At 40.2% G+C, this 144,179-nt stretch overlaps 4 protein-coding genes across 9 annotated transcripts; 2 read left to right on the forward strand and 2 right to left on the reverse strand.

Annotated features, from left to right (window-relative positions):
• The first annotated feature begins 19,367 nt into the window (after positions 1-19,367).
• Positions 19,368-24,149, forward strand: LOC309591532 (small membrane A-kinase anchor protein). The gene is made up of 2 exons (XM_082314004.1): positions 19,368-19,396; positions 23,719-24,149. Exon 2 carries the CDS (start codon positions 23,884-23,886, stop codon positions 24,145-24,147), a length of 264 nt encoding a protein of 87 aa, XP_082170130.1. The 5' UTR covers positions 19,368-19,396; positions 23,719-23,883; the 3' UTR covers positions 24,148-24,149.
• A 3,573-nt stretch (positions 24,150-27,722) lies between these two features.
• HIBCH (3-hydroxyisobutyryl-CoA hydrolase) lies at positions 27,723-76,821 on the reverse strand. Of its 3 annotated transcripts, none has more exons than XM_082313193.1 (14): positions 76,748-76,821; positions 75,723-75,765; positions 74,971-75,111; positions 73,426-73,510; positions 72,424-72,504; positions 70,254-70,306; positions 52,032-52,110; positions 46,025-46,170; positions 45,029-45,109; positions 42,960-43,018; positions 42,087-42,168; positions 35,488-35,607; positions 35,179-35,212; positions 27,723-30,002 (listed from the first exon to the last, which is right to left on the reverse strand). In XM_082313193.1, the coding sequence occupies exons 1-14, from the start codon at positions 76,777-76,779 to the stop codon at positions 29,887-29,889; spliced, it is 1,152 nt and encodes a 383-aa protein (XP_082169319.1). In that variant the 5' UTR covers positions 76,780-76,821; the 3' UTR covers positions 27,723-29,886. The 3 variants fall into 3 exon arrangements, with proteins under 3 accessions (XP_082169319.1, XP_082169318.1, XP_082169320.1); XM_082313192.1 differs by having other exon boundaries at positions 45,023-45,109; XM_082313194.1 differs by lacking the exon at positions 72,424-72,504 and having other exon boundaries at positions 45,023-45,109.
• Positions 76,822-105,807: 28,986 nt separating this feature from the next.
• MFSD6 (major facilitator superfamily domain containing 6) lies at positions 105,808-125,852 on the forward strand. Its single transcript, XM_082312025.1, has 6 exons — positions 105,808-107,358; positions 112,907-113,004; positions 118,593-118,754; positions 119,346-119,444; positions 121,528-121,808; positions 123,697-125,852. The coding sequence occupies exons 1-6, from the start codon at positions 105,815-105,817 to the stop codon at positions 123,877-123,879; spliced, it is 2,367 nt and encodes a 788-aa protein (XP_082168151.1). The 5' UTR covers positions 105,808-105,814; the 3' UTR covers positions 123,880-125,852.
• On the reverse strand, positions 119,329-142,211 carry NEMP2 (nuclear envelope integral membrane protein 2). 4 transcript variants are annotated; one of them, XM_082312028.1, is made up of 9 exons: positions 142,081-142,211; positions 139,481-139,596; positions 137,658-137,886; positions 137,412-137,484; positions 136,244-136,337; positions 135,417-135,531; positions 134,530-134,755; positions 132,132-132,308; positions 119,329-119,429 (listed from the first exon to the last, which is right to left on the reverse strand). In XM_082312028.1, exons 1-9 carry the CDS (start codon positions 142,208-142,210, stop codon positions 119,384-119,386), a joined length of 1,206 nt encoding a protein of 401 aa, XP_082168154.1. In that variant the 5' UTR covers position 142,211; the 3' UTR covers positions 119,329-119,383. The 4 variants fall into 4 exon arrangements, with proteins under 4 accessions (XP_082168154.1, XP_082168152.1, XP_082168153.1 ...); XM_082312026.1 differs by lacking the exon at positions 119,329-119,429 and adding an exon at positions 126,770-129,949; XM_082312027.1 differs by lacking the exon at positions 119,329-119,429 and adding an exon at positions 129,956-130,347.
• Between the last annotated feature and the right edge of the window lie 1,968 nt (positions 142,212-144,179).

A 144,179-nucleotide genomic window follows, 5' to 3' on the forward strand; every position in this document is an offset into this window, starting at 1 on the left:
TGCGATGTACGTCAACATGCCCATGTAAACATTTCGAACACCATGAAATCCATAGATGGATAAAAATTAATCAAAATCTTACCTCTAGTTTTCTGCTAGGGAGAACAAAGAAGCTGTATCGATATTCAGAGAGATGCAAACTTTTTTTGACAAAATTCTTTATTCACACCTACAATACTGACGGAGTCAAATGCAGAGAGTTTATAGCATGAAGTACCTTTCTTCTTTCAAAGGATGAAATAATGATACTACATTTGAAGCATAATGAAGATTCAAAAAAGTCATAGTGCTGGTGGAAGACCAAATCTTGTGTGCAATCCCATTCTTTAACAAGTACATAACCAGAGCCATAAGTAAATACTAATAAAACCTGGCAAAATATCACTAAAGACAAAATATTCCGAAGGCAGCGTTATCCAAATCCTTTGAAACTGATTTAAAAGATCACATGGACTTCCAAAGGCTGCGTGAATCAAGCCCTAAGAGAAGCCAATTCTTGACTTTAAATTCCAGCAGCCTTTGCCCTTTTGCATCAAGCAGGAGCTTCTTCCAAAAGAATTTCCTCAATGCGAATGACCTGTTATAGCACTTATTACTTGGGGTATAATGTTCGAAGCAGAAGTGAACCTTAAATTAGTTGAAGAACACACATGAAACTTGCAACTTCTAATAATAGTGAAGCAAGTCTTCCATATGTTGTTATAAATTTCAGTCTGAGATGATTAACGTGGCTCACAGGCTACTCTTGTAAGATGATAGAAGAGATATTTTTTGCTGCCTCTCCTGAGAGGGCTAGTGTTTCAAAATTATTTCCAAACAAGCATCTTCCAAGCAGGAGATGCTTCGCATTTTTTTCTTCACCTTAATAAAAAGGTGATGAACACTCTTAACTGTGTCGTTATATGAACTTCAAGCAAATATCATGACAGTATGATGTGATAACAGTGTGTATGTTTGATATCCATGAAGTAATACATTATACTCACTAATACAAGTCATTAATTTATCGTTGCTGTCAGTATGTTTGAAATAGAGTGCTTGAATAGTAAGTATGCAGGGAATCTTCGAAGTAAATTCAACAGATCCATCTTCATTCAAAGTTGTTTGTATTTATAATAGGTTTTGATCTAGCATATTTTAAATCAATTCTGTCAAAAGACTTTAGAAAAAAACAATCTTACAAAACCCTTTATTAATTAAAATAATGCCCATAGTAAATTGAGTAGCAAGTTGTTTGCAGCCGTAAACAAGTTGTAGTGGCCTGGGATGTTTCTTTCAGCGTAGAAAAACGTGACTGGTAAAGCTCCAAGAGTCAGCTTGGGCCATGAGGAAAGGTTATTCAGTTCCAAAATCTTAAAACTTGAGTCTTGGCTCTACTGAAATCAATGATAATTCTGTCACTCACTTATGCAAATATGAATTAATCTCTTAATTATATGAAATCTTGCTCTAAGGAATGACTATGACAAACTGAAGGGGCAATTTTCTGAGTCTGTTCTCCAGGTGACCTTGAACAAATGAATTTAGCATTTCCCACCCGGAACAGCAGCACGAGGACTAATTGTTAAATAGAGACCTTATTCTTTCTATCGATACAAGCAGCTATCTGCCTGCCCGGTTGCTGGGCATGCCTGCAGCCCATGAAGCAATGCTGTGTTAGACACCGGTAACCAACTCCAAGTGGGTTGACACATTCCTAGTGTCAACGCAACAGAGAGCCATCCAGCACAATATAATTACACGTGCCCAGCGTTACACTCCAGCTTGTTCAGAGCCAGTTCAGCTCTCTCTGCACAGCCCTTCGATGCGTGCAGACGCTAAGTGTACACATTTTCCAAATTTCCCCCCCTGTTCCTCCTCGCTGTCCCTCATTTCCCCCCTGTTAAAAAGTAAATATAATTTTCTATTTGGAGGATAGTTGTGAGAACAAAATTTATGATGTTCCAAGATACTTTGGTGATGAGACCTCTGTAAGTGTGTAGGTAGCAAGGTAAGGAGACGGCAAGTGGTACAGGTTGCAGAAAGTAAGTAGTTATTTAATTACTGATAGTATGTGATGCCGTTCATAGATGAGAGAGAGAAAAACACTACACATTCTTGTTTGGCTGAAACTATTCATCCTGATTCACCCTCTCTGATTCAGAAGAACTGAGGCTTGAAATGTGCGTCTGTCTGTGTGTGCTATTGACGCTCGCTGAAAAGAATTTGTCAGACCGTGCGTGTTTGTGAGCTCTTAGCCAAGCCACTGAACAACTCCTTTAGTTCACTAAATGCAGGCTTGTTTTGGAGCGAAGTGACACAAGTTTTGCTGTGGAAACTGCATCCAGTTGTTGCCTTCTCACCACAGAGTCAGTATTTGACTAATTTTTTCCAGCTAGTAAGATGTCGTGGCGCATACAAGTAGGATCCTGAACTTTGAACTCTGCGAGATGAACAATGTTTAATTCAGACACCAAAAAGCAGACTTGGGGGTGAGGGGAAGAAAGGAGAGCCAGAAGGAGAGTGAAAAGCTACTCCAGGTAGTAGGAGTGAATTTCCAATATTAAGCCGTAGGGTTGTTGGCAGACCACCTGGGACAGGATGGCCTTGCTGGATTTTTGGTGATCCATTTGTCTCTCTCAGATTATATTGCCTTTCCTGTATTAACTACTTGATCAAATCAGAAAATTTAACCATATAACGTTGTGCTGAAACTAAGAGCATGACAGCTCTTAGGTTTATGAGCTATTGGATCACCGTAGATTATTTGTGTACAACACTATTTATATATATTTTTATATGTACCAAACTATATATCTGTGTATGTTACCTTGTTGAAACTTGGGACTACATCCCAGACTGATATGATACAGGATGCCTGATGCTTCTTGAAGAATGTGCTCTATAAAAGCCAAAGGCTGAGCCAGGTAGGTTTAATTCTCATACACTACTTTATGACATTTTTCTCATGTACATTTCTGCTCAGAGATCAAAGGCAGCACCAGTTAATACCAACTGAGATGTGAGTTTTTGTAAGCCAAAGTTTACTGGAAAGTGGAGGGAGATTGGAACTACACCATCAAACTTCCAGTGGCAAAACCTGTAGCTTTGGGGGTTTTTTGGCAGGCCCCTATAAACTTGATTTTGCCTGTTTTTTTTTTTTTTTTCCAGTCTAAATGCTATTTGTAGGCCAATGCTTAGGCATCACCTCTCAGTGCATTTTGGCAGTCTACTTCTGGACATTAATTTTTGCTCTAGTGTCTGGCTTTCCCCTAGCTCACGCCCTAGCTTAGCACAGCAGCCCCTGCCAGTCCCAAACCTACAAGTGTACTCACCGCCTGTCCAAGGTGAAAACAAGATCTCAATTAACACTGACCATTAAAACCTAGGTCTTAATCCTGGCTTTGTGCTGCCCCAAAGCTTATTCCACAAACCCTTTACTAGTTCAAATCATATGCTAGTGGCATACCAGCTCAATTTTTAATTTTTTTAGCAGCAGCTGATCATAAGCTTCAATGAGTTGTTTAGAATCATACGTATTATCAGATCAAATATTTTCAGTCTTTTCAGTCATAAAAGTTTTTCTACATGCAATCAAAATTAGCTTTTCTTCAAAGCCCTGCTTTAATGAAGTAAATGTGTAGCAAGTTTATGCTGTCTAACTTGCTTTTCCAACTAAAATATTCTTTGCACTGCTATATTTAAGGTAGGAGTGAGTGTCATAAAATTCACTAGAAATTGGGAAAACTGAGACTTGAAAGCAGAACACTAGGCCATATCCTAAAAAAGGGCTCCTGAAACATGCACTCGCACTCTGTCGAATCTCTCAGTGTAGAGCAGCTGTTACACAGACCATCCAGAACTAATACTTATTTCAGATGAATTGTTCTGCGGTGCTCACGACGTCCTCAAGACAGTTTTTCCCCCAAGATAAATTACTTGTACCATGTTAAAGGTTAATTTTTCCTTCTGAAATCAAACTGCAAAGTTGGGGGCATGGGGGCCTATGTATACCATGAATGAAATCCATTTTCTTATTTTCTTCTTTACTATTATGCGGTTATAGATAATATTTCTATTTATGACCCAAAAAATGTATTGTGTCTTGCTGTTCGATCTATATACTGTCACAAATTTCACTGTGTACAAGAGATCTGATTTTAAGATTATGCAGCTGAAAACCTCTTGATACAGTGGAAAGGATATCAAATATTGGATAGTAGCTCAGATAAGATGAGATAATTAGATCATTCGGGTATTGGATAATATCTGTAGGTATCAAAATATTTATTATGTGAGGTAATCATGATGATAGTTCTTTGTCAGTAAATTAGACTTTTTTGAAAATTAATTTCAAATTTATCTTCTCATTTCAGTGACAGTTGAAGTAATTTCGTGACTTTATAGAGGAATTTATTTGACATTTGTGCTGCAAAAGGTGATATTGGTGTATGAGAGAAAGTACACGGGGTTTGATCTCAGCCAGCAAGGCAATTTAGGGAAATGAAAGACTCTTGAGCAGCAATAGCTCTGATTCAGTCACCCATAAATCTCCCCCAGGGATGCGTATCCTCAGCATCCGTACCATTCAGTCCTCCATCTTTGCCCTAATGTAGACTCTGAGGGAGTCTCTACCCCAGCTTCTTTTTAAGGCATCTTCTGGCTCATTTCCTATTTGAAAATGCATTTGCTCTGTGCTCAAAAGGAGCCAGTTTTTCCGCCCACTTCATTAGTGCACTGCCCAGTTCAGGCTGCACCGCAGGGCGAGTCTTTGGTGGTCCCCCCACGGGCTGCCTGTGCTGGGCAGGCAGCTGAACAACAAATGAAATAAAATATGTCCCTTATAGTGAGGGGGGGCGCATGCCTGCCCTCAAGGAAAAATGAGAGAAGTGGGACAGGCTCTTAAAATAGTAAAAGACATTACAGCTGCTCTCGTGGCAGCAAGAGTCCACCCTTTCACAAGTTTGTGCGTATGGCTTAATTTCTCAAGGTTGAGAAACTGATCTTCTAGGCAAAGGTGGTTTGGGGAGTTACTACAAGTACTAGGAAAAACTCTCCATTTCATACCCATTAAGTATCTTTAGCCTTGTCCATCAAAACACACAAAGAGCACGTTTCAGGGAACATATTCATTCTTAGGGGCAGGCTGATTTAGACTGAAGAAAGCTGGGATGAAATAATGTGGTGGGTTGGCCCCGGCCAACAGCCAAACAAATCCAAACTGCAGCACCCTACGGGCCATTATGGAGAATGCTCATCTCTGCCAGACCCAGGACAAATACAAAACCTGTTACTCTTGTTTCATATCTGTTAACCTTCTTTAGTTGTTGCTCGTAATGATGTTGATCCCAGGGTGAAAGTGTGAAGGTACAGATGTTGGTACAACATTCCTCTGAACACATTACTTCTCCACGTTAAGTACATTAGTGTCCACAGTTGCTACAAGATCGGGAGGAGCAGGGTCTTAGTGTGTTGCTGCTCTGCTGATCCAAGGCTTCATCTGTAGCGATGTGTGTCTTTATCTCTGCTTAGAAGCAATTTCCTATTTAATATTTTATTTTAGTATCTTTTGGGATTGGGAACCCTGAGAGTGATTTTTATTTCGGAGAAGGGAATGTTATGGGAAGATTGGCTCCTTAAATTCCTCTTATTTCTCTGTATTATTTCCCTTTATGTGAAAATTTTTGTATAGCTACTGCTTTGTTGCCGTCCTCAGGGCTCTTAGTTTTTGGTGTGCCAGTGACCATATTCAATGTGATTTTGCTTTTTTGCCAGATAATATTTGACTATCACAAAGCTATAATTTTCAGTGTAGAAGATTGTATTGTTTGCAGCCTCGTGTCGCAGGGAAGCCTGATGTGACGTACTGCAGTGCACATCCCAAAGTTTGAGTTTATTCTAGGAGAGATCTAAATGTAAAAGATTTACCCACTTTCTGTCTGTCCGGCTTCTCAGCTGACTGTAATTCTGGTGGCTGGCTTTTCAGTTGCAAATCTCTTTTGATCCTCTTTGCAATATTCTAATGCTTCATGTTTGGTTAATCTCCTCACTGTGCTGCTGCCTGGTGTTTTCAGGGCTGCGGCTGGCATGTCCTCCTGTGCTTCATGTTTTACTGCTGTAAGATATTGATAAAAAATAAAGAAAAGAGGACTTGCATATAAATTAGGAATATTTCTCTGGCTGGTATATTGCCTTATTAGCAAAAATGTAAGTAATATTTGGTATTTACTGTTTTCCTGGTTTATGTTTTCTAGTGCTGCGCACGGGGTGAGGATGGTCTCCGTTCACAAGGAGGTGAGTGCCTGACTGCACAGGCTGTATGCAAACCGCGCCGGAGCTGCTGCCGGGCAGTGGGATGGCCGAAGCCACGTGTCCATGCTGCCTCTCATGGACAGCTTCTGTTCAGACTCACTGCTAGCCTTCTGCTAAACACAATCTCCAGTTTCATATACAGGCAGAAGCAAAAGGTACAGCTGCCTCTTTCCCCAAAGCTCCTGGGGAGCGTTTATTGCTGCTGTTTGGTTTTCCTTTGTGATGAACGTGCATTGCTGCTTTGGTGACTTGGTGCTCAGCTGCTGTATACGCCACAGAAGGAACCATCATTTAGAAAGGTTTCGTTTAGAAAAAAAACTCCTAGTCATTGCTATGGCACCAAGATAAGCCATAGACTTGAGGCCAATGTTTGCAGTTCCCTGGAGAACATGGTTTACTCCTGTTAGCGCAGAGCCCAGGTCAGGACTCACCACCAGTGAGTCTCCATTAGCTGAAACGGTCAACCTCCTCCCGCTAGAAGAAATTCTACTACTCTGGAAAATCGTCTTCTCGAATGAGAATTAATACTCAGAATTGTTTTTAAAGATTTCTTGGCTGCTTCTGAATTCCTCAGGTGCCTTTGCTCTGCCTTTACTCGAAGGCACTGACTACACCGCCTTTGGGGAGCAGGGGTAATTTAGAAAGTCCCAGGGAGTCAGCACGGCTCCCCGTTGGAGGACACAAAACCTGAAAGGCCCCAAGAGCATTAGGAAAGCATTAGGTTTTTATAATAGAATAATCTTTGAGCTTTAGAGCAACCTGGGAGAATCCACTATGGTGAAACTACTTCGTATCAGTCACCAGATACTTACAAAAGTCTTGAATTTTTAGTTATTTGGGTTTTTAGCTTGAAAACAATTTTTCTTTGAATTACACTTCTAGAGTATATAGTGCGTATAAAATGAGGCTTTACATTACAAAACACGCTTGTATCTGCTGTGACTAATAATCCAATGACAGTTGATCCCATTCTTTCTCTTACAGAATTAATGTTCTGTATGGTTTCCTCCTTCAGTCCCAAAGTCTTTTTCCTCTATATCCTTCGGCCAGACTCTGGTCCTGCTTTGACCTCACTATATATAGGCTACGATGAAAGTGATTTTGTATTGTAACAGTGCTACAAAAGATGGAAGCTGCATCAGATAGCTACGTTTTTCAGTGTTTAATACTTACTCTGTCATATTAATGTTTCTTGATAAATCTGTTAAGCAAAGGTATAAGATGGGAGATGTACAAAACTGATGGAGTGGACAAGAGGAGATTTATTACAAACAGGCTCAGGTTTCTGACTAAAAAGCAGAAATAAGGAAAGCATTTTCAGGTCTTACCTTGCAGAAAACAGAGGACAAAATCTTCCATGGGCTTTCTCTGACTTAATAGTTTCTCGTAAACTTTGTTCTACAAAAAAACCCAACACAACTTTTTAATGGGGTCCTTTTAACAGTATTTCAATGAGATGCGGTATGATGTAATTTCCTGAAAATATTACAGGTTTTATCAAAGAACCAAGACCCATTACGTGAATTAACTTTGTTTTAAAGATTCCTACGATTGCCCTAGACAGACTTCCACTACAAACTTGCTATTAATTTCTGGATTAACAGCTACCACACATTGAAACAAAAGCATCTAACAACTTACACTTTCAATTGGCTAAAAATTTGGGCTGTATAGAAACGTGTAGTTTATTTTATAACCCCTCTTCTGGTTTCTTCTTTTTTACTACTGAAAAGTATAGTTGTTCTATGGGAGAAAAGAATTAAAACCCACACATTGCATCTCATTTTATTTGGGCAAAGTGCCTTTATAGCGTAACAAAAACATATTGTCGTAATTAACTTTTTAGCACATTTGTAAGTATCTAGACAAGTTCTAAGTAAATAATGCTGTTTCATCACGGAAAATTTTGCAAATATGTGGCTTAAATAGTTCTAAATGTCTTCGCACAGGTGTTGGTGACTGGATGAAATGAATTACTGCAACTCAGCCCCTATCCGCTGAAATACTGCAGCACAGGTTGAAGCGTAAGTACCTGAGTAAAACTGAGCACGTGCTTCAAGTGCTGCTGCTAAATGGAGTATTTCACCCATTTTTTTGAAACAAAACCCCAGCTCTTTGCCCAAATATCTCATTACGATCATGATGAAGACTGATGATAGTCAACTATTCTCACATAGTGCTGAGGATTCATTGATGTGTACGAAGTTCAGTGAATATACTGATGGTTCATGTTGTTTTTCTCCTTTGAGTTATAGCAGTATACGCACATTCAAGTAAAAAAAAAAAATCAAATCACATTAATAGCAATGGATTAAACATTATATTTTAAATATTCAGGATATCTTCATGTAAGAAAGTGGAATTAGGGTTTACATTTATATTCTAAACTTAAAGTTAAAAGCTATCAAAGCCTTTTTGAGAGCAGGAGGACGGGATGTTCCAAAAATAATCCTGATCTAGAAATCAATGTTGTGCCCTAAGGTTTGGCGCAAACGTGCAATCACCACTGTCATGTACTTCTGTAGCAACAGAGTTGAAAACTAGGGCAGCCCTGAGTGCTTTTTGTGGCCTATCCTTGGGCATGCTCTAATCATACTTGTCCTTACTTTTAATCAACATGGTTGCAAACATCAAGGAAATATTTTAAGACAATATAAGCTCTGAGAAAAGGCTTTGGTAAATCTCAGTTGTGCACAGAATAAGAGAGCGATCCATAACGCAAAAAGAATCAGGTAAAAAAGAGAGAAAAGTCCATAGCTGAGGAAAGGAACATCTTTCCCATCGACAAAGTTTTGGAAAATGAAGCATTTATTTAAAAGGCGGTTACTTAATCTATAAAGCTGGTTGTTGGAGTGAAATAGACCTTTGCATCGTGGTTTTGATTTTGAAACTCTACCAAAGTTCGTTATTGCAAGGTTGTTAGAGCACGTCGGGTAAAACTTTAAGCCTTTTGGATTGTTAGGAGATTTTAGTCAATGAGAAAACTTTGGGGTTTTTTTTTTAGCTCTTCAGACTCTATATTGATTTTTTCAAACTGCGTAACATTTTCCAACCCATACAGCTAGTGGATTACTGCACATATAAATAGATTTTGTAAAGTTACCAGGGGACTGTGGGCATGCTGGGGAGGAGCTACTGGGGCAGAGAATACTTGTCCAAGCTTCCCTTCTTTAACTCTTCAACTGAATTAGAAATACATGCCTCAGTAAAGCCCTCCCTAATACAGGTGTATGCACGTATGTTAAAAAAAAAAATATTAATTGAGAAGTGGAGCAAGTATGAAGTGGTTCAGCCAGCAACCGATGACTAGGGACTGAGTTGGCAGTTGGATTTGGACAGATCCAGTACTCCTCCCTGGAGTTTTGTAGCCCTTTTTGAATGCCACATCCCATGTCAATGAGATCTTAAATTAATTTAAGCACTTCTTGGGAAAAGGATTTCTTTTTTTTTTCCTCCGCTTTCTGAAAGAAAGGCAGAAAGAATCTGACCCAGCGTTTGTCAGTGCAGGCTATCTGGGCAGCACCGAGTCAAAACCAGAGCACGTGCTGCTTTTTGCCCACCTGGGCAACCACGCAGCACAGGCCAGAAGATGTGGAAGAAAGCTGGGGTTAGTGTAAATTGGGCACAGGTGAAATGGGAGGGAGCTGAGATACGGCCAAGCAGAAGAGCATATGAGTAGTACAGAAGTGAGGGTAGGATATTGTGGGTTTATGGGACATAGGGGAGGAATCGAAGGCTTGGAGGTGGAAGGGTTGCAGACGTGGAGAAGCCGTGATGGGTAGTGGGGTGGACAGGAACTGTGAAATTGTATCAGAGGGAGGGAGAAACCAGATTCCATTTATTCTGTTGCTCTTGGACAAAGCCATTCAAAATTTGTAGTGTCCCATTCCTCTGGTACAGAGGTTGGTAAGCAACAAATTTTACACCAAAAGTAGTAGGTTAGCAATGTCTTACCCAAGTTCCTCTGAAACTTCAGCATAGCTATCATCTCATCTGGCAGCTGGTTACCGTTCCAGCAATGCCAATGCTAGCACCATTTGGTAACTTCCACGGTTCAGTTTGCACCATTTTCCTCCTGTTGCAAATGTATTTATGCTGCGTGCACCTTATTATTGGAAAGTGCTTGTATCACTCTGGGGACATCCAAGCAGTCATCCCCTGCCAGGGTGAGCACGTGCACACACAGCAGGGCACGCCAAGTTTTCGGAGGGTTGGGACTGTATCACAGGAAGATCTAGCAAACTCTCAAAAGTAAATAACTAATAAATATCAGATCTTATGACAGCAAACACTCTGCTCCAAATAATTTCTTCTGGAGGGAGAGTGCCTTCCTGACCCCTACAGGAAAGTGCTTTCAGCCACTCAAATTGGGGAGAGGGGTGCAAGAGGCAGCGTGATCGGGGAAACTGAGTCCCAGGAAAGGCTTTGGTGCCTATGTCCTCCCAAACCGGTCAATGCGCAGCACGGGCTCCTGTGCCCTGACAGGGGGTAGGGTACCCCAGGGACCCACGCAGCCCTGCTCCCTGGGAGACTGCTGCACCTCTGAGGCCTCCGTGCTGGGGCTGGGGTGCCTCAGATTTGGGCATTGTGGTTTTCAATATCACAGGCCCCAGCTTTTCACACTGAAATGCTCTACGAGCTAAACGTTTCATCCACTGCCTGGTCTGTGCCTGGTGGTAGTCATTTCAAATGGATGCTCCGCATTTAAAAAGACTGAATGCTTTGCTTGAGCCAAACATAATAAGCTGTCTTGCATATTCCACAGCTAATAAAATATTAAATACAAGTTGGCACCCAGAAATAAATATCGGCTTAAAATTCTCATCACATGTATCTCCCTCTGCTTCACTCCCTATCCTCCCCTGCTTTACACTGAAGTGCTGCTGCTCAGACTAAATGGGTTGTTGTCGGGTCATGACACAGGGAGGCAAGCGGTGCACAAGTCCCGTACGGTTATTATCTGTTGGGATGTAACGAAGTGATCAAATCAGGCGCTAGTGGTGTACGTGCAGCCTGTGCCATGCCGAGGCAGACAGCCTGTGAAATGTCTGCCCCACGTCTCAAAGTTGCTCAGTGGGAACTGCGCTGACTTAAAAGCTGAAGTTAAAAGTGGAGCCTTGCGTTAGAAACTGGGCTAGAATAAAAAAGAGCGCAGTAGCCATAAACCGCTACAAAGATATTAATAATTTAGTTATAAAATTCTTATTTTAAAACTGTTCGTATGTAGTTTACAAATCACTGCCGTAATAATACCACTGTGTTAATGCAAGGTAACCGTGCCATTCCGGTACTCTGTCTTGTTTTAATTCTCAGGGTTATGATTTTATTTGATTTGCTCCTCCACCCAGCCAGAGGCGAACTAAAACAGTAATGAAAACATCTGACCAAAATCTACCCAGGTCAGCGGGTCCCAAGTCAAAGCTCCTTGAAATCAAAGGATATATGGTGCCATCAGACTTAATAGGCTTTGGGTCGAGCTCCTAAAACCTGCTCCTGCAAACACTTGCATACATGTGCTTAGCTCCCAAGGGGCTTACTCCTGGCTGGGGAACTCATCGCCTAAAAATCGCACGTGTGAGGAACTGGAGCTGATGTTGGCACCTGAGGTTGCCTGCCCTGGGAACCGCTGCTGCGGGGAGGCTGGCAGGGAGGGTCGAGCTTGCCCCCCTGTTTGCACCCCAGCCCCAGAAACTCTCCCTTTGGTCTCTAAGGGCAGCGTGGTTCCCGTTAGAGCTGGGTGAAATGATGCAGCAAACGCAGCGCCTACACTGAATGCTTTCTCCAGGCCCCAAGGGCGGTAATTAGTAAAATACATATTTTTTTTTTTATTCACTGATGGACTGTTTGCAAGTAATGAGCGTAATATCGCATGCTGTTGTCAAGTGGTCACAACAGCTCTAAGCAGTGATCTTTCACATAAGGACCTGCTGGATTTTGTTTGCGGAGGTGTACGGGGGTGGCTGCCCGCTCCCTGCCCCCCAGCTCTCTGGGCTAGGGAGGAGGGCTTCGCTTGTGCCGGGTGCCGGTCGCCGGTCACGGCGCGGGCCGCGGAGGCCGGAGAGATGCGCTGTGCCTGTTTTTCTGTACCTATCTAGCCCCTCGCTCTCCCGGCCCTGCGCGGCCCCTCCGGGACTTGATAACAGCAGCGCGATGGGCTAACTGTGACCTAGCAGCTATGTTTATAATAGTGTTTTTCCTGACTAATATTACCAGTGTAGCGTTTTCTTCAGCTTTGATAACGTTGCCGTAAATTCCTTGGCTGGCCGATGCCTAAGTGAAATATGTTAGGAACCTACTTGATGATAAAACCGCTGCCTAAATCCATGGGAAGACTTTCCGCCGCGGCAGCCTCTCGGAGGTGCTGCCCAAGGTGTGCGCTCGTGCGTCTTGCGGTACCTTTGGTGTCAAGGCTCCCCGGAGGCAGGGACGCTTCACCCGAGATGTCTGTTCATAGCCTCTCTTGAGAAATACCTTTAATTTTTAGCATCGCTTTTATTTTTAGAAAATTAAAAACGTTACTTTAGCTTGCTCAGGTCCTTCATTCAGGAAGTTTTCTTTTAGAGTGGGGGCATTTCTTAAAAAGCTTTGGTACAACTCCTCTTTTTCCGTAGTTGCACACGATTTGATGCTGCCTGACGGGATAAAACAGGAGAAACATCACCCAGGCCTCACCCCCGTCTTTCCCACAGTTTTCTTCACTGGCGTATTCAACAGCACTTAGCCCTTCACCCCTCTGTGGCATAGCAGGGTGTCATCAACGGGCAGAGTCGAACGCGCGATATCGATGACCATAAGCTTTACGTGGCAACTCCGTCCTTTAAAGATGCTTCCCCTCATTTAAAAGGAGGAGAAGCCAATGAGAGGCGATTTCCCTGCCTGGGTGGGTTTTTTTTCCTTCTCCCCCTTTTTTTTTTTTTTTTTTTTTAATTTCAAAGCGCAGGCCCCATCCCGGCGCCGCGGCAGGCCGGCCCCGCTGCCGCCGGCCCCGCTGCGGGCGGGGCGGCGGCAGGTGGGGGCCGCCGCGCTGCTGAAGGGCACGGCGGGGCGGTGGCGCCTGCCCGCCCGCCCCGCTCCGCCCCGCCCCGCCCGCCCGGGAGCACCGGCGGTGCCGCGGGGAGGGCGGAGAGCGCCCGGCGGAGCGGCGCGGCGCGGCGCGGCGTGAGTGGCGGCGGCGGCGGCGGGTGGGGGCCCCTCCCCGGCGGTACCTGTGCGAGCGCCGCCGGGCCGGGCCGGGCCGGGCCGGCTGCCCGCTCCCCCGCTGGGCGGGGGGCCCGGGAGGTCCCCGCCGTGGGGAGCGGGGCGCGGGGGCGGCGGGGGCTCGGCCGCGAAGCCCCGGCGGCGAGGGGGGGCGGCGGCGCCGTCGGTGCTGCGGGGCGGCGGCGGGGCGTTGCCTGCCGGGAGCGGCCGGCCCCGCTTGCGGGTCGTTCCCCGAAAGTGGTGTCAAAATGGGCTTCGCTGGCGCTGTCACGTCCTTGCCGTTTCCCAGCAGGGCTCTGCGTTGGTGGGACGAGGGCCTGATCGTGCAGGCACCTTCGGGGGAAGGAGCCGCCCTCCCCGGGAGTTTCTGCTGGACGGACGGCGCCGTGCTGGTGGGACCCCGTGTGCAAGATGCTGTTCGCGCTTAAACCCCCGCCGCCGCGCTGGTAGGTCGGGCGGGACTCTTGCCCGCATCTCATCTTGCTCAGGACCTACAAGTAGGAGTAGGGCAGGCTGGCACTGTGCTGCGGGAGGGACGGGCTGTGTCCCCTCGCAGCCGTCACAGTGCATGGGGACCCATGAGGTGACCGGTGGCCATGGGCAAGGACTGGCCTTCAGCATCGTAAGCTTATGCTGTGGAGGAAAGGAAGAGCTGGGCTTTGAGGTGGGGTTTTCCAGGACAGGCGGCGGTGATGCCCTTACTTCTCCCGTCATCTCGCAGTGAGGTTGCTAGCAACAAAGTCCTCAAAACTGAGCGAAACGGGGGTGCTGCTCCAGCCGGGCACCCGTGGGGCTGCCTCGTAGTACTACATAAAGCAACGTGAGCGATGCGGAGCGGGAAGGTAAACGGCGCGGCCGCTCCTCTGTAAGCGGCGTTCCTGCTGCAGGGAAGACATGGGACAATCGTGTTTGTTGGCGGAGGTGGCGTGAGGGTTTCTTGTCTACCCCTGCTCTGCCGCGAGTGCCTTTTCCAAGCTTCAGCACAAACCTGGGCAGGGCAGGTAACCTTGATCTAGCACGTTGTAAAATACAGATTTAGTAGTGTAAGATCAGCCGTGGCAAAAATTGTAAACCATTTAGAAACATCTCATGCTTTCTCATAGTTCAGGAACTAGGAGTCCAGATTAGGTTTCTAAATACAGTAACTTAAAAAAAAAAAAAAAAGAAAAATACAGGGATTTGTACTATAGTCTTAATAAAGTGGTATTTTTAACCTTCAAGTACAGACAAATTAGTTTTCTGCTGAACATTACGTTCTGCTGAGAAAATTCTTTCTTTAAAATCGCCGTGGTTTGTACGCGTCGCAGAAGGAGTTGGGTAGAGCCTTGCGACGCGGGTGTCTCCGGGGGCGAGGTGGTGCCCTGGGCAGGGCCCCCAGGCTGCGCCGGGCACGGCTGCCTCGCCTGCCTGCCGGCCGCCCCGCTCCTTGGGCGCCGAGGCGGCAGCTCCGTTGGAAGTAGAAGCTGGCATGTTAGGAGCGGTGAAATTCAAGAAAACAAATACTGGGGGAGAGCCGTGAGACAGAGTGATTTTTAAGGCTGACGCATTTCTGTATTGCAATTCTGGGCAGCTTTCGTACAGCTGGAGCATCTGGTCGCTAACTCCTCACTTCGGTCTCTTACTCCTTGGCTGATTTCTGCCAATCGTTAGTAACATAGTTGTGATTTTGAAACGTGGGGTTGTGTTTTCCTGTGCATTCCTATGTGAGATGTGGAAAAATGGGTCTTCTGTTGCATGCCTAATTCTGATTCCTGGTTTTACAATTGGCTTCTGTACAGGGAGATTAAAGAACAGAATGGGGTTGTGTGCTGCTTTTCTTGTACTCTTCCCTGGTTGATTTTGGGCAGATCCTGGCCGTCTCCTTCCTTCTGAATTTCGTTTGCGCTAATCTAGTGGGCCTTTGCCTTCCTGAGGGCATCACAAAGCAAACCAACGTACCTCACTCGCACCTTATGATCTGCAGCTCCATATGTTCACAGTTGAATCTTGTGACAGATACTACAATAAAACACGACCCTGTCAGACTGCGATACTGATCCACTGTTTTACCTGCTGCTGCTCATCAGTTCTCGCTGGCAGGATCCCCAGGCTGGGCAGCAGCCAGTGATAACGGCAGGAGGGGCTTTCTTGCTTGTTAAGATTTGTGCATCCCCGTTCGTCATCTGCAGCAGTCTGTCTTTGGCTGGCACTTGTGGAGGACAGTAATATACCTTTATAAACAAGGCTAGATCCTAAGTTTTTTAGCATGAGTATAAGTAGTTTGATGTTTAAACGTGTTCCTGAAGGTGGGCTGTTAATTGTGGAGTCACAGCCTACCTATTGACTTGTTGGGAGGGTGGTTTTGTGGTATATATAGGAAAATACCAGCTTCCACTCTAGTTTATTCAAAACAGCGTCATAGCATGGTTGTCATAAACCAACAGGCTGCTTCGTTTGGACCCAGTGCCGTGCTTTAGAGCAGTCTAACCTCAGTGTGGGACTTGGCCAGTGTCTCTGACACCCTTTGGTGGTATGCCTTGCATTTTCCCCTGCTGTGTGGAAAATGTTGGTGGGGGTCATCTTCAGGCTATAGATTTGCAGCTAATACGTATGGGGGGGGTGTGGGCTGGTAATTGGAAGAACCGTGGGCTTTGCTGAAAGATGTGTTGAACCCCTATCTTTCCATGTTACGCAGAGCAAGGAAACAGCCATATATCTACAATAAGAACTTTATATTTTTGTCTGTGTTCACCCACTATTTCTGAGCATTATTTTATATTTGGGTTCTTAGAGGGTTTCAGATCTCCTCGATGATTATTAGCTTTTCCTCTGGACCAAGGCATTCCTCTCTCCTTTCTGTAGTTAGGTTCCTTAAATCTTGGCTAAACATCCTGGAGTTTCTGAGAAGCTCTGCATCTTCTTCATGCCCTTTCTTCTGCAGCCTTGCTCTGAGGCCTCACTTGCTAAGGAAATCCATTGGTCCGCTCTTACTCATCTAGAAAACAGGCTTTCATCAACAGTGGGCATCCTGCTCTTGTTTGTGTGAGGGTAGGTTAAGTTCATGTTCTCCCTTGTCTGTGGTCTGGCAGAGGGTCTGTACTGATAAATGTCTGCTTACTTGTATTCTGAGACATTGGGGAAAAAAACACCAGGCATTGAAAAGCAGAAGTAATCTGTTGTACAGAATTCTGTCCAAATTTGGAGAAAATAGTAGTATGTACAGTTGCTTGGACAAGCAGCGAAGTTAAAATGGGAGCAGAACCTATTAGAAGTTTTCAGCATCCTCTTCCCCTCTTGCCTTCAGGCTGCCCTCAGAGCTGCATGCAATTTGGTAAATAAACCGCTGTACTGGAAGGAGGAGGGAGGATTTCAGGACAGGCTGACTGGGTACAGTTTTACTTTCATGAAATTAGACAGCTACCAAGCACACGGTGTTCTTTACTTTTAACGAGACTCTTTTTTTCCTGGATGAAAACTAACCTTGTGGCTGCTGAGGACCATACCTGCTAGCATTGCTGTTTTCTGAACTATTGGTATTTTCACCTAAAGGTTCCTTGCTGTACTTCACCTTGCTTGCTACGTCAACTGTCCTTTCATTGAAGAGTCTTTTAAAGTAAGCTAGAGGCCATGCCCGATTCTGAAAAGCGAGTGTGTTGTTTCCTCGTTTGCTTACAGACTGGCTTAGAAGCCTGAAAAAGTTTTATCAATTCTGGCCATGGAGCGGGGGAGGAAACAAGCCTTTGAAATTTCAGCACGTACCCTGAGACAGATAACCAGGAGACTTTCATTTACGCGCTAATCCTGCACAGCAGTTATTTGCAGTTCCTGCATCCAGCCCTTTCCAATCTGTAGCTCTTATCTCTTGTTGGCAGTAAGCAGCACGAGGGGGAGCGGACGGCCCTGCGAGGAATGAGGGGTCCATTTTTGATCTTCATTGCCCAAATCGTTTCGGTGTATTTAGGGATTTCAGTGATTGCCTGAGGTAGCTGGATCTTGGGAATCATGCTTGTCTTAAAATAATTCTAGCTTCTTAAAACTTTCTTTTCCTATGATTAGAAGGAGCCTTTATAATAAACATTACTCCAGTGCATCTGCTCTGTAGGATTTGCAGAAAACTGGATGTAAAGGAGAGGCAGAAATATAAAACTGGCGGATTGGACCGCTTTGAGAGTGCCTGCCTGGGGCTGCTCAGTGCAGGGAGCCTCTTGAGTCCTGCAGCGATGGAGGAGATGCTGTGCACTAAGTGAATTATTCATCCCTCTACCATTTATATGCCACTGCTCTGTTCAAAACTGCAGAATATCCAAAGGCATAATATCATGTATCCTTGTGAATAACATTCCACCTTGTTAGGGAGAGGAAAGGCAGATGTAGGATGTCCTGGGTTTCTCTTTCTCTCCAGAGAGCCACCCTGCAGGAAGGCCTGCATAGGCTGGAAGAGTGGGCTAACAAGAAACTTATGAAGTTCAACAAAGACAAATTTGCACCTGGGAAAACATAATCCAGGAGTGCAGTACAGGCTGGGATCTACCCGGCTGGGGAACAGCTTTGTGGAAAGGGACCTGGGGGTCCTGGTGGACAAGCAGCGCAATATGAGTGAACAGCGTGCTGCTGCGGCAAAGAAAGCCAACAGGGTGCTGGGTTGCATCAACAAGGCCATCACCAGCAGAGATAAAGAAGTCATTATCCCACTTTGCTCAGTGCTTGTCAGGCCACACCTGGAATACTGTGTACAGTTCTGGTCCCCGTTATACAAAAAAGATGTGGACAGGCTGGAGGGGGTCCAGAGAAGGGCCACCAAGATGATCAGGGGTCTGGGAAGCCTGCCGTATGGGGATAGGCTGAGAGAGCTGGGCTTGTTCAGCCTTGAGAAAAGAAGGCTTAGAGGTGATCTCATCACCATGTACCAGTGCTTAAAGGGGAGCTACAAAGAAGATGGAGACTCCCTTTTTACAAGGAGTCACGTGGGTACAAGGGGTAATGGGTACAAATTAATCCTGGGGAGATTCCAGTTGGACACAAGAGGAACATTTTTCCCAACGAGAACAATCAGCCATTGGATTAATCTCCCCAGGGAAGCGGTGGATTCTCCAACATTGGACACTTTTAAGATTTGTCTGGACAGGGTGCTGGGCCATCTTGCTTAGACTGTGCTTTTGCCAAGAAAGGTTGGACCAGGAGATCCTTGAGGTCCCTTCCAACCTGGTATTCTATGATTATTACATGGAGGACATAAATATTTAACGCGATGAAGTGCAGTTCAGAGGCCTGGATGCCTAAATGCTGTTTGGTTTACCGCTGCTGGTTCGTCAGCTGGGTCACCTGCCTTGAGTTTGAATATCTTTGTTACAAAGAGTAATGTTTATTGTTTCCATGATGATGACATTACTGTGATTACCTGACTATTCTCCGTATGCATGTGGATGGTGAAGGTCCAGGTTTCAGCAGAAGCTCTGAGAGGGAGAAGGGAAAACGGGAGAACTTCTAAGCTTAGGCAGAAGATGGGGCGCTCCAGATGCTGGTGTGTTACCCTTCCTATATCCTTGCTGAAACCGTCCTTGACTGGACTTGCTGTGGAAGTAGGTTGGCATCCTGCATATCGTACGCTTGCCCAAGCAGTGGCCCTGCTGCATGCCCGGGATGAGGTGCTGTACATAAATTGTTGCAGCCTGCCATTCAATCTGATTTCCTAAGTGCTGTATCATCCTTTTACCTTTGGCAAAGTCAAATACTGTGGGTGAACAGGCAAGCAGACTTCTGCAGGGTCAGCGCTACAGATTCGTCTAACTTTGTGATAACGTGTAACTTTGACATCTTCATGAGCGCTAAGTTTTATTTATTGATGCCCTTTACAGAGTCCCAGCCGTGAAGCTGTCTGTGCTGTACTGGGGACAAGCGGGACAACTTGTTAAAAGCAGACACGTTCTTGGTAAGTAGCATACTGAGCTTCTCTTGTGGATACCGAGGAAAAAACTGAAAGCCTCCCTGGCTGGAGGAGGGTTACAAGAAGTCATATTTGAACCTACAAGTTTGGAAAGTGAGGAGCCTGGCTCTGTGACAGCAGAAATTACTCTCTGTGTTCAAGTGGGCAAAGCTGAACTAAGCTATTTTAAAAAGTATGACTTACCTTTAATACGGTGACTGCTATAACAGAAAGTGATTCCTCGCAATATAGTATTGAACTTCAAGGAGATTTTTTTCAAAGGTCTTAGTGATGGAAACCATTAAATGGTAGCAGGAACTTATTTGCTCGTGATAGCTAGAGGTGTTGCTTAACAGCAAAACTCTTTCTCTTAGGCCTGTCTTCATCATATGAAGACGTATTCCAGAGAGGCAGGCAAAACTTATTTCTTGATAGCTCACATTTATCCTTTGTAATTACTTTTTATTGATGATTTTAATACCTTAAGAGGTCTTATTTATCTAACTAAAACTGCAGTTATGCTATTGGTGCTTTTTTCCTCTATTTTACGCTGTATAATAGTGAATTGCAGGTATCTTTTTACCATTGTTTTGTTTCCTTCAGTGGTTAGAAATGAACTTACCTTGGCAGGAAACACGTAGCAAGGCTGGCAAAGAGACTGCTTAGCCCTCTCGTGCAAGGTGAGTTCAGCTATGTGGTACAACTCCCTCAATATGGTCTCTCTCCTTGTGTTACCACAGGGCACGCATGTAGTAAATAACATAATAGGTGAAACAACACCTGAACTTGTTCTTGGGAGCATCCAGCTCCAGGGATATGGAAAGGAATTGATTGTTTTCAGAACTGTTCTTAAAATAATGCACAGCGTTTATAGTATTGAAGTTAAATGAGGTATTGAAAAACATATTGACTATGCGTCCACTGAAATTGAGCACAACTAGGAACTTGTATTTTTAAGATGAATTAAGATTTCACTTACTGTAAAATCGGTCTTTAAAAAGAGACAATATGTTAAGGTTTGTGACGGTGCTGCTTTAAGTCCTGGCTGCCAGTGTAAGAGAGCAGATGGCAGCTCCCTAACCTCTGCCGGCAGCTCAGCACAGCAGCTTGTCACGTGGGGGACCGCATCGGCAGAGGTTTTGGCCTGAGCCTTGACACATCTACGCAGTGGTTTCTGAAACACAACTGGCAACAGATTAGAGCTTGGACACTGAAACAAACAGATTCCTATCAGAGAATTTTGCCTTGTGCAGTTACTGAATGAAACATCATGCTGGGAGTAAAATTAACTTTTTTTTTTTTTTTTTTTCCCTTCCTTCTGAGGGTGTGAGCGTTGTGAGGAAAGCTAGAGATGTTAAAATCCCTGTCAGAACTTAACACTCTGGAGATGAGTTAGGTAGAGAGGATTTAAACGGCGCTTTACCATGTATATGCAAGCACTGGCTGTCAGAAAAACAGGAAAGCAGTCAGAAGATTGAGGGCAACTTTGCTTGCCATCGTTTCTGTGCCAACAATTATTAACTCAAGTAGGGCGGGCAAACTATAAAACTTAACTGCAGTGGCTTGCAAAGTACTGCGCTCTATAAATAATGAAATGAGTAACAGTCAAGAATTTAAACTAGGGTCGATAAGTTTGCTTTTAAGCTCAACTAGTAATCAATTTGGAACAATTTAGTTGTCTTGCATGCCTTGCTATCTAGAAGTTTTATAGCATGTCCCTTCCTTTGTGTAGGACAATCAGACAAACATTTGATTTAGCCCAAACGAAAAGGCAGAGGTAAGGTGGGAACAGAGGTAAATCCTGCAGAGGAAGATGCTGCCCTAGGGAATTTTTCCCTGCCTGCTTTAGGGCATGTTTGTCCTCCCTCTACTCACATTCCCTCCTTCTTTCTGCTAGACACTAGCTCATCTGCTGGTGTCCCCTAACGGAAGAGGAAAGGAAATCTCCAGTTGTAGGATGGAAACATCTTAAAACAATGATAAAATACTAACTAAAGCTCGCTACCATTTAACAGACCTTTAAAAAGCAAAAAGAAGGGTAACATATAAAAGAATATGACTCCAAACTTGGATAAAAAATCCAAATCTGAATAGTCATTAGACAGTGTCAGGGATGAAACTCCGATAAAACACATTGTTATATCAACTGTGGCGTAGAGCATCGTATGGTTGGGGAATCTGAGGTTTAAATCTACAATATTTACAGTTCTGGCTAAGCCTAAGGAGGACACAATATCTAATGTAAAACTTCTAATTGTCACCAGTAGTGTAGCGAGAAGGGATTAGACAGCATACCTGCGTACCTCCCAGTGAAGCTTGTGCGCTACCTTGACTGGATAAAGACTGCAGCTTTCAGGTATCTGCAATGGTAGGTTATAGATGCTATTAGTGATTCTTTCCTGTATGAGATACTTCGAGCTACGTATTTGCCCAGAAGAGCAAGTGGAAATTATTTTTATTAATGTTTTATTAATGGTAAATACTGAAATTAGATATGCACAATATATTACTTTGAGAAAGTTTTGAATTATTCAGATGTCTGAATTGCTTTCAGACATCGCCTTGGCCTCTGGTCTCTAAGCATGTTCTGTAAGCGTTTTAAGTTTCATCAATGCATGCAGTTGATAGACACAGGTATAAAGCTCATAGGTTTTTTATAAACCTCCATAGGGGTAAATGGGGTTTCTTGGGCAGTGAAGGGTATCCTTTCTTTTACTCATTTAATAAGAAGTTATTACAATAAAAAAACTCGCTGATAGCTTAGCTCTTCTCTGTGTTGGGTAAAACTGCAAATGCCAGCAGCAGGGTTTATGTTACAGGCTTGTTAACTGTACTGCCTGCTCTTAAAATACACTGGCACATGCTGCAGCATGTCATTATGCACAAAAGAAACTTACTGATTTCTATTAAAGTGATTTACAGACATCCCTCTAAAACAGGGAAATGTTCTGATACAAAGCTAAAGGTATGAGAACATTTGTACATACTTCGTGGTTTCAGAGGCCTTTTAGGTCTGACTTTCTGCCAGGAACACCAACCACCACTTCTGAGTGCTGGCACTTCAGCCCTACAAACTGTTTTCTAAACAGGTAGTGATGTTTTTATGAACTAGCAGAAAGAGGAGAGAAGCTTGTCACCATCAACCTGTTCCCGTGAGTCAGCTGCTGGACTCGGGAGGTCCCATGTCCCATCCTGCCTGCGAAGCACCATTTCCCTGCAAATGGGATTGATTTCCTCTGCAAATATTTGCCTGTGATCAAGTTACTGGATTGGAGCCCCTATTTCCCCCCAGTATATAAAGCAAATAAATAAGGCTTAACATCTTTGCCGTGAGTATGTTTTCGACGGCTATGTACAAAAAAAATCTTTTAACTTTGGCTGACCTTAGTACAACGTCATCGGGTGAAGCTGTAGGGAACAGTTGGTTTCTGTGCAGCACAGTCTTTATTTTGGCTGGCAGTCTATTAACTCTGATAAGTGGGTAAGCTCATGCCAAGCAAAGTCAGGCATGTCATGAGATTCTGCTTTGCCTGTATAGAGAAAGTGGCCTCAGAAACAGCTTTGTAGGCTAGTAAACAAAAAAACATACACCAGAATTTGGGGCTGACCAACTCTGATTCTTAAGGAGTTTGAGAAAAGGACCCTGTCAGGTGTTTCGTTCCTCGCTCGCCTTTCTCTACATCTCGAGTTGTCCTGTTTCAGTAAGAATGGTGCTCTAGCTCTGTCAGAACTGCCTTGAACACAGCAGCGCGCTGCTGCTTTCCCTTACCTCTCAAGGGAAAAAACGAAAAGCAGCTCTTGTTTCTCTTTAATACCTTCTAGTGACGGCATGCTCAAGCCGCCTTGAGCAACAGCAGAATGACACTGAGAATTAGTGTCACTCCTGCCCAAAGGGTGTACAACAGCCATGGCACAAGGCTCTTGTTAGGTGGTGCTTCCGTGGGGTGTTTGGGGTTTTTTTAAATTTTCTTTAGCAGCAACAGTCACTGGAGTTAAACAGTATTTGTTTACAGATTCAGGAAATCGCACTGCACTGTCAGTGGGGAAGAAACAGATTTTCTTTTTTTTTTTTTTCTTTTTCCTAAGACCTTTACGTTCCTAGATGGCTTACATCACGTACTGGGAATTGCATTCAAAGGCAGCCTGAATTCAGGTCAAGCTTTGCCTACTTGTAGTAGATGGATGTTACTGATAAAAACATTTTACGCACACTATGCAGATTTATTAAAGTTGCTTCTACAAGCGTCTGTAGTGAATTTAGCTTTCCTTTGAGCTCACTGAGAATGGCAAACTACTTCTTGCACTTACATGAAACATTCTTTTGACAGATCTCTTCAGAAGTGAAGAAGCACAAAAGGAGACGTTCTGTTCTTTGAAAATAACGGGAACCACTGGCAAGAAGGAGCAACACTGTGCATCAACAAGGAAACCATTTCCAGGTTATCAAAACATGCTCTTGAACTGAATTTTGCAGCTGCATTTTCAAATGTACCATGGGATGCATCAAATCCAAGGATGCCTTTCCAGGTTCAAATGCTATCCAGGATGAAAGGATCGGGGAAGGTAATGAAGGATGCACTGGGGAGAAATCATCACTGATAGCAGTGAAGGTGGATGAGAAAGGCCCATCAAGCACTATAGTGCTAGACTACGCGCACCGTCTCTCCCATGAGATTCTTGATCAGGCGGTGAAACAGTGGGCAGTGACTGAAAGCAAATACAGCGACATCCCTTACATCGAAAGCGATGTGCCCTGAGCCCTGACCGGCAAGGACTGGCTTCACAGTGAGTGTCCTGTCTGCTAAGCAGCTTGTATTTGGTACTAGCGCAAATAAAGTAAAATCAGCTGTGATTTGAGCGTAATGCCACTATATGAATGTGTTTGCGAGGAGAGGCTGAAAAATATTGCCTTTTAATCTATATTGCTAAGAAACTAATTGGATTACAGTAGAATCTCTTAATCAAGTGTCATTTGTTATCAGCCGTATGTTGAGTGTATTCTGTCTTTGTACGTGTTGAATGTGATCAGAAATCAGTGTAAAAAAGAGGATGAGAAGAATGTGGCTGCCCTGCAACTGTACAAGCACTGCCAGAGAGGCCCCAAGGATGCTTAAGAACAAAGCGTGGATTATTTTTATGTACTGCATAAAAAAATCAGTGGCCTGTTTGTAGGTGAAAAGAGAAGAACTCTCTATGCTCGGTAAATTTGTCCGTGTTTTGCTAAAGTGAAATCAAGGTCTACGTGTAGCAAAGATAACTGCTGTCATCAATTTTACTTTGATTCTTTGACCTGACTAAATCTGTAAACCACAAAATAATGAAGGTGATGAGAAGCATTTTATAAAACCAAGCAGCATTCAGGGAACCATATGGATTATGATACTATTCAACTTCCATTCTTAAGGGAACCAGTGAGAAACGTTACAATATTGATAAACAGTGCATTATCATTAACAGGTGCTCTGGCTTCTGTAAGTGCATGAAGGCTACTCTCTAAAATCCTGCAGTAAGATAGTTTAATTACATCTGATCACTGTGTTCAGACCAAAGTTGTTCCGTTTTTTGGGTTGGTTTTTGGTTGGGGTTTTTTTTGTGTGTGTTAGGGTGCTGGGTTTTGGGGGTTTTGTTTTTTTTACTGTAACCCAGAGAGGTGTGCAAAAACTGCTGATGCTAACTAGTGAAATGAACCTTCAAAGGTGTAACAGTGTTTTAGGACTGTTTGTTTCATGGGAACTATGGCTGCATTACACTAAAATTTTACAACACCCTTGGGACAGTACGCCTGCCTTCAGCCTCCGTAGGCTCATCGCTTACCCGTTGGTAAAACCATGGATGGCGATGCAGATACGAGCTACAGAAACATGAAGCCTGCGCAGTGCGCTGAATTAGTGAGTAAGCCTTAGGCCCAAAGCTAAAGGGCTACATTCTTTACCGATTTTATCTAGCTTGCATCCACACGCTGCACCCTGCTTCTCCAGGACTTGCAGCCTGACCTACTGTACTCGTAACTAGCATTTGAGATATCAAGAAAGGGATGAATTAATGATAGTCATCTTAAAGCTACAATTTTGCTGACATTTTATATGAAGCGAATGCCTTGTAGAAGCTTGGGTTTTTAACACCTGTTTGTTCCTTTTTCTGTTATGGCCAGTTTAAAAGATGTAGGGTTTTTTCCTAAATCAAAGTGTTTTCCATTTTATGTTTTTGTTTTATAGAAAAATGCTTTCCATACTGGCAAAAACTGTTACTATTTTTAAAAGGTACACATAGTTCTATTAACTGATAAAAAGCATGATATTCAAGCCATGGTAAGCAGGCAGAAAGAGGACCATGCAAATAGTTATTTTTAGCTTATTCTCAGACATAAGACAGCCTATGAATTGAGCTGTTTTGCAGACTTTGTGACACAAACTTAGTTATTTGAAATTTACCTGTATGGGGAAGTGGTGTATCAAGAGTAAACAGTGAAAATACTTCCTTGTAACACAGCAGGAGACTGCCATTAATTCACACTGACCAGACCCTGCTACTAGGAGTGTTCTCAGGCTTTTGCTGAAAAAGGGGAAAAAAAATCTGCTTATGTTTTAATGTTGTCTTCTTTGAAGTAATGTAGTCTTCTTTGAAGCCATATGTAAAGTAGGACTAAGGTATTATGGCCCATTTAAATTCTGCAGCTAACAGTGATGTTCCTTGAAGGTCTAAAGCATGTAAAACATTAAATCATACTCTACATTTGCTCCATCTAAAAAAAATCCATGCCATATACTACAGTGAATTAAAAAGCAAAACCAACACACTGATCAGATCAGTACATATTAACTGGCTATTGCCTAACCACAGTACTAAAAAATATTCCTATTCTCATTATAGCTAAAATAAAGCTTTATTACAAAAAAGGCCAGCCTTTCTGTAACATTAGTCTTGGCTCAAGGATGTTAACACTGCCAAAGACAGTAATTTAAGAAAAAAAAAAAAAAGCCCCAACTCCATGACATTATTTGCCAGATAGGTGAATAGCAGATAGAAAACCACACTAGCTTGAAAAGTGCATTTAGGTTTATCTGTCTTGACCCTTGTACAAATACCACGGTGGCTGCCATAGGGCGTTAGGTGCTGCAGTGCTTGCTGTTGCAATGTCTCAAATCCTTTCTTTCAACATAGCCTTAGCATCTGGCACTCTTCTGGAGTCAGAATAGCAGATGCACTTTTGAAAGCAGGTTCTCCATTGGCAGGCTGCCACTGCACAGTCCAACAGCAGGCAGAATTATAAAAGAATATAAAATATCCTAAAGTTAAGTCATAGCATCTCTACTGATAAACACTCCAAATTTCCCCAAAGGAGAAAGTTACCTAGGTATAAGTAGACATCCATCACAGCGAGCTTCCATTTGGAATACTTTCTGTGTGGGACGGCTGCACTGCTTGCTCAGAGAGCCACCCGTAAGGCGATAGCGACTGAATCGCCTGCTGCTTGTTACGTCCAAACAGTCACTTACCTGCAACCACAAAGCTCGTCTTCCCTCATTAATGCTTTTAGATTACAGCAGCTTCAATATGGCCTGAAGTGCAATTCCAGCTGGTTTATGATGCTTTCTATGACATTGGCACTTCAGGGAAAGCACGCAGCAAACAGAAAGCAAACAAGCTTACAAACAACCGGGAGACAGCTTCTCACCAGGAAAAAAAAATCTCTTACAAGATGCTGTCCTTAATAAATAATGCACTTATCCTTAATAAAAAATAATAAAAAAAATTCTGTTCAATACTACAATCTGGTGAGAGATGGAAGGAGGTCTCATTCCAGAGTTCTGCTGTATTTTTTATAGGCACAATAGTAATCCATACTAACAATAAAGACTTCTTTACCTAAATAAAATTACATCTGTTTACTTATCGTTAGATTACTCTACACTGTGCTATAGTCTTACAAAGCCACTTACAGTGGCTTTCCAGCTAAGTTGCCACTGATTCTTTGCCGTGATTTTGTGTAATAAAGGCACTCTAGTATGGGACTGGCATACTCTGCAAAACCATTTACTTCTGTTCAGGAGTTAAAAATACATTTGCTTTGTATTTTCTCCAGGAAACATAACTATAGTCTGAGTGGGTACTATGTGACTGACTTGGTATTCTAATAATGGTTCAAAACACATTAACTGCAGCACAACTTTGTAAAATTGACGTTTCTGTAGGAAACCACATCAGTATTCCCAAATAAAACACACTACAATATATTTTTACAATATTTTTGTGGAAAATACTTTCTTGTGGACCAAATAAAATTAAACTTACCATCTGCTTGTAAGACTTTTATTTGATAAAAATGCACAGATTGGACAGGGTTTGTTACCATGAGTTTGGGATAATTCCTGTTCACATAAATTTTGGAAGCAACTGAACATGCAAGTCAAAGTTTATTGATTCAGAAGAACAGTCTTGCTAAAACGTTTTAAGTTATTTTCAAGCAGAGAAGGCATTATCCCTACTCCCTGGGGATTACTGTGTTTTTCATTAAATACAGTTGCTGAAGATTGCTCCTTTTGTACAAAAATAATGTAATGAGCCAATTTTTGAAAAATAAAAATAGCCATTGTTTAAGGATCTAAAACATATAAAAAATTTTAAAAATAAGGGGGGAGGTTTACATTTCTTACAGAACCAGCAGGAGGTAGAAATTCGACTCATTTTCAGAAGTTACCCCGGAGTTATTAATGAAATCTCTCAATTACTTTTGAAAATAAACTCGGGGACTGTCTCATAACAACTATGTACATGGTAACATTAACTGGCTGCTGAAATCTTAATTTTATCTTAAAAGATTCTAGTGACAAAGCAGGGTGCCATTTTTTCTTGATTTTGCTCTCCATTTTTCTCACCTCTCATTCTTCAAAAGTCGCTCTAGCAGTTCACCTTGATTCCTGAATTTCCTGGACTTTGTTTCCAGGCAACAGCTTCTAGGAGGGAAGTAGCCTTAAGCCAGTGTAGACCATTACTGTTGGTAATAAAAACAGCCCAATGTTGAAAACTCTGTAACAGTTCTGCTGTAGCTCTGACTTTTTGATTCCCCAGTGCTGATTACTGACTATGCTATTTGAACAAAAGTTTTCTTCCTTTAGTCTCAGTGGTTCATCTTCAGAGAAGCCAAAATTTGTATTTGTGGCCTGCCTGTAACTGTAGAAACAAGTAGGAAGAGATACTGATATATGATTTGATTAACCATAAAAAGCATGCAGTCTTAGTGTTGAAGATTAGTAGCTATGTGTTGCATACGCAACAGAAAAATTAATTTTACCCCCCAAGAAGATTATACTTTTATCAAGGGGCTCTGGTTATGTCATATAATTTCAAGTACTATTAGTATCAGAACCCAGCAACCTTTGATGCACATACAATAAGGGTTTTTTGATTTATATTTACATTTTGATCCTAACAAATCCATTTCTTAGGATATGTTGTGTTAAAAACCTATATGATCCATCTAGCAGCAGATAGTTATGTTTTCGCCTATTTGCTACCTTCAGCACACATTGCTGTGTCCCCCTACTTTTCCACAAATTTTCCCCCCAGCAGACAGGATGTTCATGGGCACAAGCAAACAGGAACCCAGATGAGGTGGTATAGATAAACTCCAGCCACTTGTAGTATTAGGGCCAGGCTGACCTCTAGCACTCCAGTCACTAGACAGTCACTGACATCAACAGGAAACGCGCTGCTTGGCATTCAGAGGAAGGTCTGAGACAGTTATTTCTTCACCGCTGTAAGACCAGGAAAAACTAGCAATTTTTGAAATGATGAAAAACTAATCACGCAGTTCAATCAAACTCAATGGCATTTAAAAAAAAAGTGTTTTTACAAGCAGTGTGCTCTAGGCTCTGGCAATATTGTGACATTTGAAACAATGTCTACATCACATAGCAAGACTGAATACTGACCAAATGTTAAATCAATAGAACAATTTCTTGCTCTCAGACTCATAATGTGTCAGTCTGACCTTTTATTTAAAAGACTACTTAACATCATGGATTTAGTATGATGTCTTGCATTTTTCTTTGCAGCTCTGTTCTAAAGCTTTAATTATATTTTATTTTCATTGTATAGAGAAGAATCTGAGGCACAATCCCAATTTAACAGATCGGTGACGGAGCCAAGAGCACAAAGGTCTCCTGACTTCTTGCTTATTAGGTCATCCCTTAACTATGCTGTCTCCCCCAAAAGCTCCTCCTAAACTAAGAGCTGATGCAAAAAAATAAATGTTTATCACTGTGTAAAGCAGTAAAAATAACAATTTGCCTTGAAGTAATTTTTCCCCTTATTAACCAGAGATATGATTATTTTGTCATTATGGCAGCATAACAAAAGAGAACATTCTTGAATGCAAAAAATTAGACTTACGACTCTCAGGCTAGCTAAAAGAGTCTTGTCAAACTTATCACACTACTATAAATTTTTACATTGTAGAATTAAGCAGATGTATAAGATGTCAATAGGCTTGATCTTTACAACTTGAGATCGTTGCTTCCCAATGGCTTAAAACAATTGTCCACAAATTCATCACTGACTTCTTCTAGAGCAGCTGGCTTCCATCTGGGGGCTTGGTCTTTGTCAATCAGCACTGTCAGGTGGAGTATAAAAACACAAAAGTTAACCTGTAAACTTGCTCTAATTAAGATGACTTCAGATTGCATCAAGACAGACAACTACAGTGAATACATGGGGGGGAAAAATCAATATGCTCCGGAGAAGAGAGTTTTTGTAACATATATATTTCTACTCTAATAAAAATTCTTGAGTTATGACCTGCCTAGAGATGTGTCTGGGAGCTGCCTGATGATACAAGGAACAGGGGATCACTTCAGAAGTAGCCCAAGCTTTGAAGGAACAGACATGAAATTCGCGCTTTCTGTTAGACCTACTACTCTTGCCTGTCTTCTGCTTTTTCATGTAAAACTGGGAACAGTATATATAATGCTCCTTTTGGACAAGGACTTTCACATCTCTGTGCAAAATCTGACTCTTGTAGCATATAGGAGATGACTCAAAGTAGGTGTTAAATGTCTAAAGCTAATTTAAACACATCATGTAAACTAATAATGAAATAACTAATGAGGAAAGAGTAAAGCAGAGTATCTTTGTGGGAAAATCAAGAATATTTATTTGTAAATACTGACAGATACTGCAGACCTATGTAGATTCAACTGTGAAGATTTGTATAATCTTAGTATGTGTACTTTACGCTGTATCCTGGGAAATACATCACTGAAGATAAAATCATCAGTGAATGAATCGCATGTAAGAGTGTAACAAGAAAAGATCAATTCTCAAAAAGCATTTCTTGTATCACAGGAATGTTGAAGGCATGTCAGCAAGAACAGTGGCACTAGCAAACAATAATAAGACAAGAGAGAGTTTATTTGTGTGTAAAAATGACCAATATAAATGGAATTCCAGAGCATTCTTCTGAGCACCTTTCTGGCCCCAAAAAAACCTTTAAAGGTGCTATTCAAAATGTGAATTTTTCATAATTTAAAAAGAACAGCTATAGTAACTGGCTCTCTATGATGCACTGACTACCCAACATCCCTCAGCATGCATTCCTTTCAGAGGTGTGATATCAGCACCTGATTTGGAGATGCACCTGTGTCCTGGGAGACCTCCCGAGACCAACGCAGCCCACAGCATATAAGGGAGGATGGGCAGAAAGCACCTCTCAAGTTCCTCTGCTGAGAACAGAATTTGTTTGTTTGTTTTTTTCTGACAAAGACTTCAGAGTAGGATGGTTCTAAAGGTGTGCGGACAGAAGATGCTCACAGAGACTAGATATTTTGAAGAATAACAGCTGGTTTTTGGTAAGTTGTCATGTCTTTCTAAACAGACTTCATTCTTAGTGACTAAACTAGAACCATCCAGGATGAGAAATGTGCAAATGAGTTGGATTTCTAAACAGACTTCATTCTTTCTAAACAGACTTCATTCTTAGTGACTAAACTAGAACCATCCAGGATGAGAAATGCGCAAATGAGTTGGATTTTAAGTTCAGTGTAAAGAATGCCCACCTAAAGACTGTCTTATCAAAAGATGGGCATTATGGCAGTTTGTGGTAAAAAATGTGACTTGAAAACTTGTTAACTTTTCCCTCTATAACCAGTATTGGGAAAATGCCTAGAAAATAAAGAGCATTCAGATGACAACCGCACTAATTAATATTTCTGTGGCTAAACACGTACAGGCATCACAACTCTTTAGCTTGCATCTCCAAAGAGAAAGGAGAATCTGAGCCCTGCATCCATTTACCTGCAAATACAGGACTAAGGATGCCTTGGATACAAATAAACGCTAATTTTAAAAAAGATCCCATTATACAGGTAGAAGCTGTAATTCCACAGAGAGTAGAATCCATGTGGACAATTCTTTAAAAGAAATGTGCTGCAAAAGAGTGATTTTACTAGGTCACTCAACTTATTGAAAAGTTAATTTTAAACATTGTGATGTGAAGCCACTGATTGGTTTGGGTCAAAATACATAATTGTCCCAAATCAACTATATTTATTCCATCTAAGTAGTACTCATCTAATGATTTACTTCAACTAAAGTTGAAGTAAGTTCACAATCTGGCCAAAAAAAATCTTAAGTTACTCACAAAAGAAAACACTGACAAGAGATGCTTTAAATTAGAGAGGGGAAAAAAACCAAAAGACCGTGTGTATATCACTACAGCTTCAACTATGAAATACAGTAGTAATTGCTGATAATTCTCCACTCTATGGCACTGCTGTGTAATCAAGTTAGTCCTTCTGTTTGGATCTGTGGCCAGTTTGGTGGATAAACTGGATGCTTATAACGGTCTGTTCAATGAAATCTTTCATCTTACATGAGTTAAAATACTTGTTTTCTATTAGTATCGGGAAAATATTCACTTTCTGCATTAACTTCTGTATAATTTATGTTTCTCCAGCTTGAGATATCGATCACTACAAGAACAGAACAAAAATTCTGAAGACTTCTAAGGTAGGCTAAGGGAAGTTCATTAAGATAAAAGTAACTGAACATAGACATTGTGTTAAGGGTTTGTTCTTCTGTTTTACCTTTTTTTTTTTTTTTTTTTTTTAAATCAATCTGAACTCTCTCTGTTCAGTGGCCATGGCTTTACTGGACTTCAATTAGTGTTCTATTGCTTAGCTTCATTCAGCACAGTCAAAACTGATATTTCTAAGCACCTGAAATTCTGTTAGTTGCAATGAGATCTCTCTACCTACTCACTGACTGCAGGGGGTTTGTGTGCCTGGGGTAAGGCTCACATCTGCCAGCTGCTAGCACTGCAGGAGAGGGCAGAAGCCATACAGAAATAAGATCTTTGCAGGATCAGCAATATGTAGAAGGTCTTTACAATTCCACTTGAAGTGTACATTCCTGCACAAATAGTTAGGAGGCTAATTTAACAGATTTTTGTCCCCTCAGGCAGTTGAGATTGTAGTCTACCTGGATGTGTTTGAGCACTGACTCAAAAAATGGCCACTTTTCTTATGCAGTAAGAATTAAAAAACAAAACTCCTGGAAATTACCCAGAGCTATGCATTTCTTAGTTTATGTATTATTCTATAAATCAAGGTGAAAAATGGATACCTAAAGTGTTCAAAGACCACATTTACCATTACATGGGAAAATGCTGATGAAATATGATCTGTGTATTTTATGCTTTAAGGGTTTTGGCTTTTCTTTAGCAGCTCCAATCACAAGAATTGTAAATGGGGAAGACTGTTTGCCAGCAGATTTTCAGTCTAGTTGAAAGAAAACTGGCTGAAAGAAAACATGAAATTTTGATCTCGGGTCAAAGCAGGTTTAAAAAGCTTTTAAACAAACTACTTCCCTAGCATTCCTATTAAAATTATGGTTTGAAGCAGATAAAAGCTGTTATTAAAACCTGACCTATGGCAATTGCTGCTGAAAAACAATCTTCAAAAACTAGTGGCAGATCCTCTTGTGGTAGACAGGGTCAACAGCTGGCTCTTAAATGCTTGGAATGTAGTGCTTTAATAAAGAAAAAGCTAATACTTAAATTAACATCTTTATAATTTTCATTTTTATTCACTATGGTTGATCCTGTGAAGTACTTAATAATCTTACTTCCTATTAAAAAGGATGCTCAGCACATTGTTGGATGATGATTTTTATGAAATTAGACCCAACTACAAAAATGATCTTGAGTCAGATTCTGCACCACTCTTAAACAAGAGAAACAATTTTAAAAACACAAATCTGAGAACAAGATATATGCAGTAAGCAGAGAGCAAAAGTGCTTCAAGAACAAATTATTATTCTTAGCAATCCCCTCAGTGCAGCTGGATCTCTGGTGGGTTTTTTTTTTTTTTCTTCCCCTGATGTAGTTAAGCCTTTGCTACATCATCCTACGTAAGAGACAAGCTTCCCAACTGCTGTTCTTGCAGCTTCTTTCTTTACAAGCAGTTTGTGTAATTTACTGCCCATACTGACAAGTGATTTGCTTTTGTCCTCTACCGCATATCCCCAGATGGTTTCATGACCTTGTGCGTTACAAGTGAGAATTTGGTTTGGTGTTCATCTGACTCTCAGACTTTGAGTTTGTCACTTCCTGAATAAATACATTTCAGCAGCTTATATGGTGATTTAGAATATATCCTAGGAATATTCTTTTTAAGATATCTTTGTCCCCATTACCAACACAATGAAAACCATGTACTTCTCAACATGTGTGGTAAATCCTTCAAAGGAGTCTCTGCTAATAAGTGCTAAAGATTAATTAATTAAAATCAGAAACTTTTTCCATGCTGTACAAACAAACTTTGCATCTCTCACCCCAGGCTATCTTTAATACAGTATTACTAATGCTGAACACTAAAACTAATATCGACTACTCAAGTGGATTTTAAACTACTTTATAAAAAGTCAGAGATAAAAAATGCGGAGGAGGTGATAATACATACTCAAGTATATAACTGTGTGAATTAAAAGCCAGGTTCCCTCAACCCCAAAGTGTTATTCCTCCGAATGTCTTGTACTGTAAGCTCCTTGGAAAAGGAAATGCCTGTGCTTTGTTTCATCTTGCGCTGAATAGTACATAAATAATTACTACAGTTTCTAACAGATGTGACATCGGGTTTGACACACCGCATAGTGAATCAGCAGTAGAATCAAGGACGGAATCTAAGTCTGTCCCCTAGATAAACTTGCTGAGCCGCTGCTCTTCTTTTACTACTACCTATCTTGACAAATGCCTTAATGTTAAATAATTCAGCATTTTAAGTTTGCATATATAGTTTTTTAATAGTAAGACACCTCTATACAGAGATGCTTTGGACATGGGTGAAAGTAGTCTCTGTTCTAACAATTTTCTATGCAAATAGTTGCTCTTGACTTCAAGTCTTAAACAATCTTATAGCTGGCTGAACCAGCTATATGGCAACGCTAAATCTGGACGCACAAATGATACACGTAGCTACTCACTACTATCAGCATTAAATATATTTTGAACTTTCCCAATGAACTGGTGAAACCTTTTCATGATGCTGTGTTACCAGGTGGATAAATAACATTAGGAAACTGAGATTACACAAAGGAAACAACATGGCTGTTACACTTTGGAACAAATAATAAATTTTGGCCATACAGGAGTTCAATTAGCAAAAACTGTAGGAAGCTGGGAAGTGTTCTCTGGGCTGTTGCTGCATGTACTTTTCTTAACCTCCAGAGAAGCAACACAGCAGTGAGTCTGCATATTATTAAGTTTGAGAAATGTTTCTGGTGTCCATGCTTACCTGCCCGAACCCCTTCATAGAAGTCATGGCCTCTCTGAAAGATAAAAAAAACATTATTATAGTTTTCTTAACAAAAGCCCTCGATCATTCCCATCTCACCATCATTAACGTAGTCTCCTTCGAGTTGCATATAAAGACACGGAACTGGAAAAAAGAAGGTGACACCCTAACAAACGCACAGAGAAGACATTGAAAATGAAAACCTATAAACTGTGAGCCCTTGATGTAATCTATATAAAACTTAGGCTCTGATAGACTTGCTACCCCTCTGTGGCTAGAAAGAGACAAAGGGCTCAGCTGCTTGCTTACCATGCATGCTTGGCTCAGTCTGTATTCCATTGTGAATACATCTTGTAAGCTCATGGAAGCTCCTTCTCTGAGCTGTCTGAGAGTCATCTTTAAGGATGTAGGTGACATCTTATTAATAGCCTGGGGAAGACATTAACAATTATTTTTATTCTCTTCAATTTACACATTTGCACATCTCGCTTTCTTTGCATTTTAAACCTTGTGAAGTAAATGATGGCACTCTTCTCCCCGAGCTCATTTAAGTGATACCTGTTCCACCTGTTCCCTCCCACCATACTGTCATACTAAATGAACTTGCTTGCACTAACTTTTATCAGCAAGATCTCTGGGATGTATGCTATCACTTGTGGAAAGCCTAAAACTCCTAATGTCACATCATTTATGATCAAATTACTACTAGCCAGAGAATCTAATGCAGCTTGAAAGCCATTTCCAAACAGATTCTTTTGAAAAGTGAAGGCAAGTGTTACAAGCAATAATACTCCACTTTTGCATATCATATGTATATATAGTCTGAATTGCTGTTAGATGTTACTGATATTGTAGCTGATATTAGTATTGTACAGCATTTATTTGGTACAATAGTCAGAGCAGTAAGGTAAATATTGTGAGATTAACAACAAACTTTAAGTAGTGGCTTTATGATCATCTGCAAAGACTAGACAATATACTAAGAAGAAAATTGTGGAAGAAAAAAAAATTAAAAGAAATCAAACATAAATGCATACTTGTCCATGCTTGTCTGGGATCAACAGATACTGCAGTAATTTAGCCCTACATTGCTCTGCTGACAGGAAGCCTGGAGGTCTTGCCTTCCTTCTTTTGACAGAGCTACAGGCTATAAATATTATGCAGCAGACAGGATCTGTTTAAGGCACACAAACAAATGCTGTAAATCTGGCTCTCATGACTATCCTTCAATTAACAGCATGCCAGTAAACAGTAGGGGGAGGTGGGGAGAAAGACAAAAACCTAGTTAAGAAAACAGTACTGAGCGTTAAAGCTTTCAGGGTTGGGGGGGAAAGGAGCTAAATCTTTTTGTTGCTGATCTTTGTTTTCTTACTCTAAACAAGACTCTTCTTCCCATGTAAACCCAACCAAAAGCTCTATTATTCACAGTACAACAGACATTTCCTGTTAATTAGGACATTTTTACCACTACTGAAAAGCAGCAGATGGTAAGACTTGCCTCTTTACATTATTTTCATTGCAGACATTAGACTCCTTGCCCACAGACTAAAATGGCAGGTCATCAACATTAACATTTTTTCTGGCTCCCAATTACTCTTCATCCCTCTCCAGACACCAGCTGATACAGCAGTGACCCATTTTGCCTAGTTAAGCTGGAAAACATGCAATTGCTGTACAAGCAGGAGGCTATGCAATTGTACCTTAAAAACACTGGTTCTGTCATTCTGTTACTTGCAGGTTGACCACTTTGCTTGAGAGAGAAGCTGGTTTAGAAAGAACTAATGCTGGCTCAAACTGTCAACACTTCCTGAGTTCTGGTAGAGCTCTCTAACAATGAGCTGCCTTTCAGCAGATAAAGAAACCAGGTATACCTCCAATTACATCACTGTGTAGGTCTTGGATGGATGGCAACTCTTAACTGGACCCCTTATTTCCCATAACGTGCTCTTGCTGGCTTTACCTTTGAACTGGACCTTTTCTCCTTTGAGTTTCATATTCTGTCATCTAGATGAGAAAGTTTTTGCTCAGGCCAGGTTAAACGGTAAGCACAACGCAACCAGATGGCTCCCTAGGTGAAATGGTAATGGCAAGTCCTTTCTGTTCAAAGAAAGCACTGAAATGGGGAAGATCTGAAAACAGCACTTAACTAGTCTAGTGCATCCAGCAGCTGCCTCATCTTGGCATAGCAATGAGGTTGAAGGTGGAGGAGGCACTGCCATAAATCAAGCTGAAGGAAGAGGAACAAGGAAAGAAAATGGGTAGGTGTAATTGCAGAAAAATGAGTCACCAGCGTATCTATAAATAAATTCTGTCTACAAAGAGGAGGAGGGGATCGGTGCTAGGGAACAAGCCTGAAAAGGAGATAGGATAGGCTGAAGTGGGGAGTACTAAAATGCAAAGAAGTCTTCATAGAGCTATTTGACATCTATTCCAGTATCTTTGAGACAATCTTGATTTCAACATAATGATCCTTAAAGCTACAAGCTGAATTTGCAATAGACCTGAATTCCAATAAGATACTATCAGAAGGTGCCCGAATTAAGTGGCACTGACTCAGTGGAGTCCCTTACAAGAGTAACAGCTGGAATAGTGGCTGCATCTCATCTCCAAGGCCCACTAAAGTTTCTAACCTGAGCTGCTGAGGACCCTTGAGGGAGGCTTTCTTTAAGTTAAAACAAACAGAAAAAACTCCCAGAGGTCCAGTGTATCACTTCCCTTGCAATAGATGAAGACAGCCATCACTTACCCTCTGAGATACCAAAGCATTTGTTCATCTGCACTGAACAATGGTTCTGGACGAGCTTTGATAAAATATCAGTATCTAGCCAAAGCATCACAGGAAAGCTGCTTAAGGACAGATATATCAGTCTCTTACTGGTCTGTTTAACAGAGTTTCAGAATGCTGCTTTACTTGAATTCAACACTACCAAGACACCATCCAGCTTCATTCCTGTAATCTATCTCACCCACTCAATGCATACCCATTTAAAGTTTCAGGAGCTAGTGTCTGCACCCCAGCCTGACCAGTAGGTCTGGACAAGGTGTCTTGTAATTCTTAGTCTGTGCCGTGTCCTGCACACTACACTGGAATTCATTCAGTAACAATGAAGGCTATTAAATCGTGAAGTATCAGTGCTCAGAAGGTGCACTGTCCTGCCAAAAAAAAGCTATAAGAAAGCATCATGTGAAAACTAAGGAAGAGGGGCTTATAAGAAAGATGGGGGAAAACTTTTTAGTGGGGCCTGTTGTAATAGGACAAGGGGTAATGGTTTTAAACTAAAAGAGAGTAGATTTAGACTAGATCTAAGGAAGAAATTTTGTTACGATAAGGGTGGTGAACCACTGGAACAGGTTGCCCAGAGAGGTGGTAGATGCCCCATCCCTGGAAACATTCAAGGTCAGGCTGGACGGGGCTCTGAGCAACCTGATCTAGTTGAAGATGTCCCGCTCATTGCAGGGGGATTGAACTAGATGAACTTTAAAGGTCCCTTCCAACCCAAACACTTCCATGATTCTACGATCTGATGCTTTTCAGGTTTTGACCCACATGCTTACTTCATCCAATTAGAAGTGGTACTTCTGTCACTTAGATTACACGAGCCAAAAAGCTTTAAATCCTGAAAATAAAGTAATGCTATAAAGCAAAAGGTTTTAAAAAATACTTTACTGTATGTTCAAAAAGTATGTTAGTACTCTAGCTTTCTACCTATTTGTAACTGGGTTCAAAATGTGATTTTTAAATTTTGAGGTCATTCTCAAGTAGAATTTTAACAACTTTACATTCTTCTTATTCATGCAAACCACTTTAGTATCGGATACGTGAAAGCCTGCCAAGCAGGCATGTTTTGAAAGTAAAAAGCAGAAGTCCTGTTAATTGAGCAGAACAGGATACCTAGGATAGCATGGCTCACAGCATACTTGGATTATAGCAGAACTAGTAGTTCCATTTTATTAACACTAAAAGGTATCTGTACATCCAAGGTGTGGATGTACCAAGGTGTACTTCCAAATTAGGGTATTTGTATTAGACTTTAAGTTAGGGCTTATTCCGTAAGCTTACTAATACATATCGTGATAAATATACAGGGAAACAAAGAAAATAAGCATACACATTGCTGTTACTGAATCCTTTACAGTCTCTATATTTGTCATTTGAATGTGCTGTTGTTCCTGTACCTGGACACTAAAGTGAAACCTTGCTTTCACAAAGTGACAGGGAACTATCACTGATGGACATACTCTTGGTACTGCTGCTGAGGAAAATGACTTGCTTCAGACAAGTCCGCGAACTGCTATCAAGGATAATGTCTGGTAACCTCAGACTGTCATGGTTTTGCTATGTGTTCCCTGCTCTAATCAGTTTTTTGAACTCCGCTCTTCCGAGCGATGTGACAGCAGGCCAGCGCTCTGTCTGTAGGTGGTATAAAATGCTCAACTGCCAGGGTGCAAGCTACCATTCTTCCTCCAGCTGCAATTAAGTTTAATTAGAGTTCTGCTTCCCTAGTAAAACAAAACCTCCCGTTTAACTGGCAAGCATTTCCTGGAAAAAGTCAGATTTATACCTGAATTCCTTTTTAACTTTTTCCCCCCCCACATATGCATTTTCCTTCTTTGGTTTTTGTGGATCTTTCACGGAAGAAATTAAGTATCTGATCCTACAAGTTTATTTCATCCTACTGCTTAGCACAGAATATGTACTGTTAAAACTTGTTTGAAACTTATGCGCTTGTTCACACTAATAAGCCTTGCATCTGCTAGAAAATGTGGGGTGTTTTTTTTTTTTTCCCCCCACAAATTTCTGTATGGACAGAAGCAACTCATATTAACATAGTCTCATCTCCTGAACAGAACAGGCAACAAACAATTATTCAGAAACTTCTGTCAGCTCCAAGGACAGTCATTCATTTGTGAATCATATGAAAGAAAATGCTGCTATAAAGTCCTATTAAAGACATAAAATAAGAAAACTGAAGAAGCAATGAAAGAGCCTTTTTTTGTTGTTGTTCAGGAATTTAAAAAAAAAAATCATTACACAAAATCGTAACTTTGAAGTAGATGACATAGTTTTAAGTTCTAAATTAAAAATATGAAACAAATGTATCCCCCTAAACAACAGGGAACGTGGGGGTTTTGTGTGGTTTTTGTTTTGTTTTGTTTTTTTGTTTGTTTGTTTGTTTTAAATAGGGGAGATCTGAGTTATGAGGCTGCTGCTGAAGGAATAAAGTCAAGCAGGTTTGGGTAACTAGAGCAAATGTGGCAAAACAAACTGTTAAGATATTTCAGTAACAAAGTGTTTCCAGACTCCTTGCATTAGAAACTGTATTTTGAACAAAGCACCCTTTAAAAGCTACATGCTATTTTAAAAAGTTCCACTAGGTCTGATTATGTTTTAAAAAGTGCCATAAAATTGTATGAAAATTAACTTGGGAAAAGCTCTATGCAAATAATTCTTGATTGTTTTCAACCTCCACTGAAACTAATCAATATAATATCCCTGCCAAATTATATTAAACTTTATAAAATCTACAAATAAAATACTACCTTGTAACTCAATACTATAAAGAAATAAGAGCCACCAAAAGTGACTGCTATAAACATGCTATCAAACTGTCTCAACAGACCTTAATACAAGTACTTTCCCTGCCATCTATAACATAGGGAAAAAGTGAAGAACTGAATCATACAGCGTATATAGTTTGGGGGAAAACCATGCTGGTAGCCTATGGTAGAATTCAGGTCTACAAACACATAAAATTACTATTCTGGCACTAGCTCATTTCACGACTTTATTCAATGAAACTTGAATACAAGTGGGGAAAAAAAATTAGCTTTCCCTTTCACTCAATTTTGCTTTTGCAATACATATGCTAAACTTCTTGCAATGTACTAGGTGTACTGATTGGCACAAAGAGAATTTTAAAACTTCCCTTCTCAAAAACCATTTGAGAGTTCCAGTGACAAAATGTTAAATCTTTAATTACAAACTAAACCCAGAAGTGTATCTGTGTATCTGGGACAGGATGCCTACTGTTAATGGTACTATATTATAAAATTATATTCCTTCTGCTCAAATGGAAGTCTGAAGATGATGGATGTTTTACTTTATTACAAGAGCAGGATTTCTTCTGTGAGCTGTAACTAAAGTTAAACCAAAGCTTTTATTGGAGAAATGCTTGTGTTCTATCCAATTGTAAGTAATATTTGAATAGCTCCAAGACAAACTTTTACAAGGCACCTGAATACAGATACTTCAAAGGAAAAAGAGAAAATACACACAATACTTATAAATGAATATAAGTTGCTTCTTGCTTTTGAGGCTGAAGTGTGTACTAATTGGGTAGTATTACTGTACATTTTTTGAGTTGTGACTAGATCCAACACTCATAAATGCACTAAAAAGATCAAAAAATAATTTGTGATGATAAAATTGCTTGCTGTTTACCCAAATGAGATATCTGGAATGGAAGAAAGCAAACAACATTGTTCTGACACTGTTTTATTCCAACCCTTGGCAATAAAATGAGAAGCTATAAAAGGAATCTTTGTCACCAACAACCCCCTGATCGTGGGGAGGGGAAAAGGGAAAGGGAATTTGTTGTTTGTTTGTTTTTTTACTAGATTACAATTTTATGTAATATATTTTTATTTTACTAGATTACAATTTATTACAATTTTATACATATGATGGTATTCACTTTGTGTGGTTTTACAGAAGAATATTCTTGTCATTGTAGAACTACTGACAATCCCACAGGACTATATGTGAGAACCTGAGAATCTCAGTCCAATGTCCTACTGGTGTTACATAGTATTAGTTATGTTAATATGGTGACTAAAGTCTGCCCCATGATAAGAAAGTACAGAACCAGACTTAAAATCTCTAACAAAAATAACACAGAAGACATTACCTCTAGCTGCTTAATGGCAAAAGGAGAACCATCTTGCTTTAATTTTTGAACAATTTCTTCCATACTATTTGCTGAAAAAAGACTAAAAGGAAAAAAAGTTAATAAATGAATGAACTGCTTCAGCCTTCCTCTTCCCTATGAAGTGCTAGTAACATAGAAATTAGAAACAGAGTGTAACCAGCTGATTTGGCTTTTCTTAGCAATGTGTTCCCTGTTGTTCAGTTTTAAGTAACTCAGTTGACAGGCATCTCCTCTTCCTTTACAAATCTCTAGCATTTCAATAAACCTCACTTACAAGCTCTGATATTTATCCAGAAACTTTAATTATAACAATCAGCCTTATCTGTATTTTTATAACATCAAATCTTTAGCTATCAGCTGCATTCTACTGGTTTGGTGTGAACATCTTTTGTCTCTAAACTTAGTTATGGCCATCCTTCTTCGAGAGTTTTTGCTGCTTCTTATCACACTCACTTATTTCTCCTTCCCTTTGTGGTACACAGAAGTTCCAAACAATCATGGAAATGGCCTTGTACCAATGAGTATAAATGCACTACTTAACATTTCCTGTCCAACTGAACAATTACTCTCACAAATCCCCATCCAATTTCTATAGAAAACATTCACTTTAATGTGCCATAGGGTAGTTGCTTAATATAGTGGTGTATGAATCAGGCAAATATGCTGAAATATTTAATATACTGAGGAGTGAAATATTGAATGAGCTTCAGATAAAGCTCCCTAAAGACAAAAAAGTTTAAGTAACTTGAATGTCATTTTATCACATTATATGTGGAACACTGATACTGTTACTGGATTTAACTTCATGTTCTCTATCCAAAAGAATAAAAAAGAAGAAAGATTGCCGAATACCTGTTAATCTTCTCCATATGTTCATCAAGTACAAACTCCTTTTCCTCATCAACTTTGCTCTATTTAAAAAGCAAATACATATTTTACTTGGTTATTTTAGACTGAAAAGCTTATCAGTACTGAAAAATCTCAATGACTTGTGTTACAGAAATATAGTATCATTAATGAACATTTAATATTCATAAGACTGACATTTTTAATTAATTACAATTTTGCAGTGTGTATAAATGAACGTGTCACTTTATCTTGTGAATGTTCAAGGTGTCACCTCATAATGCAGTGCTTGCTTTGAGCTACTATGTATGCATATTTGACTGGGTGATTATCTTGGACACAAGTAATCATAATTATTCTATCAATACATTTCTATCAAATACACTAAGAAAGACAGTGTAGATAAGTCTACTCAAAAAACTGAGAATGTTTTTTAAAAAGAAAAAAGCTTGATCTTAAAAAATATACAAGCATGTATATATGTATTTAAAAAAAAAAAAGACAAAAAAAAAAAGAAAGCATTTCTCTTCCTTATCTTTTCTCTCTCATTTTACAAAATTTTATTTAGACAACTAAAGAGTGTGAAAGATCTGTTGGCCTTATGTGGACAGGCTGTCAAATGTTTCAGATCTTCTGGCATTAAGGGGTTTAGGACATAAGCAGATGTTTCAGTAAGAGCAGCTGAAGCTGAGAAAGGTTCCCTGTCATTTCAGCTCAGATAACCAAAAATACACAGCTTCCTTTTCCATTCAGTGGCATCTTGTAAAGCAGTATACTGCAACATATAATCACTCCTATTTCATAGCTTTCTATTTTGTCAAAATAATCAGTACTACTATATAAATTAGCTTATCCCATTTATTTTCTAATTAATCTTTATATATGAACTTAGTAATTCCAAAAAAGAAATAACAGGAGTAGAAACTGCTCATTTTAAAGCTGAACAACTGGGGAGTAATACTCAGATTGACTGAATACATTGAATCCTGATTTGACTCCAGAAGTTTCCTTTCTTTCGAAATAAAATTATAATGCACATCAAAACAGCTAAAATAGCCACTAAATAAACTGATTGTAAAGCCAAACCCTTTTATTTTCATGCCCATTGCTACATGGGGCTAATACAAATACTAATTATGTATTATCAATACAGTTACATTCACCTCCAAAATCACAACAGAGAACTATGTGTTTGCCCACTGGGAAAACAGCACCTTTCTCCCCCTGAAAATAGTGCTTTAAGACCTCAGATGCTTTCCCTACAATGTACCTGCACTCCGCTAATACTTATCCTATTGATAACTGCTGTGCTTATTCACAGTCTTTCAATTATCTCAAGGTTACAAACCTATAAAATATTTGAGAAATTAAAGGAACAACTTGAGCCTTTAAATTCAGGCTTCAAATCTGAACTGCAGATGGTCTGCATCAAAATAATGCTAAAATTTACATCAAATGCATCAAGCTAGCAAAATATTTCTTCAGTTTGACAAAGTTTCTGGGATGGAAATATAACATCCACTTCCAAATGAGCAGCGCAGCATTTAATTACCGGCACTATAACTTCTGCAGCCTCTGGACTAGGCCAGTAGTTCCACCCCTGTCGTTTGTGTGTGTCAGAATGCCTGAATTTCAGGCTAACTCCCCAGATTGCACTTGCCATCATGTACAACTCCCAGTCTGCTAGTGGCTATCTATTTTGCCTTCTGCAAAGCATGCTAGAAATCCAAGAATAACAGGGGGAAAATTAAGCAGCAATGTATTTTCTGCATCATCATGCTACTGGCTGGAAACTTACATACACACATAGAGAGCGAGCTGATCACAATAGGAATTTGAGGGGTATCCAAAATGAATAAAAAGTGAAGACAGACTTCTAAATTTTAATTTCGAGCACTGTGGGCATTAGTGCTAGAAATTGGTATTTTATAGAGTGCAAAGAGTTTGGAAACCCATTATTTTTTAACAATAAAACAAATGATCAGTAGCATGGATGAAAAAGAATTTGTATTTACATATTACATTTACATTTAACAATTCTGCATGATTTCAGTAACTGATTATATTACCTTCACCTGGTAAGAGTTCAGTAAGTCTGCAATATTTTCCATTGAAGGAGATTTCAGTGCTATCAGGTCTTTCTCTAAGGCAGGTAGCTATTAAAAATAAAATTTAATTAAAAGCAAGTAAACAAAAATGTACTTCTTGGAATATTACTGCTATGATAATAGTACTATATAGTATATATGTATATAAACACCCCTCACATCCCCCCAATTTTCAGACAGATCTTAAAGAAGTACCAAGTAAACAATACAAGGAGCCAGAGTTCACTTTTCAGTGTTGAACCATCTGGATTTAATTTTGTCTGCAGCGATCAGCAAAGAACTCTGCTTCCCAGGCAGACCCCCAATGCAGTACTACAGCTGCAGCAGGTAAAGCCAGCCTACAACAGTCTGAGAGGAAAGAGCAGGAGCCTGGCAACCATGCTATGCTCAAAATAGTACCTAACCAGCTCCACAATGACAGTCATGGGTCTTTACACAGAGAAGGAAAGCAAGTCATTGTTTCTCCTTATGTCCACGCAAGTTACTGGAACATTATGACTCTGACTTTATCAAATATACTAATTTTTACACTTTCTTACAGCCACTGCAAGAAACAAACAGGATATCTGTTAAGGAGACTGATAAAGAACACATTAATGGGGTGTTGCCTAGGTTAAAAACTTTGCAGTTGTATAAATAATCTCTAATTTCAGACACTGTTGTCTAAATTGTACAATTTTTCAAACAACTTCAATTATGCTCAGTAAACCATGCCCTTCAACAGCAGAATCACGAAGACGGCAACATTTGCTCCTTCTTCCAAGCAAAGCTGTCACTAGCTGGCAAGTGTCATAATGACAGCTTGAGAGTATCTTACAATCCCCATTCACAGTGCATGGCCAGCTAATATAATTGTGCCTCTGCATACACTCAAGTTGGTAAAGTCTATTGGTGTGCTACACAACTCAAACTTGTCATTATGGTTGTAGGCTGTGCCCTTGCTAGCACTAGTTAGCAGCTTACCTTTTCGGATTCTACAAAATGTGTAGCGATGCCAGCTTTTAGTACATCTCTTCCTCTCAGCCTAAATCCTGTTAGTCCAAGGTAATAGCCAAGCTTTCCTGATAGTCTTGGCAAGAAATATCCTCCACCTACGTCAGGAAAGAGGCCTGTAATAAACAAAACAAAACAAAACCATGAAGGGAGAAGAACTTGTCCTAATCATGCATTTAACTTAGTAGCTATTTCTTCTTTTCTCACTTTCATCTCCCTGACTTAGGCACTGCTCTCTTGCCCAAGTTTCTCCTTGACTTGGTTTGACATTTCTCTGTCACCAAAACCCTTCCTAAGATCAAGCTCTTGATCACCTTCCAAACTGTATCCTTTCCACTGGCACATAATTTACAAACATATATCAGACAATAGTGTTCATTCTATTTGCCAAGAACCTGAGACATTTTTAGATGCCTGAAGAATCAAGCATCCTCTCAGCAAAAAGCAGAAATGACACAAAGAACTGTGAAATAATTCGTGCAAGCTCAAACTGGATGCTGCTTTTTCTCTGATATCTTTTATTACAATAAAAATATCAAACAATGATGAGGTGCCTCTTGCACAGCTAAGTTTGAACAAATTTTGAGGCTGAGAATTCATTAATAGATCAACAATATTGCCAGGGTCTTCCTGAAGGTGGATACATGAAATGCTGACCTAATATCTGGCTCTTTGACAGGACTACGACTAACCTGCAACTTAAAAAAAATTATAAAACTTTCCCGTTTAGTGACTGTCTTACATTGATTTTTTTTTTTTTTTTTTTTTTTAAATCTACAGAGTAGGGTAATTTTTAAAAATTCAAAGCTGTGAAAAAAATTTCAAAGACTTTTAAAAGTTGTAATTGAGAAATATGTAACTACTTTTATCAAAGTTTAAATATTTAAAATCATCACTTTGTCAATATCTACCTTATTCTGTTATATACATTAATCACCTACAAAATAAATTCAAACACTTTTTGTAACTTTTAACACACTTTTAAACTTAAGAAAACTTAAGCTTAGCTATATCAATCTCAGAAATCAAAATGGAAAGAAGCAGTGTCCAGTTACTACTTCGAAATAATCACCAATGGTGCATTCATGAAACTGAAAGTCTTTTGAAGAAATTAAAGATGTGTGGGTGATTTTTTCACTTTGAGAGAATAAATAAATCATAGAATCATAGAATCGTCAAGGTTGGAAAAGACCCTTAAGATCATCGAGTCCAACCGTTAACCTAGCACTGCCAAGTCCATCTATACCATGTCTTCGAGCACCACATCTATCCGTTCTTTAAATACCTCCAGGGATGGAGACTCAACCACTTCCCTGGGCAGCCTGTTCCAATGCCTGACTACCCTTTCGGTGAAGAAGTTTTTCCTAATGTCTAACCTAAACCTCCCCTGGCGCAGCTTGAGGCTGTTTCCTCTTGTCCTATCACTCGTTACTAGGGAGAAGAGACCGACCCCCACCTCGCTACAGCCTCCTTTCAGGTAGCTGTAGAGAGCAATAAGGTCTCCCCTCAGCCTCCTCTTCTCCAGGCTAAACAACCCCAGCTCCCTCAGCTGCTCCTCATAAGACTTGTGCTCCAGACCCTTCACCAGCTTCGCTGCCCTCCTCTGGACACACTCCAGCACCTCAATGTCCTTCTTGTAGTGAGGGGCCCAAAACTGAACACAGGACTCGAGGTGCGGCCTCACCAGTGCCGAGTACAGGGGCACTATCACCTCCCTGGTCCTGCTGGCCACACTATTCCTGATACAGGCCAGGATGCCATTGGCCCTCTTGGCCACCTGAGCACACTGCTGGCTCATGTTCAGGTGGCTGTCAACCAACACCCCCAGGTCCTTTTCTGCCAGGCAGCTCGCCAGCCACTCCTCCCCCAGCCTGTAGCATTGCATGGGGCTGTTGTGACCCAAGTGCAGGACTTGGCACTGAGCCTTGTTGAATGTCGTGCATCATGAATTTCATGCATCATGAAAATAAACTTAAGAGAATACAAATGAGCAATAGGAAACTCCAAAGTAGTGTTACTAACTGGGAAGATTAAGAGGTACATAAGGAGTTTAAATGGGATTCTGACAGAAGGTGGTAATTTTCACTCACAAGTAATTGCTTTCAGTCACAAAAGAGTCAATGTATGTATTATAGAAAGACCCTAATACAAGTATTTTAAGATGTGGGAAATTAGTGGTCCCTGAATATTCCTCCCCCTTGGATGGAATCAAGGGGAGGTTTCTTTCAGACCGCTTCTCTTCAGTGTGTTCCTCTTCTCAATAATCTTTAAAGTTCATCACTGTCTTAAGTTCTCACCCATCTCTCAGCTTCTCCTCTGGTTCCCCCTTGGTCCTCCCTTAGTTCTGTTGCCTCTAACACAAAGTTGTTTTTAGGAGCCACTTCCTATCAGTTATAGTTGTAGTATTCTATTCCCATTCCCACTGATGTTCATGTTGCCATTAACTGATTTATTCCTCATCCCACAGGCTACTGAGACATACAGCTCTTCTCCTAAAATACTGAATGTCTTGTTGGCACCCTTTTAAAAGCCCTAAGCAGTATTAACCCCAATTCATCACTTACCTTCTTTTTCATCTGCACTCACATTCTGAATAGTCTACTCTGCATTTTACCTTCTCAGTTTGAGCCATCATATCGATAATGCTGATGCTAAGACTGTCATTTAGTTTTATGTTTCTATTCATCTGTCTCCCCTTGGATATTCTACTACTGCAAAAAAATCCCTCATTTCAAAATGAAATCTGTCTTATAAATGCCCTCCAAAGCAAAAAGGCAATTACATTGTTCTCCTCATCCACCAGGACTGCAACAGCAACAACTTTTTCCTCTTTGCTGTAATTAAAGTACCGATGCTGAAGTACTATTCTCCCCATGCTCCAGGAAGTTTCCAGAGGAAAAGCCATCTTCCTGTTGGGATCTATAGGGCCCTTCCACATGGCCATACACTGGGAAACTAGTTCTAAATAAAGTGTAAAGTTGATTAGCTTAAGTTGGTTTAGAAGCAAATAAAACTAAACTGAATGAAAGTTTCTTTAATTATTAAGGAATTTACAAACAGGATTAGTGAGCGTGTAACTAATCCACTTTAAACTTACTTGGTTGCATAAATGCAGTCCGCTATAGCTTTTACTGTATCCTTTTCAAGGTCCCTGTCTTCCTTTCTTCTTATAATTTTACTCCTCTTGTCCCTGTTCTACATATTCCTCTTAATTCTCTCAATAATGCTTCCCATATGTTTCTGCTTGCTACTGGGTTTCTCTTAATGTATTCCATATACTTGATTTTATTTTGCTTTTGATAGCATTTACCAATTATTTCTCAAATCCCTCCTTAAATCAGAGAAGAACTGAACGTCTGCTGGGCTGACCAGGCTAAAAGCCTATGCCTGTAATGCTGACTTGCAGTCTGTGCTCTGAGACAGATGCAACACGCTTCACTGTAATCCTAATTGTGAAAACCTGCAGTTGCCAAGCGTAAGACAAAGGTAGCGCTACTACATTCCTACCTTATCTTGCACAGGTGGTTGGATATTTATTAGTAAACAACTTATAGAAAGCTAAAAACTTAGAGGGATATACAAGAAAGCGTCCACTATTATTATAACATCACCTTAAAGCCCACTTCTTACAAATATTTCATCTTTTGTTCTTCCCACCAGTGTTTTTTCCACACCCTCCTACACCTAAGCTGCTTTCCAGTGCTTTATCTTATCTGTGTTAGTTTCAAACTCCTACAATCTGGAGCTGCCTTTTATTTCTATTTGCAAAGTGGCATATCTATCTATATCCTTTTATTTATCGTGGTGTATAAATGCAGAATAATTATGTGAAAATGTAGCAGCTGAATGAACGCTTTGTTTTCATTTCACAGAAAAGGTGTAACGCCTACTGAAATAAGTGAACATATGAAAAAATCAATTAATACAATATCGAGACAGCTAGACATTTTAAACGTACACCACAGAGATCAAAACAGCTAAGCCCTTAAATTCAAACAGATTTCAGTGGGTTTACTTCTAATTGATCCTAAAAGGGTTTAATTACTTTCTTTCCTAAGGAAGTTCTAAGCTTTTCCTTTACATGTCTTCACAGTCTATTTTGTTTAAATAAGTCCTTGTCAACACCAGAAATGTATGTAAAGTACATAGTTTTTGTAACATAAGACTACTCATATCTTTACCTTCGAAGAAGAAAGTGAAGAAGGTATCTTTATTATTAGAAAAATTTTACGTGCCTAAGAACCTCTCTGTTTAGTTTTCCAAAGAAAAAAAAAAAAGTTTCCTTCAAATGGTTTTCTTGTACAACAACTGATTATGAACTTCAGGAGCTTAGCAAATTCATGTTGTATTAACGCTTGAGCTATTTAGTTTACTAAGTTTTCCTTCAGCAGAGAAAAATATTTGGAGGGCTGCAACAGTTTTTGTTTTTCTCATCCCAAACTTATTCGTTCAGAAAAATTACATTACATTTATCAGATAGCAGGAATTGCTCTAGTATTTTTTTGGGGGAGTTAAAAAGATAATGAGCTTGCTTATATTTGGAGGGTTTACTGTGTCAGAATAAGCCTGGTGAAATGTTTTATACAGGCTGGATAGCAATAAACAATAGATTACGTGTGAGACACCATTTAAAAATATGAAAAATGCTAGACCTTTTAAGCATTACTAACAGGGGGCACTACAAAAATCCAGTCATTAGCTAAGCATGCGTTTTAACTTTAGTTGTAATGACGTTATTATACTTAAAATACTCTCAACAAAAGCAGAATATTGTAACTTTTATTCTCTTTTCAGAACGGAGGCCTAATTTTTTTTTTACATTATTTCTTAGTTTTAACATTATGTAACTGTTTGAAAATTCTTTTAAGAAAATAATGGTCACTACTCCTTACAACTAATACTTTGAGGTAAAACTAAGATTGAACCTAATAGCACCATGTCTGGTGCCATTTCAGCTGTTTAACCACCAGACAAGGTTCTCTACTCTGAATAAACATGTTCAACAGGGCCACACATTACAGACTAGCCTCATCCTCCTGCTTGAGGACATAAAGGTAAGAACAATTGCAATCATCCTTCAGCTGCCTTGCTTTGGAAAGATGTAGAAACTAGAAATTTTGCAGGAGAGAAATGCAGGATAGGTTATAGGTTTTGAACACTCTTCATAAACATTGTTTATAAGCAGGGAGAAGGGACTTGGACATTGATGAAAGCATTAATGGAGTATATGCCAGACAATAATAGGTTGAATGTGGATACCCTGTTGGTGCCAGGATTGTCTTGAAGGTGAATGATTTCACAGGAGGGTTCACTTTAATCTGACTGACTTTTCTTGAGCCATACCACCGTCTTCATATAGCTCTGAGACACAACATTTTCTTTATACATCTCAGAGTTGACAAAGAAGCTGTAGAATCAAACATTAGAAAACACAAGGTACATGTTGCTATTTAAAAAAAAAAAAAAAAGATGACGACACTGTGATCTCGCCTGCACACAATATGTACACACCTGTAATAGGTCTATATTAACAATCTACAAGAAAAGCTGGAATTTCAAAACCTCTCTCATTAACATTGCAGATCAGCTTGTAGTACAGCCAGTCTGAATCATACTCAGTTCCAAATGTAAAGCTGACATACTTGCACTGGGATCTTCAGACTTTATCCGCCTACATCTGTAGCAAAGACTTAATTCCTCAGATCTACTTCCATTTTTTAAAAATTGTATCCTGACAGTCCTTGTGTCAGTCTAAACAGTAAACCCCAGGTTAAGAACTTCAATGATCAACCTCCCAGAATACAGATAAGTTTCTATTAATTTAATAGAAAATACTTTCCATATATGGTCATCTCTGATACCTTTTTAAAATTCTTTCATTATTGCCACTGCTTTCAGTCAAAGATATTTCATCCTGGTTACACAAACAGTGTAACTTTAAGCATGCTAAAATGTGATAAGCTGTTAAAATACTTACCTATTGATGTTTCTGGCATTGCGAAAAGTGTCTTTTCTGTAGCAACTCGGAAATGCCCATGGACTGAGAGGCCAACTCCCTGTGCATGGAGCACAAGCAAAGGACAGTTATAAAATTACTGGTAAAAATAATCATAACCATAATCCTATGTAACACACCTCTTGCTTTGCTCTACAATTAAATAATATTAGATTTACCACGCACACCTCAACAAAATATTAAAAGACCTTTTATGGTTCAAACACTAACAAAGCATCGTATTACCTTTCTGATTTGGCTGAAATAGCATTCTATGCTTTAAAAGATTGATGAGTCACACAGAGATTGAGTCATACAGTTCAAAAACCCATGAGTGACAGCAACAACAGAAACGAGTGACCCCATTTTCTCCATTAGACTACTAAGGGAGCTGACATCCTTTTGCTAATGTTACCCCATGTATTATTTTTGCACGTACTTGAAACAACCAACAAAAAAACGCCAATACTTTTGGAATATAGGTGAATTGCACAAAGTTGTAAATATAATACTTTTAAAAGAAGTAATCATCAACTATTCTTATAATGTTATATTTACCTACTTTATCAACACAGAAGTATTTTCAGCAGGAAAAGCCTTCAGCATTGTTGATTAAAATTTGAAGTATGTGGTTAGAAACTCACGTATTTAACCTGGGGATTTTTGTTCTCCAAGTCAGAAATAGAAATCACATTTCTAAGTATCTAGCCCTCTTCTCTAGCAGTCCTTCCTTGATGAAACACTTCCCTCAAGAGCAGAAGACCTCCTGGTGTTGTCTATCACATATTTTCTGATTTAGGCAGTAAGTAGCAGCAACGTCCCCAAAAATATATATTTTCAGTTCACACAAAACTAATTTAATTTAGAGAAATGTTCAATAGGCAACTGACAAATTTAAAGAGAAATGGTTATCTGATAAAATTACTATTATTTAGTAATAATATTTGAAGTAATCCAAGAATATTTGGATTACTGGGCACAACCGCAACACATGGGTAAAGGAGTTGCACTTCTTAAAGCTTATCTACATGATACGTGTCAATAGAAATGTGTGTTAGATCCTACCTGAAGACAAAACCCTCTACCAAATATTTCACAAGAAGTTTCTTCATACAAATATTCTCTCTTCCTTTCCACTGTTTCAGCTTACTTCCTTTCCTCACTGTTAAATTTCCCTTTGCTTAGTCCTCCTATTCATCCAATTTTTCTATCAAAACTAAGATATCTTCAATACTGCCAAAAGAAGGCAGTATCTAATGAAGATGCAATAGATTTTTAAGTAACATTTCTAATTGTTCAGATACTAGAAAAATGGCACTTTACCCAGCTAAGGCTACTAGTCTTCACAAATGTCTTCACAATATTTCATACTTTCCATCAAAAACAGTGGGATTAATTGGGTGATACTTGCTTGGACCAGCATTATATATTTGACAGGCTTTTAAGGAGAGAGTAGAATATAGTAGAACATCTTTTTGTTTCACTTATCTAGAGAGATCTTTGGGTGGGTTTTACATTAAAATTTTAAAAAGTTATCTCAATTTAATAAAAATTACATCCATTTCCTCACACCATTCTCATGCATGCATTCTTCCCTGGCCTCTCTTACAGTTCTGCCCAGCAAGAAATTAATTGTCACTGCTTATTCCATTAGGGTGATACATGACTAAATCTAAAAATATCTTCAAGTTTTTTCTATAAAATGAATACCTGCCAGTCTCGGGTTTTAATATAGATGTATGAAGTTTTTAAGATTCTAGCCTATTTTCTGAGAAATGGACACTTCAGGTAACCGGTTATCATACTTGATTTTATATCCAGAGACTAAGCCAAATCTATACACATGAAATACTGCTGTTTCAAGGAGGCAAATGGGATTTGAGCAAATACCTGAATAGGTATTTATAATACCTGAATAGGTATTATAAATATAAAATATACTTATATTTACCTGAATAGGTATTTATAATACCTGAGTAGGTATTATAAATATAAAATATATTTATATTTACCTGAATAGGTATTTGCATAGGGTACAATCTCATGTCTCATCCGTTATCTGTCCTTCAGCCCTTTCACTTCAGGACTGGTCAGAGGCTGTAGATCTCATCTGAGCAGCAGCAAGGGCAATGGCCCTGCATTTAGTTCTCTTGCAAATGCAAAGCTACATGTAAAGCTATATTCACTCCTAAAACAACTCTAGAACTCTTAAATGAAATGGAAATGTGCCTTCATCACTTCCAACTTTTTTTTATATCATAACAGCATATTTTCACTGCATTGGGTAAAGCCTTTCCTACAGCAAGAGAAAGCACAATATTTCTGCTGTTATTTTTATGCATGTTCAGCAATAATTACGACCTTTTTATAAAGATAACAAAATTTTAAAAAATCATGCCCATTTTGCTCTTTCTAATACTTAATTTTTTCTAATCCCATATCTAAGAATACAAATACTATCTATCATAAAGCATTTTCCTGGCTTATTTTCTAGACAATTAGAAGTTTCCATAAGGACTCAAATTTTTAGCTTGAGTATTAAGTAACAAAGATGAGAGTGTGAACTCCATGGAGAGAGCTTCTCTTCCAAGCTTGTTCTTTTTTATAGTGACAAAAATAACTACAGAGTTTTAATAATAAAAAGTTGAAAGAGGTAATTTTCTTTTGAAAGAAGTAATTAAATCAGATTTCACTTTCTCAAGTGCTTAAGCCATAATTGGATTTGTTTTCTAGACAGCCCTCAAGTTTTATAGTATAGATGAGAGTTTAATTTCAGATGTATATTTAAAAGAGTAAAACTATAGTTTCTTCTTATCCATTATAAAGAAAATGGTGAAAATATGTCCTTAATTCTTTGAAGATCATTTCCAAATAATCCAACATTAAGATAAAAATAGGAGAGAAAAATGAATTAATGCTTTGAGGGTAATTTATTAAACTGGTGATCATATGCTTTCATATGTTTATTTGCAACTTCCCAAATGATTATTTTAACACATTCACTGTATGTGTTTAACCGTCTCCATCTAATACAGAGGACAGATGCTTATTAGTTTAATAGTATACTGTGTAAAGAACAAACTCTTCCCGTCAGAAGTCTAAATGCATTCCTCCTCCATTTCTGGATTTTGTAATTTTTTTTTTTTTTTTTTTTTTTAATTTAACTGAAATCTTACACAGCTGGAGTCCCACCTAGAAGGCCCTTCACACTACTAAAATATCTTCAGCTGGGCTGTGATCCCTTCACCACAAAGTCCCAGCATTTACACATAAAAGTCTTGATGCTATAATGTCTTTACTAAAATACACTATATCCTGCACTGTCAGACTCCTACCTTTCATGATCTTCAAATATATACTAAAGCTAATGTCTTCCTTCAGACTCTTCCAAGATAATAGATTCCTATGGTGAATCAGGCTTGGTTTTTAATCCAAATAGTTTACCTTACTACTGGCACAAAAAGATTTTTTTCCACTGACAGCTGAATGTTTGAATTTTGTAAAGGACAGTTAAAGAATGAGACTAGAAATTAAGGAGTTAAGAAATTAACAAGCACTCAGTTTAAACAATCTTTCTGTAGGGTTTATATATGAATTAATCAAAAACATATATAAGAGCAGAAATGGTGGTCTGACAATGTATTACTGAAGATAGATTGACTATGAAGGCGTTTGGATACAAATTACAAATTTATTACTACATGGATATTAAGATATTAATCTTACAAACAGTGTGTTACAACTGGACTATTAGACTCAGCGCACCTCAAGGAGGCACATAATATTATAGGCAGTTTGGTCTGAATTCATCAATAAGCTTCTGAAAAAGCCAGTAGAGTATCTGAATTTTACTTCCCGTACACATGATTTCCTACTCAATGCCATATTTCAAAAGTCATTATGCAACTGTGTATAGAAAATTTATCATTGATTTCCATTTTTTTTTCCTCGTGATGAATACTGAACCTTATTTAAAGTATTTTTCTAATGAAAAACAAGGTGCAAATTACTGATAGATGGAGAAATGGAATACAGCTACTATAAATCTTAATAGTTAAGTTGTAGCCAAGAGGCTATATTATCTTAAATTGAGAATGACCCATATTAGTAAATCAGAGAACTCATCACATCTAGGGAAGTTATTAAGAAATTGAGGGCCCCCCCAACAGAGAACCATACAGAGCAAAATAAATATGCCCTTCCTGAATGACATACATAAACGTCTGTTCACATACAGAAAAGCAGATCTGTGTCACAGCAAAACCATAAATCACACTTGTCTATTTACTAAATAACCTAACTCTGTAAAGGACTGTAAAGGAACCACTGCCTAGGAAAGCACAAGCGACAGAATAAAAGAAATACAAACAGAAAAGGCCTTCAGGAATGTTGCCTGTATCATTTTCACTAGGCTAATAAAGAATTTTTAGCTGTTCAAGCAACCAATTTTATGATAATACCAATGTTAATATTGTCTGCAGTGAAAGTCCTGTTGTAACAGTTCACATCCAGTGGTTACACTCATTTTTAGCTGCATGAGAATACAGTTCCTGGTAGGGCTAGAACCACAAAAGAAATGTGGCAATCAACAAACTGAGCTTAACACAACAAAGGGCAAATACATCTGAATACAGATGTGTAAAAATAGCCAAGGTGCAGCAAAAATGTTTTCAAAAGCATTAGTTGGCAAAGTAAGCAAGTGGAATTGATTCAGGAAGCAGCAGGAGCTTATAGCTATGTTAGATCAAAAATCACTGATGTAAGAGCATTACCCGCTGCATCCAGACACAGAAAATCTTAAACTGAATCAAAATTAATCTTCATTCATCATTAATGTTGTGGACCACTGCAAAGAGCACAATCCATCTTTATCTGTAGATACTAACAGACAAGACGACTTAGTGAACCAGAGCAATGCAGTGTAACAGGTCAATCTGGACTAAGAATATCACTTTCTTTGGCTGATGACATATAAAGCAACTTTAATGATATTTTTAAAATACTTGTATAAAAACAGCATTTTTGTGAACTTTTCAATCATTTAGTGTGGTATTTTAAAACATAAAATATTAATGTAATATAATTTAAATATAAAATATTAATTTCCACATACTGATTATGTATGAGAGATTCTCAGTCCAAATGTCTACAGACATACAGAAGGACAACGAGCTGACTAGAGATACATTATCTGTAATAATATCTGATGTTTTGCTCTTAAGTATTTTCCTCAGAGCCTAGTGCCAAAAATGCAAGAAAGCTTGTGCTATAATTGATGACCAATATTTGATGAATACTCTGATGCTTTGTGGCACAAACCAGTGACACAGACCATTCCAGTCATGTGTTTTCAAAAGTATACTTGTATCTTCACCATAGATTCAAACATAACTTTAAAAAAAAAACAATTTCTGAGTATCTGATATGATGAACTACCAGTGTTACTTGTGCTCCTGACCCCTAACTATTTAAACAAATTTGATCCAACTACATTAATAGTAATCATTTAGGTCAGGTTCTTCTTACAGTGGAACTTGGAAAAAAAAAAAAAACCAAACATAGGCCATTCTGTGCACCAATGCTGCTACAATGAGTGTTCTTTATCAATAGAATTTCGATTGATTTTTGAACACCCTGTTTTGATCTTTCCACTACCAGTCAAAACTTGTCAATGATTTCAAACCATTTTTATTAGGGTAGTTGTCTGCAATAGCCCCCTGCGTAATCTGCAGGGACTGATCTGGTCTTCTGATGGTGAGCACCCACACCAGTGTTGCGATCCCACCTGCTGGACCATACCGTAGCCGTGGTGGCAGTCAAACCCATGCCTCCGCAGCAGGGATTGAGCCTGCAGTTTCATGTCCTCCCTTTCCATGTATGTTGGCTTCTCCAAGGCAAAAAGCAGCAGGGTGAACAGTTTGGTCTCATGGTCCAGTCTGGCCTACAGACACTGCGGCTCAACAACCATGACGCAAACATAAAAACATCTACCAAAAATTGCTTCTGATTACTCAGAATTTTCTGAAATAACTTATTTCCAGATTTAAGAATGTTTTCCTTGTTTCTTTTTCACTACTGTATATTACTTTCTAAGACTCACATTTAGTGAGCCTACAAAACTTCCTGGGAACAAAAGTCAGCTACATCTGTTAAAAAATACTCTTTCATGTCAGAGGAAGCAGAACTTTTTATGGACACAAAGACTGCTGCTGCAACAGAAACAAAAGAGAAGATGTAAGAGGACTTAGATCTGAAAAGCCTATAGCAAAAGTAATTAATTACTAGCCAGTGAAACTTTTTCTAGTGTTAAATTTGAAAGCATTCTTTTTTCCCCAATGTTGTTTCCCAGTGTTTCCCTATACATAACTGGCCATTTATGTATCAGGAATAGTGTGGCCAGCAGGACCAGGGAGGCGATAGTGCCCCTGTACTCGGCACTGGTGAGGCCGCACCTGGAATCCTGTGTTCAGTTTTGGGCCCCTCACTACAAGAAGGACACTGAGGTGCTGGAGCGTATCCAGAGGAGGGCAACGAAGTTGGTGAAGGGTCTGGAGCACAAGTCTTATGAGGAGCGGCTGAGGGAGCTGGGGTTGTTTAGTCTGGAGAAGAGGAGGCTGAGGGGAGACCTTATTGCTCTCTACAACTGCCTGAAAGGAGGCTGTAGCGAGGTGGGGGTCGGTCTCTTCTACCAAGTAACAAGTGATAGGACAAGAGCAACTGGCCTCAAGCTGCGCCTGGGGAGGTTTAGATTGGATACCAGGAAAAATTTCTTCACTGAAAGGGTAGTCAAGGATTCGAACAGCCTGCCCAGGGAAGAGGCTGAGTCCCCGTCCCTGGAGGTATTTAAAAGACGTGGAGATGTGGAGCTTAGGGACATGGTTTAGTGGTGGACTTGGCAGTGCTAGGTTAACGGCTGGACTCAATGACCTTAAAGGTCTTTTCCAACCTAAATGATTTTATGATTCTATGTTCAGAAAAAGATAGTAAGTGCGGGTTTTTTTAATTATTTCTAAAATTCTGGAAGACAAGCTCTGTCCCTTTGTCCCTCTCTAAAAACGTAGCTACTGCAAGAAACCTCTATGTCCAACTCACCACATCTTAATGTCTGAAGGGAGGGTAGGCAAGTGGGAGGGAACCCTTTTCAGCAATTTGCACCAACGTATAACTAAGCTTTTACGTTTTTTTTCTCAAAACTGAAGAAACACTTCTTGTTCTTAAAGACCAGCACATGCAACAGAACTTTATTTAAACAGGGACGCAGTTATTTGTGATGCCAGGAGTGAATTGACGGGATTTTGTAATGATGTTCTGTTTCTCAGGGAAAAAAATGCATTAAAAGTATAAGACAGATAGATTAAAACTTATTCAAGGAGACATTCAAATTATTCTGGAAATGAGAAAAAATAGCAGAAATATGAAAGGATGGAGAAGCAGGCAAAGATAATTCTCTTTGGACCTTTTTTACTTGATCTATTACAAAGGGAAGGAGAGGGAAATAATGAGATAACTCTCAATATGAGACTAGGCATCTACATAAAGGCCTAGAATTAGAGAAAAATAGTGGAAATTTTAGCAAGAAAGAGCCTGGTGTTAAATGGAAATAACAAATCTGTGCAGAAGCCTGCAAAAATCTCTGCAACGACAGTCAACAGTGCAGGGGTAGGAAAGCTTTCCATGAAGCCGCAAATAAAACCTCCTTTAAACATACACAGGTTTTAGAAAAAAATAATCTAGAAAGTACAGCTTAAAACTTCAACTTTCGTCTCAGAGTAGACAAGTGATGTTTGCTTTATGATGTGATCTATGTGTCATTACATTGCACAGAAATGCAAACACTTACTCTGTCATTCTAAAATACTAAGTGCAGTGCGATTGTATAATACCAACATCTGTACAATGTATGTTCAGGAAGTCTGCCTTTCTTTTCTGGGTGTAAAATAGTGGCATCCATTCCTTTTCGTAGTGTACATTTACTTACCATACCAGTACTGACCCATAATTTAAAATACTTGTTTTCAAGACAGTGCTTTACGACAAGCCCTTTGGGGAATAACATCACATGCAAATCGCTGAACATTCAGTGGTTATTTTTTGTTGATGTCAAGAGCTGCTGACACTATAGTCCGATTAGCTACAAAATGAAGTGCACCATTTGTCCCTAGGATCACACGCGGGAGCTTAGCAGGCAGACCAACGTGCCAGATGGTAAATATACTGTAATATCAGCAAAGAGCGAATCCTTTCTTAGGATTGCCTCAGCATTGTTTTCAACATCCTATATTACAAAAGCTAAGTGGTACACAAGTCAATCTCACAAAGATTTGTTTCAAAGTACAACAAATAACTACTTGCAAAATCTGTATTCTATTTTGCAATAAAAGCTGCCTTCAGCTTTGAAGCACTAGCAACAAAATGGGCCACAAGCTTCTGTGCGGTACGCATACATGAGGGAGGGAGAGAGGGGGAGAGGAAGAGAGAGAACTGGAAAGCAGCTTATCTAGGTTTAGTATGACAATTACTTTTACTTCAGGGCAGATTTTAGAGCATAAATTAAAACAAAACCAAAGATGTTCAAGTTTCAGAGCACGATGACTGACAAGAGGCATGACACGTTTATAAAAAGGAAGAAAAAGAAGAATCAGGAGAAGTCTCAAGAAGCACTGACATTTCTAAGATCCAGTTTCCTAGCTGTAAAAAAGGGTTAAAGGGGTAATAATGCCCATTACAATACAGAAGAGCTGTGCTATGTAAAATAAGTTCTCATGAACTTTTATATGCTGCAGTTAGTCACCCAAAGTGCATTATATGTATATATGTATATTAATAACTACTAAGCAGAATTTCTATAGTTTCCAATAAAATTTGCACCACACGTTAAACAACAAATGAATAGCTGTTTGTTCTGTGAGCAATATCAACCTGTGTGCTTCATGAACACACATTCATCTAATTAAAAAAATGCATCACAAATGGGCAAAAAATGTGAGATATTACAGATATAGTTAATTCTAATGTCTCCTAGTTTTTGAATGTTAGCCTCAAATGCTGCTATCTATACCTCTGTATAAAACCTATATGCACACAACTTGCATAAATACACCCTAAAAGCAAACAGATAAAAAAAACAGATGGAAAGACATATTACAATGTGGAGGAAAATGGGGAGCTTCCGCCCCCATCATATTTCATATGCCTGGGGAATACCAGAAGACACCTAACGTAAATGTTTATGTAGCATCTGCAATTGTTGCAGCCTATAATATTTGTCTGGCTGCTGCTTCTGCAGATTCTCTATTAACAGTTCATAGTTTAAGTGAGATCATGATGAAGTAAAGCAATTGGTTGTCTTTACACTTCCTACCTTCCTCTTTCAGGCTTCAGTCACTTCAGCTAAACATATTGAAATGCCAATATTCAATGGTTTACAAGATTTTAACTTTGGGTTTTGATACAGTCTCACAACTCTTATTTAAACACGTTTTATGGAAAAGAACATGCAAACATCAGGTGTTATGTTCACAATGATTTTGTCTCACTAGTCTGCAAGAGAAGGTAGCAATGCAAGGCAAGTTGATGAGAAGGAAAGAGGCTGTCTGCGTAGATGTCCATACCCACAAATGGCACAGAGAGCAAGGGCGGACCCTTCTCTTCTACTTTTACATCACTGGGAACTGGTTTTGGTAGTGGGCAGGTTCAGACTGTGGACCACTGAATCTTTGAGACGTTCCCTCCCTTTCCTCCTCCCACCTACTGCAGCAGTCCAGGTAGTTGTAACTCAGAGGCTAACTCATGAAGCCTGGGAATGAAGAATTTTATTTGTCTGTTTTATCTGCAGCAGTAAGAAAGGTGTGTTTTTCCTTATGCTGTTTTGGTCCTGACTACAGAACATCAGGCAATCAAAAAACCAAATAATTGCATTTTACAAATATGTAATTTAAATTCAACATTGATGTTCACTTTTAAAATATAATTTGGAAGAAACAAGGGAAAAAAAATGTTATTTGTAGATGTATGCTAGAAATTTTACATATATGTTGGGAGTGAAAGGAACATTCCCAAAGAGTTACAGCCACACAATCTGAATAAAAATGGGACAGGATAAGGACAGCTATTGCTCAACTCCAGCTCCTTTGTGTACTGGAATTCTATTGACTAAAATGTGTAACATACAAGCTGCTTATGACATCACTACCAATTTACTTGATAAGAAATACTAATGTAATAAGAACTTTTGACCAAATCCTGCTAAAGTGTAAGTTTAGACGTTTGTAACTATACTGGTAGAATCCCCATGGTACCTGTAGCAAGCCTCTAAAAACATTTTTCAAGAAAACATCACATTAATTTTACTATTGCAAAGTGTCCGCTGTAAATTACATTTCTAGTCTCAGTAAACTCTCTTAAACTTATACTGTATATCTATGCCCTCATTTTCTTTGATGAATGTGGTCCAGATCTGTCAGAGCACTCATATGTAGGCAATATGTTACATAAGGTAATATGCAGACATGCTAATAAATAACCAATATATTAAGTAAACAAAATACTGACTGAACATCTTCCCCTCGACAACATTTCAATTTAAGTAGTTTAGAAAAATGCAAGATGCAGCTGATATTTTGAATATTGAATTGGAAAACTTAAATAGATGGTTTTTTCTATTAAAATAAGCATTAGGAAAGAAATGTTACAGCTTTGCAAGCAGTGCAAAGTGTAAAAATACTCCTGAAAATTGACTTCCCCTCTCCTTGTACGAAATTCCTTTATTTTAGGAACTGGCCTTCTTTTTACATAATTCTTCTTATTTCTATGATTGAGAATGATTACTATTAGAAATACCGATTCCTGAAAAAAGACAACTTCATATGATACCTTTGGACCAAACTCTTCCACAACTTTCAGCTATTTATTCCATGCAAGAACCTCAAACAGCTAAGAAATAAGCAAATATCTTCTTTTCCATACAGGGCAACCATGGGAAGTAGGTCAATTCCTATTGTGACGTGCCAACATGCATTTTTTGGCAGCAAACATCCCTAAACACAAAGAAGAGCAGAAGGGACTATTTTTTTAAAACTATTCTCAAAAACTGCTGATTGATTTCACTAGCACTTGCAGTTAATCTACCATTTTGCATGTCAGGCATTTACTTTCACCTTCTGAAGAACTTTACTACCAAGAAAAATTACACACCTGATATAAATCTCTATCAAGTCTTTCCCCGTAGATCTCAGAACATGATTATAAAGAGTTAACATTGGAAACATACAAAGCATTACTGAACAAACTTGTATAATTACAAAACCTTTTCAGAATGTTGTGAGGTAAAATTTCGCAAATAAGCTAAAATTGAAATAAAACACAGCAAACTCCCTTCAGAAAATTATTAATTAAAATTTTGACATCTTTATTGATTAAAGCAGAGTAAAAGCTTAAAACAGAGAAGTGTTCTGCTTTTTCCTGAAGAAGATTAAAATGTCATCCTTCCCCAAAAGTCAAATTCTTCTTAAACCCTAAGACAAACGGACTTCACATAATGCAACAGAGAATAACTACAGAGGAAAGATGCAAACTTCAACTAAGCAAGTTTCTGCCTTAAAGACCTACATATCAGGTCCTGAGATTTGATTTACAAGGAAGGTCAGATTCCTCTAACAACGTCAGCCTCTGGAATCTTTTGCTGAAAATGAAGTGGCACTAACACAAAAAAGAAGTAAAGCTAAATATTTGGTACTCAGTTCACTCTTCTACTGCAACATAAAAAGACACAGTAAGTCTGAATCTGTAGTCCAGAAGGGAAGCACAGTCAGATGCACAATAGAAGGAATATTTCCAAATCATAGATTAGGTTCAGGAATTTGGCTGCATCTGTTTCTCTGGAACCCCTACATAACCCCATGACTAAAATGACGTTGTCACTCAGTAAGCAGCATTCTGAAAAAACTTTTGTTTTGTTTTGAACTGCGATGTTTCTGATGCTTCCCCATACACAGCATACCTTCCTCTCATAAACAAACTACGGAAACATAGCCTATATGATATCACTATGAAATGGAGAGCACAATCATCTGAAACTGTATTAAGAGTTACCAGCAATTTGCAATCAAACTGAGAGGGCACCCTAGCTGAGGTCCTACAGAAACCAATCATTGATGAAGTTTTATTTGATACTTTCATTATCTGCTTGGATGATGAAATAACAAGGATTTCTATAATTTACAGATTACTTTTTGGGAAGGCAAACACTTTCAAGGGCAAGATCAGAATTCAAAACCATCTCTTTGGAGATTAGATAGAAACTAACAAAATGAAAAGAACTACACTCAAGAAAGCAAAATCAAATGCAGAAATTACGAGTATGTTTTCTATGGAACAAAGGCCTAGACATTTTTCAAGGGTTTATAGCAACCATGAACTTAATACAAATAATAATGCAATGCTGTTGCAAAAAGAACTACTGAAGGTATCAGGCTACAGCAGAGTCTCTACCAGCAGGCACCAAAGGGCTGAAGCGTACCCACTCTGCCTAGGTTCAATACACCTGGGAAGCCCCATCAGATTGACCTGGTGGAGCTATAAAAGGCAATGCCAGCTGATAGGGCACTCAGGTTTCCTGAAGGAGGAAATGGGTACTATTCTTTTTTTCTTTCTAGTCTTTGAGGAAAAGGGTAGCTTCACAAGATTGACTCTTCGACAAACAAGTTCTGTTCAAGAAAGAAGATTTAAAAATTGGTAAAAGGTAAGCGATAAATGTACTGTGATGGATGTTTATGTTATGCAAGGAGAAAGGAGGTAAGAGTAATAGCTTTAAGAATAACTAGAAGTGGTGGCCTCCTAGCACCTGATGCTTTGAGAGGCTGCTATTTACATGAGCTATTTGTGACAGGGTATCTGTGTAATATATGGGGGGATAATTATTCTGCTCTACTTGGTGCTGATGAGTCCTCCAGCTGAAATATTGTCTGGTCTCTGGTAATGAACTGTAAAGTACACAAATTGGAGAGATTCCAGAGGACTGCAAGAAGACCAAGAGACTTAATCTATAGTAAAGGCTGAATAACTATCTTTATCCCTGTTAAAGAGAGATGGCTCACAGCAAGGAATGCAAGTATCTCAAAATGGTCTTAGAGAGCTAAGACAGGAACGTATTGATTACACATACTAAAGACTTAAATTAGACACTAGGGAATCTTAACTTGAAAGAATAACTAAGCACTCAGGTGGGATATCTAGAAAAAAAAGAATTCCTGCTGTTGGAGAGCTCTGAACGCATTAGGTGAAAATCCGCTAAGCAATCATCTAGCTATATTTAACCCTACTTCAAGTGCAAAAGAATAATCCTGAGGCTCCTCTCGGCTCTATACTTCTGTATAGTCTAAAGCTTAACATATTTGACATTACTACCTGAGAGACTAACACAGACTCAAACAGTACTCTAAAAAATTCTACTAATAGTCACCTTAAAGATACTCTGTGTAAGTTAACTTAGATGTAGACTCTCAGTTTAAGTAAAAGCCCTTGCCTAAAAAAACTGTACTGCTAGGTGTGTTGACAAAACTAATGCAAAGCCCCTCATGAACCCAAAGACCCAATTAACAGGTTGTTTTCTCATATTTGCAGTCTGTATACCTGAGGTCCTTCTCTACAGGGGAGAGAATAAAGCAGTCAGTACTGAGTACTGTTATCACTCTCACAAACTGGGCCCTAGAATCTGAGGGAATCAGGGATGGAAATAAGGTTGGGTGACCTTTAAATTGTGAGCTATATTACAGTTCCAACTTCCTATTACTCTCCCTAAACATGAAGATTAGAAAATAAGATTCTCAGAATAACTCAAAGCACAGGGCTTTGTGAGGGGTTTAAGAGAGCTGGCAACTCTACCAAACTCCATTTCTGTACTGAAAAAGTTGCACGTTACCATATAAGTTCAAATCTGCTTGCCTCCCAGGAAGATGTTTTCTCATCCTAAAACTCAAAGCATTAATTGTTAAAGCAAGAAGTGTAACATAATGATATAACCTTTATAAATCTCTAACTCGCTAAAATAAACTTAGCAAATACACTGTGTAAAAGGTCAGACTAAAGCATTAAATCTTGTATTTAATTGTGCAAAGACAAGAATTCCTGTTTGAGCAACAGTCTTTACTCATCAGAAAAAAAAAAGTATTTTAGGGCCTATTTTGGCCTCATTAACAATTAAACACATAAGCATTCAATAATATTAGATGATAGGCCTGAAACAGCAGCAAATTGCTTTTCACAAAGCACAAAATTCAACTGTGAAACTGATTGCCACAGGCCTTTCTGAAGACCAAGCCTACTTATGTCAAAAATACAACATAAATAGAGAGGTGAGTATGATTGCTGACGGTTATTTAGCAGTGTCGTTCTGAAATAAAGCCTAGCTCAGGAATTTTCTAAATCACACATGCTCTAGAACGTGATACTAAGGAAAAGGGTAGTTTGTACATGCTGTTGCAGATTCCTCCCTAAACTAAAAGTAATGGCCTTTGGCTCCTGAAAATTATGTACCTCTGCTTTGGCAATATGCCACTAGAGTTTTAAGTATGCTTTATATGAAGTTAGCCCAGTGACCCGGACCAGATTCATTGACTTTCAAAGTCTATGCCCTGTATTTCTTTTTTTTTTTTTTGCTGTCAAATATTCACCTTGAATTCTAAGCCAAATCATCCAAAAGCCACCACTCAAATCTGTCTAGTGTACTTTACTTGGCTCTGAAACATGTTTAAAACACATTTTTATTAATTCTTTTATTCTGTTAGAGAGAGTATCTGACACTGTAATATATTTTGTGCCAAAGCCCTATTTAAAACCACAGATTTAGACTGAGCTTATAAAGCACGCTTCTATTCATCTCCAAAGAAATCAGGAAAAGATTGCGACTTTTCTAGAACCAAGAAGCCCAGGTTTAGGACCTCATTTACAGATAATATTAAAAAAAACCCCACGCATTTAAAAACTGCATTTCTTGTCTACTGTTAAGGTATTTAATTTCAAGGAAATAAAAATGTATGGATAGAAGTAAACTAAAATGATTTGAATAGTAGTTTTTAGAAACATGACAGTATGTGCCCAGCGTGCCCTTCAACACTATATGCCCTTTACCAGTAAATGTGGTATTTATAACTTGTTTCACTATTTTTTAGTAAAATGCAGTCATCTTTGCTTCATGAAACATACTTGTCACTTGAACCTACTGCTCTGAATAAGTACAAAAAGATGAAAAGATACATTTATATCGAATGTAAATTTTTGATGAACTACAGGCATAGACAAGGTGGTGCAGAAAACAAGCTCCACAGCCCCATCTGTTGGCTAATTAAGCTCTGAAGAAAGCCACCTACCAGCCTCTAGCCAAGAATGCTGAAGTGGAACCATTTCATTTTCTTGATACAATTTCAAGTATTACCATCACAAATCTGATATCTGTGCATCAGTAGCAACTTTTACTACCTAAGCACATAATAACTGAGTTTCTGATACACTGTGTGATTTTTTTAGTTTATTTTAAGTAAGAACAACAGGACACTCCATGTGCATAGTGCTGCTTTTTTGAGCAAGGTTGAGATTGACTTGCTTGCATTTTCATTCATAGATAAATGGTCTATAGTGAAATTGCAGTGTTTAAGAGGTGTCCCTCGATTTTTAAGACCAAGCTAAAACCACTTGCTTCTAAAACCAAGGGCTTGAATGTAAATTTTTTTTAAAGGCATTTTCTGTGGTTCGTAAGTGACAAATGTTTCTAGCTCCAACTGACTCGTAGGGACTAAGATAGCCAGATCTTGAGCATATGAAATAGACAAAATATGACCTGATTGTGTCAAAAACATAGATCCTAGCATCTGAGTGATTTAAAACAAAGCATCTAATTATACCATGAATAGAATAACTCCTTTGTATGAATGCAGGTCTAGTGAATAATTACAGTAGGACAGAGTACTTCCTTCCATACAGCAAGCAGAAGAAGATAACAGTATGACCATGACAAGTTCAAGGGCCCTTCTAGTGGTTTTAGTCTATAAAATCCCACTGCAGTGAACCTATTTGTACCACAATAGAAAACAGCTGCTGCAAGCCTTAAGTTTGGTTATGGTCAGTTGTGATGGGGCTCTAAGTGCTGTAAATGGTGAGAGAAGAGGGTGGGGGAAAGATGGGAGCTAATGCACTTTTCCTATGTAAGCACTGGTCTATTTAGAGGAATCAAAACAAATCTTACAGACAAGGGAGGTGGTTAAAAGGAAAAGCATAGAAGACAACTAAAAACTAACACAGAACACATACACAAAAATTAATCAGTGTTGAGAAATACTACTGCTGACCTCCTTTGTTAAATTATCAGTAGATACTTCCATGTACTGCCAATGAGAGAGGGGAAGGAAAAAATAAAAGTGTGTTGATGAAAACATGTGCTCCTGTAGGATGGACATTATCTCAGAGTAAACTGCAGCTGTATTAACAAGTGCAAATTAAATAGCACTCAAGGTTAAAAAAAAAAGTTTAAAAGTAGTCTGGAACTTGAGACCTACCTGCTTGTTCCCCTAAGTTAGTTTGCATACTTGCTCAATCAAAATCTAGCCCCCTACCCCCAAATGAAGATAACCGCTTAATCACCAAACTGAGGATAAGCAAGTAAGGTGTCATTCAAACTCTAATGGTAGGTAAACTCTGTCAAGGTCCCACTGAAATTTGGGTATCCTATACTAAAATTTGGGTATCCAACTCAAGTTTCAGACTAACTGCTGTCTTTTAAAAGCTCTTTAAAAGAAAGGGAACTAATAAAGAATCTTAGTAATGCAGGATCATCTGACTCCATTATGCTCTTTCCTCTCAAAGGACAAAATTCTATTCCTGCTTAGGCCACAATCATAACGAGCAATCTACAGGACCTCTAAAAAGACATTGGCTGCTGGGCAGTTTAGCTTTTTCATAGCTATCCATGCTATTATTCAAAACTCCATAAAATAAATGGACCTCCCTATCTCTTATCCACAAATCTTCAGGTCTCTTATGTTCAGTAAAAACCTTTTCCTGCAAGAAGAGCTAAAACACTAGTCCCCTTTGTGCTAGAGACAATTTATGTGTACTAGACTGGGCATGGGTAGGGGGTGGTTATCAAGCTGAGATCTTTGGGGCTTGGTAGCAGAGGAGCAAAGGCTATCATGTGTTTTCATCACAACCTGAAAAAAACCACAACACAGACCAAATTAAGTGTGCAAGGAACGATGGAAAGGGAAGAGTCACAACAGGTGATGGATCATGTAGTGTTCCACTTCTTGCATCCTGTCTTTGACAAACTTAATTTAAATAGACTGTACACTTCTATCATACTGACATGCAAGAAGACAATATAAATCTAAGTGACAATATAGCAGACTTCACTGTCAAACTCATTGTTCAAAGTAACTTAAGATTATTGTATTCTACTCCCTGCTATGATGCAAATATATCCAACAGATGTCAAACTGAAAAGAATGATTTTAGCCTGTAGAAAAGCATGGTGTTGCCCTTTTAACTACCTACTCATGGTGTTTAGAACCAACAATTGCTGAAACAATTATTAGCACCAAGTATAACTAGCAATGTGATGGAGTCTTCTCAATGTTGCTTTAGTAATAAGGTGCGGCCTTAGGGGCGTAGGGGGGGATCAGGATCTTATAACTCATGTTTTAGGAGTACTGCAGAGGTGAGAAAGTAGATGCATTTCCAGATTATTTGTTGGAAAAATACAGAACTCATGAATGTCTGTTAAAGTATAGCTTAGAATGATATTTTTCCAATTTTTCAAAGAGGTGTCCTTTAATTGTATTTTTATGTAGTTCTATTGTTTTAATACACTTCGAGTAGAAAATTCTTCTCAGCTCTTGTATGATCTACAAGTGCACACTTCAGTATTCTGAAAATCTTTCTGAGGGGTGTTTCTGACAGTGACGGCATTCTGCTCTTTTTCTCAACACAATTGCCAGATCCTCAGAGAAAGCAGTTGCACTAGCAAAGAACAGCAGAAGCACTAGAAGAGTAGCCATCCACCCTGACAAGCAAGAGACAAAGCTTCAGATTACAATGTTTGTTCTTGAATTGAAATGTTTGAAATGCCATGTGTGCACTTCATTTAACTCAAGTACAGAATATTACATTACTTTAAAACAAATTGTATCAGATATCACACCAAGGTACTTAACTTACCCCTCCCATTGTAATACCATCAATAAGTGCTACATATGGCTTCTTGCAAGTGCCTGTAAGAAATGTAAAAAAAAAAAATTGTACATTTTTTTTCAAAAGAGTGGACCTGTGACTTTATACATGACACATTTCCCCATGTCTTACTTCAGCAAAGAGCAACAGAAAATAAATGGTAAATTAAACAGTAAAATATCAACTTACAATGAAGGTACTTCATGTAATTCTTAAGCAATGGAAAGAAACACCAGTCACTGACTTACTGCATTCTGAGTGTTGTAAGAGAACATTATACAGCCATCGAATGTCAGGTTGTCTGCTATCTGAGTACCTGACAACTTAGCCACATCTGGCTATTATAAACAGCTTTGTAGGATGTTGGAACACAACAGTTTCCCTTTCACCTCATCTCACAGCCTGGATTAACAGCACAGAGTGTCTACCAGCACTCCAGTACTTTACTACAAAGCCAGATGCATTGGTAGGTTTCAGCCAAAATGTGACTATAAACTACTGCAATGCAAACATGTTCTGTCTTGCCAGCTCTGTTGGATGTTACAGTGCTGAATGTGGTGCAGGCAGGTTGAGATTATAGTGTCCTAAAGTACCACAGTTTCATCTATCACCTTTATCTGTTGGGACTTTTAGGAGGCATGAAACCAAAGACCTGACACTCTCAATTACCATTCATGGAAAGATTCAAAAGTTCACTGTGAATGAAACCGCTGCCTCATATTCAGTGCTTTCAGGTCAGACTTAAAGTTCAGTCAGATTGTTGATACGGGTATCCGCTGCAACCATGTTGCTAGCTTTTCTGCAGCAACTATAGATCCTTGTTTAAAAAAATAACTATTTTAAAAGGCAATTCAGTCCTTTAAATTAGTAGTTAGAAAATATAACAGAATCGAATTTTTAACTTTGTTCTTACATGAACATATAAGGTAATGCACAGGCTCTAGATGCTAGTCTTTGAACTAAATTTCTATAGAAGCATGCCTTCCCAATAGCAAATGCTGTGAAAGCAACTCCCCTGTGTATTTTTAAGTTGTAAAATAGAAGATATAAATAGTCTTTCTGGCAGAAGTCTCAATTCTCTTAAATTCTCTTAAACGAATACAATCATACCAAAGTTACCAAAAATCTACGGTTTTTAATTACATGCATTATAGACATAGAACACCCTAATCATTTAAAAAAACCTAAAACTTTTGAAGTACGTATCCTTCCAATATTTGAATAGACTAGAATCAATAGTTGGAAGGGGCCTACAATGATCATCTAGTCCAACTGCCATGGTAATACTAGTTTTTCCCAAGTACATGAAACCTTGAACTATTTTTCTTGATGAAGGCAAGAAGGGTACATGACAAACACGCTAAAACTGGAAACTCTGTCAAATGAAGTAAAAATAACTTTTCAGAAATTCCTCTTACTCTAATAACTATGCTCTCCTGTCAACCTAAGTCGATACAGAACATGTTCACCTCTCCTCCCATAGTGACTAATACTGGATACAATGTTTAAAAACTCAAACTGTAGTCAATTAAAGTATGTTTGGAGAGGTTTCTTCGCACCAAAACATTCAACTCTTGACTTTCACCCAAAAGAATTAATATCCTTTCTTAATATCCTTTACCCTGGTAAACATCACCCATTGTCTTTGCTGTTAGTTATTTTAAGACCACATACTCCTAGGTTCTTTGCAATAAACTAAGGCAGTTAACTCTTAGCTTGAGTATTCATTTATGCAGTTTATTTAAACAGAAATCTTTAACGTAATTTGATCTTCTGCTTTCTGAATACTAATGATTTTCTGTGCACATATTTTCATCTCAGGTCTTCTTTGAAGTACATCAATGATACCTAGTGCAAAAATGCAGTGTCTGCATCTAAGACTTAATTTATCCATACCGCAAATATAACTACCCAGAACAATGGGATGAAATATAAGGTAGCTATCCTAATAGCTTAGACAAAAGAAACAAATTCTGCATCCAAGGTATAAAAATGAGATATGTTACACTATTGGTATTGAACTTGGTAAAAAAAAAATGTTACTACTTCTATTATGTTATTGCAGTCTCTTCTAGATTAGCAAAGAGAGAAAGTGAATTTACATTCAAAGCCACTATTATGAAAGCTGTGCTGCTTCAGAATTTGCTATTAAACATACCAGTGGCATTGTTCAAGATATATTCTTCTCTGAAGAAATCTTGTGCCAGTCTATCTCCAACTTTTCCTGCATCTGCGATGGCTTAAGAGAAATAAAAATTCTGAAGATAACTATAAGTTTAATAGAAAATACAATAACAAGTAAAAAAATTAATAGCACATGATAACAGTTTTTTTTTCCTTCAGCAATCAAACAGCAACTTAATTCTGCTTCATTTTATTTGAGAAAATTTGCTCAAACAAATAGGAACACAAAGTTTCAAATTTGAATCAATTCTATCATGCTGGAGACTCTGTCACATACTACTTTTGAGAGTAAAGTCCATTTTCTATGCTATGGAACCCCTCCTAATGTCTTGTAGTCCTGTTTGTGATATTTTGTATCAATATATAGAACAGCCACTTAAAACTGATTATACTGCAGTCTCTGAATACTAAAAATGAGAAGCCAATTAGAGCACGGCATAACTTAACAATAACCTGTGCTGCTTTGTTGACCTAAAATTTAAAACAACTGCTAATTTTCACAGTTTGGAGACCTCCTACAGTTGATAGTTACAAAATAACCACAGATACATTGATCACCATTGTCAGCTCTGTATCTAGCCATCTCAAACATCAGACACAAATTATCCAGTAGTAACAGAGCTACCTATTACGACCCTTCAAATTTCTCGTAAACGAAGCTGTCAGTAATGAAAATCTGGGAAGAAGGAGGTAGAGACAAGAACCCTCTCTTCCTAGGAATGACTGGCTGCTATTACTACTTATTCATTAAAACCCCAATTTTTACTCTTTTATACAATGGTCCAACAGCTGTCTCCTGACAAATAACTTAAATAGCACCTGCGCATCAAGGTGTTACAAGAAGTCAGCTCAACTAAGCTCTCTTACTGTTGTGTATCAAGTCTCTGTTTACCCGAGTCACAGTAAATAAAGGAAATCAACACAAAGTAGTAACTGGCAAAGATATGTCAGATGTTTAAGTGACTACAGTCCTTACCTCTGATGTCACCCCCAGCACAAAAAGCTTTTCCTCCAGTTCCCTTTATAATTATTAGAAAAGTTTCAGGATCTTGCTCCCAAGTCTAAAAAGAAGTAAATGTTTCCATGTAAGATTAAAGTCTGTGCAAAAAATGATTTTTCTGTATACTGTCTATAATTCTTATTTTACTTTTTCAAAAAGCAAATCAAACCATACTTAAAATAGTTTTGTCTCAGAAGTTTGGGAGCTAAATGTCTTTCTGCCATTCCTGTGTCCTATTCAGTCTTGACATCAGCAATCAGCAGAGTTGCCTTGTGTACTTCATAAAAACACCCACGCAGAGCTCCCAATCTCTGAAGAAAGTTAGCACTCCCCAAATGGGGCCCAACATAAACCTCAACGGGAACACAATGCTGGGGCAGAAAGCTGGGAATACAGAAGACATAACAACAGTGTTTCAGGCCAAATCATGAAAGTTGTGTAAATCTAAGATGCGTGGCAAGGAAAACAGCATTTAAATTGTTGATGGATTTTGTCAAAATGACTGCAATCAATGCTAATCAAGGACTGGATCAAATCAATTTGTGCACAGATGTTTTGCTAGGTACAAAGACTATGGGGGGGTGTTTCTGAATTAAATACACTGGTACATGATTTCAGCAGTGGTGCAACCATATTGACAAAAGGATGCTTCTTACAGGCTTTTTCTGCACCTTAAACTATGCTTATGTATCCCTTATTCAAGTAAGCATACCCAGATAAAAGAGAGACAGGACATTTCTCTAAACCAGCAACTGTACTTAAAATTACGCCACCTTTTAAGGTTGTGCTTCAAATAAAGCCTGGTACTCAGCACTACAGATTAAGTATTTTTTTCTTTAAACGTCCTTCAAAGAATGGATAAATTTGCAACACAACAGTCTACCAAAATACCAAAAGGCGGGTAACTATCCAACAAATACTGGTATCTAATAAGTTTGACTTTGTGCATATGATAAATAATATCATTAAATTAAAAAGGACTATATGCATGCTTAAAATTTCACATTATTTTACTAGCTTGTAGAAACAGTGCCTGTAAATGCATAAAGTTCTTTAAGGAATGACACACTGACAGCACCTTGGTTCCTAATGACTTGTATCTTTTATTTCAGCCATGCAGCCTCCCCACAAAACATGCACCCAATCAAGAAGCAACACCACTGTACAGCTTGGAATTCATGCATGCCAACTGACCAGCTGGGTGTTGCCAAAAGGAACATATAAACTCTGAGCACTGCTCACTTTTAATTCAGTCCTGGTTTTAACATGGGTGTCTCTTATCTATCCAGATGCTAAATTTAACTTTGTCTGACAGCTTGTTTCTTAGAAAGACGAGAAGACACGTCAAACTTGCTTGAAACTGTCTGTTCTTTCCCATCCTATAAATCTGAGCTTATTGGCCAATGCACTCACACAGACTTTCATTCTTTAAATCAGTACACTAAGAAGTGTCAGACTGAATTTTAAAATTGGTTTGGGATATCGTATGTGTAGTGGATGGGTAGAAGTGGAGCTACTAACCTTTATTTGTGGATAAATTTGTTGGATCATAGAAAAACTTAGTGCATTGAGAACCTTGGGTCTATTCAAAGTTATTATTCCCGCACCTCCTTTCTTTTCCAACAACACTTCAGCTGTCGAATCTGTATGCTTAGACATTTTCTGTACATGCAAAAACAAATAAATAAAGCAAATGTCATCAGTTAGATACCTTGAGTAACATACTTACAAGAGTGTTTGTGGAAATATATTCTCAAAACGCACTATTTAAGATCAGAAAACATGCATTTTGGAATTGTATGCTAAGGCTTTCCCACTGTATTTCAAGATTTATTTGCAGTTCCTAAACAGTTCTTTCGAAACCAGTTGGAGTCCTTCAGAGTAATAACCCTCGGACAAGTTTTTGACATTTGAGTTCATTTTTAAAAAATTGCTTTGTCTATAAGTAACTTTTAACAGTAGAGAACAGATCACTAAACTATTTTCACAATTGATTTCAAACACACAGTTAAATGACATTTAAGGAATATACGGAAGCTAACACAGAAACTAATTGTAAAAGTAGGTAAGGCAAAAGAATTCAACTTTAACTTACAGTATAATAGAAACTTGTAACAAAGCGCTCAAAGACGTGGGCAACGTTATGCCCGAGTAATAAATGATGGCATTCAGAACCACTGTGAGCAGACACATTAGAAGTTGCATGTACTGTCTGTCTCAGGGGAGTTAAGAGTCCTAAAAGCTTCCAACTCAGTCAAACAAGATGTTCTTACCAAATGTTGTAATATTACTTGCAGTCTATTGAACGGCTTCAGCCTGAAAAAGAAATATTTAAAAGATAGCTAAAATCATAAACCAGCTACTTAATCCCCAAATATATGACTGCTGAGTTAAGCAAACTTTGTCAAAAAAAATTCTGAACACAATTGTTCTACATTCTCCTTTTTAAAATCAAGTAAAACTAGAGTATAATTTTGATATCAAAACAGCTGGAAACTTCTTTGCTTACTAGTAAATAGATAGCAGATACCAATGCCAACTACTAATGTTTCCTGTATTCAAGTTAGAAGGAGAAGCGGGAAATAATAAGACAAAGAGTTTGGGGGACGTTTGATACTTAGCAGTGTGTCTTTTGAAGATTTACAGCCTTCTTCTGGACACTTAAATACTAGAATTTTTAAAAAAAGGTCTTGTCAAAAACTTGTGCATTTCCAAAGCTTCCATTACACCAAACCTGCCCTCATGTCCTTGCATGTATGTGCATTTATGTAAGGTTTGTGTAACAGCTTGAGCAAGGCTCAAAGGAGGTACCCATCCTGTGACTTTTTGTTACTTGATTTAAGCAATGAGGCTGTTATTTATTAATTGTTACTGTACTCTATTGAGGAGGACAGTTACCAAGGGCATTTGCTGGTCTTCAAACACCTGGCTTGCATCAACATTAATGAGCAACTTTTATCTTTCGGCTACTTAAGAGCACAAAACACAGCCAATTAACATGTTACATGCTAATATCCTGGCGTCCTAAGGCAGTTCTGAAGTACATGCTCGTTTTAGAGTGGTAAAGCTAATCTAGGCCTGGCTAATCTAGGCCTAAGTTATATTTATACCAGTTCAGGGGTTTACAGTCCCCGGCATCAGCGGCCTTCCCAGACCCATCGCTCCCTGCCGCAAGGCAACCGCGAAGCCGCGGGCGCGGCCGGCCCGGCGCCATTTCAAGACCCTCGGCGGGGAGGGGGAGGGTGCGCTGGAGACGCCTCGCCGCGCCTCAGGGCGGCCACCGCCGCTTCCCCGTTACCTGGAGAGCGGCCTCAGCACCCGGGCCGCCATGGCGGCAGCCGGCGCGGTCGATCGCCGTCATGGGGTAATCGGTACGGCGGGGTGTAAACCGGAGCCGGGGGGGGGGGGGGGGGGGGGGGGGGGGGGCGGGCGCATGCGCGGGGGAGCGGATGGCGGGGCCAGCTCCGTTCTCCTCAACCACCCTCACCCTGCCCCGGGAAACGGGTAGGTGTGAGGGGCTGCCGCCTCCTCCAGGCCCCCGCTGAGGGGTGGCCGCCCGCCTCCGGGCCTCCCCCCGCCGGTCGCCCTCCCGCCCTCAGGGCGGGAGGGCGACCGGCGGGGGGAGGCCCGGAGGCGGGCGGTTGGCCCCCAACAGCCCTTTTCCAGTCAGCCGGGCGACGGCATGGGGTTTGTAAGCAAGGCTGCAGGCCCCTTGCCCGGTAGTTGCATGAAGGGTTTTCCTTACCTTGACAGGATCTGAGCCATAGGGGTGCTGCTTCCCATCCTGGAGTAGGCCAGGAATTGTGAGGATATGAAATGAGGCTGTTCCTTCGCCGGTGAAGCAAATGACGCCGTGTGTAGCAATAACGTAAAGCATCGTGGTTGCTGCCCGAGGTGGAAAGCACCGTGTTGCCAAATTACTTTCAGAGCCGAACTTGGTGGACTGATACTGCATTTTGACGATTCATTGTTTTCAGCAGTGAAACCGGTTTCTTAATTTCTGACCTCCCTGTTTCTCCTCATCCTTTACACCTGCTGCCACACCTGTGCTGCCCTCTGAGCTACTGACACACAGATTAGTGAGCCGGGATTAAGGAGCTGCTGAAATGTAGTATCCCACCAAAAACTGGTTGTCCTAGGAGGTAAATACAGGGATTAAACAGTTAATGTGGCTACTGCCCCGACAGTAGCCAGGGACAGAACTGTGAGCTCAAACACAGCACGTGTTCAGCGTAAATAGACTCAGAAATTGCAACCAGGAAAATAGCCGTTTTTTAAAAAATAGAAGATTAAGGCGTTTGAAAATGTATGGACTTCATAGTAGGAGTCCATAATACTAAATTCACTTTTATTTCAGTAACTATGTGAGACCAGATTTTTTTAGGCTGACACATACTAGCATGAGACTGATACTGAAAAATGTGTGATGAACCATGGAGTAAATGACAATACAGTGCATTAGGTAGAAATGTAACTTCATTATCTCTCACTGTAGCAAGTTCTTAGCACTGGCTGTCTTGATTCACATTCATATTTAAAAAAAAAAAATATAAACCTTGTAGCAAAATTATTTTGCTGGAACAAAAAAATCCCAGCTCTCGGAAGCACTTCTAGAGAAGTCCCCAGAGGGCAACCTTGCTCTTCATTTCGAGAAATGATTCAGCCCCTGCTTTATAGCAGCGTCATCTGTATTGGCATTTCCGTTGCAGTAACTCTCAGGGTATATTAAATTTGGTTGTAAAAATCTTAATCAACCTAAATAGGCACAAAAAAAGACACAGAACATTTCTGTATCATGCAGTCTCAGTTTTCAGTCTCGTACACTGAACGAAAAATAACTGAGAACAGGACATGAGGTGCTTTTGCAGGCATTGGGAGACTGCCTACTGCGAACTAATTAATTGCAGAATTCATCAGGCAATCCAGACTATTAGAACTTTTACGTACAGGTTATATGATCATCAAAGATGCAGCCTATTAGTGTCATCTTGAGTATATACAGGCCTATATGCTGTTTTACAGCAAGTACCATGCAGTTAAATCTAAACCAGTCTAAATGACACCACATTATCACAGTTGCCAAATCTGAACCCTTACTTAGATTTTTTTTTTTATTATTATTATTATTTTTGAGGATGAGATAACTCTGCATCTCTCATCCAGGCATAAGCAAATTATAGGGAGTTTGATAAGCAGATGACTTTTTTTTACTTCGTATGCTATGTCTGAAAGCCTATACATTTCACAGACAAATATGAACAGAACCTTTCTGTAGGGTAATCTTTTTGTTAGTGTTGTTGTGGAAATGAAGAAACCAGTGTGTGGAGGCTAACCTTGGGTAAAAGCAGGTGGAGGCTGTTTGGAAACCCCTGGAAATCTCTTAATAAATTCCACCTGCACATGGTGCACATGGGCAAGGCTGTGATCAGGACATGATTACACAGGATGTCTGTTTCTAGAGTCCAAAATAGAAGTCAGTGATCTGATTCATCTTTTACTTATCCTGATTTTAATCTGTTCCCCCCATCTATTCCCCCCCCTGGTTTCAGTATAACTAATGGTGTAGACCCTTTCTTTGTTGTCTTCCAGCTGTATGTCTGATTTAGAACAAGAGTCGGGCCTGCTCATTTGTAAACAGTGAAGTAGCAGCAAGCATCATCTTGCAACAGCTACTGATTTCTTTCAACAGAGCTGACACTGAATTTATGCTTAATTTTTAAATTGGTTTCAAGAAGAAGGGGTGGTGACAGAAGAGCCATCTTCCTTAACCCTAGCATTCTACTTCATTTTAAAACATGCTGGTGATGGCTTAAATTTATCTATAGTTTTGGCGGGGGGTAGGGGGGATGGTAGGTGTTAGAAAATTGCAATTTTCTCACAGACAGCCATTTAGTGACTGAAAGCCAGTCCAAAAAGTAACTCGGATATCCTGGTTTTTAATAGTCCTCCTGCACACCCTATTTTCTGCAGAGTGGAATATCAAAGTGAAAATGTTTTCTAAAAAGTAAATAAAAAACTTCTATAAGTAGAAATAGAGAAAAGAGTGAAAATACTGGAGTTGCATGAGAATAAGCGGAATGAGATGACCTTTAACCTGGGAGTTTATGGATAGCATTACTGTTAGCAAAGAGGACTGCAGGAGACTGGATATACCAGGGGTGAACAGCACCCCTACTAACCAAGCCAGAAACTCTGGGAGTATAAGTGCAATAGCCAGAAGGATAGGCAGGTTGTAATTCCTCCCCTTGGAGAAATTCCCTGGCAGTGTGTTCAGCAGGTTTGGAAAGAGAAAACAAATTGCAGACTGTAGGAGGACTTTAGAGTTGAGCAGATGTTTTTGGGTTTTGTTTCTGGGGTTTTTTTTTGTTTCTTTTCCAGAAAAACATATAACTTCAGGATGTGGGAGCTCTTGTTCCCGAGAAGGATTCCAAGAGCAGCTCAGCTGCGTTCTGTATGCCACCTATATACCCCTAATTAATCATTAATTCATACCTTTCACTTACTTGCCTCTGAGAACTCCCAGCATAGTTCACCAAGACCAGATAATAAATGGTACATGTACTTCATCATGTCCCGTGCTCCTGTGTCCAGGCTTGCTGTAAATTTAATCTGTTCCTCTGCTGGTCTACCAGCTAGCATCTCATTTCTCTATGTGTGGGTAATAAGTGCATCCTTACAGTTATCAAGGTAAGGAAAAATAAGTCTGTGAAGGCTTAAGGAATAGAATGGGAAAATTTCCAGTTCATCCCTGCTAACTGGTTACTATGGTGCTGACAAGCAATCCTCAAATGGTTTTTTCTTAGTCCAGTCTCAGTTGACAATATTCTAAAACACCTCCATAGATGACACAGGTTCAGATTTCCTTGCGCCAGCATGGACACCTAGTACTGCAGTGGAGAGTCTTCCACTGACGTCAGTGAGAGTAGAAGTAGACTTAAAGTAAGTGGAAAACTAATCTGTTTCTCCGCTCGCTAACAATAGACCAGCCCCGGGAAGGACTGAAACACAGGAAACACGTATGTAATATGGAGAAGCAAATTTCTGCTTTTGCCTGTAACGTGAGTAATCCCGTGGGAACAGAGTGCCTTCCCCAGAGATTTTAGTCAGAGACTTTTCAGATAATGCATCCATATAACATCTGAAGTCATAGATTTGGGATAAGGGCACAGCTAATGGCATGCAGTAGTGAATTTCTCCTGTAACAAGAAAGGGTGTGTGAGGGGAAAAAAAAAAATTTCTTTTTTCCTTTTCTTTTTTTTTACCAGTTAATTTGCATCTTATCAGTGGGGAACTAGAAGCGTTTGGAAAAGGATGAAAGCAAACCCATAATGAAACTGTGTGAGCACAGTAGTTTTCGTTTTCTTTTGGCCTCAGAGGGCACCGGGGAAAGTGTGGGGGTGGCTGGGTGCTGCTGCAGACGCTGCCGTGTTGGTGAGGCCGGGAGAGAGGCCCCAGGCAAGGTCTGTCCACCAGTGGGTTCCTCCCCTCCCACCACCTCGCCTGAGACATACCACTCGCGCTGCATCCACCCTGCCAGTACCCCCTGGGTTAGACGGGACCCTGGGCAAACACCCTCCTACATCTTTCTTCCCTGCTGCCACAAGCAATCTGTCACTCCTCCCCTCCAACCACCCTCCACCTACGCAGAAAACCATAACTGTAAGGAACGCCCTCTTCCCTTCCCCCTTCCCTCCCCACGGGTCTGTTCTTCTTCGTGGGTGAAAAATGCTGTCTTCCTAGAGATCTGGTCACCCCTGAATTTGGCTTTGAGACCCAAGCTGTTTTATACCTTTTAGGGCCACAGCTTGGAAAGCTCTGCTTGCAGATCTATTGTGTGAGTTTTTCATTTGCATATAATTGCACATGTGCAGATGGGAAGGGGCTATTTGCTTCCCACTTGCTTTGATATGCCTCCCTTCCTAAGAGGGCCGCTTCCTTCCCTTCCTGCTCTCGGCCTCCCACGCATCCAGCAATGAGAAATGCTGCAGAAAACTGACCAGCTACCAACCCGCCCACCTGAGGAGGAGGAGGAGCACCAGCAGCAGCAGCACATTTCTCTCTCTCTCAGCTTTTTAAACACAGTTAAAAAGAGCTGTAGTGTGGGTGGAAATAGCTGTAGGGAGTGTGTGTGGGAATGGGGCCAGAGGAAAGTGAATTTTCTGTTGGTAGGACAGTTACTTCTAGTGGACAAAAAAAATCTCCCAAGGATATCTTGCTGCTGAGGGTGTCTTTGGGTGTATAATTAGTTCTTAAGGTTGAGTTTCCCAGGTCTGGAAAGAATGAAACTGAGTTTCTTTTTCCCTGGTAGTGCAAGTGATAGTACAGTGGCAGCCAGCACTCCTCACTCAGGGAAGCTTGCCTACAAGGCTTCAGGAGGCTGCTTAGCAAATAATATTTGTATTGCATCCTGTTGTGTCCTCACGTCTCTTGTTCTGCTTATGATGTGTGTGCTTGATTCTGTGAGAATTAGAGCTGCCTGTATGTAGGAAGAGAAAAAGGCATGCGGTTTTCACACAATGTGGGTCTGTATTTCAAAATACCATCCCTGTTGGACCTCTTGAAATAGCACTATCCCAGAATATCAGTTAATTCAAGATTTACTCTAAATTTGTGCTTCTACAAGGAATTAAATTCAAGCTTATTTATGTTAACAGGACGTTATTTGAGGTGCTTTGCTTGTATTACATGAAAATAGCAGTGAAACTAGTATAGGAAAACAGAACTTGTAAGACTAGTGGTATAGAGTGCAAAGTGGTACTGCTGTTTTTTAGGAAATATCTCTGATAGACTCCAAGAACCAAGGGAACAGAGCAGCTTTCAGGTTCTGACTTGGTTTGACTTCACTATCTGGAATACAGGTTTTACAATATGTAATCCTAATCAAATTTGTCCTAACTTGAGTTAGTTACATGCAATCTTCTCAATCCAAAAGTCTACCCATAAATTTGAGTAGATTTCTCACCAGCACCAGACTTTCCATATATATTACCGATGCAGAATCTTATATCAGGATGTGGTCTGTAATGATTCAAAGAGATGCAATAAGAGCCACTTAATGAAATCTGACTCTCAAAGTATAGGAGATTTTTTTAAAATATTGCACAGGACATGTAACTTTCTCCTAGTGAGGAGAAACCTCAAACTTGTTATTTGAATAGTTTTAGCCCTGTGAAGTAACTTTCTACATGGAAAAGGAGTGCACACTGGAGTGCGAAATCCTGTCACAAGGCAACCTACCTTCCAGTCAAGACACAGCAGTTTGCCAGACCCGTTTCACAGACCAGGGCTGCACAGATACAATGCAGTAGGGAACTGGGCTCACTGGCTTCAGTGCCTCCCCCGCTGCCAGCCTATCTGATGTAGCTCTGAAGATTTTACCGTAGAGTAGGAATGAAAAATGCAGGCATAATTCCTTACACTGATCAGCTAAGAAACAAAGGAAGTTATGAATAAGCCTAATTAACGTATTTGCATGTGACACAACATAAAGATCAGCTGATGGACTTACATTAGCAAGAGCTAGAGCAGTATCAATGGAGATGTAACCTTAATGGAACTAATTATCCTGATGTTTTAAAAGTCTTATTTCTGAATGGTGATTAATATTTTAAATACATCCTTATAACCTTCCACTGAATCTTATGTAACTCATAATTATAATCTACTGGAATTACATACCCACCCTGAGGAGGAACAATATTCCAAATAGTAAGTTCATGTCACTTGACTGATTTACTTTAAAACACTGCAGTAATTCTTTTGTCAGTAGCATTTTGAAGCACTATTGGTCTGCTTGTAATTCTATCTCGCATTTAGCATTGGTTCAGTTAACTTTAAAGGTAGTGCTTTTCTTACCTTTTATATCAATGTACATCAGATTTTAATTGCAGATTATATGCTTATCTTGCCAACTACTGTTAGTCTGAAATTTTCCTTCTATGATCTATTGTGGTGGAATGATATTATTCAAGAAGCAGTAAGAAAAAAAAAAAAAAAAAAACGAACATTTAGAATCACCACAAATCTATTTTAGGAGCTCGGTCCTGTATGTAACATTCCTGTTGGCCTCCCTGTTTTATCTGTTGTTCAGCTGGAATGTCACACGCTTTGGTCTTGAACCATCTGGTACCAAACCTTTCCTTCTCGGGGGTCGTAGTGAACACCTAGTTACCTCATTTTGTTTCAGGCAAAATCATAGTGAATTAAGCACAGAAGCATTTGATGCTAATTAGTAGCTTTCTGACAGTCCAGGGATTTGATGAGTACAGAGAGCACCTCAGATATTTATTTTAAGAATGCATTGCTCTAAATTAAAGTGAGGCTCTTCAGCAGGGCAGTTTGGCTGACAGTGTGATAGTCAGTATCTTATTAAATGGATGTGTATGTATTCAAACCTTTCCACGTTACTCATCTGACACCTCACACAGGTATTAATTTTCCCTTGAAAAGATCTAGATTTGATTTTAAAAGTCAATATTGAGAATATTTTTCCAAATTTCTTTCTATTTTATTTAATTCTGGAGTACAACTAAAACTGTTCATCAAATAATGCCTTTGAAGAACATTGCCTAGGGAAAGACATCTCATTTAACGCCACAAATGATGCAAAGGACAGCAGAGCAGATTGGAGAACTTAAAAATGAGGAAAAAAATAGGTCAGCGGAATAAATAGAAGCCTTTAAGCTATTAAAAAAAAATAAGCGTATATCATTCATTGCTGCAGATACATTCTGTTTGTAAGTATACATTACCAGCCTCCAATATGGGGTAATTGTGAGCAAATGCTAGCCTCAATGCAACTCATTTACCAGCTCTGTATATAATTATTAACCTGGTGGAAAGGATGTGTAGCAAGTCAGAAGGGAAAGTGTTTGTTTGTTTGTTTAAAAGAAATATGGTCATCCTGGATCATAAACAAGCTTAAAATGGAAGTGAGAGGGATGGAGTACTTGGTTCCTAGAGCCCTCATTCAGTGGATATACTTCCCCAGTGATACACTGCTTGGTGAAGAAAGGCAGTGCCAGCCGTGGCAGGGCACAATATAGGTCTAAGCTGTTCACAAGGAAATACGTGGTCTCTAGTATCGTTAGTTCCTCTCCGTAATGTCAGTCTTCTGTCTGCCCTGTGGATGATTTCATGATGCCACTGGTTCTCCTGTCCAGACCTGGACAGTCCCTCTTTCTCTCTGGCTCTCTCTTGGTCGTTGTGATAGCAGGCTGGAATGGAGGTTCATGCTGCTAAGAGCAGTATATGGGAATATATAATTATTTCAGAAATAACATGCAACACAGTGTGATTTAGTCATACTTTGACACACCTCTGTCTGCCAAGAAAAATGCAGGCACTACCTTAGAGAACTGTTGCTAAGAGCACTTCAGGCTCTAGGAGTGAGAAGATGCTTTATTGTATGGTTAACTGCAGGAGTTAACAGCAGGGTTTCAATCTGGGACCTGCCAAGATATTAAACCACAGAAATCTGTTGCTTGAATTAAGGCTGCGCTTCTGCCTCAGAGACGTAGCACCATCTAGAATTAGCCTGGGACATCATTTTGTAAATTTAAGACACTTTGAAAGTGATTTTGTTGACATTTGTAGCCTAAAAAAAAAAATTAAAGAGGAGAAATTTCTGGGCAGCACCAAGAAGAAACATCTTTTGTTTGTTTTATGCTAAAGTTAAACAATTTTCTAAGAAAGCAGAGACTTTATGTTAAATAAAAATTAAAGAAAAATCCATTTTCAATCTGAAATGTTAATGGAAATCTTGTTTTTCCCCCATGACTGAGCAGGAGAATCATGAAACACATTTGGACTGTGCATTCCTTTTCCTGTGCCACCACCAGCATCCCTGTAGCTTTTGTGAGCCTTTTGGAACATTCACCATCAACTTGTTTCTTCCTAGTAAGAGACAGCTGAATTTTGCAGGTACAGCTGTCTGTCATCTTAATTACAATAGCAACATGCAATTTTCAACATTCTTTAAATAGTCAGAAGAAGCAGACATTGAGAAATAAGTTTGCAGCTTTTTCACCATTCTGCTTTAGTTTTCACTTCTGTAATGTGAAGAAAGTAACTTTTACCGTCTCATTGTAATATCAACATTAATTTTACAGTTGAAACAGTAAGATGTTATACACTGGTGATAACAAATGGCATCTTCTCATTGCACAAAAGATAGCTCCTATTATTGAGCTAAAAGCGTAAGTATAGTTTATCTATACGTTTGCAGTGCAGATACCAGAAAATGCCACATTGCACAATGACCCAGGAGTATGGGATCCAAAGGAAGAGGATTCAGATACCATGTGCTTTGAATTTTTGTGTTGCTTTACAAATCAACACATGGAATATATTTTCCGCTTCTTTAAAAAAGAAAAGAAAAGCTGTTCTGCAAACTGTTATAAACAGATCTCCAACCAGGGTCTTGTATGTACGTCAGAAAGGATGCATGCTTTTTCTTTCTGAACAAATAATCTGACCACTGCTTCACATGCAAGCCTGTAATGCTGCCATCTATCAGCTGTTACCCAGCTCTACAGAAGGAAACAAGGATTTTTTTTTTTTTAGTTCAGGACAAACAAATCCATGCCATATTAAAATGCGCTCACTCAGCCTCACTTCTTTCCTCAGGAGTATTTCAATTATCTTTTCTTCTCAGGAAATCTCCCACCTATCTGAGAATTTCCCACCTTCTTCGCTTTTTCAGGAAAAAAAGCCTAGTATTTACAGAAGTAAAAAGCCCAAAATTCTGTCAGGTTCTCCAGTATGCAATCTCAGGAGGTTTGTAGGGTATTTGCACAAACATTCAGCGCTCTGTTTCACAGTAATTTGTTTGGTTTTGTTATTCACAATAAGCAGTCATAATACTTGTAGGTAACATAATTACTCACTACAAAATGACTGCAACAACGGATTGTGACTTTGTCACCTCATAATAACAACCAGAAGCAGATCTCTCAGGAATATGTGGAGTTATTTCTAGAAGGTGAAGGAAAATATCCTCCCTAGAAGATGTCACTTCATCTTAAATACCTGGAAACTTTTTGCCAAAGATTTCAGCGACCCATGCTGTGTAACCTTCACCATTCTTGTCCAGGAAAGGCAACTCTTTGCAGATCCGTGTTAATCTTTCACATCTATCTAACATGTAGAATGTGGGCAGTATTTACATATCTCATAAAAAACTATAGCTCAGCCATGTTTTTAAAGTGCTTCAGCTCAGTAAATAGCTAATGAAAGCGCAACTCTATAGTTGAAACTGTAGTTTAGTTCACTTTCTGTCTCCATTTCCCAGATAGGCCTGAGTTAATTAGTAGCCAACCTTCCAATACCTGTTTCCTCCTTTCGACCCTTTTGTGTATAAACCATGTATATTTGTTCAGCCACTGTTGTTGCAAGGAGATCACCCTCACCTTGCTCAGAGTCCAAAGGTTTACCAGTTTTGTTTAGCTAATAAATCTAAAGGTGGGTAAGGTAAGATAGGTTTTGTAAACCAATTACTGCATTCTATTTTAGCGATACTGCATTTAGTGAAAACTTGGTGCTGTTGCGTCAACATTTAAAATATATTGCAGTTTGAGGTCTTTAAAATTCTTCTCCAGTATTACTATTTGGAATGGTAGTTGATGCTTAAATTATTAATTTAGAAAGTAAGAGAGACATACAAGGTAGACAGGCAACCTGTGTGTCATGTACTTTTATGTCCATACACATTTTCATTCTTGCTAAAGGAAATTATAAATAACCCAGCTTACCAGAGAATTTTCAAGATTAGAAATCTTACTTCTGCGAGTGCTGTCTAAAGGGTTTTTAGGCATCAGGAGGGCCAATTAACAATTGTCCTCCATAGTGTTTAGGGTAATTGTTTAACTTTTTTTATTCCACTACAACCTGCATAATAAAAAACCCTACAGTTCAGAGCTGATGGCATTTGCACTCTTTGTAGTGATACTATTCAGTACGCATGCTACAAAGAAAGAAGGAAGCGAGACTTTAGGCTTTCCTTAACATTCCCTGCTGTTGCTGCTATCAGTGGCCAAGGCTATGGAAGACACAAGGAACATTTGACTACCGCTTTTCTGACTTAGATATGACTGATGTCAAGAAGGAGCTAGCTGCTGATAGTTTCCTCTGGCTTCTCCTTCTATCACTTGTATACTGATGGATCTGCACTAGTAGGAAATGCTACTGTTTTAAGTACATTAGAGTGGCTCTGCAGAATAGGAAGAACGCCTTCCTAACTCAGTACATCTATAAGCTATTGCTTAAGGCAAAGCATGAGGGTTAGTAGCACTTATTACATGGTGGCCTAGAGAACTGGAGGGTCCACAAAACCATCAGTGGCCCAAAGGTGATCTGCAAAAACAGATCTGGTGTTTACTTGAAACATTTAACTATAAGAATGCCAGATATTTTGAAAAACTTAAGGGAAAATAAACTGTGGTACAAAATGTTTGAGAACTATTGATTTATTGTTATTCTAATCTCTCTTAATTCTTCCCCAGAAGACTGCAGCTCTTGGAAACAAAAAGACATAAAAACAACCATGCTGAGTCAGACTGAATGACTGTCTAGCCCAGGACACCATCTCCCAAAAACGGCCCTGAGGGGCTGCATGGGGAAAAGTAAGAACAGGGCAAACATGACTCACACTCTGTTTTCAGCTGAGGGAACTCCTGAGTTGGATGTGGTAGCATTTTTTTTTTTTCTGTTTAGTGACCTGGGGATTTCTCTTCCACGCGTTTGTCCAGCCTCACCTGGAACGTGACAAACTTTTAGCATCCACAGTATCTTTGCAAGCTTTGGACATGACTCCTACTAGCTTCATCTGATGTGCCCTAATCCATGTATGAGAACAAAGAGTAAATTACCCTGCTTTTTCCAGTTCATGACTTTGTAAATCTGCTATATCCCTGCTAAGTTGCCTCTTTTCCTGACTGATGAATACTAGGCTACTCAGCTGTTCCAGGCAGAGAAGTCATTCCAAACTTTTGAGCATCCTTCTCTGAACCTTTTCCAACTCTAATATATTCTTTTTGAAATGAGGAGACCATACTGCTTTTTTCCTGTAATTCATATGGGATCCATGTCTGAATTTCTCTCCGTGTGAAAAAAAAATCCATATATTATGCTAAAATAGAATTCTTTCTTTCTTTGCAATTGGTTTTGCACTTACAATCTTTTTTTTCCCCCCTTGTAAGTACTTTGACAGTTTTGAACCTTCTGGTAATAAACAGTTAACAGCACACTGTAGCAATATAAGAAACGCTCAGGGAGCTAGGTTGTACATCCTAAAAGCAGATAAAATTGTCCAACTCTGCAGACAACAGACCTCTTATCAGCTGTAAACAGAACAGAGGGAAGAGGGAGGAAAGAAGAAAAGGAATTAGTAAATTACTTTTAAAAGCATAGGTACTTAGAATTCATAGTTGATGTGCTGATTTAGGAAGTCATGAGATATGGCATAGAAAAAAAGGTAAGAAATGTTAATACAGTTACACAGACAAAGACTATTTTTTCTGCTTTTGTCACCCTCCTGTGTTTTTTTTTCTTTTCCCACCCAACCATTTCAAAGGCATATCCTTACAATGACGCATCAATTTTCTGTCTGCTTGAGGTTTAGAAATAGCTGAGGTGTTATAAATAGATCACAATCTGCAAGAGACAAAGAGAATGGAAATACTGTAAAAGGTTAGCTGAAAAATGTAGATGTGGATTGAGATTTTGGATGTGTCTGAGAGTGGAAGTACTCAGTTTGAAATGTTTTATTAACCACAGCAGAGGAACCCGTGCTCCTTGTGCAGCAGTGGGGAACTGCCAGGTGGAATCAGGTGGCACTTTTGGTCACGGTGCCAAGCAGAGAGTGACGTCCAGCTCCGTCTCCAGGAACTCACAGTTCAATGACATGAGAAGAAGGCACCTTGCCGTTCCTTACTGTGAGGCTAAAACACAAGAGGCGATTACTCTTTTATACACTGTAGAGCCACTAAATCAGAATGTATAACTTCTACACCATAATTTTTCTGGCAGTACTCGCGTACTCTGAATTGGTAGCATTGATCAAGTTTGCTCCCTTTTTCTATTTTGCCTCCAAAACACCTTAACTTTAGTGAAGTGTCTTAGCATATGGTTGAAACCTTGTCCTTGTTCTACAAGACACTGAAAAAATCAAAACTGGGAAACAGTCTATTATCTTTTTGTTTCTGTTTGAGTACTCCCTTTGTAAGGTCATTGAGATCCTGTTGACGCTTCCAAACAGACTTTGGGAGAACAAGTAGTTGTCCTGCACTGAAACCTAATACCTGGGAGTGGTATTATCCCTCCAGCCACATACATACAGTGGAGGTCCATTTTCTTATCTTCCGGCTATCTAATTCTGTTGGACTGACTGTGAGAAAAATTATTTGGTGCCTTTGGGTAAAGTAACACATTAAATGGAAGGGACAAACTTTCTCTACGATCTGTTTCTGTTTTGAAGAGAAGCTGCTTTCTGAAACCAGGCTGGATTTCACAGTAGCTCTATCATGACAACTAGCTTGACGTAAGCTATACATTCTCAATCTTTGCCAAATACAATGCCATACGACTAATACAGGACCTGGTCTTTGCTTGAACTGTGTCTCCAACTGTCACTGGTTTTAGTAGAAGTTTAGGCCAATACACACTGCAGAATCAGGTTCTTCAAACCTAAATTAACATTCTGTTGAAAACTAAACATATGTTGTTTTTTTTCACTGTCAACAATTTAGTTTCCAGGTTTGGAAAAGAAACATTGCTGGGGAGGAATCCAATGAATTTATTAATGAGCTCGGTAAGTATGGAACTATTAATATCTTCTGAGATTTTGTTTGTCTTATTTTTATCTTCAACTTAAGACTCTGAAATATTCAAACAGATGTTCTGAAGCTTTCCACTGAGAATAATACAGTATGTTAAGTCCTATCTTAAATACATTGTGATTATCGGGATATTGTAGGAAACAGGTGAATAGCTGTGTACAATATTTCTGAAACCATTTGTTCCATTACATGAAGTCTTTATCTCACATTGCACTGATAGCCCTAACAAGAAAACATCTGAAACATTTCTTATATGTTACTAATGATTTTTACTTCTAGACAGAAATCTGAATACAAAAATGGAAACATTACTTTATTCTCTAATATTATCAGAGAACATTAAAGCTGCTATTACTATTCCATGGCATGACTGACAATATAGTTTACCTGTCCTAAACACATTTTAAATAGATGAGTGCTTCTCTTTGTCTAAAAGGGTTCCATTTATTTCACGATCATTTTTTATCAGAGATACTGCTTTGAATCTCAGTGTAGTTGAAGTCTGTGGTGATCCTCCTACTGACACTTAAGTACTAAGGTCCTTTGTTCTTCATAGTGAGGAATACCATCTCGAGAATTTGAGAAGGGCATCAGTAAATTGCTCGTTGTTTTCACACTTTGGGGAGGGGGGACTGTTTGAAATTCACCTTGAAACTGAATTCAACTGCCAGTATCACTTGGATGTTGTCATACTAAGCAAGAAGTTAAAACAGATTAACTGATCAGTTATGCTGCAGCTCCTGAGATGAAATACAAAATAAAAAAAGATCAGTCTGCTTTCTGGAGAAAGCGGTTAGATAGCTTGGCTAACACTGTGACTCCCTTCTGCATGAAAAGTGACATTTAGTGGTCCTATTTATAATGAGGCAAATTCAGCCCTAGAGAGAGTTAGATGTGAGGCCTCTGAAGTCAGCAGATAGCCTTAGCCAGAATTTGGTGCAATGTGTCCCTCAGTACAAAAGATTATTTCACTGCTTGTGTCACTCAAGTAGTTTTCATCAAAAATCACATTTGCATGTACTAAGTAAAAATGCCTGCCTTGGTCTTGGTTTAGGTTTACAAAGCTGCATTGTAGAAGACCTGAATTTAATGAGGGAGATAAGATGATATGACTGTGCTTGTATCTGATTCAAAAAAACCCAGTTCAGTTAAAAACTGCTTTGAGCTATCACCAATTTTCTTAGCCATATAAATGGTGAGAGCTAGTCCTGGGATTAAAGGAGAAGAATATATAATGCTGTGTAAAAGCAGAAGTCATTCTCTGGAATAATCTTTCAATATGCAGAATACTGAACCTCAATTAAAATTTGTTTTGGTCAGGGAATATTTTGCTGTGCAGTGGTATTGTATTTCCTTTAAGAGCTATTCTCAGAAACTTAGTTTAGTCACAAGCTGAGAACTCAAATTCCCATTGACCTCAAGTCATTGACTAGTAATTAGGAAAACAGGGATATCTGACCCTATATGCCGTTTTTTGTGGATGTGAAGGACAATGATAGAAAATAATTTCTTGCTTGAATGCCAGTATTTGCTCAACCCCTTGCTCTCAGAAGGGATAGAAGGAACTTCCTAGGGATCAGGGAGAACTGGTCAGTTTGCCATCCCTCGGTCATATACCTGCAGTTATTAAAAACATGTTAGGCTCAATAGTTATTTAATACACTCAGAATACACCGTAGAAGGCATACATTTGTGGTATTGAAGCCAAGTGTGGAAGCAAGGACCCATCCTGCCAGGACATAGTGGGCAGAGGAGGTGGGTGTATGTGTCGTATTTTTAACTATTCTGTCTGCCCTAGTCATTTTGCATTTTTATTTTAACATTTCTAGGTTTTATTTAGAATAAAATGCGTGTGCATGCGGGGGCTGTTCATTTAAGTTTTAGAAGTTTGGTCTTTTCTGGGGACCCCGCTATAAGAGAAGGTCTAAGCAGATCCATCTCAAAGCTCTGGCCGGTTCAGCTTCCCTCCCTCCATGAAGACAGGCCAATGCAGAATTCATTGCAGGTTCAGTGGCTAAATTGCATGAATTGTCTGTAGTTCCTGCCTGGACTACAGAATCAGCGAGGCTTTGCACACTCTCCAATCTGTAGCAGTGGAGCTTATGACAAGATGAAGGCCATCATGTTTTTGCACGTATTCGATGGCATCAGTGTTAGCAGCAGCCCAACATAAACAATTTGCTCTGTGCACAGCAAAACTAATAAAGTTTTATTTCCTATGGGTTTGTGTATTACACTTTTACAATCCACTCCCTTTCCTCCACCACTTTAAAAACCTCAGCTGTCCCTTCTCCCTTTCCTCCTGTTCCCTCTTCTATTCCCTTACCTGACCCCCAGTTCTTCACAGGGTAACTTAACTGCGGCTCAGGCAGGAACAATGATTCGCTGGATGAACGGGAGCCCGCTGCGGAGCTCATGCTGTAGGCTTTCCTCCTGCGGAGGGCACTGCCTTGCCTTTCTGTCCTTCACCAACCACTGATGTTCACACAACCTTGTAGGAATTTAATATTTGTAAGACTGTCTCTGCACATCAAATTTGATACCTGCCAGTGGGTTCAAAGGTTCTTGGGGTGAGGAAAGGTTGACTACTGTATAAGCAGATACCATGCAAACACAAATCTGATTTTGAGGGGGGAAAAAAAGGCCTATCTGGTAGGAAAAAGTACATATCAACATACACGGTAAACACAGTTTCTGTAACTAGTATTTGCTCTTGCACATTGCTTTGCCTTCTCTTTGCTAATGAGTGTAACACTTCTAAAAGTGTTAGATTAAAAATCTGAGGAAGAGAATCCTTTGCTTCCCTGCCAAACCAGACAGACCACTGCAGTGGGAGCTGGTTGTCTTACCGGCTGTGAATATTTTGTCCTGGGCTACCATTAACATTGCTTGCAGCTGTGTATGATTTGCTGATTCACTGGATGACTATTTCTCAGTTCCTCTGTTGGGATTTTTCTCTTACTGGTAATATAGTTACTTTTAGTCTTTGAAACAGTAGGGAAAAGCCACTTGGTTCCTCATAATGACTTAACTCCTTCCCAGATCTACACTGGGATATGCGTTATGAAGAGCTTCCTAAAGAAGAAATGAATGCCATAGTTGCCTTAATGCAGTGCCTCTCCTAGCAAAGGACTGACTAAAAAAGTAGTTTTGTTCATGTTATGCAAAATATATTAAAGGTCTGACGGAAAGGAAAGCTTTTCTGTTGTCTTCATTGTACTCTGGAGCAAGTCCTAGCAGCACAAATCTCACCTTCAACTTATCTTTCTAATCTGACTGATGTGAATGCCTTTTTTTTTCCTCTTTTTTTTTTTTTTTTTGGCTCAGAGTTAAAAGCTGCTAAGAGACAGCAGAATATTTTGTGTCAACCAGAAATTCTCGATTTCAAAGTACAGCTCTAGCTTATGAAAGAAACCAAGAAGTTTTTCTATACATTAAAATTTAAGCTCCTAGAAACCATTTCCATAAGATGGGGCTCAGATACTTTACCTTTGCCATTACTGGAAAATATCAGAAGCACAAGATGCATATATCATACATATATAACATACAAGATGTTTTTCCATTCAAGTTGTGTGTGTTATGCTGTATTTGCTTTGTTGTTCCTCTGACCTAAGGAACAAGTCACTGAGTCAGCTGACACCACTGAGTCCTTTTCAAGCAAAATCCACTATGGTTAGCAATGTGCAGTTCCAGCAGGTATTTGTATGTCATTTTGTTTATTTTACTTTTAAAAATAACTACTTTCCTTTAATTTTTCAGTTGATTTGGGGCTTCCTTTTAGACAGTAAAGTTGTTTGTTTGTTTTTAAGCAGCGAGGCATTTGCAACAATTTTTCGCAAGTATTCTCACCATGATATATGGTAAAGCTGTACAGGACACATAAATCGAAATCTTTATAAAGTAACATATGCATTTAACCAGAAGCCCACAGAAATCCAGAAGCGTTCTTTCCATTTCATGGATAAGTTTAACCCCGGTGTGGGTTTATAGTACAGAGTTTATATTATGTCATGTATATGAATGAACTATATTTATTTTATAAAGTATTATTTCTGAATATTCTAATATCCAGTGGTCAGGTACATATTTATTAGTGTCACCCTATGTATTAGCTAAGAGAAGAAGATTGCTCTTTGGTAGTTTTTCCATATATCACATTTTATTGTGCTTCAGAGCTTGATCCAGCGGTCTTTGAAAAAAAGACATCTTTCAATTAATTTCAATGGATTTTACACCTGACTCAGCTTTTTATTTTCCTTAATGTTTTATACTAGCAAGCGTTTTAATGGAAAACTTGGTACGTTAAGTAGCTTACAACTACATGTCCTTTTCTCTGAACACTGCTTTGGCTAGAAATATATAGCTTTTTGTGATAAAAATACATTAGGACAGTTTGTGTGCAGTGCAGCAGTTTCTCCATTTTTGCTAATCCTCATTTTCATAGCTGAAAGAACAGAGGAAGAACTCTCTGAGCAAGTGTAGTAATTTCTAACAGGCTGTAATCCAGATCTTTACACGGAGCCTCACTGAAAGAAATAACTGTGCAGAGCCCTATTATGTTCAGTTCTGCTCACGCTGGAGTAGCTGGTCCGGCTGGAATAACGCTGTTCAGCGCTGAGGCTTTTCGCAGTGCTTGCCTTAGGATGCTTACGGAACAGAGGCAGCAGACCCCAGTCTGAGCGATGTGACCAAGCCCAGTCGGTACTGGATTGGGCTTTTAAACTCAGTAAGAAACCATTTTAAATATATATATATATATATATATAAAGATATATATACAGACACATATTTTTATATATATATAAAGGTATTTTTATGTATATAAAGAAAACATTGTAAATTACTCTGTATTAGTCATATTCTGTACTCTGGTCCTCAGCTGTAACTTCTTGTTCACATACCAGGTTATGCAACAGCCTGCAAAGAAATGTTACACATTTTGTCTTAATTCCTCCATTCAGAGAGCATTTTTTTAAAATTTTTGTTTTTTAGGAAATATCCCTGCCATCTCCGAAACCAAGTAGAAGGAAGAGGAATGATCAGGGTGTAACTCCTCAAAAACACAGCTCCAAGAAAAGGTAATACAAGCAAAGCTGCAGAAGATGGTCACATTCTTAGTGCGCGGTGGGCAATGTTGAGTTACCGGAGTTTAGGGAAAGACTGCTTTTATGGCTCCAGTAAATGTAGTCTGCGACTACAAAGATCACCTTTCCCTTTTCAGTTCAGAAACCATGACTGGAAATGACTTGAAATACATGTTCTCCCTAAAAGCATTTGTAGTAATTTGCCAAAAAGTCTCCATCAAGATCAAATGATTTTGCCAAAAAGTCTCCATCAAGATCAAATAATTTTGGTTGGAGCTGACATCCGGTTTATTACAGGAATATTTTGTAATAAAACCCCCACTATATGAGCCAATAGTTGTCTGTCTCTGAATTCTGCAAGATTACAGGAGGCCTGCTCCTCCTGCGCTCAGACGTGGTTTCTCTCTGTGGTTAACTAGCCGTGGGGGAGATTCTCAAAGATGAAGTTTTGAAAATCCTTCCAGTGACAGATGATAAACAAGCCTTTTCCTGCCCCAGGTCATCTCCCCTGTGAGATTCAGCTTTTGTCTCCTGCCTCCTTCAGGAGCGGCCGTTACTGTAGGGGTTGGCAAGCGTTTAATCGGATGGGGTCCTCAATGGCCTGTGTATCCACAGACAAAGACTGCACCCCATCCGTACGCTTGCGTGGCAGGGGCACGACCTTGAGAGCGTGTTGCCTTCCGCAGGGACTGGTGTCCTTTTCACTTGAGTGAGGACTCAAATTAAATGGGTCAAAAGCCCGTGGTGCCCCTGTTCCTCTCCATCTGCCTCAATTACGCAAACTTGTAGTTTTCTCTCAGTTTCTTCCCTTGGGCAAAATAACACAAATATTTTTTTTCCTTGAGGAAAGGGGGATCCACCCTCAAAAAGAGAGGTACAAATAAGATGCCAGTAGGACTGCATTTGTCCTGTGGTATCCCAGTTAACGCTGTCCGCAGTCTGGTCCCTGTCCTGGGCAGAAACCGCCGGTGCTGCGCCGCCGGGAGGGATGGCCAGCGGAGGCTGCTCGCTCTATTGACTCTGCTTGGACTGCGGCCCAGTCCGAGCTCTTGTGTACAGAGCACCATCGCTTCAGCCTAATCCTCAACCAACTTCACCACCTCCTGTTCAGTTCAGGGCTGATAAACACCCCAGATCTCAGGCTGGCCTTTCACTGTCTGTCTCGATTATTCCCCCTTCTTTAGCTGAGCACCGCTGACCTTTTGACAGTGCAACATGGCTCAGGTGTTGCTCGGGAAGTTACCCTCCCTGCCTGTGTTTTTCTGCCTCAATAATTGCTGCGGGGTGGGGGCAAGTTTATGTCGTTGTTTTAAGCGTTTACGTAATTTTATTTGTATATAATTCTAGACACAATGTCAGCGAAGGGGTGATGCCAGTGGCTGCAGAAAGCACTACAGGTAATAATTTAATGCTTTATGCCGCAATAGGTGTTTGGCACTTCCCGGGAGCGGGAAGCACTACGAAGGTTGAGTTATTCGCTTGCTTAGGGTCCACGAACGCTCCCCAGACGCTATTTTTAAACCAAGCGTCCAGCCGGCGGCCCAGCGCGGGGGCGGACCTGCCGCCCGCAGCCTCCGCGCAGCAGGTAAGCAGCCCGACTCTTTCCCGCCCTGCCCGGAGCCCCCGCCCGCCCTCCGGTCGCCGGCGGCGCCGGCCTGGCCCGGCCGCCCGGGGGGCGCGGAGGCGGCGCCGGGCGGGCGGGTGCGCGGCCCCCCCGCGGCGGGGGGCGGCTCCCTCCCTCCCTCTCTCCCTCCCCGCTGCGCCCCTGCGCGGCGGCGGCGCGGCGCGGCGCGGCACGGCCCGGCCGGGGGGGGCGGCCGAGGGTGCGCGGAGCCGCCGCCCGCAGCAGCCGCGGCGGCAGGAGGCGGCGGCGGGAGGGGGCTGCGATGCGCCCGGCTGAGCGCCCCCCCGGAGCCGCCCCCGGGCGAGGTGAGTCACCGCGGCCCCGCGGAGCGCGGGGGGCCGGGCCGGCAGCCAGGCCCGCGGCAGGCCGCCCGGCCGGGGGCCGCCGCCTCCCCTGCCCGCGCTCCGCGGGGCGCCGGCAGCGGGCGGGCCCGGCCCCGGGCCGGCGGGGACCGACCCGGGGCTCGCTGCGGCCCGGCGGGCCGTGCCGCGGGGCCGCCGGCGGGCGAGACGGCCGGCGGGCCGGCTGTGGCGCACCTCGCCGCGGCCGGTGGGAGCCGGGCAGCCGGTGAGGCCGTGCCCCCCCGATCTCTGACCCGGCGCCGGCTCCAGCTCCCTCCCAGCGGGGGCGGCGGGCCTGGTCCCCGCCGCCGCCCGGGATGCTGCCGTTGGGCCCTTGCCTCAGCCTTTTCCTTCCCTCCTTAACGGCTGCTCCGCGCAGCTTCTCCTCGGAGGTGTTCCTGCCTGCGCCGCGCTGGAGCCGGTCAGCTGCTCCTCAGCTGAGCCGGGTGGTCGGTGCGCGCCGCCTTCGCCCTTGTTGAGGTCCCCTGACGTTAATTGTGGCTAAGCGGTGACCTCGTTGGGATGCCGACCCTCGTCTCCAGCAGCTCAGCGTTGTGGTTGAAGTGTAAGCACCGTACGCGCGGCCGAGCCATCCGACGCCAAATGCCCCGTGCCCTCCTGCGAGACCACTGGCGACAGCGACGGGGTCCCCGGAGGTGGCCGCTGGCTGGGCCGCGGCCTGTGGGAACTCCCGCGCAGGCATCCCCGGGTTTGTCCCTGCTGCCCGCGTCCAGGCGTGGTGTTACGTGTAGCTGTCACTCAGTTTCTGAACCCTTAAATCCTTAAAATACGATAATTCTTAGTAAGCAGGTTGTCAGTTGCACCTCTGTTTATCAGAACAAGGATAGGAATAGATGCTTGTTCAAGAAATCAGTGCTGGAGGTACCATAGGTGTTATGGATGCCTGTTATATCCTAAGTTAGATGGAGTTTAAAACCCATATTTGGTCAGCAGCTCTGAAGTTTTAACAGCAGGCTCTTTTAAAATGTGTTAATGAAAAATGTAGTCTTGAAGAGTGATAAACCTGGAGTTCAGGGGAGGGGAGAGTTGCTGTCTGAACATGACATTGAAGTATTTCATTAAAAAACTCGCTCAAAACGTTATCACCTTACTAAGATATATAGGGCCTAGTTGTCTGCTATATTTAGTAATGTCCAAGAAAAAAGATTGTAAGATGCTAGTTTTCTAGCTTTTTTATTTGTTTCTCTGGGTATAAATAGTGGACAAAGGCGACATTTATTTTATTGTTTGTGCTCTCTGAGGACCCACTGAGGAACAGGGGAAAAGAAAACAATCCTCTTTTTAAGGATGGTGTTTGTTATAGCAGTCACAAACCTAGTAAAAATCCTAAGCAGTTTTGAAAAAAAAAAAAATTCAAACAGGTGGAGTGAGAATATGAGAACAAAAGCTGATGATGCAAGGAGCTAATGTGAGGAAGCTGTGGTTGATCACTAATGTAGCTGGTGCTAGGGCACAACTTACAGGCAACCTGAAATGCACCTTAATCTTCAGCTGCAGCACAATGGGCCTGAATTTATATAGCAGCGCGGGAGAGCGTGAACCGGTGACGTGGTCTGGCCGCAGTAGCGGCGGCTGGTCCCCGAGGCCGGGTGTTGCCTGGCAGGCCTCTCCGTTTTGAAATGGACCGCTGCTCCTGCCGCTGCTGGACTTGGTGGTGCAGCTGGGTGCCTGCATCCCTCCCCAGTGCTGGAAGCAGCTGTGCTTGTGGAGTACTTCAGCTCTGACTCTGGGCACTTGGCCTGGTCCGTAGTTGAAGGCATGCTTGTTAATTTACTGTCATTAATGAAGTGTAAACCTTGGCAGCGTAGATACGTAGTTGGTAAATTAAGAACTGGTTAAAAAAACTGGAGTCTAATACTGACTAAAAATAAACTGGTTAAAAAATAGAGTCTACTAAGACACCTTAATTTGCACATATTAAATGGAAAACATGATTGGAAAGCAAGAGTCCTAAGATGTGAGTTTAATGGTTTTTCTTTAACAGATGAGGATCTGATAGTGTTCTTGTCTTCTTTAATGTTAATACTACCGCTATTGTATCAACTTAGCAACTTCAGGCCTATTATAAAGTGCATTAGACCTATTATAAACCTGAGCTTGACGTACTTCAGACATACTGTAGTCTCGCAATCTAATTGACTAAATGTGTCAAAGTATATGGGGTTTTATATGCATATTGAATGAAGCAGAAAAACCTATAGACCAACACATTAAGTAAGTGCATGCCAAGGAACACAAAATAAAGCAATTTTAAGAGTTAAGTGTTTTAGAACGAGGTGGTTTCACTTCATGGAAACCCTAATTACGGTGGTTAATGTTACGACACTAATGTCTCGCTTCAGTTTTGAAATAAAGATATTTCCCAGCACCAAGTTAATTCACTAAATGTGATTTATTCCTGATTTTATAAATTCTGACTAAGGTGTCCGTGCTGGGGCCTCACAGAAGGACTGCTTGCCTTTAGAGCGCAGGGGATGGTGATGTGGGCAGGTGGGTCAGCCTGCCCTGAGTTGGCCTGTATGCCTTGGCAGGGGACAGCCCCTCCAAGGGCTCCGCCTGGAGGCTGGCAAAGCTAGGAGAGGTTTGGGAACGTGATGCAAGAGTAAATGAAGTCTGTGCACTCCTCTGTCATGATGTGAGTTGTCTGCATAACATTCTCCTCCTTTTTGGCATGGACGCAGGCGACAGCACCAGGCTGTTCCTTAGAGGTGAAACTTGCTTGGAAATGGAAAACATACTCTATTATTCATGCTTATTACAGCGATGCCTTGTAGGCCTGCTGGATGCAGGGCTCAATGCTGAGGGACGCTGCACAGATACTGCAGCAGAAAGCCTTTGATCCAAAGGTTTTATAGTTTAGACCGATGAGACACGGCGGGCTGAGGAGGAGGTAGTGTGCATGAGCAATATGATGGGTGTGCTCGTGGCAGTTTCGCCAGCCGGGGGATGAGTGAGGTGAGCTTTCTTTGGAAGATGGATAATTTTTTAAGTCTACTTCTCTAGCACAGACCTCTTCTGAATCAAACAATAATTAGTGACTTAAAGGTTTATTCACGAAACATGTTTACTATTAACAGATTCTGAAATGTTTGTATGAAAACTCGATGTGGAATTTCATGTGTTTGCTACAAAGTCAGTTTGCTAGTCAGTGAAAGTCTGAAAGGGGTAAAATAAGATGTGATGCCATGTTGGCTGCCTTTGATTTATCCACACAATGCAAACACCAAGCTAGTCTGCTCCGTTCTTACAGCTGCATGTTGCTTGAGAGATTAATTCATAATTCCTGTTTTGAAATTCTACTCTTAGAATATGTTTTCTGAGAATGTATAAATACAAATCTTCTGCGGTGATTTTGCTAGGTATTTAACAGGTTAAGCTACTCTTGATCATTTGCACTGTCTTCTGATGAACTGTCCTGTGGGTTTTTTTGTTTGGTTTTTTTTTTTTACATTCAGTATACATCCAAACCCTGACTTTGAGGCTCTGCTTTGTGAGTCTTAATTATACTTTAATTCTCAAAGCCTAGTGAATGGAATATATATGCTGAATTAAACTTCATTTAAAAACAGCTGTACTCCTTCACCCCAAATCTAACTTCCTGTTGGTCTGCAAATGAAGTTTTAATGCCATGTGCTGTAAGTGCCATGATATTTTCCCCGAGAGGTTTAGGGATTTGCTACCCCAGTCTGATCTGTTGATTGGCTTTTTTTTTTTTTTTTTTCTCCTGAGATACAGTGCAAAGCAAGTGTTTTGGGAAGAGTGACTCCAAGGGGAGAGCTGAGTTTTTAGTATACTGTATTATTTTCCTTATTATCATTTTCCTTTGTTTTATAGGGAACTTCTTGTAATTTCAGGTTGTCTTGAATAGATTAGTTTTTTATCCTTTCTGATCTTGAAATCCTATTAATTATTAGGAGAGCTAGAGTAAATGAGGATCGATTTAAAAAATAAAAAAGGCAAGAATGCCAAGAAGCTACTTAACTAAATGTAGAATACCCATATTTGCCTCTTTCCACCTACCTGCCAAAGAGCCTCGTTACAGTCATTAAAATGACCATTGCATTGTCATCACTGAATTCCTTGGGACAAATGGTTTTTCCTCTGTTCCTCAGATAGTTGCTCAAAGGTACAAGTCTGCAGGAAAGTTGCTGTAGCTGTTTGCAGAAGATGACTGGATGAAAGACGTGTCATAGATGTAAGGGTTTGAAAGTGGATTTTGACTTGCTGGAGGAATAGATACAAACCAGGCGGCAGCAATCTGTATCGGGAAACTTAGGAAAAATAATAGACTCTAGTACTCAGAGAAAAAAATCCTATCTATGCAAGGCTTGAATAGTCTTGTGGTTAACAAGTATACTCTTTGTATCTGAAAAGAAGCGCACGCACTCGTGCATAAGCAGGCTCAGAGCACGGGTGCTCTTGCAGAATCACCCCCAGCCTGAGAAGGCTGGGTTGGCCGCAAGCTTCCTGTGCAGCTGTGGGCAAGGGGCTTGGGCTCCTGGGCCTGTAGGCTAGGATCATGGGTTGGGGGGAAGCCGGCGGTTCGGACTTTAATGAAGTCATTTTCAGTTGTAGCCATGTCAGGGTGATGGGATGATGAGGGAACAAAGGCGCGGGTCCCTGTTCCGAGTTCTGTAGTGGTTTGGAAACATAAGGCTGTGAGAAGACAAAAGCTTGTTTGTCTGTCGGAGGACCAAGGTGCTTTCTTGTGACGTACATCTGCTGTGCTGTCCGCTTGCTACGCCTCTTCCCTTTCCCTTTGCGGGGCCTCCTCAGAATCTTTGCAGAAGTTTCTTCCAATCTGCCTGTTCGGGCTTTGTTGTCTGTTTGTGCACTTACCTACCTTTAGGGAAGATAGCTTCAAAACTGTTACTCCTGTTTTTCCGAGTGATGTTACCACTTTGCAACCTCTCTGGTCTCACTTGGCCTGGCTGGACTGATGACATTCAACAGGCCTCTACCAAAACTTTATGCTCTGTTCTGCCTCAAATGAGTTAAAATTTATATTCACGCGGAAATCCATTCTGTTTACTCTCTGAACCTTTCTTCCTCACTCCTGTTCTCTGTTCATTTTAAACTTGCTGGTAGTGCTGTCTTCTATCCTCCTACTGTCTTGTGGCTCAGAAAAAGTTTTTGCAAAGTGAAGATACAGTATTTGAAGGCTACGGTTAAAATAACAAGTAGAACTAGTCTCTTCTCACTTAGAAGTACGTTGGTTTTTGATTTGCTGCACATTCAATCCCTGACTGGCATGGGTTTTTTGTCAGTAGAAGGAAAGCCCTGTAGATTATTACATTTTTTGTAGATAATTTGGTAACAATACCACTTTGATGGTTTCCTCACTTTCAGTAATTTATTTTTAGAATTTAAAAAATTGCTAAATAAAATCACTTTCAAAAACCTGACTCCTAAACAAACTAGTGATCAAAACATTAAAGAATGCCATATGGCTCCTACCAGTCTTGATGCTGTTATATTTCTAAAGAGTATATTCTGTGTTATTAATAATATTCAATGAAACACTCTCAGGGTGGGAAAATATTTACTGAAATTATTATGAAATATACTTTTCATAGCATTCTTACCCAAGATGTTCTAGCCAAAATACTAGGAGTGTATCTTTTGGATTAATCCTTGCACACAATGGGTTAGAAGAAGATGGATGCTGGGGCAGATATAAGTTATGGAGGGGGGGAGAAGATGCAGCAACTCAAGTGTTTAAAGATTAGCCTTATAACAATTTTTAATATACCCACTATTCATATAATGTACAAAATTGAAGTCCCATTCCAAGAGAAAAGGGAAACTGAATTAAAAAAGATTGAATACTAATTGCTCTAAAAGCCTTCGGCATAATTTACATGAAATCAGAGCTCATGTTCAGAGCTCGTGGTTCAGAGCTCATATGTAGGGACAAGGAATATGGCTGTGTTGTTTAAATCAGGATAATTTCAATTCATACTTGTAAAGAAGTTGTCCTAATATCGAAGTGGTTAAAATGTGAGTTCTATCTTATGTCATAGGGACAGGGGAGGAAATTTACTCTCCAAAATTAAATGCTTTTAAGCTCTGATACAGCTAGTAAGCAAGTTGCTGTAAATAGATGAGCATATACTGGTATTGGTAGGACGCAGGAATAATACTGAAACCTCAGTTATGTCCCCTTGACATAAGTGGGGCCCTGCACAAGTTCTGGAGTCTTTGTTGTCAAAGCAAGGGGAGGCGCAAGGAAAATAAAAGCACAGATGCTGACTGATCTAATTTACTCATTAGAAGGACTTGTTTTGTGGATATAGAAGCCAAAAATGAGTGAACGTATGAGCAAAAAACCCACAGTCCTTCCAGCTGTCAGGTGGAAGTGGCTGACTGAACTGAAAATTGCAGGAGCTAAATAGACAGCTGCTTGTTTTTGTTTCACGTGGCTTTTGATGATAGCAGGTAAGAGCAAGAAAATGTGTTTTCACATTTGACTGTTCTAACAACTTAATTAGGACTTTTTCTAATCTTTTGACACTTGAAATACTTTTTTTTTTTTTTTTCATAGGATTGTCTCTGAAGAAACTGGAGAAAAAAGCAGTCTGTGTGTAGGTGCTGGCATCATTTTGATTAACTTCTGACCTTGAATACATGAATATTTAAGGTTCCAAGATTTTTATGCAACGTTTTCTCCCTAAGTGAAACCAGAGATCCTTGTAGATAGTATCCCGTAGAAATGACATTTCAAAGTGAAAAACACACACAAACCTCATGAGTGTTTGGGACCTTAATGGTGGTATTTTTAGACTTGTCTATCACTGAACTGTGTAAGGTTTAGATTATTTCAATGGACTGTTCTTTTTAGAAGTATCCATGGCTTGTTCTGTCAGCTGTTATGTGTATGTTGGATCAGTAAGGTGAATTAATTTAACATACTTGTGAATGTTAGAGTCTGTTTTCTGTTATTAGCCTTGCATCGGTTTGCAAATCCGTTGACAGTATTTAAGTGAATTCTGAATTATAATTAAATAATTTAAAGGCACTGGATATATCAATGCATGACTAATTTTAAGGGGATGATACTGTGCTTTCACTTGAGTTTTGAAAGGCTGCAATTTCATTGGAGGTCTTCTAGTGGGAATAAAGTGCAGACCTGCAAAAAAAATACTTTGAATTCCTAGAGAAGATATTCCCAGTCATAAATTGAGTGCTCTTAGAGAAATTTCAGGTTCTTCTGGAATAAAATGCTCTTTTCAAATGTTGGTCCTTGAAAAGGTTCCTGTGTGATAGTAACACTAATTGAAACGCCAAAGGGATGACAAAACCAAAATATATTAAATGTTTAACTTTCTCATAATGAACATGAGCTAATCTTCCTAGGTTAAATTTACAGGTATTAATATAGCAAAAATAATTGCCTAATATAATGATTTTGAGCTGATAGCCTGCTGGCAGAGCTTTTTTATTATTCCTTGAAAGGACAGCTTCTGTTAGCTAGCCTAGCTTATTAGAATGGTTTGTTGTTTTTAAATGTGAAAGCTGGTTGGTCAAATCAATGTCTAAGTAGTGGTGAATTTGTTTTTAAGTGTTGCTTGTCAGTTTTGCAGTCCTTTACTTCTGCAAAGGTTAAGTGTGTACAGCTGTAGTAGAGTTATCTCCCAATCCACCTTTTTCTTCAATTTCAGAATTTGACTTGAAGGGATCATTGTAGGGCCTACATTTATTTTCTGTCCCTGTGTTTCTTTGCTCCCAGGTCTTAGATGCCTTTGAGGTTGTTATCCTAATTTTGAGGGTCCCTTGTTTTAATCTTAAAGCCCCATCCTAATCCCCACCTCTCTTCCCATTCAGCCTGGAAGCTCAAGCCTCCCACCAATTTCTGCTGTGGTTGTGGAGTGCTTAGAAAATCACGTTTCAAGAGGAGATTGATGAACCTTTTGAAGGCCATCATGAGGCTTCAGATAATAATTTCTTTTGATAATTAAAAAAACCCCAGATATATATGTGGCTGCATTATTTAATTATGAAATCATGGCTATCCTTTGGTATAGTAGGGAATACTGGAGATAAAGCAGTTAGCCTTGGGGGAGAAAAGGCAACTCGAAAGAAAAGACTTGCAAATGCTAGCACTTAATTGCCACAGTAACTTTGAATATATAAATTATTCTCTGTCCTACCCATGAAAGATGTTTTATTGCACAATATTAAAGCTGCTGTTGGGAGAACTTCACAGAATTGGTCATAAAACACATTTTTATTGATGCTACCATGTACCAGTAGTCTAGACAAATGGTCTTCCCCACCCTGGTATTGCATTTATTGCTCAGGAATGTCACTTATAAGACAGAAGCCATCTTTGTCCTTGATGACTGGCATTGCAGGTCTGTTCCTGTGTGGTACCTTAAGCATGTTATGTTTTATTTGTTCACAGGGTAGACCTAGTTCCTTGAGAGCGCACCAGATATTGGATTCTTGTGGTAAACCATGGCAGCTGATGATAAGGTTGCCATTCTAACTGATGATGAAGAAGAACAGAAGAGAAAGTATGTGCTTGCTGATCCTTTCAATGGCATTTCCAAGGATCAAGAGTTGCCACCCCAGAATGAATCCCCTTCGATGGAGACAACCACTGTCCCAGATGAAGAGCTAGATTGGTTAGAGAAGCACTGCGTCAAAATAAACAATGATCTTCTGATCTCAAAGGTCTTTTATTTTTTCTTTTATTCTGCATATGGCTCTCTCTACCCCCTGCTGCCTGTGTACTACAAGCAGCTGGGTATGTCACCCAGTCAGAGTGGACTTCTGGTGGGCATCAGGTACTTCATTGAGTTTTGCAGTGCTCCCTTCTGGGGAGTGGTGGCAGATCGCTTCAAGAAAGGGAAGATTGTCCTCCTCTTTTCGCTTTTATGCTGGGTTTTATTTAACCTGGGGATTGGATTTGTTAGACCAGCCACCTTAAGATGCGTACCAAAGGGCCTTCCCCCAGCACATCCCACCAATGCAAGCAGCCTTTTAACAACAGTTTTGCAAAATGCCTCGACGTCTTCTCTGCTAACCACGGTGAGTACTGCATCCCCGAAAGTTCGTGGGAAGAGAGACCTGCTCACTTCCAGTCCAGTCACGTTGGAAACAACAGGGACAGCTAATCCTGAAATAACATTCCTGTTACCTACGCAGAGCAATGACGTGGAGTTTGTCTTGGAAAACAGTACCCATTTTATTTTGAAAAACACCACCATTAGCCCAGTCTCACCAGGGAATGCAACTCTGAGTACCACCCCAGCTGCCGTCACCACAAAGCCGATGCCTTCTGACCAAGCTGTGCTCGTTTATGATCAGCAAGAAGTAGAAGCCATCTTTCTACTCATTCTGCTGGTTGTCATAATAGGAGAATTTTTCAGTGCTTCCTCTGTTACTATTGTGGACACCGTAACACTGCAGTACCTCGGCAAACACAGGGACCGGTATGGATTGCAGCGTATGTGGGGGTCTCTGGGCTGGGGGTTGGCCATGCTCTCCGTGGGAATTGGAATTGACTATACCCATACAGAAGTTAGCATTGAAGGTCAAGGATGTAAAGCTCCCGAGTACAAGAACTACAGGATAGTTTTCATCGTTTTTGGTGTTCTGATGACAATGGCATTAATTGTGGCCACCCAGTTTCGATTTCATTATGCACACTTCAAACAAGACGAAAATAAGAGAAAAGAGGTAGAAATCCCACAGGTGGACAGAAATGCCTCCAATGAATCCTCCGATAACACTCCTACCAGTATGAGCCAGTCGCAGTCTTTCAGTTTTTGGGACCTCATAAAACTGCTGTGTAGTATCCAGTACGGCTCGGTGCTCTTCGTGGCGTGGTTCATGGGGTTTGGATATGGCTTTGTGTTCACCTTTCTTTACTGGCACTTGGAAGACCTGAATGGCACCACCACTCTCTTTGGAGTTTGTTCTGTGCTTAGTCACGTGTCTGAGCTGACTGCCTACTTCTTCAGCCACAAATTGATTGAATTGGTCGGTCATATCAGGTAAGATGTTAGCCATCATTAGAGCGCTATACAAAAAATGTTGAATTTCAGGCCTAGCCTTATGTTACAAAGTGAAATTCAAGTTAATCCTTTTATTTTAAAATTTCAAGTCCTGCTCAGTTATGTAGCGTGCCTGATGGAATTTTTTAATTGTTATTTTAGGAGTTGAATATGCTCTGAAATGCTTCCTTTGCATTTTAGTTGTGGGTTAGTATGTGCATTATGCCTGGCACCGTAACCTTTTGCAGACAGTTCCAGAAGACATCCTAGTTCACTGATGCAAAGCTCTGTTAGAGATCTTTACAAATCGCTACCCACTCAAGGATTGTCTGTTTTGACATATAAATACCATTAATTTTACAATTTCTTTCCTGATGAGTAGCAGCATTCTGGAAACCTGCTTTAGCCTGTTTCTCCTTGCGGGGCAGTTCTTTGCCCCCACAGTAGCCTGGAAAGGGGTCACTTGCATGCTGAGAGGGGAGGAGGATGAGATGAAGAAGCGAGGTGAGCACCTCCTGTGCACATGCCCTCATAATCTGGGTGTTGGCAGAATGAGGTTGCAGCCTGGTAGTGTCACTTGCTAGTTCAGTTCCTTGCTCTCTTCCTTTAGTTGCAGCTGCGTGTGCTAGCTACTGAAGTGGATGGCGGTGCAGGGCTTCTCCCGTAGTTTTTGCCTTGTGTAAGTGAAACTGATTACTGCCAGCATGTCAGTGAACATTGTTTTCCTCTAAATTCACAATTGACTTAATTTCTGCATATTCTAAAACCCTTCACTCTTCTTTAAAAAAGCTCAGGGGAGGAGAGATAGGGAGGAATCTGAGTTAATGAAGTCGTAAAGGTTTTTTTTTATATTTACTCGGGTACTCTGTGCAACTGAGCACAGAGCTCCGTGTACTGTTAGCATCACGCCTTTTCCAAATACCCTGTTTATAATCATACAGTCATTGAGGTGTAAGTATTTTTTAAGCTGTCTGCACTGTTCTTTTTGTGCATTCTGTTCTGTGGTTTTGCTCTTTGTTTTTTTGTTTTGCTTTTATTGGGGTGAATTTTTTGATTCATTTGACCTCTACTAAAATGTTTGAGATGCTTAGCATGGTAATTTGAGAGATTACTTAAAAGATGGGGTTTTGACGTCCTTTAAACTGAGGAGGATCTCTTTACTTTCAGTCAGTCTTTTAATCTCTGAATTTGGCAATAATTAGTATGAGAAAATATGGCACCTTGCATGCAAAGACTGGAGGAAGGATATGATGATGGAGGAGTGGTGAGAACAGATCACAGTCTTGATAGCTAAAGATAGTTTGGGTATGCTCTGTCAATGTATATTGTTATAGTACAAAATTCAAGCTTAGACTTTAAATAGAGAAGGAATGAAAAACAAAAGAATGGTAGGCTTCAATGGTAGATGCAATAGAAGAGGAGAGGAGGATTGGCCAGTAAAAGGAAAGATGATGTACAGGATTAACTCCTCTTTTTTTTTTTTTTTTGACTTTGCACTGTTAAGACTATGAAGCCAAGATTGGATCAAGATTAAGTTGTTAAAACACTAGCTCCTGTTTGCAATGAAACAACATTCTTTACAGCTACACCTGGGAAATGCGTATTAGTCATATTTTAATGTTATCTAATGCTTACTTGTATTTAGTCATCACAGTTTATGAGATGTCTCCTTCTGGTTGCCTTTCTTCTTGTACTTTTTGAACTTTGAGTAATGCATGGTTTGTTCAAGAAGGGGCAAACTTTTTGTTTTTTTTTTAAAAGAGGAATGTACAGGAGTTCATAGCTCATATTCTTCAATAGTTCTGTATATGTCTGCTGCCTTATAGTACAGACACTGTTTCTCCCATTAATAAGAACCAATAGCCTCCAACTATATGTCCTTCTTGGAACTGTCTTAGCCCAGAAGCATTTGGGATCAGTATTTTCTCTCTCTCATTCTCTCTCTCTCTCATTCTCTCTCTCTCTCTCGTTTTTTGTTTTTTTGGTTTTTTTTTAATAGCTGAAAATTCCTTGTTTACTGTTTTGGCATAAAAGCAGTTATGTGTTCATGGGAATTCTGGTGTAAGGTCTTGCATGAAATAAGACAGAAGTACCTCTTAATCCACAGCCAGCAGTGAATATTTCACAGGGTATTTCACAGTTAGAGGGAAGGTGGCTTGACATCTCTTTTTGGTAAGATGACTTCAGTGCTGAGGTTGTCTCACCTTCCATTAACTTCTGTCACTAATGTTGTTAAAAAAAATGTTTTTAAAAAAGGGTATTTGCACTCTTTCTTCTGTGTTGTTAGACTCCTAGATGCAGACAGTCTTTTTGCAGTATTTATCTGAACCTTATCATTGAATCTTTCCTTCCTGTCCTAATTCTTTGAAGACAGGCATGAATACCAGAATGGCTTGCACTGTCACAGTAGCAGGAAAAAATGCTGTTGACTGTCCTCTGTGGAACTACAAGAAAACAGGCTTTACAGCCTTGTCAGATAGAAGCTCAGTTTTCCTTTTCTAGCCTTGTAAAGCTTTCTGTTTCTACCACTGTAGGTGTTGGCATGTAAGATCCTTACAACATTTTGAAACCTATTCTGTTTTCACAGTTTGTTTTTTTTTTTAATTAATACTCAAATTATTGTTCAAGCATTTTAAGCATGACCATAATAAACGTGCTGATTAAAATGCCTGATTTCTGACTTCATTAGCTTTACTGTTCATACACATGTGCAGTGCATGTGTGCATATGTTATACATGCTGCTAGTGTTTCTAACATTGTATATTAGCAGGCCATTAGATGAATCTGGAGTAATGACAGTTATTGGTTCAGCTAGAATGCTGTTCTGTGATTTACAAGGGGAGGGAATATTGCAGATGTTAGAAGGGTATTTTTTGCCTTGCCTCCTCCAGCCACCTTCTGAGAGATGACAGAGCAGATTTTCATTTAAAAGTAAACTAAAGAGTTAAAAAAGTAATCAGAAAGTGTGGTGAAGGCCGTAAGTTCTTTGAGAGGATATTGCGATGGAAAAGCGTACAAAACTGGCTATCAAATATTTAGACACCATGGTCGAATGGTATCCTGTGTAGAAGCACTCGTAACTGCCATTGAGTTTAGGAAGATGATGTTAACCTCTGAAAATAACTTCCTACTTGAGGTTAAGCTTGAATGTGTTTGTCTGACCATCATTCCAGCATGTGAGTTTTTATAGGAAGCGGAGACTGGTAGTCATGGCTGTAAACAGCTTAGTCTCCTTAATATAAATATAGATTCAATGTTTTAAGTGTTTAACCTGTAAACTGAATATGGTGTCTCTGTGGATACTGCATATAGGGTTCATAAGGAACATATTTACATTATCCATTTAGGTCTGATAAAGAGCTTAAGTGATTATTATAAAAACATTTTTTAAAAGAATCTGTAAATACACAAAAGTTCTCGTGTGACGTACCCCTCCAGAAGCATAATTATAGAAATCTTCATGAACTGTAATTTACCTGAAACTCTGTACATAGTCCAACAAATTAAAAGGTAGAACCTGACTAAATTGCTGCTCTTAAACTCTGAATCCAAATCTTTCTGCAAGTGTAACACGGCAGAGAAGCACAGGTAGTGGACTGTGTTAGTGATGATGGAAAAACTATGAAGCAGTAGGAGACTTCTTCACAGCTCTGGTCTGGCTGCGATAGGGAACAGCTGAGATGCGAATAAAGTTCTTGGTGCACAGGCGAAGTTTTTGCTAGACAAAAGTGAAATTAAGTGGGCAAGAACTGGCCCTAAGCAGAGCTGGGCGCATCTGTACTGCTGCTGAGGAAAAACAATTATATGGTGAGGTGATTCCTTTGTATTCCCAAGAGTGTGCATCACCCTGGGCCTTACTAGTGGGGGAATGAGGAAAGGAGCCTGCAGACCTTGTATGTTTGCTTACCCTTTGTGGCAAATGTGTCCTAATACACTTCAGAAATGTGACTGTACATAAGAATTACATGAAGTTGTGGCTATGAAAGGAACTAAGTTATTTGTTTGGAACAGAAGGCATTAATTAAAGGGGGAGATGAAATTTATGACGCGTGGTGCAAAGAACAAGTTTGTTCTTTTTATTGTGTAATACTGAACTTTTTCATGGCTTTCCATGTTTTCTTCGATGAATACTTGGGCTTGTGTTGCCTAAAGGCAGCTTAAACCAGCTATTCGTGGATATGCATCTGGACACGTATCTGGAAGCAACACAGCTTGGTCTGATGTGTGATTTTGGGGGGGGAACTTCCTGCAAGCTCACCCAACTTGTGGAAAGTAAAATATGTTGTCTTCTGCAAATCCACATTGTTGTGAAACCCACAGACCTCTCTTTACAATTTTGAATGTTTTTTTGATATCACTGACATGATGAAAACCTATGGTACTGGTATTTTAGCTGTCACCATTCAGAGACCTCAAATGTTAACAAGATGCTGCATTTTTATGATTGCATCTCACTCTAGATTTTTCAGTGGCTATGTACTGTTTAATTAAATCTCTGTGTGCTTTTGTAGAATAACTAACTAAAAAAGCAGCACAGAGAATAATGAGCCTTTTTACAGTGTCTGTGCTTACACCTTATCAGTTGCATTTATTTCACATGTGCCAAACCGGGGGTCAACCAAGAACCCATATTTGGACAATAAATAATCCTTGTCCCTGAAAAAAATCTTTAAAGGTTGCAATAGCATCTTCTCTCTAGCTAAAAACATGTTTTGAATTAAGTCTGTTTCCGACGATTCATCTAAAAATAAGAGAAAGATAGCTGGATGAATAAGCACCCCGGAGGTAAGCTAAGCTAAATCTGAAAAATGGAAGGGAAAAGTCATCAGGTTTAACATGCAATGGGAAATGCACTGCACAAATAGTCTTTGTGCTTCATTGTTTAAAAACTGTTATAAGAGCTTTTTTTCTGTTCGTTCTGAGATGCAGCATCTGCTGCTTTTCAACAGGATGGTTAAGTTTTATCCTGAGGCATGTTGTTATAAACCATATTGCTTCTGTGGGATGTGTTTTTTGAGTAGTTCTGAGCAGTTTGCAGATACTGGGACTATAAACTTATATTAATAGGGGCAAAATTAATTCATCTAATACAAACCTGCCCTAGGCTTACATTAAAATGGAAGAATGAATCTCTGAATGATTAAAAAAGAAGATTGTTTGGAAAGGATGCTGAATGTGGTTAGAAATGGTCTCTCTGAAGTACAATCCTGTGTAGAGCGTGGCATGGAACTACAGAGCTTAGTTAAAAGCTCAGTGGATCTGCTGTCCCTTTGATTTTTTTTTTTTTTTTTTTTTTTCCCCCATTAGGATTTTGAAGAGAGTCTTAACTTTAGCCTTGGTTTGAATATGTGTTTGGAGTGGGCAAGAGGAGAGTTTATGTTTGGGTGCAGGACTTAACAGAACATATTTTGTGTTGAGCAAATGTTTTAGGCTGGCAAACTGTTTGTACATGTGCAAATGATTTCTGAAGCAGTAAGGTATGTTATAACATACAAAAAAAAGGGAAGTGCAAACTATCCTAACTTCTCTTTTCCTTACTTCCTTTAGAGTGCTTTATATTGGTCTTGCCTGTAATACAGCTCGATACATTTACATCTCGTATCTGGAAAATGCCTGGACTGTTCTTCCGATGGAAGTACTTCAAGGTAAGACAGTGCAGTAATGCCCTTCCAGTATAAGATCAGGTGCTTACATTGATCTTGTTTTCAAGTGAACTGTGATTAAGTAAAAATCTGGTCTTTCTCTGTTTTTTTTGATCACAAATATTTCAGAATACCTAGGTTCATAAAACATTACTGTTTATCTTGGGAAATATTTGACGTCAAAAGGGTGGGTTTGCATTTGATTGTGCACAGTTCTCTGTTTATTCAAACAGAACTGTGCGAGACCAACACACCCTTTAACCAAACAAAGAGACAGAAGCACGAGCTGCATACACCCCTACTGCAAATCCTGTTTGGTGGTAAATGTGAACTTTGTTACATGCAAAAGGTTGTGGTTCTTGAAAGGATGCCATTAAAAAAAAATAACCAAAACCCACAACATAGTCTGGGTCGTTCTGTTTCTGTTAAAATATTTTGTAGTTTTTCAATGGTATTGTTCAACGAATACCTTTTGACTATAGAATTTTCTTTTTTTAATAGCTAGAGAGGCGTTTCTTTCAATAGCTTTGTGCTAATAGAGCTTCTTTAAGATACTTGCCTTTTAACTAATTTAATTAGAAGAACAGAGGTGTGGTCTGTGAAAGGTAATTTGAGCCCCGTTTTCAAGTCATGTTGTCAAAGAAGTCTGTAAGACCTTCATTGCAATATTAAAGTATAAATTGTTCTAACTTAAATTTTACAACATTTTTTTGTGTCTTTGTAGTGGGTACCACTTCTCAAAACCAGGAAAAATCTAAACTGCTTTACTTTCTGTTTCTTCAGTACATGAAGAATACTGAAGTATTTCGGCTTGCAAGAGAATGGTTAATTTAAATGCAGAAAATATTCTCCCTGCCTTTAAAAATAATTGTACCATCTTTGTTAAAGCCAGTATTTTGGCTTTATACAGTACTACTTAGAAAATTTTCCACAGATTATACTTAGAAGTTTTATTCTTCTGTGTCCAGCGTAATTCGAATTTGCATTAACTTTTTCTACTATATTTACAGAAATCTTTGTAAGGTGGATTTTAACTTGAGTTATGAAATGCTGTTGGAGAGCACTGTGTAGATCTCTACATATACATAGAAAGAAACCCGTTTGTGTCCTGGCTCTTTCCCTCCCTGCTAACAAAAACAGTGTATTGTATTAAAACCGCCACAACAGCAAGCTTCTGAATTTTGTTATTAAAAAAGCCCCGAGCTGCAGCTATTGAATTGATACTTCATCATTCATACCAAGTGTTAAAATACAAAAATGTTGCAAAGAACCTGAAGAATGCATATGTGTTATACTCTTGCCTGCTTAAACATCTAGAGGGAACAAATGATGAATACAAAGCTTTGGGTATTACCTTTTAGGTAATCCTGTTTCAAAGACACCTCAACTCAAAATATAGGAAAAAACCTTGTGTCTCAACTATACAGCCATAAGTTTGTGCCTGGAAGCATCCTATAGTCATGGCTGAGAAAAAAGTTTCTTTTACTTTGAATTTTGTTTTTATTCTGTTGAAATTTCAATATGAATTGGTTAATACGTAGGTTTGGTTTTACAGCAAGGCTGTGAGGGAGCTGTTTTGGTGGGGGTTTTGTGTGGTGTAATCTTGAGTAATTGAGATTTGAAGAAAAAACTAAGGACCTTCAAAATAATACTTTCTCATAAATTTATCCACCAGACTATATCTAGCCACTGCTGAATCATGTACGCTTGTGTTCATCTTGCTATTTGCAGTTATTTATAGTCAGCAAATGAGAAAGTTAAAAACAAACACGTACACATGGACACCCCTGCCCCCGAAAGCCTCTTCGTGTTCTATGTGCACTTTTCAGCCTGCATCTAACATGGTTTATTAGTGTCCATGAAGTCCATAGGTACACTATATGTGTGTCTAATTACTGGCACTACATCTGTTATGTTCCAGTAATCTCATTCAGTGTCGCTGAATGGGAGATCAAGTTTATCTTTTTAGAAGTACTGTTGACCCCCCCCCCCCATTATTCTTTTTCCTTCCTCGCTCTTACCAGTTTTAATCTCATCTTGATTCATTATTTGTTTTGCAGCAGTTACCAAATCCTGTTTCTTTGGGCTCTACTTTCTTTCCTACACATCTGCTGAATCTGTCAGTAGGGATAAGAGGTGACACCTTAACGAAATTTGGTGAGGTGGAAGCTCTTATTTTTGTTGAGTGAGTTTATTGACAGAGGGAGGTAAGAGTTGTAGCTGCTTTGCATATGTAAGGATTAGGAGTATCTAAAAACAAAAAAAGAGTAGATTGTGCAGAACATGTGGGTACCATGTGACTGCATCAAGTTGATGATAGGTTTTTTTAAATCCCTTGGTGAAGTCCTCATTATAATTGTACATAACTCTTTTTCTAGGAAGCTGTCAAATTCTATGTAAATTCCAGTTCCATCAGCTGGAGGGGTTTTAAGGTCGACAATGCTTTCAGCTGACTTTCGTAAAGAATTTATTGTTCTTTTTAATATGTTTCTGCAATAGAAGAAGGATTATCCCCATGTGCTGTGCTGAAGGGCATGGAGAGATTTTTGGAGGATGACTCTGCAAACTGCATCTATTGATTGTAATAAGAACCATGCTGTGTTTCAGTTGCTGTCTGTAACTGGGATGGGGAGGACACTTTAAGTGCATTGCACTCTCAAAGGAGTAAATGAGGAGATTTAAACTCACTTCTTAATTTAGAGTTTTGAGTCTGTATGCTGTATTGAGTTGCACATGGCAATGGATGAAAATAAGAGCTTAGGCTGAATCTTTAATAACTGAAAATTTCAAGACATCCTTGTAGGCAAATGCGTATAGTGTGTGTATATATAATGTCATCCGTCTGTGAACACGCAAGCAATCTTGTTCATTTTGCACTTAACAGATTAAGTTTTGATATGCTACTTAGCTGCAGTTTATTGTTCCAAAGCAGTGGTCCAAATTCTCTGGTAACAGCTATGCTAGCTCACCAATTTGCATAACAAATTTTCTAAATTACAAAACTGTATTGATAACCTGAAAATTAGCTATTTTCACTTGGCAGTTATCCAACAAATTCCAAAACAAGTACCGTTCTAAGAAGTGACTCCTACTGATGCTCCAGCAACACAGTTATGTCTAGAGAGCAAAAATCTTGGGTCTTTAACTGGCAATAATTAGGATATATCTCTCTCAAAGTAAATTTGGCTCCCCAAATCCTCAACTCTTGGTTTATATGTAAATTATCCTAAGTTTGCTAAATGTTGGTGTTCTAAGCATAACACTAGGATTGTTACACTTGTTGGAACTATATACCAGATGGTAAAATGGTGGTTAGTGGTTTTAGCAAATAATGTCACAATATATATATTCCGAACAACTTCTTTTTAAAAGAATTGTGGTTAGCAGTAATCCAGACCAGACTTCTTTACAAAAGTTGTTGTGAAAACTGTTCCAAGTAGTCACTGTTGTATAAATAATTATAATAAAAATCACATTAGTAATGTACACATATTAAAAAAAAAAAAAAAAAAAGGCCTGTACCTTTAAAGGCAGGTGAAATTAGCTGGTTTAAAGGTATGGATTTGTTTTCAGAGGAACTGGGAACACTGTGTTCTATCTGGATTGCCTAGTAAAGATGAAAACATCCAAGAACCTGTTGGTTAAGTTATGGCCTTTTGTTTTCAAACAAATACAGTGCTATTGTGCTTCACAGTTCAAATAATTTCTGATGTGTTTTTGATTTGCCTGGCTTTAAAACTTGACTTGCTCTTTGATAGCTGATAAAACTGAATGTTTTACATTAATTTATACCCTTTCTAAACCAAAAACCACATTATCTATATTAGATTAGCTTTGCTTTGTCATTGGGACAGTTCTTGCTTGCTATTTTTAATGCATACGTGGGTCTGCATTAAAAAAAAGTAGATATTCACTGAGTTTTAAAACTGAGCTTTTGGGGTGGCAAATCTGTGAGTTTTAAAGCCTTAAACTGTAAACGCTAAAGTAAAATACACTCGTCCTCATGTAAGCCTTTATTTTTCAACAACATGATGTGCTATTGCCAAAACCGGCTCTGCAATTTGTAAAGGTGGCCTTTACAAACCCAAAGCTTGAGAAACTTGTATTTAGATCTGGAATGAAAATGAAGTGCACAGCCTTGTGGACATCTAACATGTCTATACCTGAACTGTATCAATCTGTACAGTGCTATTTATCATTTTACAGCTAAGCAAAATCCAAGTTATTCTGTGAGTATGTTACAAAATCATGTGTTTTCTTGCTCTTATGAGCCTTCAGCCTAAATACCTAAGTAATTATTGAGTGTCCAACTGTTCATTAATAAGTCAAGTGTAGAGGACAGAAACATGTTGACTGAATCATCGGTTGTGCCAACATTTTTTTAAAACCGAGGCAGTAGAGCTTAGGCATTGGTAAGCTGTGATGACTATTTTTAATACCGCTCAAATAAGAAAAAAATATTCCCACTCAGTCTGAGGGTGGCAAAATAGTTCAGGCTTATTTAATGTGTGATGAGCTACAAAACTGTTTTGTTTTTCCAACTTCTCTACAACCCTGCCTTTTCCTGTCCTGTTCTTCCCCGCTCCACAAAACCCCCACCAAGCAGGTGCTCAAAGGCGAGGGCTCCACCTGCAGCCTGTTTCTGCAGGCTGATGGTCATTCCGCTGCCTTTCCCCTTAGCTGTCCTCCTGCCGCCGTAGGAAAAAATGTTCATAACCCTGAACCTACAAGGCACGTGCCAGAAAAAGACTTCCAAAGTCTGTGCTGGGGAGCTGGGGCCGTCCTGGATACGTGGCCGTTGTTTATAGCGGTGAGGACCTCTGCTGCGCTCGGTCCCCGGAGCGGGTGAAATGCGAGGCGGCAGCAGCGCGCGGCAGCGCCTACGCAGGATGCAGTCATAGCGGGAGGAAGGGCACGCTGACTCTGCCTCGAAACAGCAGGCGTGAAAATCGGCATCTTTGGCCTACCCTGAGGAGCTTGCCTGCTTTTCCCGTCCAGAGCATTCAGTGCTAAATGCAGAGTGTGTTGGTGTTGAGTTCAGAAAGAGTTTGTTTGGGGGTTGGTTTCTGGGGGGAGTGAGAAGGGCAGGAGGGGATTAATTCTTACCTCTGAAATGACATGGATATCTCTGATCTTGTTTGGCTTTTATGACCTTTGCACTGCCTTCGTTGTGGCAGTAAGGAGACTGCTGAGAGTCATGAACGCTTCAATTGCCTGCAGCTTATGAAATCAGGACCGTATTTCAAAGGCCCCAGGTCACTCTGCAAGCGACGAGGAATCTGGCAGAGAGACTTTCAAGGTGCTTTATTTAGTCTTCCTAGGGACTGTGTCTCAAGAAGAGAAGTGAGGTCATCTTAGAGGGACAAAGAGCTATTGACAGACTCTGCAGAAGAAGGATTCGTCATGTCTCCCCGTGGCTTGGTTGCCAGTATCACATTACCAAAAGCTGATTTGTACTTCACAGGCATTTGTCAGTGAAAGGATTTTGTTGTTTTTCTCCAACGCGTGCTCCAACTGATAAGTGAAGTGGCTCTGATGTTGTGTTAGCATACTCGCGACCCTGTACTCTTCACAATGTTTCATCTCTCTAGGTGTCACGCATGCGGCTATATGGGCAGCTTGTATTTCGTACCTTAGTGCGGCAGTGCCTCCGGAGCTGAGAACATCAGCCCAGGGAATCCTGCAAGGTCTCCACTTGGGTCTGGGCAGAGGATGCGGGGCTATGGTTGGAGGGGTTTTGGTCAATTACTTCGGTAAGCAAAAATTGTATGGAAGAATTTTATTTTCTTTATTGAAGTTCCGGTTTTACTGAACTACCAGCTTTAAACTTATTCATGCTTAAGGTATTGCTATGTTTTAAAGAGTAATACACTGTGTATAGATCATGCAATCATAGAACTGCTCAGGCTGGGAGGGACCTCAGGAGATCTCCAGTCCAGGCCCCTGATCAAAGCAAGGATAGCACTGAATTCAGACCAGGTTGCTTATGGCTTTGTCCTGTCAGTGTTACAGACTGAGTAAATATGTTATGCCTAGATATTTTTAGTATTGTGTGAGCAAATCTCTAACCTGATCCTTAAGTAAGATGAATGAATCCTTTGTGAGAGAATAGGTTGATACTATGCAGCCTCTCGATGAACAAATGAGAATCTAATTACTTAGTTAAAAATCCTTTGCAAAGCCTGTAGAAGAAGTGTTGGGGGAGGAAAATGTAATAAAACAAGCTAATATGAGTCTACATGGGACAATACATACCCAAGGAGCTCATAATGCTGACTCATCTTGTATTATTCTATTAAGTAAGTAGATCCTCAATTAAAAAAACAAAAAAAATCTCATTACAGGTCCTGCTGCCACATTCAGAGGAATAGGGATGGCTTGTTTAGTGATCCTTCTTCTGTTTGCACTGATCCAGTGGCTGTTGGTTCCTGATGAAGAGGAAGGTAAATATTCACTGAGACACTACAAAATTAGAGCTAGTGAAAAAAGGTGTCTCTGAAGCTGCTCCCTGCAGCTTTAATTTTGTATGTTTGGCGTCTTTACTCAGATTTTGACAAAACAGTTTGTTTTCAAGTGAGAAGTTTTTTCCAGAGCAATGATAGAAATTGAAGTGGTGTGCTGCTGTAAGAAGGGCAGCATTGAGTTCTTGGAGGTCAATGGAGGAAAGCGTAACATATTTTACTACCTGTCTGTCCTCTCTGTTCTGGGAACCCCTTAGGTTGGTCTTAACAGCTGTAGTGAGTTATTTCAGTTGCATCAGTTCTTTAAGGTCACTTTGACCGCTGCATGCTCTCATACTCTACCAGTCCAAGCCACCTCTGCCAGAAATTGTAGAGATGGCTTCAGAGGACAGAAACTTTTATAACTGACAGAGTTCTGTTCTGGCACTCGATAAATCTCCCCTCAGGTGGAACTTGTACTTTTTCATCTCTGCCTTTGTTAATATAAAGGCTAACCAGAAATGAAATAGTGCAAAGTTAAGAATTTAGCATAAATCTAATTCTTACAAAGACAATAAAACTGTGGCAAATTCTGAGAAGTCATGAATTTTACGCGAACATTACTTTCCAATGTGAGCTTTGAGTATGAAATGAAAGTTAGTTTTCTTTAGCTGGAATATTAAATAGATTGTCCTTGACTAGTTATCAAGTTGCCTGTACTGAAGTGTTCAAATATTTATTTTGCTAGCATTTTCTTCACCTCTGTTCAAATGATAACGGCAAAAAATGGAAAGGTGAAAAGGATATTTCCTGTTTCAGTTTCCCATCAACTTTCAGTTAATTACATGTGGACTTACAAAAGAATAGTTTGTTCTTAGTGGCCTTATTCTATCTAGTTTGTTTCAGTCTTTGGTTTTCATTTTAATACACACTATCCATCTTAAGAGTGTGTATCTTAATTTTAAGCGTGGCAGTAATTAGGTTGCTTTCAACAAGACCAGTTGGATGAGTAAAACTAAGCATGTGGTCAAGTGTGTGCAGGATTAGCCTCTTCATTTCTTCACTACTAGAGAACATCCAGCCATTGCTTAAAATATCCAGTACTATCTAAGAGTCTGTAAACAAAGTATGATTTTATAATTTTGGAGAAAAGACATTTTTAATAGGTAAAATATTTCTACTAAGAAAAAATATTTTCTCAAAATCTACAGAATGTGTTATTTACAGACTTGAAGAGAACATACAGCTATTACTTAAAATATCTAACAGTTTCTAAAAATATCTCTTTAATTACTTCTTGTCTATAAATACTCTGGCTCTTCAAGATTGTAAGACACATCGCGTTGGGTCGTGACAGTCATTTTATGGGTGACATTTCAAGACAGTTGTAAGAACTATTTCAGATTATCAGAAGACCTTAGATGTAAAGATCTGTTGGGAGGATTTCTTCCTTTACCTGAAACTCTGCAACAGATATTTTGTCTCCTCCAGTGTGTCACTAACCTTGTTTTTTTCTCACTAACGGCATAACTTCATCTCAGTAACTACGGAGGGATGGTTTGTTTCTTAAATAAAAAAGTGGTGAAGATGTAGAACAACTTTTAAGTCAAATCAGTAGGTTTAGAAACTTTAAGGTCAGAAACAGCTGTTCTGATGATGTAGGCCATGGGAAGCCAGTGTTTAGTTACAAGTACGAGTGAGTTGTAAGATGCAGGCTTTATGCAGAGGAGTAAGTTTGCTACAGGTCTAAAAGACTTTCTTCAATTTGCATGTAACATGAAGATGACTTAAATTTTCATGTAACATGAAAATATGTATTTCTAACAGCTAGCTGGGAACAAATGGACTGCTTCATACTCATTTGCTCCTCCTGTTTATGCAGCCATCTAAAATACCTCGCTGCAGTTGCAGAACAGCCTTGCTTGTAAGGGCAACATCCACGTCATGTTTCCCGAACTAGATTGTGGCATGTCCTGCCAGTGATAACCATGTTATGAAAGCAAGAAACACTTAGTGTTCATTGTCTGCTTCACATTTTTTTAAGCTTGTTGGGTTTTGCCAGTGATTATTTTGTTTTAAACTTCAGAAAAGACAATGCTGGCGGAAAGGATCCCAGTGCCTTCCAGTCCTGTTCCCATAGCAACTATCGACCTTGTACAACAGCAATCGGAAGATATCATGCCTCGGACTGAGCCCAGACTCCCTCTAAAGAAAACGAAACACCAAGAAGAGCAAGAGGATGTGAACAAGCCTGCCTGGGGCATCAGCTCTTCTCCTTGGGTCACCTTAGCTTATGCTGTCTACCAGATAAAAGAGATGGTTAAACTATCCAAAACTAATCCAACTCCCGAGAATCAGCCTTTGCAGGTAATCTTCTAATGTACAGGAAGTTCTTATGTATTTGTTGGATGCCTGAAAACCTTTCTAGCTGTGTAAATCTGTTAGTACCTGGCAGGTATTCTCTGTCAGCTTGTAATAAATTCAGAGTTGTGAAACAGTAGTTGAAATACTGCATGAAATAGAGTTGTTTTCTATGTATAGTACAGCAGGAATAACTATTTTTGCAAGTATTATCTTCCTGAAGATGGGAGGAGAGGGAGAGACCTAGAAATAGACTCTGTTTTACAGGCTTGGATATACTTGAATTCACTTTAAGTTTACAGTTGTTTTCATATTGGTTGGAATCTGCGGGTTATGCATTTTGCAAAATTTACAGGGTGATAATTTGAACATGAAGATGCACAGCTGCTTAACAGAGAGTAAAATGATTTATATTTCGTTTTGCTTCCTTGGGTGATGCTGTCCAGCGTCTACATTGTTGCAGAAATAGGTGTTCCAGACAACTACTGATGGGATACAAAGCCTTCTGTTCAAATAAAGTTAATCTCTTTTTTTTTTTATCTAGAGTTACACCAGATGAGAGCCATTCTGTGACTCAAAATGTCTGATTGCTGGGGCTTACTTTACACCATTTTCCTTGTGTCCAGTCTCCCCCCACAATACCTTGTAATACCTTTAGCTTCATCAATGATTATATGGGCTTGGATCTGGTATTATCTTCTGATGCTTTGGACATGCCTTTCAGAATGGAGCTGAAGCATACTGCTTAAGGAACGTAGGGAAATGCTGTCAATGCAAGTTTTAGAATAGCATGGTTAATGTTAAAACCACTGTGTTTACCTGTCTGGAAGGAGTGGGTGAGATTCCTTCTTATGCACCCGGTAGGCGTAAACGCAGAAATGCTTTTTCCGCAACTGCTGTCTTTAGAAATGGGTAATTTGGGATATGAGTGTGAATCAGCAGAGCAGAGTGTGTAGGAATTTCACCTGGTCAGTGATCTCCTGCCTTTCTTATTTGTCTTTATTCTTGAAAATGTATTTACAGGCATGTCTGCTTTAGGCTGGTTGGGTTTCTGTTTGTTTGGTTGAACTTCCCCGAGTCAAAGAACGTGTTTTTTGTAGTGACACTGAAGATATCACTGAGTCTGACATCAAAGTAATTTGTTCAGTCAAACCGCTCTGTTTGCCATTGGTAAATGTCCTCAGGGTCTTGGTTAGTATAAGCTGTTCCCTTTTAAAAAAAGAAATGGGAGAAAAGCAGTTGCACAGAACTTACGCAATGAACATGGCAAGAAAGGATTGTTTTGCAGTTGTGTGGTGTCTGAGAGGGACTTGTCCAACACTGCTGGACACCACCCAGCCGCTTCACTGAGAATTGTGAAGAGGCCAGAAAGGCTTTCGTGCCTGTTGGCATCTCTGTGGTGCATGATCTCTGCATTATTCTTTCCTTCCTGTAAAAATGCAGTGCTGATATAAAAGTAGTTCTTCTTGTCTAAGTAGTATCTTGGGGAGGGAGGGAACTATAGAGGAAAGCTATATTTAAGGAGCATGAAAAAATTTTACAGAATTGTTTGGTCAAAATAATGATCTTCTCTGAACGCTTTGAAGTCCAGTTAATTGGTTTCTTTTTTCCCTTGAAACACAACAAGTTTGTTTTTTGCATGCTTCTTGGGAAAGCGCAGTTAGGAAAACAGATGGAAGGTAAGCTACTGTCTGCTTGCTATTAGTGTCATCTGGATTTAAATGTACTACTTTTGCTTTGCTTCTTTAAGTTTTATTTGTTATGTTGCGAGCATTCAAAGTAAGCGCTTTGTGAATTTCCAGAAGTGCTTGAATGCATCTGGGGGTATACCGCTGGGGATAGTGTCATGAGTGTTTATACTTACTTTTTGCATGCAATCCTTTTCCCTCTTTAGAAAATCAATGAGAACTGCAGTGCTTCATCAGCCAGCTCAGCAAGACAACCCCAAAATCCGACAGATTCCGGGCAGTCCAGAAATTGTTCAGCACCAACGCCTACAGCAACATCAGATTCCCAAGTAGATGGCGACCGCATTGTGTCGGATCATGATGCTCAGCCTGCTGCTGCAGGGCCCTGAGATGCGCTCATCTTATCAAATCCAGTGCATGGAATTCTGCTTCTCACCTGGGAAATGCTGGAGTAGGAGCTCAAAAGTAGGACTTCCTTCATCTTAACGATCATAATGTGATGCAGTGCAAGCTTTTAACTATATAAAGAATATTCATATGACTACATAGAGCAACATGAGCAGGGAAGCCAAAAGTTCGGAATTCTTGAGGGAAGTGATGTGGCCAGATCCAACAGTAGGAAGAATTCTTGGCTGCTTTGCTAAAGCTGAGTCAAGTGCTATGAGATTTCTTTGCAATCTGTAGAAAAAGGGAGTTCAGTCTTCACTTGTTGAGGCACAGAGTGTCTGACTTGATTGGATAATTTTCTTCTTTGAATTTGTTCCCAAGACAAAATGAAAAGACTTTTTTCAGGAGAGAAACTGAGTTTCCCTGCATAGTCTATTAGAAAATATCAGATCCAATAAATATAGGAACAGCATGAAACTGTCTCTGTAAAGATTTCTCAGAAACAGAGTAGCTTTAGCAAGCGTATCTTCATATTACGGTGATGGATTAAGTAAAACACACATATTCAAAGAATATGTTTTTGAAGCTAATGTTATCTTGTTTGAGATAAAGGTTTAGTTCTGCGAAGCAAAGATTTTGAACTGGTGTTTTAGTGAAACAAAAAAGCTGGAGAAAGGCTTCTGAAGAAGTTAATCTCTGCGCTTGCAGCCCTTCAGTTGGGCATAGGTTGTGTGCGTTTGGGTAATTTTAGGTTTGATGTTGTATTGAGACAAGAATCTTTGATCAAGATTGCACAACCTGAGATTGATCAAGGTTTTCAATGGACACACTGTCTTCTTGGTTTTTTATTTCATCATCTATACAACGGTTTATTTAATGCAGTGTAGTTACTGTGGTTATTTATTAAGAAAACAGTAAGCTTTAAGTGCCTAGGGAAGGTGGGGGGGTAGGGAGGAATCGCCTAAAAATCTTAATGAGTAGGATTATAGGGGCAAAGTTGTTGATGCAGAAATCAAGTAGAGTGAGAGATTCTCAGGAGGAAGCAAACGTAACTAAATTGCAGTATGTTTAGGAAATTACTTTGCCCGATGTCAAGACACTGGAAGACTTTGGATTATGTTTTGTTATGCTTTTCAATATTAACTGCAGCCAGCTCACTTGCTGGAGCATAGTGACAATTGCTGCTGGAGGGAAAGCCTTGGGCTCGTGGGGGGAGTTTAGTCAGGAGAGTGTTTTGGCCCATTTGCTTGTATTAACAGCTTGTTCCTGGGAGATCCTGAGCGCTCAGCTTCTGCGGGACTGAGCGAGTGTCACACAGCCCTCCTTGAAATCAGAGGTATGTGATGTGTCAGGCCTCCCATGGGGAAGGCGTGTGCTGTGGGACTCTACAGCGATCCAGAGGCAAGATTAACAGGAGCACAGGGCTAGTGGAGAGGAAGATGGCAGCAGCTAAGCAGGAAAGGGGGTGTGCAGTTTACCCACGTTGACATCTGTTTAGCTTGACTGAAGGGGTGTCCCGTAGCTGTGCTTTTAGAACAACCCATGTTCTGGTGGTGCCTGGGACCAACACCATAGACAATAAAAAGAAACATTGATGACTAGCCACTAGTTACTTTTTTTGCACTTGAACCTAAATGTACTGTACTCACATAAATCCTCATGACTTGTCTAAGTGTCCTTTAAAATCAGAAATTTATTTATTGTATGTTTGTATAACTTGGGGGAGAGCTAAAGACTGAACAGGTGACAGGACAGAAGGATGCTAAAAATCATCTTGAGGCAAACCAACCGTTCGTTGAGTTCATGCTGTACGGTGTTACCTCAGCTGCTACTGCATAGCACCTGGATTGTGAGGTGAAGAGCTTGTACACTGTGTTTACACTTCAGAATTGTGTATTTGAAATGCCTGCTCTTTTTGGAATTGTATAGTCATTCTATGTTGCAAAATGGACATGTACACCTGGGTTTTGATATTTGTGAAACTGTAAAAACTGTGGTAAGAAATATAAAATATCCATAATGTATTTAACGGTATCAATCTGAACTTTTATTACATTTGCTTATATTATGGTGCCAGCAGTGAACATAATCACTGGAATTGAAAATAATTCAATGATAATTACCTTTTGCTAGGTTCGCTGCCTTGGAGGATAGTGAACCTGGAGCCTGGGAACTACTCTTGCGCAGTGTTGAAATCTGTTTCATGATAAAATCTGACCGTAGGCACAGATTTCCTTGTGGCGTGAGGAGGATCTCAGGGATGCACACCAATGGGCATCATAAACAGGCTGATATGGAAGAGTGCAGGACATCATGAGTAAAAGTCAAAATTGGATTACGTTTGTCACCTAGCAGTTTTGAGATGGAGGCTGCTAAGTGCAGGTCACATCAGCTCATACAGAAATACTTCCAATTTCTACTTCTGATTATATCTGCACTGTTGCACCTGCCCTATACAGTGGCACATTTGTCTGGAATTTATTTTCATCTTAGGTGTATGACAGTTAAATTTTTACTATTTTGATTACTTAATTTGTATGCATACAAAAGCAATGACAGGGAGAAATCTTAGTTTTGTTTTGTTGTTTGCATGTGTGTAACTGCCAGGGTTCGCTTGTCACCTTACAAATTTGGCTTTGTGGTGGTTTGGATCTGTCATGAGTGGAGAATGGGAATGGCAAGTTCCTTCAGGGAGATGCATTCGAGGTAGAGGGGACGCTCCATTTTGGAGCAACCCCAGCTAATGCACAGTTACCATTTCTTAGATCTGCAACAGGGAGAAAACCTCAGGACATAAACACAACCAATGTGCTTGGCTCCTCCTTGTCATATGTCCTGCTGTTCCAAAAAGAGTAAATGCATAAAGGAGGAGAACCACATAGTTGAAAAATACTTTTATTAAAAAAAAAAATCTTGAAAGTACAAGATAGTATATCGAGTATGCTGTACCGTGAATACAAAATAAATATGAAATTCTAACTTTTTTTTAAGACCATGGAATAGAAGATAAACGTAATTCATCCTTTGTTAATGAAGAAAGGCTTTTATAATGGTTAAGGCAATGGATTAACATTTAGATTCTGTTGCCAGATTTTCTGGCTGAACACTGGACAGTACTTAACAGTTGTGTTTCAGTAAACCTATATGATCTCCATATATCACAGGAGCACTGTGCAAGTAAACTCACTGTTGGCAAAGGGCTCAAATGACATCAGTTGGTTTTGGTGGGTTTTGTTTATCAAATGTAGGGTGGTTGGTGTTTTTTTTTTCCCTTGTGGGAGGTGTACCTGGTATTGTTGTACATAATTTAGAAAAAGGGACACTGTCTGAAAAATGTAATTGCCTGTTTTTTGGGGGCTTTTTCATTTAACATATTGCATACGTAAAATACTGTTTTAATGTATTATCTGGGCTGTTGTATATAAATACGTATTATGTACGTATGGAAGGATAATCATTGCTACCTCAGTAAAGAGAGGAAATCCAGAAAAACTGTGGGTTTAAGCTAGGATAAATCTGATTTTCCCCCTTGGCCTCAAATCACATGGATGGGAGTTCTTAGCTAGCTACAAAGTACACTGAAAAATCTTGTGTGCTTTAAAACATGCAAAAAACATTTAAGACATCTCTTCAAGTATTCTTTTTTGACTAATCTGTAATAATGTTGAGTACTTCATTTTCATGATGGCAACACAGGCAAAGGTAAAATAAATCTTTAGTCTGCTAAGATAATTGTTCAGAGGGGTTTCCATCCTTCTCCCAAACCATGAAACCTCCGTTTTCACAACAGCTAATGCTTCCAGCTTCTTGCTAGTGACAGAATCCCCCAAGCCAAGCCTGACTTCCAGAGCGTGGGTGGCAATTTAGCTGTGAATTTGGTAGTAGCAGCCTGCCTTAGAGGTGACTCTTACTGGTTGTGGCCTTCCTGTTCAGGAGCTCTCTTGTTCTATTTTTTTAATGTTGTGGACTTACCAGTGAGTGTATTTTAGATCACCTGCTTCACAGGGTTTCTCTCTGCTAAACATGCTATAGATTCTGCATATGTATTTATAAATTTATGGCACAAAAGGGTGTTAAGTGTCTCTACTGTAAAATGGAAGAGTTCCTTTTAAAATGAAGCAAAGCTGAAGCAATATAAAGGAGGAAGGACCATGTAAATAAGGCTTTGAAGCATCAGCTCTGAGTCCTGTTTTATACAGAGGAGCTCTTGGAATGTGGTACAGCAGTACTTCTTAGCACTGTTAGAGGTAACAGATTTTCTCCCTTGTCCAGCGATGGACAATGAGAAACCACGACAGTGCATGCAGTGCTGAAGTCGTGCTGCATCACTGGGCACGTTACAAAGAAAAGAGATCCCTTTTAAAACAAATATATCCTGGTCTGAAATGCCCTTCTGGAGAGCTGACTGCTTCCCACCACCCACACTGATGGGTCTGTAAGATCAGATGGTGACAGAATTAATGGTCTTTTGTTTTCTGCAGTTTGGAGACAGTAAAGGAAAACAGGAAGGTGAGGATAGAAGAATATATGGATAGTCTAAAGAACAGAAGAAGGAAATGACCTCTGCAGGTGGATGAACTGAGCGGACATGATCTACTCTCTAGCCTAGGATTGTGTAATACATAAGCTGAAAGGCATCTGTCTAAATTTCTCTCCCTGTACTATTCTTTTCCTCCCCACACATCTCCTATGCTAAGTCCCAAAGAGGGCTGATGAAAGGGAGGTAGAAGCCAGGTATCCCTCCCTCCTTGTTTTGCCAGGAATTACTTTCTGCTTTTTCTTGAATGATCAAACTACTGAGTACTCTGAGGACAGTGGAGCTGTATGTGGGTTATCTGTATTCCCAATTACATGGTTACAGCATCGCCCCGGCCCTGCTGACAGGAGTTCCTCCAAGCAGCTGAAACAGCCTCAGCCTTTGTTGCCTTTTCTGGGCCGTTGAGAGGCCTGGAATGGAGGGCAGTACCCGCCTGAGGTAAGGTGACAGTGAAATCGAAAGCAATAGTAAAAATACATTTGGGGACGGAAGTCCTCTCCTAAATCATCTGCAGTTGCCAGAGGTGGAGAAACAGAGGACTGAGGAAGGGTTCAGCAGAGAGGGACCTGTAGAAGAGGGAAGAAGAGTATGTGAAGAAACAAAGACATAGAAAGAACAAAGTGCAGTGTAACTAGAGCAGAGACCAAGAACAGAACGATCCAAGCAGAAAGTGAAAAGTCAGGCAGGGTTCTGAAGACCAAGAGGAGCTTAAAACAAATGTGGAGAGGCAAAACGAAGCTAACAGACAGCAAGCCTAGCCAGAAGAGCAAACAAACCTCGTTCAACTGCGTTAACTCTCTATTGATCTTTAGCACTGAAAAGTCTCACCAACAATAAAAATAGTTTATCATCACACTAACAGCATTATAAAAATTGTTGAAACCTAGGGTGGTTAGTAAAACTAGAGTATTAATAATGGCTTCTCCTCCCTCTAGTGCTCAGCACAGAGGACTTGACAATGGAAAGGGCCAAAACAGATTCTCAGTTCTCCAGAGGTAGTATCCTTGGAAAAACAAGGCATCCTGGTGGGACAGGCTGCTACCAGTACTTGCTTTGGAAATAAGCAACATTTACTTCCCCAGTTAAAGTACCAATAGCATGAGAATCCTCTTCACTTCAACAGCCCCTGTGGTTTCCTTCTGCTGCTCTAATCAGGCAACATCAGTGATACAGGAAACAGTTTTTTCAAAAATCCTTGTTTGTCCACCAGCAACCACAAGAAATCACCAAGCTTAAGTTCTGTCTGTATCCTTCCTTTCGAGGACAAATGTGTTTTCCCACTCTCCTTTTCTTGGTTATTTCCCAAAGCTCAGAGCAATTCAGTAGCATATGGAAATGGAATTTGTTTATGCATTTCGTCTTCATCCTCCTCATCTCCTTCATGGATGGAATTGGCTGGATCATCTTGCTCAGATTCCGCCCTTGTGTCAAAGAGCTGCTCTTCCAGGAAGAAGCTCCCCATGCCGTATTCCTCATCATGCGCCTTTGTTTCTGCAGGCGAGACGTGGGGAGATCCCAGAACAAAACCTGCAAACCTGCCAGATTTTTAAAGGGAGAAGTGATCAGCTGAGAGATGAAAGAAATACTGTAAATGCAGGGGATGCTGCCAATTTAGCAGGGATGTTTTAAGGACCATGCAGTGCAGATGAGGGGAAGTTGCAGCGTGAGCTAGGGAGTCCTGAACGACACAGAATAAATCGCAATGGACGGCAACAACTCTGAAGATTTGTTTTCCTGCCTCATCTTCTCTTCAGTCTTCAGCCTTTTCTATATATGTAACTTTTGCTCTTCTGGAGGCCATCTGCAAGGTCTTGTGACTAAGCAAGAAGATCTAACTTCGTTTTCACATCTTGTCAGTACTCGTGGGGTAATCCAGAGTAAGCATTTGTACAGTTCGATAGATGGTACTTCAGCTTCTAAAAATAAATTAAAGCTGTAGCGTATTTGAGACAAAGGCTGTAAGAATTCAGGTAAGTTGACATTGCTAATGAAAGGAAAAACGGAGAGGATTTTGCGTTCCTACACTGCTGTGCTATCACCTTGCTTCTGGTGCAGCATGCACGTTCTGGGCAAGCCGAGCTCAAGTCTTGCCAAAGAATTCCTGCTTTTGGTGAACTTGGAGCTGCAGACTGGGAATTCGGCAGCTGCTCCAAGTAAATGCCAAACCGGAGGTCTGGCAAAACAAAGCCTGAGCTTAGCACTGTCCCTACATTTCAATTCGCCACAAATCTTACTTTCAGTGGACAACTACATTGGAGAGAGAGAATGGAGCTGGAGGTTTCTGGCAAGCGTATGGAAACAGACGGCAGTTCTGACACCTGGGTAAGTGTCGACAGCATCAGAGAAATGTAAGAAAAAGGAAATGCAGCTACATTCTGGAGTGCTGGTAAACTGATCAATAATTTACATTTTAGACTTAACATTTCTGTGAGATGGCTGTTGTCACCTCGCTCTTCTTGGAAGCACTGTTAGTCTAAATGGGGAACAGAGTTGGACTGGCTGTGTTTTACAGGTTTGCCTTGTGGTGAACTATCTTCTGATGCTTAATGGAAGTTTGAAGGGGTACTCAACTTTAAGTCAGACTTCTGTTGGTTCTCCTTTTTATTTTTGTATTTTTATAGTGAACAATTTATAAGAGCTATATTAACTAAGTGATGGCTAGAAAATACATGTGTCTCAATTGTTTTGTGCATTTGGGAGTATTTTGTTTTGCAATACTGCAGTGAGTTTTCATTTTTTATAACTTTCAATCATGCTATAGAATGCAAGTATCTTAGAAAATAAGATAGTTTAACAGTAAATGTATAAAACCTGGCAGAGAGGCTGTCTGTGTGCCCATCCAAGGAAGATGAAGGTTCTGAAACTAGTTTTAATGTTTTATTGATTAAACTCCAAGCTGACTGGCGCTCCTTTGAAATTGCGATACTTGGTTCTGTGGCAAGGGCCAAGTCTTTGTGGCCAGGTAATATGTGGAACTCTGCTTCTGATATCTTAAAGTTTTGGTTTTGACAGAAATACACTGCTATTATAATTAATATTATATTCTGCAATATTTTCTGGCTGCATTTATCTGACCTTCCCTTCCTAACCCGTATTTGTCTTAAGTTTGTCTCAAGCTATATCTGGAGCAGCTCTTCTCTTCTACCTGTTATACTTCCTAGGTGCTGGCACCGATTTTTTTTCTGTGTATTCTTAGTCTTAGATATTGGCTGATACTTCATGTAATAGGATTTCTTGGCTGTGCAGGCTTGCAGTTGGAGAGCTTAATGCGGGTAATATTTGAGCATGTATCTTCAGCCTGCCCCAGTTTTACACAATGCAAAAGTGTACTGCTCTAAAAACTGAAGAAAGGGGCGTTTCACTGGTTAGACGGCCACCTGAGTCACTGTGTAGGAGCTTGCAGAGGCACTGTAGGAAGCCTGCACGTTTTCAGGGAAGCTGCCATTACCATGAATTAGCTGTGAAGATCTGCAGAGTCTCAGAGTAACTTATGGTTGGAGAGGAACAAATGGGGTTTAATACCACCAGCAACTAATATCCTTGAGAGGTGTGGCTGTGATCTTTAGCGGGATTACTCAAGTAGATAAAGCTACCTGCAGATCTGACTGCATGGAAGATGAACGCGCCTGGAACAGCGCCTGAAGTAGCATTTGGGTCTGCTGTGTAAGAGTGTCTGTGCAATGCATCTCCCGTGTTAGAGAGGCCAAATTTTCTTACCTATGTGGGGACTGGAGTCTGGATACAGCTAACCATGACGGGAAATCGGGGTTCCTGCAGAATGAGCGTAGCTCCTCCAGAGCTCTGATAGTTTCTGTTTCACCTTGTTCTCGATATTCCTCTTCAGTAAGGCATTTAAACACTAACTTTTTTGATTTGAAGTGGTTCTTCATTTTTCTAGAATGAAATGAAAACAGTATTTCTAAAGTCTTCTGGCACACAGTTATTGTCTTCCTTTTTCTCTACTACCTGCTATTAACATACATTAATCACTTTTATGCTTTTGAGAGGACAAGCTACATTCTTGCATTAAAATTTTAGGATGAGGTGTCTAATGTTCGTTAGCCTGTTTACCCTAGGTCTTAACCAAAGTTGCAGAATTCCAGAATGATACCTAATGAGTTTCAAATGAGCTTTGGATCAGGTCCCTATTGTGTATGCATGGACTAAAATCTCATAGAATTAAATAGATGGCTGCTTGCTCAGCCATTTTTAGGTGCAATATGCAAAATGTGTCTGTGCAGAGACATGGGCTGAATCAAAACCCAGTCTGCATATGTAACTTGAAGATAAGCAATGCTCTAAGTCTGTTATGAGTTGTTCATGTTGTTTACTAGATCGCTTCTCTTAAATCTTGCTTTAAATTACAAAACTGAGTAGTCTGAGGCCAAAATGTTTACAATCTGATGTTTTTTTAGCTGCTGCGTAGCAATGTATAATATAATTAGATATCAATTAGAAAGTGTGCCATGTTCTGTTCCCTTCTGTCGACTGCTTTCAATTTAAATGTTGTGATGAGTTAAGATAAGCAAGGGCTGGATGCCCATAAAACTTTCAGCTCTGTATAAAAACACCTGCTCCAACCAGCAGCATTCACTTTCTTCCTTATTTCCCTGTAAAGAAGCAATGAACTGGAGCTCTTGCTGGCTCAGTGGGATCAGTACTGATCTTAACAACAAATAATGTAAGATTCGTAGTTATTTTGATGTATCTGCTGCTCTGAACTGTGTATCTGGCATCACGGCCTCACAGTTTGGTGCTACTGCTTAGTGTTTTGAAACAAAAAAAAACCCTTATCATTCTCCTAAGAGGAATTTGTAAAGCTATATTTCAGTGCTTTTTCGCTTTATAGAAGCATCGGTTCATGAAAACCAAAAAGAGGTGCACATGGAGAACAAACTACAGTGTTTCAGGTAAAACAGGTATGTTCTGACTTCTGTGAACTCGTAGCCAAATCTTACTGATTTCAGAGCTGAACCTGCTTACATCAGGTAAGTATTGATCCTGTATGTTGCTTTTGAAACTGTTGGTGCTTCTCAGCTGCGGGCAAAAATCAGTCTTCAACAAATGATAAATTCTACCTAAAATAAAAAAAAGCTTCAACCCTGTCCACACTTTAACATCTATAAAGAGCACAAGAGCAAAGCAATATGTTCTTCCAAACTAAACAATGTGTAAAAGACTAAAAAAGAAATTATTTGGTTTTTATTCTTTTGGTTATGCCAGTTCTAGCCTTTGCCTCTTCCTGGTTCTCTGCAGAAGTCCACAGCTACGGAACAGTCTGCACTAAAGTCTCTTAATCTGGATGCCATCACTGAAGGTAAAAAACGGATGTAAATTGGCAGGATTTTTAGAATCTTCATTTGAGTGTTGTATTTGTGGTAAGACACACTTCAAATTCAAGGATGAGCAAACATGTTGTTCCCATATTGCTAATGAAAATACTTAGCAAACTAAGGTCTACATATTGCAAGCAGTTCCCATTCCAAATGCCACAGTATAAGTGGGGCTCTGGGAATACGGGGGAATGTCTCCACAGTGATAACAGATGGTTTCCACGAATTAAAGGTAGACATGTACATCTAGGATAATAACCTTGGAAAACTAAAATCAATGGAAACTATTATTTTTGTGGACACGGGTTTTTAGTTTCTGAACTCTGCACTAACCTACAAGGACTGTCACTTTTAACATCTGCTTCTTAGGTGATGGTACACTGTTTTATCCCATAAGACTCAGTGCAAGTTACCTGGAGATTCTCTCACTAGACATGAAACCAAGGCAGTGTTGCTGCAGTCTAATCAATCAACCAAACAGAAATGTTTTGGTTACCATGTGCTACAGACGAAAAGGTGCTACATTTGTACTTAGGAGCACAGTCAGGTTTCTCTGTTCTCCATAGAACAAAACTTGTGCTTAAAACTGCCAAATGGAAAATAATTAAATTCCTGTATCTCAGGGATTTAAACCTGTTCTATTGCAGCTTTACATCTCGTAAAAATATGAACTAGTATTAGAAATCCAGGAATCATTATTGAAGTGTAAGGGTTTTCTCATTATCAGCCTCCAGTATTTGCTGGTGACACAGGGACTTGGACATTCACAAATAGATACAAACCTGCCTATGTGACAAGCAGCACCAAGGGGGTAACACAGGCCTTTTGAACAGAGGCTGACTGCTATTACTGCATATGCAACCTGAGGTATGGTGACACCGCAATAAATCAAGACAAAGGCTGTTAACTGTAGCGTCCACATGAACAAGGTTATGCTCAGTTCAGTGGTAAGCGGTCCATGCTGATAGCAAGTGGCAAAGCTGCTAATTCCAACAGCCAGAAAATACCCTGTAGAAACAGAAAAGGAGGACATGGAGAAAAAGATGCCAACTACCCATATAAACTTCATTAGTTTGGTTCACAAAGCTTGCAACTGCTGTGAAGTATAGCCTGCTGTTTCCTGTGTTGTCTTCCAGATTACCTGCATTATGTCGCATGTGCTTTATATTTCAAAAGTGTGCAAAGACTTCACGAGGTGATCTATGCACAGCCTTTAGCTGATGCTATGAGCAGCACATGAATTCTCTCCATGCGAGAATGTTGAGGCAGGTGCCAGATCAATAGATTTGTCAGCCCCTGCAGCCATATCCCGTTAGCAACTTGGGCATCCAGTTCCCAGATCCAGCAAAATACAGACCAGTGTAGCTGCCCTCTTGCTGTTACAGGGGAAGTATGTAATGGCAAATGAATGAGCAAATAATACACGCAAAATCTGCTCTTAAAGCTGCTACTGGCCCACTACATCAAACTCTTTATTTAATGATACAATGTGAGTAAATGCTCATTTGAGTGGATTAGGAACCTTTGGAATATTCCAACATCTGTGGCTTAGGAGAAAAAAGTACTCCATAAATTGGAGTCACTTGATTTTGTTTTTTATGGCAGGTACTCATCTAACCACTAAATTAAGCCAAAATCTGCAGTACGTTTTTTTTGATAATTTTCTTACCCAACAAGTAGTTTCTGTGTTCAGACCACAACCACTGCATATTCTCTTTGAAGCAGTAAATAAAATAGAGAGAGGACATCCAGCAGCCACTCATTAAGATCCAGAAGGTACTGTGCTGGAAATTAAAATAAATAAATAAATAAAAAATTCAAAAATAAAAAAATTTCAAGTCAGAATCAGGACCATTGTGTGCAAGGCAACTCACAGGCAAAACCAGATGCGATATTCAGTAGACCTACAGGCCTTATGATCTGCGTTAGACTTCCACTGCATAGTGCTCTGCACGCTACAACTGAACAGTATGAATTCTAAGCGGAGCAACCGCATCTCTGTATTTGTCTATCATGTCCAAATGTCATAGCATAGACTACTGCAGTGTATTTCCAATTAACATATCTCAGTAATATTGTGGGAATGCATGGACTTTGTAAAAGTAAAGGAAAAATTCACATCTGCCTTGCAATTAATTGTCTCTGGTGAACGGAAGAGAATCTGTCCCAGTTGCCACTAAAACTACATTTTGATTTAGATTTATTCATAGATTCAAAAGTAAGCTTAGCTCCAGTCCAATAAAAATAATTTATGTTTCAGAATAAACTCTTCTTGTACATCAACCATTCCTGTTTACTTTAAACTCAGAAGCAAGCTAACTTGAACTTGATTCTGACCTAATTATATTTATTTGATGCAAGCAATCCTGCAGTCATTTCAGTGGAGTTACCTAGCCACAAACACAGAGCAAGATCAGAATCTGGCTCTGTATTCTTCACTTCCTATATTATGATGTTGATGATTCTCATTATTTTGTTCTATAGATGTAGATTTACCCTTGGAATAAACCTTTTAAGTGTCAACAGGACAAAGACTAGCAGAGCAAGAACACCCAGTATTATTCCAGAAAGGTAAAAGAACTTGGTACTCCTGTAAGAAAACAAGAGAAAATACGGTGAGAAGTATAATTTGTAATGGGTTAAGATGCCAACATTTGTAAAAACAGCAGTGATCTTCAATAAGAACTTAACACAACTCTAAGTTAGGGTTGTAATTACATGGTTAACAGGCCCAGTTTGGATATTAAATCTGTGTAAGAAAAAATTCCCAACAGATACTTAAGGTCACTGGAGTTGTTGCAGGCTAGAAGATTGCGTTGGTTTTTTTAAAGCTCACACTAGTTCTGATTTCATTGACCTTCTAGTTTTAGTAATTTCATTTTCTTCTATGTACCAATATGGTTCTGTACAGCAAGAAAAGTTTTATTTTTTTAATTTAAAATGTAAAAAACCCCTCCACAAACGCAAAAGTTTTTTTTTTTCCTAAGCTTATGCATTTATAAAGTCTGACTTTTTAATTCAGAGTTAACTCTATAAAACCTATTGCTGCTTTGCTTGTTTTAGAGGTGCCTCCTGACAATTAATGTGACTCATTTTGCTTTGACGTTTTGCTCTTAACAAGAAGTATCCTCCCTTACATGCTATGCAAAACGTGCCCCAAAAGAACGATGGGGAAAGGCTGGCACAAAGGTGGAGGCAGACGAGGCCCCAGATGACCTCATCCTAAGCATTTCTCGCTGCAGGAAGGCATCATTTATAATACATGCAGCATTATTTAGCATTCAGCTAGCCTCACTGGTCTACAAAAGGGAGAGAGAATTTTTCTGCATCCACACACTTGCTGGCTGAGGATTGTCTTGGTGTCGGCCAGCGCTGGAAGCTTGAGTACAAGAACCCTACCACAGCTCAGTGATTAATAAGAGTGCAGCACTCCAAGATAGAGAATCATAGAATCGTTTAGGTTGGAAAAGACCTTTAAGATCATCCAGTCCAACCGTTAACCTATGTCACAATCTGTCCAAACACAAATGGTATGAAGAAGTTTTAAATATATGTTCAGTTTCCTTATTTCACTTTCCAAAGAACCACCTCTTTAGCTTAGAAAACAGACCAAAGATGCACAGGCTTTGCGAAAGAAGGTCAAAAACCAGCAGCTAGTACTCACCTGCTCAGGCTGTTTGCAAAATGGAACAGAAAAATTCCCGCTACAAACAAAAACAAGAGTTTTCCATCTAGCACTAAAAAAAGGGGGAAAAAAAAATAGAAATGTACTTTAGACTAATTCAATCTGAAATGCTGATGATATAAAGTATCAACAGAAAAGTCCCAAGCTTCTTACAGAAGAGATGGTACATTCAGTAACACTGGCAATACCAATCTATCTGTAATCTAAACTGAAAGCTTTACTTACTTTCTCGTTTCACACTCACAGTGTACGGTTCTGTTTTGAAGGGCTGTATTTTGAAACAAATATCCTCTCCATATTGTTTTATGCTTATGAAAGTTTCTGTAGATGTCTCTGGTTTCCAGAAGATTTGAATAGCACATGCAGCAAACTCAAAAACAGTTTCTGAATTACGACAGTTGCTTTTTTCTGAAATAGGCTCAAACCTGAACATTTCGCTGCTGTTAACTTTTACCTAAAAACAAACAACAGAATACACAGAGAAGTAGCTCAGAATCACTGGGCTTTTTTGTTTTTCTGAACTATATAGCATATAAGCCATGCATGTGATAATGAGAATCAGTATAGAGATCTCGAGAATAAAATGCTAGTGCAATTCTTAGTTGTTTCATATTGGTTATTAATATTATGTAAAGATTTAATGGTTTAGGCCTTACAAGGTGATTCAGAGAACTCAACGTCAGCACTAAGTTCTATGGAGGGGCCTCTCAATCCATCCAAAAGCTCAGTGGGTTTGGTTTTACCATGATACTTGCCCACACACAAATTTCTAACACAACCAGTACTGTTTGACTGACCACAGTTTCTTTTGTGAATGTTCATACGCTTCCCCATTCCCCTCCTGAACCGTAAGAAATTGGACTTGCTTTTCTTGTAGTTAATACTGCAATCTTCAGGTTAGGGACAGAAGAGGGATAGGGAAAACGAAAGATAACATAACCAGAAATTTAAATATAAGCACATTCCTGTTGGGTATTTTTGGGGTTCTCGCTAGTTCCTAGCACCCTCTCCCACCAAACTGGTAAAAGATCTTGTCGATCTTCTGAGATGGGATGATCTTCCTGAAGACTGTGATTCATTGTGAGCTCTTGATCAAGGCATGTTAGACAACAAAGACCCATCTACGAAAGAGTGATGCAATAGGTAATAAAACAGGCTTCTACTGGGAGAAGAGACAACATGTCAGCAAGCAATTTGTTGGGGAAAAAAACTGAACTTCCTGCTTTTAAACATTTACTCCAGGAAAGCCTGCGTGACTGCTGGAGGCTTTCACCCCCTGAAGTCTGCTACCATTCACAGAAACATCTGCAGCATGTTCCTGAGGAAAATAGTCCTGGGAACAGAGAGAGATGTTCCACTTCTGAGAGCAAATTCCTCCAACAGAGATGAAGTGAAGCGGTTTCCTTCCCTTGTCTGGAAACATACTTCCCAGGAAAAAAAAAGGAACCACACAGATAGTCAGCTTGTTCCTTTTGCTATTATTGCTTCCACTGTTAAGAGATTTTTATATTGTTTTGAGCTAATCTCTAAACATGCTTCTTGTAAGATGACCCTTTGTTACTCAGAAAAGCAGAAATGCACTGCTACTGCTGTTTTTTTCATTCGTCACAATCTAATACACCTTTGGTTCCTACACTGTGGCCCGCTATGCTACAGCGAGTGAGTCACGGAACGGCATTGTATCCTCAAGTTTAGAAGTTTTATAAAGGCATTTGGTGATAAGCAAAAACATTTGTGGCAGAGGTTAACAGTGGTCCATCAGTAGAAAAGGTGTGCAACAAAGTAATACGCAACGCTAGGTTGATGTTTGTGTGGCATCATGCTATAAGCCTGGCTGACATCCTTCTAATAAAGAGGCCGAACCTCACTGCATCTGAAGTGGAGGATCGCAATGCTGCATTTTTGTCATGGCCCTACCTATACACCGTTCAAACTATGAATTACACAGAGATAGCGCTTTGATCTTGCTAATTGATCATACGCTTTGCTGGCAGAAGTTCCTGTGAAATGCGTTGCATGTCTGAATGATCCCCAAAACGGCCTCTTACCTGAAGAGTCGACCAAAGGTACTGTAAGTGAATGGTTCTGTTTTGCAGATAGCAGTAACAGTTTTCATCCCGTTTCTGGATGACATCCATTTCCTGCAAAAAGCTACAGTTTCTACCTGGGGGGGGGACGCAGAAAAGTTAATTTTAAGCGTGTATCAAATACAAATGTATAATTTTCCTCCATTTCATTGTTGTATATGCTGAGGGAATCAGAAGCAATTTGCAGATAATCAAACATAAGAACTATGCTGGAGGGTAGCGTGTTCAATATGATTTAGATAAAAATTCAAATTAGACTTTTAATCAAGTCACTTAGGCTCCAGAGTAAACTACACCACCTTTGGAAGAAAAAAATTAATCTAGGGTGATATTTTTAAAAACGTAATCCACAAAAGCTTGGCTTCGGTATTAGTGTTTTGATGGCACTTGAATAGGGTCTCTGGGCCAAATTCACTGCTGGCACGAGTGGGTGTAACTCCACCAGAGTCAATGCTTATACCAGTGCTGAATGCAACTGTGGGAGTCTGAGCAGGTAAACAGGCTTACATATTAAAATACTCATTTAGCACATGACATGGCTGCTGATTGCAGAAGTCCTACTCCTCTCCCTCGGAAATGTTTCTAATGTTAAATAACACAACTCTTCTCTTTAAAACAAATTTTCCTGACGTAGTCCAGCCATGACATCTAATAAGGCAACTGCACTGATAGCTTGCCATAAGTCATTTAATTAGGGATGCTAATTAGTCTAACTCTCCTGAAATGTTAGTGACCCCCTATGATCTTCAGAATTAAATTGCACTTTTCAGCAGAAATGCACCTAAAAAGACTTATGGAGCAAACTTTGAAAAATAACATACATGCCGATCTATATACATGTGTAAAATATATCCTACAGTGCATTACCGCAGTGTTCTGGGAACATAATTAAAGAGAAGAATAAAGGAAATAATTACAGATCTGAGCAGAGGGAATCATCTGGCTCACTGAATAGAAAATGTAGGTCTAAGCCAAGCTCAGTAATAACTGCTAAAACACTGTCATACACTCAGAACAGCAAAATAGTCTCAATCTGGACAAGGAGATACTGTTTGCAGGTAAAAACCTGCCCTGTCTCTATAAGGAAGCTGAACTTAGGCTAAATTATTTTTTAATCAATTTAATTACGCCAATGAAAATACCTGTGTGGATGTTCTTACATAAGTTTATTAAGTCATTCCAGAATTAAAGTGTCCACAGATGATCCTGCTAACGTAAATTGGTTTAAACTTAAAATTTGGGCATTTTTATTGTGAAAAATTAACCATCTGATTAATTTTCATCCATGGCAAATCCAGCAGGAGGGAGCACAGCCCTTCCGACAAGGGCTGGCCGTTACCTCTTGACAGGCACTTCCATAAAGGCCATCAGAGGAAGCTGCAAAAGGATTCGTCTCTGAAAAGTGCTGCCGACGGACGCAGCAAGCAGGTGAGGCTGGGCACTACCCGGGGCTCAGACTGAGATAACCCGGTGGTAGGAAACGCCGATACCCTAGCAGGGCCAAAACGCAGCCGAGAGCGCCCACGCCTTCCCCCCAGGGTGTGTTAGGATTTTCTGCCACTGTGGATAAATTATCCATCCACATTAGAAGTAACGTCCTCCATACAGAATGCTAGAAAGTATTTTCTTAGCCCACTTAATTTTAAGGCATTTTCTTTGGAAAAATAATCTCCATAGAATGAAACAATCGTGTTCCAAAAGGAAAGATGGTCCCCAACAGGTAATCGTGCGATGGAGGAGGATTGTAGCTACCGTGAGGACACGCAGAGAGGGCAACTCTCAAGTTTTGAGATCGCAAGCAGCGGAGAGCATCTGCATCTGCTGCAGAACCCGGAGGATGCCCCAGAGTCGGGAACGCCGAGGCAAGGGGGGGAAGCAATTTCTTGAGTTACGCATCACTACTACGAGTGAGAATAACCTTTAGGGTTCTCACCGCCCTCGTTGACAAAAGACCTGTTCTGCACCCGACTCCCCTGAGCCAAGCTAAGGAGGAAGCCAGCGGCAGCAGCGCACGCCCCGGGCCAGTGCCCTCTGCCAGCGGCACCCGGCCGGCCCTGCCGCGGGCGCGGACCGGCGCGGCGCTGGGCCTCTGCGCCCTCGCTGCCGCCGCCTCCGCGGCAGCTCAGTGTCCCTGTGGAAACGGAACTGAGCTGGGACAGGCGGGGGGAACCAGGGGACGCGTCTGGCCCCTGAAACGACTTCAGCTCTCGGCCGAAGCGGACAGGGAGGGAGGCGGGCGGGGAGGCGGCGGCCCCGGCCTCCCCGTAGGGCAGCGCCATTTTGGGCAGCAGCAGGTCGCGCTGTACCGGGGGCGACGGAGACTGAGGGAGAGCGGGGGCAGGAGAGCGCGTGACCCCGCTCCCTCGTCTCACGGGGACGGGGCGGGGAGTGAGGAAACCCCCCGCCGGCGAGCGCCCGGGCAGGGGGAAGGGACCCCCGCCACCCTGCCCGCCACCCAGCCCACCGCCGCCCCGCCCGCGGACCGCTCTGCCCCGCCGCCGCCGGCGGAGCGCTCCCGGCCCCGCGCAGGCCCCTCGGGGGCGGGGGGGGAAGGCCAGTACCTGCTGACGGCGCCGGCCCGCTGCCCCCGGCCGCCCCGGACAGCGCCAGGAGGAGCAGCGCCAGCCCCGGCCCTGGCCTCGGCCGGGCCTGGGGCCGCTGCCAGCGGCGGGGCGGCCCCGCCGGACCCATGTGGCGGCCGCCGGCTCCGGCCTCGCCCCTAACGGTGGCGGCGAGGGCGGGCCCCGGTGCGGGGAAGGGGCGGTGCGGCCCGGCGCTCCCCCGCCGCCCTGCTGCGCCCGCAGGGCCGCGCTCGGCTGGCGGCGGGCCGGGGCGGCCGGGGGTGACCGGCCTTGGGCAGGGGGCTCACCCCGGTTTATCCGGAACACTTGTGCGAGGAGCGGGCAGGGGCCCCGGCCGGGGGCAGCCGCCTGTCCGGGGGCGGACGCGGGCCCTCGGCACCGCTGACGGCGGGGGGCACCTCTTCTGGCGCGTTACGTCCTACCTTGTGCTTGTTTTAGGGCTTCAGTGGAGTTAAGAGTGCGCGCTTGGAAAGAAGAAGAAAAATCATATGAACGTAACAGCTCAGCAAAAGCCTTTCCCTGGGTCGTGCTCCCAGAAACGGTGACTGGGCCTACCAGTCAGGGTACGGACTGGTCCCGGAACAAAGGCTCGCGTCAGCGGCTTGTGACACTTCCCAAACCTCAACCAAGGCAGCCACCCCAGCTGAACAGAGGAGGGCTGATGTCTGTCTCCTTACGCGCCCTGTCGCCGGTGCCCCCTTCCCCGCCCCGCCTGAGGGAAAGGCCAAGTCGGGTCACCAGCGTGCCTGCCACCGGCCGTGGTCGAGTCAGCCATTGAAGGACACACATTAATCAGACCCTCTGCCCACCCAGAGGAGTTCCCTGAATGAAATGTTACTAGTGCTTTGATGGAGGTGAATGTCCACAGCTTTTCTGTATTTCCTAGGCAGCCACAAGAAGAGCCTGGAGCAGGACGGACAGATCCCCCGCCAGCGCTGTGAAGACACGAGCTAGGTCCGACTCAGCCCTGTCCCCACTTGCACATTGCAGTTGTTTTAGATCACTTGTGAGTCACAGGCAGCAGTCAGGGGTGGAAAGGGCTGGAGCTTTTTTCCTATTCTATGAAAATCAATAAACACAATTTTGCCAAGGCATGCTGGCATCACCAACATCTCTTTTTACACTGAGCCCTACCTTTGGCCTTTCCAACCTACTTGCTTTGCTACAGTGCGTTCCCTTCCTTGTTCTTAAAAGTACGCCGTTTCTCTGTAGGAAGATTGCTTTTGGTTTTATTTTTGATTGTTTAGGGCTGGATCCAATTCCCGTGGGTGCCAGAATAGGCTTTTTTAACACCTGAAGGGGTCTGCCCACTGCCTCGCACCTTGTCTCGGCACTTACATCTGCAGGGAGTGGGTGGTGCGGGGCTGCGGCTCTCCTCGCCTTGCCTCCTACGCCCGCTCGGTGCTGGCTGGGCTCGCATGTAACTGTGGATTATTCCTTGCAAGTACTGAGGAAGTGGAGAATAAGGGCAAAAATAGTTGGGATTTGATAGCGTGTGCAACATCTGACAAACTTCAGTCTCCAAAGGAAGCAGCGATTGATTTATATCTTTATTTGTCTTCATGTAATTTGGGTGTCGTCTTTATATAACTTTTCAGGCGCTTTCTCTAGCAAATGTGGTGAAGAAAGAAATGCTGGATTCTGTGCTTACCTGCTTCCCTAATAAACCCTTAGAAATATGTTACCTCTCGGTTGCGTGTCTAAACAGCAAGGGACAATCATGGCCAAGTTATTAGAGGAATCCCTTTCACATTTTCAATTTGCAATATTTTTTTTGGTTATGTTAACCTTCTTGACAGTCTTTTTTCTGGGAAAGGAGGCACTCCACGTTCAGTTCTCACTTGTATTTTCATTCCAAGAGCTCTATTGCACTTCACCGCTAATTAACTTTCAATAACTGTCGTAGGGTTACAGTCAGTCAGCATGAATCAGACAGAAAATGTAGCTTTAGGGGACTGCACTCTGTCAAAAACGATTAGAAACCTTTGCTTGATTTCCAAGGAGAACGTAGTCGCTCAAGCAGGATACAGCAGCTATTAGGCAGTGTTCTACTGCAGTAAGAAATCCTTGATAAAAGA

The sequence above is a fragment of the Platalea leucorodia genome (assembly GCF_965183815.1).
Source record: "Platalea leucorodia genome assembly, chromosome: 5".
NCBI classification, from domain to species: domain Eukaryota; kingdom Metazoa; phylum Chordata; class Aves; order Pelecaniformes; family Threskiornithidae; genus Platalea; species Platalea leucorodia.

Excerpts from the sequence above, each read along its gene's own strand:
- LOC309591532 (XM_082314004.1), top strand. The coding sequence starts at position 23,884 with ATGGGATGCATCAAATCCAAGGATGCCTTTCCAGGTTCAAATGCTATC.
- HIBCH (XM_082313192.1), bottom strand. The coding sequence starts at position 76,779 with ATGGCGGCCCGGGTGCTGAGGCCGCTCTCCAG. Across the intron at positions 46,171-52,031 it reads AATGCCAGAAACATCAATAG|GCCTCTTTCCTGACGTAGGT; the intron begins GTAAGTATTTTA and ends TGTTTATTACAG. Across the intron at positions 35,213-35,487 it reads GACTGAGCCAAGCATGCATG|AGAGGCCATGACTTCTATGA; the intron begins GTAAGCAAGCAG and ends TTTATCTTTCAG.
- MFSD6 (XM_082312025.1), top strand. The coding sequence starts at position 105,815 with ATGGCAGCTGATGATAAGGTTGCCATTCTAACTGATGATGAAGAAGAA. Across the intron at positions 113,005-118,592 it reads TCCGATGGAAGTACTTCAAG|GTGTCACGCATGCGGCTATA; the intron begins GTAAGACAGTGC and ends TCATCTCTCTAG. Across the intron at positions 119,445-121,527 it reads GGTTCCTGATGAAGAGGAAG|AAAAGACAATGCTGGCGGAA; the intron begins GTAAATATTCAC and ends TTTAAACTTCAG.
- NEMP2 (XM_082312026.1), bottom strand. The coding sequence starts at position 142,210 with ATGGGTCCGGCGGGGCCGCCCCGCCGCTGGCAGCGGCCCCAGGCCCGG. Across the intron at positions 137,887-139,480 it reads ACCTTTGGTCGACTCTTCAG|GTAAAAGTTAACAGCAGCGA; the intron begins GTAAGAGGCCGT and ends GTTTGTTTTTAG. Across the intron at positions 137,485-137,657 it reads TGTGAGTGTGAAACGAGAAA|TGCTAGATGGAAAACTCTTG; the intron begins GTAAGTAAAGCT and ends CCCTTTTTTTAG.